The following is a 144179-nucleotide window of genomic DNA, read 5'->3' on the forward strand; positions in this document are numbered from 1 at the left end:
TGGAGCGTGGCACGGTGACTGTCTTCAATGAAGTTCTTGTTTTCTCCTTGCCAGAATTTCCTGTGCAACATTTTAAAATTTTGATCTCTGTCTTTGAGACTCACTCAAATAGAAACGTACCCAAGCAAATGATTGGACAGTTAATTTTGAAGAACAACAATTCAGAAAGTGAACATTTGGATCTGATGCTCCGCTCAGTCCGTCAGCCGATAGCCAAGTGGCATGCACTCCTTATCTGAGTTATGATGTCTCAAAGTCATCTTCGACACCTTATGGTTACCTATTTTTGCAAACAAGTTGGTGATGCTATTTTATGCTCTATTTTGAACAAAAATTTACTTCCTGACATCTTGGAAAGTTTTGCACTCACTTTACTCATATTTTTGGAGGGATTACTTTTTTAAATGCGAAATGGATCCCAAAATGTTCTTTGTATGAATAGTTTCTGTACACCTCCACTGGTCTAATGATAAATTTCATGTTTGGGGAATGTGAGTTAAGCAACAAAATTCACCAATGTCTAGCCATTTTAGCGGGTGGCCATTTTGCCACTTTTCAGTCAACCAGAAATGTAAACTGAGCCTTCACATTTTCGAAGGGCTCAATTTATAAACAATCACAGCTAAACTTTGAAGCTGACCAGTGATTAGTTGTTACTTGAGCAACTGTGATGTTATTAATAGCTGTGCCTTAATATGAATAAGAACAGATCTATTTTATGTTCTTTTATGACAAGCCTACATTATTCTACCCTGTTGAGGCTCAAAGGTTTGATACTTTTCATATCAATTTGACCAAACCGTGCTTACTGTATTTAAATTACACCAATTAGCACTTTTAGAGTTATGTATTATTTTTTGTTGATAAAATTGTGACTGGTGCCGAAAAAAAGTATTTTTTAAATGAATTTTTAAACTTAAAAATGCATCAGAGTAAAACACCTTCCTGAACATTTACACATTAAAAAAATATTCCTTGTTATATAACGTACAAACAGATTACCACATTATTGTAGAACAATGAATAGAGTTTAGAAAATAGTAGGTTTTCCCTGAATAAAACGACTTATTTTGTATTGTTGTTGTTTGTTCCTTGTAATATTGAAATTGCTGCATTTCTATTTTTGTTGCTGTGCCGATGACCATTTTGTGTTTGGGAGCCTTTTACTGAGTGAGTTGCTTGTTCTGTAGCGACAAAGAGAGATAAGTCTTCTTGTGCCGGTCCCAAGCCCAGATAAATACAGAGGGTTGTGTCAGGAAGGGCATCCGACGTAAAAGCTTGGCCAAAACAAACATGCGGATCAAACCTCTAAAGATGGAGGACACTGATTTGCTGTGGCGACCCTTTGAAGGGAAAAGCCGAAAGAAAAAGAAGAGGTGTCTGTCTTTGTTTTGTTTTCAGTCGTGGGTGTGGAAGGAAATGCTGAGCTCATGAAGACGCTGGTCCCACATAATTCATCACCCTCAGCACTTACATCAGGTCACTCCTCCCAGAATGTCATTTTTGAGAGATTATTCCCAGAGTGCATAAAGCTCAGGTGCTGCCATGGCTGGTCTTCTGTTTATTTGTTATTTTGGTCCTTTGTTAGATGTCAGTGTCTGTATCTGGGCAATGGATGGATGGATGGATGGATGGATGGATGGATGGATGGATGGATGGATGGATGGATGGATGGATGGATGGATGGATGGATGGATGGATGGATGGATGGATGGATGGAGTTGAGGTCCCATAGCAGCTTGAATTATTTTCTGTTTCTTTTGTTTTAAAAATGTACGTTTATAAACTGTTCAACTTCTTTTCACTTATACTTTTGTGTTTCAATGCTGTAAAGCTGGCAAATGGCAAATCAATGATTGGTAACCCTAGAAAGGTAAAGATTGAATTACTGGAAATTCTTCAGTAACAAATCACAGAAAAAATAATTACGTGGTACGATCGCTCCAAGAAAAGGTGCAAATCTGAAGTTTCTCCAGATGAAATTAAATTGGCTATCTTCTTCTTTTCCTTTCGGCTTTTCCATTCAGGGGTCGCCACAGCGAATCAGTGTCCTCCATCTAAGCCGGTTTTGTGCATCCTCTTCTCTCACACCAGCTACCTTCATGACCTCTTTGACAACATCCATAAACTTCCTCTTCGGTTCTCCGCTCAGTCTCCTGCCTGGCAGTTTCAGATTCAACATCCTTCTCCCGATATAGTCGCTCTCTCCTCTGGACATGTCCAAACCATCTCAGTCTGGCCTCTCTGACTTTCTCTCCAAAGCCTAATATTAGTTGTCCCTCTAATATACTCATTACTGATCCTATCCAACCTGGTCACTCCCAAAGAAAACCTCAACATTTCAGCTCTGCTACCTCCAGCTCTGCTTCCTGTCTTTTCTTCAGTGGCACTGTCTCCAGTCCAAACATCATGGCTGGTCTGACCACGGTTTTATACACTTTTCCTATCATCCTAGCTGAAACCCTTCTATCACACATAACACCTGACATTTTTGTCCGGCCGTTCCAGCCTGCCTGGACACACTTCTTCACCTCTTTTCCACACTCTCCATTGCTCTGGACAGTTGACCCCAAGTACTTAAAATCCTCCACCTTCTTTATCTCTTCTCCCTGTAGCATCACTCTTGCACTTGGATCCCTCTCATTCACACACACATATATTCCGTCTTGCTGTGGCTAATCTTCATTCCTCTCCTTTCCAGGGCATACCTCCACATTTCTCCGCCACCTGTTCCCTGTTCTCGCTACAGATCACAATGTCATCTGCAAACATCATGGTCCAAGGAGATTCTTGTCAAAGATCATCTGTCAGCTTGTCCATCACCATAGCAAATAAGAAGGGGCTCAGAGCTGGCCCCTGGTGGAGTCCCACCTCCACCTTGAATTCCTCCGTCACACCGACAGCACACCTCACAACTGTTTTACAGTCATGATCCATGTCTTGCACCGCTCTGACATACTTTTCCGTCACTCCAGACTTCCTCGTGCAATACCACAGCTCTTCTCTGGGCACCCTGTCATACGCTTTCTCCAGATCTACAAAGACACAATGCAATTCATTCTGACCTTCTCTGTACTTCTCTATCAGCATTCTTAAAGGACAACCGACGTCACTTTTTTGTTTTTTAACTGACATTATAAAAACATTTTATAGCATCTAAAATACCCAAAACACACAGTATGATATTTTTAGTCAAATGCAAAACACCAATAAAAATGACTTAAAGTGTCCAAAATCTGGAAAAAAATGAGCTGCGAATTGGGCATTTTCAGAAAGTCCCGCCCCCAGTTCGTGACGTCACGCCAAGACATCTTGCATTGCTAGTGAATCAAAACAATCTCTTCAGATTCGGAGAATATGCTTTCTTGTTACACATCCAGTTATGAATATGATTGAAATAGTTCTGAAGAGGAAAGCATACATGTTTGCAAACGATTAAATAATTTAGTTGTGCGATTTTGAGGCAACATTGGGGGGAAATCTCTCACCCAAAAAAAGAGGCACAAAATGGCAACCTCCTGTGGCCACCTCCGTTTCCACAGGCTGATAAATTCCTTATATGGCGCTTGGACGCCCTCTTCTGGCCTTCTGGAGGCTTTTGGGTGCAACACAAATGGTCCCCAGACCAAACAAGTACAGCAAAATACATTGACGTGATGATTTTTTTACTGTCAGGGGCGGTCCTTTAGTGACGTCAGTGTACTGACTCGTCACCAACTCAAAAACAAGACTTCCTGAATATTCAGCTCGAGTCTTAAAACGTAAAATATAGCTATATGCGGTGGAATATTTGTAAAATACGCTCAGTAGAAGTCATTTGAAGCCATTTTACAAATTATGGACACAACTTGTCCGGAGACGTCGGTTGTCCTTTAAGGCAAACACTGCATCTGTCGTACCCCTTTTTGGCATGAAGGCATATTGCTGCTCACCAATGTTCACTTCTGCTCTTAGTCTAGCTTTCAACTACTCTTTCCCATAGTTTCATTGTATGACTCATCAACTTTATTCCTCTGTCGTTACTACAAATCTGCACATCTCCCTTGTTCTTAAAAATTGGAACGAGTACACTTGGTCTCCGTTCTTCAGGCATCTGTTCACCATCTAAGATCTCGTTGAATAACCCAGTCAGGACCACCACCGCCACACTTCCATACTTCGATTGGTAAATCATCAGGCCCAAGTGCCTTTCCACCCTTCATCCTCTTCAGCGCCCTCCTCACTTCATCCTTGCTAATGTTTGCTACGTCTTGGTCCACAACAGTCACATCTTCTACTCTTTGTTCCTTCTCATTTTCCTCATTCATCAATTCTTCAAAGTACTCTTTCCATCTTGCCATCAGACTACTGGCACTTGTTAATACATTACCATCTCTATACTTAATCACACGAACCTGCTGCAGGTCCTTACCATCTTTGTCTCTCTGTCTCTCCAGCCTGTAAAGATCAGTCTCGCCTTCCTTGCTGTCCAGCCTATCATACAAGTCATCATAGGCCTCTTGTTTGGCCTTTGCCACCTTTACTTTAACTGTGCGCTGCATCTCCTTGTACTGGTGCCTACTCTTGTCCGTTCTCTCAGTGTCCCACTTCTTTGCTCACCTCTTTCTCTGTATACACTCTTGCACCTCCCCATTCCACCACTATGTCTCCTTATCCTTATCTTATATTATGTTAGCTGTAGTCTGCCAGTCATCTGGAAGGACCTCTTGCCCAGTGCTTTTATTACCCAGTGCTTGTATTACCTCCTTCCTACATGTCATGAAACACTCTTCTTTTTTCAACTTCCACCATTTTGTCCTCACTTCTACCTTTGGTTTCTTCATATTCCTCACTACCAGCATCATCCTACAGACCCACCAACCTATACTGTCTGGCTACACTTTCACCAACCACTACTTTACAGTCACTGATTTCCTGCAGATGGCGCCGTTGACACAGAATGTATTCTACTTGTGTACATCTGCCTCCACTCTTAAAGGTCACCCTATGTTCCTGTCTCTTATCACTATAGTGACATGATAAAATCAGGTTCTTCCAAAAATACAGTCTGGCATAAAAAAGTACCACTCATATTTGCATTTTTTTCAAAGGAGTTTTATTGTGGTTTATTTCACATCATATTATATGAGTTGAAACAACCCACGGAAGAATCAACTTCACTCAGCTGTATCCTTGCTCTGAAAGAAAATATACAGTCATTCTTAAAATCCAAAATTGATTTCATATTTGATAAGTGGCCTATACTTTTCTAATATGGATACTGGTCATTTAATTTTTCAATACTTACTTTTCCAGAGTCACGGCTTTTGGCTCTGAGTTTGTTGACTTGAGACTCTGCAATGTCAGCACGCTCCTCTGCCTCTTCCAGCTCATGTTGGACCTTCCTGCATTTGGACAGGTGAACATTGGCCTGCTCCTCCTGTAAATTCAGGTCAGGCAGAAAATTTAAGTCGGAAATATCCATCCACTTTCCAGGCCACTTTATCCTCATTAGGGGTGTAGTTGCATACATTAAACTTTACAGTACAAAATTATTTACCAGTGTTTATTTATTATTTAATTATTTACCGATAGAGAGAGAAAGAGAGAGAGGGAGAGAGAGAGAAAGAGACAGAGAGATACAGATACAAAAACATTGGTTCTTATTTTCTTGTCAGTCCTTACCGCTTCCTCTGCCTGCCTCTTGTAGGCCTTCACCTTGAGCTGCAATTTATCAACCAGATCCTGCAATCTGACGACATTTTTCTTGTCCTCTTCAGTCTGTGAACAAAAAGAATCAGATTTGCAAGTTTGAATTCATCTAATTTCAGGTTCTTCTTTGACATATGCACGCTAAGTAATGTACCTGGTAAGTAAGCTCCTTCACCCTCCTCTCATATTTTCGGACACCCTTAACAGCGTCAGCTCCACGTCGCTGCTCTGCCTCAACCTCTGTCTCAAGTTCACGCACCTGGAGATTGATTGTTTTTCAAATGTAACAGCAATACTTTTTATTAGCTTTGAGTGGGTTCACTTAATTGTCTTACCCGAGATTCAAGTTTCTGAAGTTGTTTCTTGCCACCCTTCATAGCCAAGTTCTCAGCCTCATCCAGGCGATGCTGTAGATCCTTGACAGCAACTTCCAGGTTCTTCTTCATTCTTTCCAGATGGGCGCTGGTGTCCTGTTCCTTCTTCAGCTCCTCAGCCATCATTGCAGCCTAGAACACATGATTTTGTTTTTGTTATTAGAAATTTCTTTCGAATCAATTAAGTCAAATAAGTAACATTACAAAGAGAAAACATACATCGGTGATGGCCTTCTTGGCTTTGTCCTCTGCATTTCTGGCTTCCTGAACAGTGTCATCTACTTCACTCTGGATCTGGACAAGGTCAGACTCAAGCTTCTTCTTGGTGTTAAGAAGGCTTGTGTTCTGAGACAGAAATGTAATTGTTACTCAAAACATAACACATGAATATTGCCATGTTGAATCCCAAAACATATTAAAAATATATATATCTTATATACCTGAGAGTGCAGAAGGCCCACACGTTCACTGGCATCTACCAGCTCCTGCTCAGCAACTTTTCGGCCTCTCTCTGTTTGTTCCAGAGCAGCCCGAAGTTCCTCAATTTCAGCCACCATAAGGCCATTCCTGCGGTCCACCATGGCAGCTTGTTCCTTCAGGTCATCCTGTGCTCTGACGGCATCATCAAGATGCAGTTGTGCATCCTGGTGAAAATCAAAGTATGAAGTGAAAAAATAGCTACACGAAAGAACGGTGATCCGAACTCATGACATTGCTATACCTTCAGCTGTGTTTGCACAATTCTCAATTGCTTCTGAGACTCGGCTGCCTGCCGATTGGCGTGGCTCAGCTGAATTTCCATCTCGTTCAAGTCTCCCTCCATCTTCTTTTTGATTCTGAGGGCATCATTTCTGCTCCTGACCTCAGAATCCAACGTGCTCTGCATGGAGTCAATCACTCTTTGGCTATTCCTCTTGATTTGCTCCATCTCCTCGTCTTTCTCAGCGAGCTTCCTGTCTACTTCTCCTTTGATCTGGTTAAGCTCCAACTGGACACGCAGGATCTTAGACTCTTCATGTTCCAGAGTTCCCTAAAAAATTGGGAATACAAGTATAAATCTTTGCACTCCGATTTTATTCATTGATTTGTTACACCCGTGTTAATTCAATTCACCTCAGCCTCTTCGAGTGCTGTTTGAATTTCACACTTCTCAGTCTCCACCTGTTTCTTGGCCTTCTCAAGCTCATGGATACTTTTTCCAGTCTCGCCAATCTGTTCGGTTAAATCAGAGATCTCCTCTACGAAGTGACAAAGACAGTTTCAAATTAATAAGAGGGACTCCTTTCTTGCATCGCATTCTTGCACTGCATTCTTGCACGGGGAAGCCACATGAGCTACAAGTTGCCAAACTTTGTCCAACACTCACGCTGCAGATTCTTGTTTTCACGCTTCATGGTCTCCAGTTGATCCAGAGCTTCCTCATAAGAGTTCTTCATCTTGAACAGCTCAGTGCCAAGAGAACGAGCCTCCTTCTGTGCTCCCTCAAGCTCTGCTTGACCCTCCTCAAACTTCTGCTTCCATTCTGCCAAGACCTATTTTCACAATTTAGAAAGTGCATGTTAATTTTTGTATGTCTTGGGTGAGCTTGCCATCAGTTGTACCTTGTCAAAGTTCCTCTGCTTTTTGTCAAGGTTGGCAGCAAGACCATTGGCCCTCTCCACGTCAATCATGAGATCTTCCACTTCACTCTGGAGTCTCTGTTTGGTCTTCTCCAGAGAAGCACACTTTGAATTCACAGCTTCAATCTGTTCCTCAGCCTCCTGGAGTCGCTGCGCCAACTTTTTCCTGTTTTAAATGTTTCTCAGTGAAAAATCTCCAATCCTGATGATACATTTTACACACATTTGTCTTGTTCTAAAATGCGTAATTACACAGAATAGTTATTTGGATCATCCTTAAAATATTAGTTGCTATTAAGATTTATCCATCTATAAATTTATCCATCTATATCAAATGAAATTAAAACAGCAATTAATGTAAACCTGCTGTCAGTATGCGGCAATATATATTTTTTTAATTTAATCATCATTACTTGGCTTCCTCAAGTTCCTCAGTGCGCTGGATGGCATCAGTTTCATATTTGGTTCTCCACTGAGCCACCTCAGAGTTGGCCTTGGACATCCCACGCTGCAGCTCAGCCTTGGCCTCCTGCTCCTCCTCAAATTGCTCCCTCAGCAGATCACAGTCATGGCGGGCTGATTGCAGTCCATGAGCAAGCGCATTCTTGGCCTGGTAAGATGAATATATTTGATGCGTTCTTTTCAACCTTAAAAGAAAAATGTGGTTAAGAGTGACAATTCTTACCTTGACCTCCTCTTCAATCTGTCTCTTCAATTCCTCAATCTGCTGAGTAAAGGCCTGTTTACCTCTGGTCAGCTGTGAGACAAGAGCTTCCTTTTCCTCAATTTGACGACCAAATTCACCTTGTTTCAACATCATCATGTAGCGTTAGCGTGTATGCTCACTTTTAAACTACCATTGTAGTTTGATTGCCACATACATACCATTTTCTGTCAGAAGACGGGCTTTCTGTGCACCCAGGTCATTGAGCTGACGGATATTTTCATCATTCTTGCTCTTTAGTTCACTAAGTTGGTCCTCAAGAGTACGGCACATCTTTTCAAGATTTGCCTAGAACATATGATGACTATTATGAATCTGTTCTGACGATCAGAGTCCTTGATGTATATTACCGATATATGGACTGGAAACATTCACCTTTGCTTTGGCAACAGCCTCCATGTTGCTGGAGAGATCATCAATCTCCATCTTGTATTCACTTTTTTCCTTCTCCAGCTTCTGCTTGACACGCTGGAGGTTGTCAATCTGTTCACCCAACTCAGCAACACTGTCAGCCTGCTTCTTACGCAGAGCGGCAGCAGTGGCCTCATGCTGCAAGGTGGACTCCTCAAGATCACGACGCAGCTTTTGGAACTCAGCCTCGCGCTTCTTGTTCATCTCAATCTGAGCAGCAGTGGCACCGCCGGCCTCCTCCAGCCTCTCACTGATCTCTTCAAGTTCCCTGGAGAGATCCGCTCTCTGTTTCTCAACCTTTGCGCGAGCAGCACGCTCTGCCTCAATTTCCTCTTCCAGTTCCTCAATACGAGCCTATAAGAACATGTCCCTGTTTCACTTTTAAATTCAATATTCATTTTTTTTATGTAACATGTAACTTTGAGGACATTTGACCTGAAGTTCTTTGATCTTCTTTTGAAGCTGGGCACCCATTGACTGCTCATCCTCAATCTTGCTAAGAAGCTGACTGATTTCAAAGTCCTTCCTGCAAAAATTAGTCATGTGTAGTGGTGTCTCTCTTCAAAAGTGATTGTGGATGTTGTGTCATGAAATCAAGACATTACTTTTTAAGTTTCTCATCAGACTGCTGTTTGTCATTCTCCAGGTCCATGATTGATTCCTGTGCGAGTTTCAGGTCACCCTCAAGCTTCCTCTTGGCCCTCTCCAGGTCCATACGCAGCTTCTTCTCTTGTTCCAGGGACCCCTCAAGCTGCAGAGTAATACTATTTAATCATTCTTACATCTTGCTTTTCCAGTGTTAAAATAACGTATCCTCACGTACATCGTCCACTTGCTGCTCAAGCTTGGTCTTAGCCTTGGTCAGAGTGTTGACCTTATCTTCCTCAGCCTGCAAGTCATCAAGAGTCTGCTGATGAGCCTCCTGAAGGGCCTTCTTCTCCTTGGTCAACTTTGCAATGGTCTCATCCTGAGAAGCCATTTCCTCAGTCAGGTTCTTGACCTATGATGCAAAACAGAGATGAATTTATTTTTTCTGTAATAAGTACAAATCAGGGCTATGCAAAATCCAGAATTATAAAATTCAATTCAATTCATTGTATTAACTTGAATTTGAATTGACTGCACCACACAGAATTCATTTGAATTAAATGAAGTGGAATTGTACTCAATGCAATTCAGGGGTACTCATCTTCCTCCCCACATATCAGACGTACACTAAACATGTCAAAAAAGCTATTTTAAAGACTTCGATGAAGGTCGATATTCTGGGGAATAAAGGGTGGTTTTACCATTCTTTCATTTGTCCTTTTTAAATGTAATCTTGATAATATTGTCTTTTAAGTAAACTTTTAATATACATGAAAAAAATGACAAACTTTAGTAACATTGAGTTATGTGTAAATAAAGTACTGAACATGATATTTGGATGAAATTCATAACAATATGCTCATACAGTGTAAAATGTCATTGTTAAATTCACTTTAATTTTGCAGAATGACTTTCATAGAGGCGGCCCGATAGTTGAGCAAGCCGGCTTCACAGTGCAGAGGTTGTGAGTTCAAGACCCGATCCGGCCTCCCTGTGTGGAGTTTGCATGTTCTCCCTGGGCCCGCGTGGGTTTTCTCCGGGTCCTCCGGTTTCCTCCCACATTCCAAAAACATGCATCTCAAGCTGAATGAACACTCCATATTGTCCCTAGGTGTGAGTGTGTGAGTGAATGTTTGTTTGTCTCTGTGCCCTGCGATTGGCTGGCAACCAATTAAAGGTGTCTCCCACCTAGTGCCCGAAGACGGCTGGGAGTGGCTCCAGCACCCCTGCAACCCTAATGACTATAAAGTGGTCTGGAAAAAGGATGGATGGATGGACTTTATTAGAATTTCAATTCTGGTTCTTAATTTCACATTATTATTGCAATGCTGCTTCCTCTTTGCCTTCTCAATTCAAACTTGAATTCTGATTCAACAATTTATTTGGAATTTAGCGGTCGTTCTTCATTGAATTCTGAATTTCATAGAGCGTGAGATAGAGAGAGAGAGAGACAGAGAGTTGCACACCTTGTTTTCAGTGGCATGTTTCTCCTTCTCCACTTTGGCCAAGGTAAGCTCCAGGTCATCAATATCCTTCTTGAGTTCAGAGCATTCATCCTCCAGTTTTCTCTTTTTTGCAGTGAGCTCAGCATTGATTTCCTCTTCATCTTCCAATCTCTCAGTTGTCTCCTTGAGTTTGGCTTCCAATTGGATCTTACTCTTGATTAGACCCTCACATCTCTCTTCAGCATCAGACAGATTCTCTGATTCCTATATCACATTGAGCAAACACCTACTATCACACAAAACATTGGTGACCAGCAAAATCTGTCAGTGGCTTGTTACTCACAGATGCAACTTGCAGCTGTAGATCATTCTTCTCCTGAAGGAGAGACACCATCTTCTCCTCAAGTTCCTTCTTCTTGGCAAGAGCAGCGGCCAAGTCACCGGTCATCTTTTCATAGTTTTCCTTCATCTGGGCCAACTCTTTCTCTGTTTCAGCACTCTTCAGCAGAGGCTTGATTTTGTAGTACACCTTCATCCATGGCCAATGTTTGACATTCATGAATGAACGCACATTATACTGGATGGTGAAGATGGCCTCCCTGTGAATGGACGTATGATTTATGCACATCACTTCTTCCTTTTTATTAATCGAGACTTTTTACAATTCAGAACATGCCTTCTCTCCATCATCTTCACAAACTCCTTCCTCATCAGGTAACCACGGCAGAGGGCCTGAGTCATGGTGACTAGAGCTGCAAGCTTCTCATCTCTCATTTCCTCAAGGGTACCCAAAAGACCTGCTTTAAAGAACACCTAACCGGATTGAAAAAAAAAACAAGTTACACACTTGATATCTCACGTTAAACACATAAACGAATGTCTAGAAATCCTAAAAATCTAATTTGACATATTAAATAAGATTAATATTTTTACTTAAAAACTAGCCGTTTTCAAACTAATGAGAAAAAATGCCAACAGCATGTACTTGTCTCAACTGATTTGTGACCGGAAAAAGTTGGGGACTGCTCTTTTACAGTGTATGCTTATCCTCACTCCATACTCCACACCTATGTGGAAGAATTATGTTGTTGTGATGAACGCTTAACGAGATGCACTTCAAAATAATTATTTCTGCAACCTGTCTTTCAATGAATGCTTCATTTTAATTAACATTGGTATTTTGCATCACTTTACAGATCTGATAGTGTTTGTTGTAATAGGGAAAATATATAAAGAAAATGAGTTTTGGGAAAACAATTGCAGATAAAATTGCAATTGTAATTTTCAGGGAAGACAAAACTAAATTTGAAAACTTCAATTGTTCAACTTTAAAAGTCCTTTATTTTATGATTTATTTTTTTAGAAATAGCGATTTACCTTGGTGTGACCAAATCTGTATTGGTCATGGTCGATATCGATTGACCCAAGCAATTTCTCTGCAGCCTTCTTGTTGTCAATGAACTGGCCTTCCGGGATGACGCTAGCATTCAGCACCTTGTACCTATACATTGTGAAAGTCAATTGATCCATAACTATTTTTTGTTGACTTACAGAATATCGCTGTTAAAAATATTGCCAATGATACCTCTGTTTGAAGTCACCATAGAGGATTCTGCTAGGGAAACCTTTCCTGCAAATTCTGATACCCTCAAGTACACCATTACACCTAAGCTGGTGGATAACCAGGAAGTTCTCCATCAGACCTACGGAAAGGGGTGCAATGCACCGTGACAATTTAATAATAGCATAATACAACTAATTATAGTTATTGGTATTAAGTCATAAAGATTTGTTATCCATATAATGTCGCCTGACAGTCTACTAACATTGTGGCAGCATTCATTACCTGGAGTCTTTGACTCATTAGGAATTAGGCAACGCACAAAGTGAGGATGGGTGCTCCTCAAGTTGGTCATCAGTTTCCCCAAGTTCTCCTGAAAGTACCAAACAATGAATGACAGTACGTATAATGTCATGTCAATACCGTACATGCAAACTAGACCTTACCCTGAACTGTGAAGATACAGTCTGCATTGAACCACCCTTCTTCTTGCCTCCCTTTTTGCCACTAGTTTCTGTTCACCAATTTAGAGAGAAATGGAGCATTAGTATCATATTGAATATTCATGTCATTTACTCAATCGTTGGCGTCAGGACAAATCTCCATTGCCCCAGTCTGGTAAATTTCATTTTCTTTCTCCCACCACATATCTGTTCATCCTCACATGGGGGTGTGGTGTTTATAGGAGTTGGAACAATCTAAATCAGGGGTGTCAAAGTCATTTTTTTGCCGCGGGCCACATTGTAGTTATGGTTTCCTCTCAAGGGCCGTTATGAATTTGGGGAACCCATTAGAATGTTTAAATCCCTTCAAATATTACATATAGAGCACACAGCAAATTAAAGAATAACTACTTTTCAAATCTGAAGTCAAGAATAATGACTTTTATTGTGATTGACATCCAAAAATATGAAATTTTGGCTCAGATTTTAGCAATCATCATGGAATTTAACCAGTTTGATTTGCTTTCGCGGGCCGAAAAAAATGATGTGGCGGGCCGGATTTGGCCCGCGGGCCTTGACTTTGACACCTGTGATCTAAATGGTTGAAAACCGGCTCAGCTGTTTGACAATGTAATTATAAATTGGTTGAACAAATATGCCATTTTGGGGGGGTCTCCTGAAAATTGATGATTTGGTAGATTTGAGAATTCCTCCCGATGCCAGCGATATTTAATGTGTTTTATCAGCACACCCTCAGCAGCAGCAGGTGGATAAAGGAAAGCCAGGAGTTTAACTGAAGACTTCTGGTAGAGCTGCACAACAGACTCATTGAGGGGATCCTTGTTCTTGTCCAGCCAACCGCTGATGTTGTAATCTACGGTGCCAGCATAATGTACAAGGGAGAAGTGGGCCTCGGCCTTGCCCTTTGCGGGCTTCGGCTTCTCAAATGCTTTGCATTTGCCAAGATGCTGATCATATAACTTGTTCTTGAATGAAGTATCTGTGGCCTTAGGGAACATGCACTCCTCTTCAAGGATGGAGAAGATACCCATGGGCTGAAACGAAATCACAGGAGAATCTCATTTATGGTGTTTTGGATGATCTAGGTTAGTTCGCGGCCATCGACAAATTGAGTCTTAAGAATAAAATGTGTACCTTTTCAATCAGCTCAATGCAGGCAGCCAGATCCATGCCAAAGTCAATGAACTCCCAAATAATACCCTCCTTCTTGTACTCTTCTTGTTCCAGCACAAACATGTGGTGGTTGAAGAACTGTTGCAACTTTTCATTGGTGAAATTGATGCACAGCTGCTCCATGCTGTTGTACTGTGTGAGGACAAATCTTTTACTCATTAAAAAAGACTATGGTAAAAAATAAAATAAAAGTGTGTCTTTTCACATGAATGAAGCTTACATCAAAGATTTCAAAGCCAGCAATATCCAAGACACCAATGAAGAACTGCCTTGACTGTTTCGTATCCAACATCTGGTTGATACGAATGACCATCCACAAGAACATCCTCTCATAGATGGACTTGGCAAGCGCTGTCACTGAATTCAGCACCTAGAAGCAATTTCAACCCAGAGAGTCAGTTATGTATTTCAAGCTTTTTCACAAGATGAAAGTAGTCAAATTATCACACACTTTAGCCTACTTGAATTGCTGCCTTTTATTAATTTATTTTTGATCAAAGTAGGATTATTTTGATCTACGTTACCTGAGGTACAGTCTGTCCCTTGGTGACAAACTCATTTCCGACTTTCACTCTGGGATAGCACAGAGCCTTCAGCATGTCAGCGGAGTTCAGACCCAACAGGTAGGCGACCTTATCAGCATCTGAAGTGGTTTGTAGAATGCAGCTAATATGAGCTTTGTTGAACACAATCAGCCTGTCATCAGAAACATCCCACACCTCTACATACCCTCTGTGCCGTCGGGCTCTGCCTGCTCCTCACGCTGCTTTTGTTTGAACTTCATGTTACCGTGATGAAGGACAGCACCTGTCATTTTGTAGATGCTCATCTTCTCCTCGCCGCTGAAGCCCAGAATATCAATGGCGTTCTGTGGGTCAAAAATAAATAAACAAAAAAATAAATAACTACACAAACAAATAAACAAACACATATATAAATAAAATAATTTATGTATGCTAAAGGTCAGTTTAGAAACAACAAAATACAACAATGACATCAGCATTAATTTTTTACATCTCAGACAACATTTGAAATATAATCACTCACATCTGTGGCTTCCAGCTCAATTTTGTCATCAATGCTGGCCACGGTGATCTGTCCCTGACTGCACATAGGAAAGTCATACGGGTTGGTTGTGATCAGTGATATTTCTGTGAGGGAGGGAAATGCAATAATTAAGATTTTTGTTGTTGGATGTTCAAGTATGTGAGTTATAGATTTTGAAATGACTACACCATTACATACCAATCAACTCTGGTTTGTGATTGGTCATCATCTGGTAGAAGATGTGGTAGCCTCGCTCATCAGGAAGCTGGAATGTCACTCTGGACTTCTCCAGGAGATCTGCAATTATTTTAAGGAATCCGTCTATCACGCTGCAGTTGAGGCATTTCCACACTGTGAATTGTGCACTTACAGGTTTCAATATCAGCACTAGCCAGTTTGCCAGTTGTGCCAAAATGAATTCGGATGAATTTACCCTGTTTCAAAGGCGACAAATTAAGATTCATTCATTGTTGAAATGTAAACTCAATTACACCGTAGCAATTGCACGTTACTTACAAAACGAGAAGAGTTGTCATTCCTCACAGTTTTGGCATTACCGTAGGCTTCTAGAAGAGGATTGGCAGCTATAATTTGATCCTCAAGTGACCCCTGTCATCATCATAACAATTAATATCTACAAATAAATCCAAGTGAACCGGTCAAAACAAACACCGTTTCTTTCTCAGTGAACATACCTGATACTTTCCCTGCTCCTTTTTCTTATCACCACCAACTGAGATGGTGGCAAAGTACTGAATGACACGCTTGGTGTTCACAGTCTTTCCAGCACCAGATTCTCCACTGGATAATAGAGATAAACTTGTGAAAATGTTTTGTACCAAGTTTTGTACCAAGTGTTTCTTGGTTTACAAATTAATATATAACTCACGTGATCAAAACAGACTGGTTCTCTCGGTCTGTTCAGACAGAAGCCTGGGATCAATAACGTATTTCCAGAGCAGCCGGCGCAAAAAACGGTTGTGAACTTATACATATTCATCTTATTACATACCAGTAAGCATGAATTGGTATGCATTGTCAGAGACAGAGAAGATGTGGGGTGGAGCCTCCATTCGCTTCTTGCCTCTGTAAGCACTCACAACTTCGGAATCGTACACTGGGAGCATCTTGTAGGGGTTCACAGTGGCACAGAACAGCCCCGAGTAGGTCTGAGAAAGACACAACGTAAACACATTTCTTCCGGGGAGATTATTTATGAACACTTTATTTTTAGCTGATTGTCTTACATAGATCATCCATGCTGCATAACGCTCTTTGAGGTTATACAGGACAGATGCTTCATTGAGATGGGTCATCATGGCCATGTCTTCAATTTTGTCAAACTTGGGGGGATTCATTGGAGAGACGTCATCTTCTTTAACTGTCTTCTCCTGGAAGAAGACAAAGTGAAAATTGCATCACATGTTTTGAGTGCATGAGTTTAAGACAAGAAGAGAAGCTGCGCACCTCCTCAGTGTCCAGGACTTTGACAGTGACTTTACCACCCTCTTTTTTCAGGATTGTAGCCTTCAGGTACAGATCCTTTGCATCGACCACATAGCAGGCAGACTTTGCATCAAATGGTCTGCTCTGAGCCTCAATTCGCTCCTTCTCTGGTTTACGGAGGTAGATAGCAGCTTTGCCATAAATGGCCATTTCTGCGTCGGTACTCATGGTGGTGGTTTACTGGACGTCTGTGTGGCATTAAGAATCACAGTCTAATTAATGTATGTATATTGCATGTGAGTTAAACAACCAAATAAACAATTTCTTCTCGCAAAATTATTTTTATTGGGTTTTCCAGGTCGACATGGAGTCACGTTCAGCAATATTTTAATATTATACCAGCACACACTGCATTCGATATGATTCAAACTACGGTCATTCATTTTCCATTTACCTGACCCCCATTTGCACCGCGGATGTACTGGAACTTATTCCAGATGACATCTATGAGAGGAGGTTTACACACTGGACTGTTTGCCAGCCGTATGCAAAGCACAAACAACCATTCATATTCACACCTATGGACAATTTTGAGTGTTCAATGAATGTAGAAGGAAACGGGAATACCTGGAGATAACCAACATGAACCCACACAGCCCATGCAAATTTCACACAAAATATGAATATGAATGCACAGCCTCTGAGCTGTAAAACATGTATTACCCAAATATCTACTGTGGCGCCTCCCAAAACAAGCAACATTATATTTCTGAGATTATTCATGCAAAGTCACTGAACAGTGTTCGTACCTCTCGCTTATCCTTGCAATATTTGAATGGCACAATCCTGTTGAAATAACATTTTTATTACTGTGAGTAGATATCGTATTCAGATCTATATTTATTAAAATAATATCGCATACATTTTGATACTTGTGCAATCGAGTGATTTTTTAAGTGTACTTACCACAGGCTGGGGTCTTCAGGCTCCTCCACCACATAACACCTCAGCACCCGTACTCTCCTTTTATACCAAGTGTCGTTTGCTTATATGGCAAGAGTTAAATAGGGACCACGAACGAACCCAATGTGGTGGGCCAACTTTGAAAGCCATCATCCATGGAAGCATGTCGTTTCACATGCTTCTTTTTCTTTTAAATGATGCTATACCACCAGATCCAATTGTTTGGCAATAATTTTTTTATCCTTATTCTTTCACACAAAAACGAAACTATTTTATTGCCCTTCTGCTCTTACTAATGCAATGCAGACATGAATAAATATCAAACACAATTTAATAATTTGTTATTTTCATCAATAGAGTTGAGACAGTTTATAGCATATCACAGTTGTGATGAGTTTAACTTCTCCAGCTCCAAATTTATTGTCTCCCTTAATGCAAATGGCAATGTTTCACTTAAAAAAAGATCAAATAACAGTTTTAATTTCTGTGGGTAGTCATTTCCAAGTCTATTCATTTTAATACCTTGCACATGTTGTCTTGATTTAAAACTAATGACATTTCAATAATCACCTGCTGGGAAAATATTTATGGGTGGATTGACGATAATACTCATCCGCAAACCCCTGGACAAGTTGAAACAAAAAGCTACCGGTATTTAAATTCATATTAAGATATGGAACATTTTAGCTAATGGCTAATATTCTACCTTTGAACCTTACATCATTATGCCAAACCCACATAGCTCCACTTCCTTTCGAAAGATTATTTTAAACCTATTTTAAAACTATCGGCTTAATTTCCACAATCATCCAACAAATACCTATATTCTTTGATTAATAAGCAATTCACTTCCCATTTGTATGTAAAATATTTTTGCAGATCCTCTAAAAAAATTAAATACCTGTGCAACAAAAGACATCTCAGTTTAAATCCATAAATGTGTCTTATTTTTCAATTCCAATGATGTTGCAATGACCAGTTCAACCAATCATGATCAATCAGAGTGGAGGGGACTGGCCCCTCCACTCTCACATTTGTCGTCCTTTGTGCGAACTTGCTTTGCCTGCAAATCAGTGGTTACATTTGGGACAGCTGCCAAATATGGTGTGGGGCACAGCTGATGCTTACATGACTTAAGACATTTGTCACAGCAGCATAGATCTGATGGATCACATATCCATCAAGGAAAACAGATCCTGGAGAGCACCTTTCAGATCCTGTTGACGATCACTTCATGGCACATATGAATTAAATTCAAAATGTATCAAAGTAGCTGTTACGTTTTTCATGTTTTCAAAATAACTTCTTATAATATGAAAGGAAGACCCATGAAAAGTTTTGTTTTGTTCTGTATCAATTTTATAAGTAGTATTGTTTTAAGTTATGTTATATATTATTAAACAAATGGGATTATTGTTATTTGTAACCATGTGTAATAGATATGTCTCTGGTATTCACACATAACATGCTATTAACACTTAAATCTGAAGACAGAGCTGCATGTCCATTTTGGGCTGCTCATACAACACTGCTTGTCACAGTTGTTGAGCAATGGCCATTTTAAATGTCACGCACAACTGAAATGATTTTGTGCTAAGGTTTTCAAATTACAATATGCATTCACTTTAACGGGGACTTGTTTTGAATTTTCCTTCAGAAATGGGAAATGGATACATTGAGGTTCAGCACAAATCACGAACATTGAGAATTTTGTGCTGTAACTTAATCTGAATAGGTCAGAAAATGGATTAATTGGTGAAAGAACAAGTTAAAGGTGTGATTTATCTTGTTTTTGCTGACACGACTCACCTTGCTCGATGAGACAAAGCTGATATCATCCTTGAAATATTTTTCAGTGTTTGACCTTGAATTTCATGTCACCTGGCAACATTCCTACTTGTTGGCACATTAAAAATAACAGACCGAAAATGGCACACTTGGGAATGGTAATAGTGTTACTTGTTCCCTCCAGTTTCTACTGATGATAATAAGAATAAAAAATATATTAAAAAAGATTAAAATGATCGTCATCATCATCATAATAATACAGTCAAACCTTTGTTTTGGAACGTCTCAGTTCCCGTCCAGTTCGGTTTTCAACCAAACATTTCGGGGTTTTTTTTATGTCCCGAAATGTTTGGTTTTACTTATTTATTGTGACCGACGCATTAGTATTGTTGAATTCAGTCACCTTTTATTGTTATTTTATTTATTTTTACGAAAAAGCAGGCCTCTTTGGTTGAGATCTCCGCAAATCGGACCTTATCATTGTGTAGCGTTCCATTGTGAGTCGATGTTGTTTGTATTGTCCAATCACGTTTAAATAAAGATAAAATATCAGTGATGATTGGTGAGTTGCTTCCTCGTGTAGCATCTTATGTTAGCAGACGGATTTGTATTGTTCAAGGAAAATACTGTGCAAAACCTTTGAATTAAGAAATATTTGATCGTGAAATATGAGTCAGGGGTGCATGTGTCTTTGTTAAGGAGTTTGGGGTGTGAAATCGACCATCAGCAGCATCCCAAAAAAGAAAGACAATAGAAAGTCATTGATGTGGCAGAAGGATCTTGTGTGTTCAGCAAACAAAGGCCACAAATATTAGAAGTGGAGAAACGCTTGCTTATTTTCCTCACTGAGAAGCAGTTGGCAGGAGACAGTCTGAGCCAAAATACCGTTTGTGGCAATGCAAATGCAGAAAGATTTTGGGAAAAAAAGATTCTAACAATGGTCCTGAAGGGTATGATTTGAAAGCAAACGGGGGATGGTTTGAAAAGTGAGTGTGCCTTGTGATTGGTGAGTAACTGGTCTAGGCTGTCCCCCGCCTACTGCCCAAAGACAGCTGGGATAGGTTACAACACGCACCGTGACAGACAGGGAGAGAGATGTTTTTATGTTCCAATGTTAATGTTAATGTTAAAATTGGTGAAAATAAAACATATTCCAGTTTGTTTTTATATGATTTTAAAAATGACCTGCTCTATTATTTGGCGTTTATCCAGCTTATGTTGTAAACACTGCACGCTGCAAGAATCCAAACAAGGGCGCAGAAAATCAGGGGTGAGGGGGATCAGGGGATGAGGCAGGTGAGGCAGTGCCTCACCTGCCTCATCATGATCATCATGGAGACATCAAATGAAAAAATAAATTAAACCGTTGTATTTTTTTAGTGATTTGTACTCTAAAGTTCTTTTCCATTTAACTTCACCATTTTTGGATTTTTTTTTTTCAAAATCGCTGAATTTTCACATTTACCGTTCAAATACTAAGTAGAGACGAGCGGTGAGACAGCAGCCGGCTGAGCCTCACCATGGATTGCGCAATCACTATGCTAACTGTGGTGGCTTGCTGTGCAGTGAGACCACATTGCTGTCCCTCTGGATTTCACTATTAAAGTGTTCAAACACTTTTAGTATATGAACTAAATTTGTACAGTTTAGCTGGTGTATATTATGTCTTGGCACTTTACATTATAAACACTGGAGGACAGTGTTTATTTTATTTTATTTTAATCAAAACTGTGTGCCTAGGTGAGGCACACAGTTCTCCTGCCTCATGACAGGGGGCGCTGGTGATTACAGAGATTCTTCTTGCGCCTCCTCAGCTGCAGAATAATAGAATCAGTGAGAGCAAGCTACAGTAAACAGTTAGCAAGTGAAGTGCAACTATCCAGTGATTTTTTGTGTTGCTTGGCCTTATTTTCAGAATGGAGGATTACATATCTAAATTGAAAGAAATAGAATTTTAAAACTGAAGAAAGATAAGGACGGCTTCTACAAAGAAGGTATAGATGCCTTTCTTCAGAAGGAGCGGCGCATGGACTTCATTTATGAGTAAAGGTAACAAGATATAATGTTTTTTTTAATTCTTTTTTTCCATGCTACAGTTTATATAAAGAACGCTGTCATGACATTTTAAACAAAACACGTTAACTGTTGCCAATCAAATGGTGAATAGGCTACGCTGTAGAGTTCATATGCGCCTCGACTGGGATCACCACCTTATCGTGGTGAGGCACTTTGCGCGTCTCCATGACCCCGAGAGCTATGTCAGCTGTATTCTTGTACTCCTGGCAAGGTCAACCAAGCCGAACAGGTCGGAGGGTAGAGGCCAGACAAAGAGTGATCCCAAATCCGCACCCAGGGATAGGCGTTGGCGGAGTACAACAGATCGGACCACCGGCAGCCCCATGCAACCGCACTACCTGAAGGTCGTCTTGAGTCCTCACTCATGCCACTAGAATACAGTGGGTGCGGCCAAGTATGTGGGGGAAGGAATTGCGCGCCCCGTCCCTCACACTAAATCCACTAGTAGCACAGGTTTCAGCTTCCACCATATAAGTCCACTGGCGATAGGATAAAGTGACGGGGGGAGGTCATGGATGTGACTGGAAGCTTCTAGCTTGATTCCTACACAGGGGCGGTACAGGATTGATGGTCGTTGCGAAGATGGGAAGGAGCAACATTGTCCTTTGGCAGTATCCTGTGCGTCTGAGCAGCCCTATTTAGGGTCCGCACTGCTCACCCCTTATAGGGGAAGGGTCTAGAAAAGGTGACCTAAACATTGCTTGTTCCACCACACCTGGGTGGCCCACCGCAGCCACCAAGGCATCCCCCCCTCTGCGGTCGAAAATGAAATATAATCAAACCCATGACTATGAACCTGGCTTTCTGGAATGTTCGCACCCTCCTCGATGCTCGAGATGCGATGGAAAGACCTCGAAGACGAACTGCCCTCATTGCACATGAGCTCAGGAGGTACAACATCGATATTGGCACACTCAGTGAGACTCGGTTCTCAGGTGAGGATTCACTCACAGAAGTTGGTGAGGGCTACACCTTCTTCTGGAAGGGTCTCCCAGAGAATGAGCGAAGACTCCATGGAGCTTACTCAGTAACATCCCTGAGTCCCCCCAAGGCATCAGTGAACGGCTTATGACCTGGCGTATTCCCCTGGTAAAAGGTTGCTTCGCAACTTTAATCAGAGCCTATGCTCCCATCTTGGATCCTGTGCTCCCACCTTGGATGCTGACGATAACACCAATGCTCCGACTCCTCACTCTGTGCAGCTGATTATAACCAACGCCATCTTTCATCTGAAAAAGAAATACATCACATCATGGATGCACCCCAGGTCCAAACATTGGCACTTACTGGACTACATCATCACAAGGCAACGAGACCAAAATGACGTCTGCATCACGCTGGCCATGCATGGGGCTGAATGCTGGACTGATCATCGACTGATCAAGTCCAGGCTCAAGCTGAGAATTCGACCTCTTCATAAGAAACAGCAACCCCAAAGGCGTCTTAACTCCAGGGCCCTGGAGTCCCCAGAATGTGCAGCCAGCTACCGCAACAAGCTGGCAGAGGGACTTGCCAGCCTGGACAAGGACACCAGTAACGGTGACCTTGATGTTGAAAGCAGGTGGAAAAAAATTGAGGACAACAATTCATCAAGCTGCCTCTGAGACCATCGGATTTACTCAGAAACGTCATCAAGACTGGTTCGATAACAGCTCAGCTGCCATACAGGAGCTTCTGGAAGCCAAGCGCAATGCCCATATCACACTTCTCTCCAACCCTCATTCTCCACTTCTCCTCTCTCATTACAAGGCCATCCGTGATGAAACACAGAAACAGCTGAGGATGATGGAAAACAAGGTGGCTCAGCAAGGCCCAAGAAATCCAGAGGCATGCAGACAACAACAACACACAGGCCTTCTATGATGATGTAAAATCCCTGCATGGCCCATGAAGACAACACATTCTTCCAGTCAGATCTGCAGACGGTTCTGTACTACTGAAGGACAAACAGCTAATACTTGAGCGCTGGGCAGAGCACTTTGACTCCCTGCTCAACCCATAAATCCCTTCAGACCCATCTGTCCTGGACTCCATCCCAGAGCTTCCATCAGTTCTCTCCCTTGATTAACCTCCTCAGTTCACAGAGGTCCTCTCTTCAATCCGGAGCCTTAAAAACAACAAAAGCCTTGGCCCTGATGGACTTCCAGCTAAGGGTTTCAAGAGCGGCGGTTACCTCCTGACACAGAAGCTTTACCACCTCATCTGCAACATCTGGCAAAACGGGACACTTCCTCGGGAATGGAAAGACAGCAACATTGTCACCATTTATAAAAGGAAGGGGGACAAGTCAGTCTGTGGCAACAGCCGTGGCATCTCCCTACTTTCTGTTGCTGGCAAGATTCTTGCAAAAGTAATGCTGTTCCGTCTTACATCGCACATTACCGAAGACATCCTCCCAGAGACACAATGTGGTTTCAGAAAGGATCGAAGCACTCTGGACATGATCTTCGCTGCGCGCCAAGTTCAGGAGAAATGCAGGGAACAAAACAAGGACCTGTATATCACCTTCATCGACCTTACCAAGGCATTTGACACAGTTAACCGTGACATTCTCTGGACCATACTGCAGAAATTTGATGTCCTCTCCAAATTTCTCGCCATCATTAAACAGTTCCACAGCGGCATTCAAGCAACTGTACTTGTTGGTGGCCAGTAATCTTCCTCTTTCCCTGTGGAAATCGGGGTGAAGCAGGGCTGTGTATTGGCCCCTGCTATATTCAACCTGTTCCTGATGGCAGCTATGCTCCTCTTCCATAAGTCCATCCAGGAAGGTGGCGGCGTACAAATCCAATTCCTGCCTGGATGGTAGCCTGTTTAACATCAGACGCCTACAGGCCAAGACCAAGACCCTGATCAGCGGCATCCACGAGTTACAATATGCAGATGATTGTGCTCTGCTGGCCCACAGCCCAACTGCCATGCAACATGCCCTTGATACCATGTCCTCCATCTACCGATCACTCGGTCTCATGATCAATGTAACCAAAACGGAGGTCATGGCAAAAGAGACTTCTCCAACCCCAGTGTTCAATGTGGCAGGATTTGTGGCTCCAGAATCGGGCTCCATAGTCACCTACAGTGGCATCGCCGCCAGCGTCAATAACCACTGTCCAATACCCCACATAAGAATGGAAACTATGTCATCTTCGACTTCGATGGACTGCCAAGAGAGAGAGAGTTCATATGTTTGTAAATCTGACTGATGACGTCAGTGCCTCACCAGCCATGCACCTCACCGCACGTCACTGCCACCATCTTTCCCAGCTACTCCCCTTAGGCAGGCGCTACCGATCCATGCACACCAAATCCAGCAGACATTTAAACAGCTTCTTCCCCCAAGCTATTAACTCTCTAAATAGTAACCCAAATAGAAATGTATAGTGCCTCCATTTTCTCATGATTATACTAGTGTAGCGTGTTTTACCAGAGACAAAATCCTTGTGTGTTCTACATAATTAAAATAAATAACGAGGATTCTGATTCTGAAAATAGTTTGAAAGTGCTTGAAAAAAAATGTTTTCTCGACTTGGAACTGATTTTTTTTTTTGCGTTTATTATAATGCAAAGTGCTGTTTCCGTTTTCGAACAGGTTTCTGGAATAGATTATGGTCGAAAACAGAGGTATCAATGTATGTCTCGGAGCGGCATAGTAGTTGATTCGTTAGCACATCAGCTTCGCAGCGCAGAGATGCAGGGTTCAACCTGCGGCCTTCCTGTGCCATACATGATAAGTTTCAGAAATCGGGTGATTTTCGTACTTGCGACTCTGTTGTGCGTGTTAAAATAATGTAAGCATTACAAAAGTGTAAATAAAAAGTAAATAAAATCAAAAATTGCTTTCATTGTTTATTTATCCATTCAATTAGTAAAAAAAAAAGTTTTGTTTTTTACATTTTCTTTTGTTTTAATTTACAAATTATTGTGAGTATTGTGGTCAAAATCAGGAGTCTCCCGACCAAATCTTCAGACTTAACTTGTATGCTGTGCAGTTTGCATGTTCTCCCCGTGCTTGCGTGAGTTTTCTCCAGGTGTTCGAATATCCTGCCACATTCTGAAAAACCTACATTGGATTTGCCTTTATTAGTCTCGCAGTGGAGAAATCATGGGAGGCTGATTGAACACTCTAGTCTAAAATGTCTCTTGGTGTGACCTTGAGTGTGAATATTTGTCTGTGCAACTCCCTGTCATCCAGTTCAGGGTGTACCCTACCCACTGGCGATGTATCAACTTCACTGGAATAAGGGTTTTTACATAATATACTATGTCCATTTCACTTTGCAGTAGTTTTCCTCCTCTCCAATCTAAAGACGTCACTTTTTGAGCGACTCCCCAAAAATGTGTTTGTTCCACTTTCAACGTTACACATCAAAGAGGTAGGCATTTAAAAAATATTTTTTCGATCCATTTGAACTAACACGCAAACAAATGAATAAACAAAGAAATAATTATAAAATAGTATGATACAGATACATGTATATTGGATTTAGGTACAGATGGAAATACAGATTGGTAATCTGTACCCATACATTGGAAGCCTATTTTACTGGCTTTGCACTCAACAAAGACATTTACAACTCAAAACATTCTAATACATTTCCCGACTTGTTCCAGACAAAATCTAAATTGGATGACTATACAGGAATTTATGTTTTTGTATTTTCTGGAATAACTCAACAGAAGAAAAATCATATTTTTAAATGGTAGGGTGGACATTTTTAAACCAATACCTTTATCAGTTTAAAAGACGAATGAACACACTTATCAATTATTGAAATAATCATTTATTGCAATCCTGATCTTCACAGAGTGTGAAATGACTGTGAATGATTTAAACTTTTAAGACTTGTAGTCAACATTAATACAACTGACATCTTAGAATGGAATTTTCTCCTTCACAACAGAAAGTGTTTAATACGTGTCATAAAGTCACAGTCTTCCAGGAATAAACTTGCAACATAAGAAGGATGAACCGTGTCCCGTAAGTTGAGTACATCGTGAGAAATGTTTCACGCCCCGCCCTAAAAGGAAGCCAAGAATGCTCTGATGTGGATGCAAAGTTCTCCGATCAGAGAACAAGATGGTTCAGCATGAAGGTCAATGCAGGGTATCTTTTGCTTAAGCCCCAAAATCCACAACCTTATTCTCTTCTGCTTCAAAGGGCCTGTGTTATTTGTTCATTTGCCGGGAGTTTGAACCAGTTGCTCAAACTAAACAGCAACATTTAACCTCCCAATATCCTCAGAGCCTTCTGAGGTTGACTATACGGGTGTTCACATGGCACACATTTGTATCAGTGCTGCACCCATGTATTTTGTTGCGATATATTTTACACCGGTGTCAATTTTGTGGAGCGTTTACACGTATAAAGCTGCTTACTAAAGAGAAGCGTGTTAACCCCAGTGCAGCCTCGCTTGCGTTCATACGCCAGTTTCTGTGGCCTATGCAATGTGATAGTGATAATACAGAAATAAAATATGCACACACTCAAGTGTACTTCCTTTTTCATCGCCTTGTTTGTGACATATCCAATACAAAACACGGTTCTCCTGGCAAATTAACACAATTATCAGACACCGTAACAGGATGACAGAGAGAGAGAGAGAAAAAAGGAAAGATGACAGAAGTACAACAGAGCACGGAATACCCTGTTGCGTTCACATGAGCCATTTTATATCATGCTACCAGTAAACATGCATTTACTACGGAGTGAATCTTTAAATCACCTCCTGAGCCATGTTACTGCATTTTCCGGTGTATAAGGCGGACCCAAAAGCCTTAATTTTCTTCATAAGATGACTCTGCGCCTTATACGCAGGTGCGCCTTTTATGTGAAGTAATATTGAGCCACGGCAGTTCTCACAACTACTGTCAGCAGCAACTCCATTTCCCCCTGTAGAAGAAGCCGTGTGTAACCTCAGTCTCTAACTGCAATGCCTTACTTATAATGTGGTGTGCCTTGTATTTGGAAAATGTTTATATATTTATATATGAATTGGGAAAACCTTTTTCAATCATTGAACGTAGGTGCGCCTTGTAGTCCGGCGCGCTTTATATATGAAAAAAGGTTTGAAAATAAACCATTCATTGGGGGTGCGCTCTATACTCCAGTGCCCCTTATACACCGTAAAATATGATTCATTTGCTCCGGTTTAAACAGTTGTTAGAGGCTACAGCAGGATAAATTTCTAAGTGTAAGTTAAAGTTGCTTTGTGAACACCTCTTCTGACTTGTTTCTTATAAATCCACGCTCTTCTTGCAAAGACACACTTTCACAAGGAAGCCAACTTGCTTCATGAGGAGCTAAAATAATCATAAGCGAAAAATAAACACCTCTGATGCTGGGTGGATGACTGGTGGGTCCTTTTCACCTAAATTTCTGACCAACTGTGTAAAACAGTTTGCCTCGTATTTACAGTGAACTGATACGTTTTATATGCTTTGCATTTGTGAGGAACCTTTCTCATTCGCCTTCTGTCTTCAGTTCATCACAACAAGATTCACGAATAGCAACGTTGTATGCACACCATCGTGTGAAATGTAGCATCTGGGCAATTCAGGATATCCTATTTAAAAGCTAAGAAGCATCATGCGCTTTTAAGGTCGCTGAAGTTAATGGTGTCGAGCTGTGAGGAATGTTGGACTGTTATCATAGTTGGGGAATTTAACACCTCCACATTGGACTTTCTTTTTCCATGTGTTTCATGTGACCATTTGTTGCATGATCCTATTTTCTAGCCGCACTTGAATAAACACTACTTAAATCTCATTCCGTTCTGTGTTTATTATTATTATTATTATTATTATTATTATTATTATTATTATTATTAATATTTTTTTGGGAATCAGAAATGTCAGATTCTCTTCCACATAATTATATGAATGATGAATGTATAATCACATTTTGGGAATACATCATATCTAGCACGGCAGGTTTTTAGTACTTATTTGCTGAAACACAAGGACATTAAGGAATCAACTGATACGCTATATGATATGATAAGATGACATTTTCGGTGAGTTGTTGTGTTAATTGTTACTCGGAATAGCGCTGAACAGCTGTTCGGTTCGCCAACTCTATTCTGTACTCGCTAAGATTGCTCATTACTTCAGGAATTCGCTTGCCTACACATGGTACATATAACTACTCCTGCCCAGTTGAGGATACATTGTGTAGCGATGTAAATTATTTAATGAACATACTCGATGACGGCTAAAATTGATTCCTTGAGAAGCAGTAGCTCAAACAGTTCAGAGGAGTAACATCCTGGCATTATCGCTCTCAAAGTACAAACATTGTCCTCTACGTCGATAATTGTGTAACATTGCAAGACTACTGACAACAAACGCGGATGCACGAGGTGTGCATTTGTAAACGTCGCGCCCGGAAGAAAATGACTTCATTTTGTATCTTTGGACAAAAGAAAAATATGAGAGGCCACCGAAGTCGGTCAAAGAGAACGCGACGTCATGGTTAAGGATGTGGAAAATTTTATATTTGACAAATGTAACCTTTTGGGTAATGTGTTCATCATGTTTAAATAAAAGACAAATAAGTGACCATATTATTGTCATCTACTGGTCGAACATTTGTGCATTTTTTTCAATTGTGTTGTTCTCTTTTGGGGGCAATACAGTATTCTGACAGTTAGAGTTAAACGTTGTGATATAACTGACCCTGCAAGTATTCACGCAGTTCAGTTGATTAAATCTCCTGGAATTATACATAGAAACGATAATAGTTTGTCAAGTAACGGTATATCTTGTGGGCTTTGAAGTATATCACACTGGATGTGAATTCAGTACAACACGTGAGGTGGTAATTTAGAGATTCAAATCAGTACAAGTAGTAATGGAGCTCACTCAGAGCTCACTTTTCCATCCATGTTCAAACACTGCTTATCCTGAACAGGTTCGCACGTCCTCGCGAGATTACCCGCGCTGACGGCAGGCAGAAGCCACACTAAACCCTGAACTGGTTGTCAGTCAGTCGCAAGGAAAATAGAGTAGAAATACAATAATTCACACCCACTTTTATGAATAAAAATAAGCTTTTGTTTTGATAGCATTTGCTCATGGTTTACTCATTTATAGGTGTGCTGCATTCAGATTACAGTCCATTAAAATGAAATGACATGTTATAATGCTATAATGTTATAATAGAAGATCAAGTGGAGTTTTGATGAAATAATATATTCAAGCAAAACCTAAACGTTGATGGCAGATTGAACATTTGTGGAAATATTTCTTATGATAATTATTATCCAGTGCAATGTGCAGTTACTGGACCACTTCACATGACATCACACGTTTACATATTACCCATGTGTCAATTTTTGATGAAGGCCTGCGATGGGTGTGCATGTACGCTGTGTTTCTTTCAAAGGGCATTTCCATCCAACCAACTGTGTGTGGTTGTATGTATTTATGTGTGTGTGCGTGTGTGGGTGGGTACATCATCCATTCCCCATATATTTTATTTGTCATTGCTGGTAGACTTTCCGAATACGTACAATACACTGCACTCGAAAAACAGGCTTTTTAAGTTACTGAAGATCTTGATAAAAACTCACATGACTGAATGTGAGTGTGGATGGTTGTTTTTCATTTTGTGGCCCTTGAGTGACTTGTCTGTCTAACTCCAAAAATCAGCAAGGATAATCTCCAGTTCACCGGCAGCTCGTCGTGAGGAAATGAAGCTTCATTTGCTTCATGAACGAGTTACAATCTAATCATATTTCTGGCTCCTCTAGATGGCACTCTTGGTTTAAAGAAAGGGGTTTAAGAAATGGCAAGTCAATGTGCTTTCAGACCTATTTTGATTTGAGTGCAAGATCTTTTGATGATAACCTGAAGTGCAAACATACCAATGTCATCATAAAAAAAAAAAAAATAGATAGCAGACATTGTGAAAATTAATATAAGTGTAAGTTTCGAAACTTTAGGTTGTGGCTCTAATGTGGTTATTATTATTATTATTATTATTATTATTATTATTATTATTATTATTATTATTATTATTATTATTATTATTATTATTATTATTATTATTAATTTGATTTTAATTTACAGCAGATTCTTTTCTTACAGACTGTGTGTTGTAGGTGTTCAAATATCTGACATGTTTCGGCGTATACTTCCGCCTTCGTCAGTGTCACGGATGTTGTTGTGACGCACCATTTTCAGCTGGTGTTGCTATGAGGGCGTGACCTATACCTATACCTATACCTATACCTATACCTATACCTATACCTATACCTATACCTATACCCAGTGGTGGGCCGTCAGGGCCAGCAAGGCCTTCTCTGCTGGCCTAACATAATCAGACATCATTATCATAATTATAATAAAAGTCAATTTCTTTAAAAAAGTATTTTTTCTAAATATATATATATATATAATTATTCTACATACTGTTTTCTTGATGTTATATTATATCCATTTGGTTATGCTCCTTTCAATGTTGTGGTTTTAGGTCAGAGTTTTTAATCCAATCAGAATTCAGCTGGTTTGTGTCGCCAGGCTGTATGAAATCTGACAGACTCCTTCAGAATCAACAGTGAGGGCGTCTGTTTGCTGTACATGAACGGGCACATGTAGTTGGCACAGTAAGGCCAGCTAGAGGGCCTCGCGTTGAACATGACGTACGCGTCCTGTGATTGGATACTCACTTTACCTCAGCCCTCAGCCCGGAAACCCGGAAACTTCAGCAGAAAAACCAAGTATATCTACTCGCTTGTTTAACCCACAATGGCTGAAGGAGAGGAAAACTCGCTGTCGCATGTAGGTAAGACTATTCTCAAGAACAAATGAAAAAGATTTGTTGACTTTTATTTTCAACAAATAGTTCGTTTTGTGAACGTCTTGTTGTTTTTCTTATATTAAACGGACATTTTGTAATTTAACGTAAAATCTTGTTAAAGATTGCATATTCTTGGTGGACTTCATAAAACTTTGTGGACAAATGATTTTAAATTTCCTTTTATTTTTAAGTGTTTGCAGTATCACGTATAGTGACAAGTTCTAATTGCTGATGCAGATTTATTGATGTGTAATTGCTCCGGAAAATAGCCTGTGTTGGAGATGATTAAGGTGATACATCGCCCAGTACTGCGTGAGTGTGCTTTTGTAAATGATATCTCCAGCCCTTGTGTCATAAATTATGGTATTACGAGGGATATTTGTTCAAGTCGGACTAAGCAGGACTTCACTGAAGGCCAAGGTGTGAAATGCACGGACCGCCACTGCCTATACCTATACCTATACCTATACCTATACCTATACCTATACCTATACCTATACCTATATCTATACCTATACCTATACCTATACCTATACCTATACCTATACCTATACCTGGACCTATACCACCTATACTATACCTATATTATTATTATTATTATTATTATTATTATTATTATTATTATTATTATTATTATTATTATTGTTATTAACAATAATGATAATAATTACTATTTCCTCCTCTTTCATCTAGAACTGCTTCATGTAACAAAGAGGATACAGAAAGTGCTTAAGAATGAGTGTCTCTATGTTGTCATATTGTCTTAGTGTTGGATTGGATTGGATTTGCCTTTATTAGTCTCGCAGTGGAGAAATTTGCATTTCACAGCAGCAAAGTTATGAAAGGAATGAAAGTATAAAAACAATATACAGGAGCTGCTGGAAAGGCAGCCACTCTCGCGGCGCCGTCTTGAAGTCAAAAGAACAAAAAATAAATAAATAAATAAATAAATAATAACATGACAACAAAGACACAGAGAGATTGTCTCACATCTCCTGTCCCACATAAATCAGCTTCAATTCCAAGCCACGACAGTTCCACATACGCATCGGCGCTCCTTATCGCAGTGTTGTCATATTATTATTATTTTTTTTTTGTTCTTTGGACTTCTAGACGGCGTCGCGCGAGTGGCTGCCTTTCCAGCAGCTCATGTATTTTGTTTTTCTACTTTCATTCCTTTCATCACTTTGCTGCTGTGAAATGTAAATTTCTCCATTGCGAGACTAATAAAGGCAAATCCTTCCATCCATCCATCCATCCATCCATCCATCCATCCATCCATCCATCCATCCATCCATCCATCCATCCATACATACATCCATCCCTAATTATTTGTTCCACCAAATAATGCAACGTGAACATTGTATTGCAGAAAATGTGCGAACTAATGTGAATGATGCTGAATTGCAATATCAACAGTAGGAAGGATACAGCTAATCTATTTTAGGCCGATGTTCATGTTCACTGTGACAGTAATGTTGCTATGCTTTTATTTACATCGCCATGGGTTTGTTAGCACAGCCGCCGTTTGCCATACCAGCATGTCACCAAACCCTTCACACGGATGAGTCGGACCAGTTCCAAGATTCTTCTCCACTACCCCTGCTGTGGACTTGTATCATCCGAACAACATTGCATCGTGCTAAACTGTAAAGTATATTTCGGGAGTGAACTGATTAGGTCAGAAATGAGGTATTCGATAGCAAATGTTTATTTCATTTTTAACACACTTCGACATCCTGTTGACATGCTGTAAATGCCTCACTGAAATCAGGTTTTTGTTTGATATTTTTTCAAAGTCACTCATTTCCTTTCCCAGCCCTAAGGTTTCAGACATTTTTTATACAAACTAAAGTGGAATCTACATTGTCTTTTCATAGTGTGCGCGGTAGTCGAGTGTTTAGCACACCGGTTTCACAGTGCAGAGGTCGCCGGTTCGCGTCCCGCTGCGGGTCCTCCGGTTTCCTCCCACACTCCAGAAACATGCATGGCAGGCAGATTGACCACTCCAAATTGTCCCTCGGTGTGAGTGTGACTGTTGTACGGCTTTGTGTGCCCTGCGATTGGCTGGCAACCAATGCAGGGTGTCCCCCGCCTCGTGTCCGAAGACAGTTGAAATAGGCCCCAGCGACCCTAATGAGGAATAAGCGGTACGGAAAATGGATGTATGGATGTGTGACTTGTATGTGTTTTTCTGCCTTAATAAGTGTCTGTTATTATGCAGAAGAAGAAGCCCAATTGTACATGTCATCAGATATGAAATTGGGAAATAAAGGGGATTTTAAAATGTGGAAATTAATCACCATTCATTCATGTGGCTTAGACTTTTCGCCGAACTGGCCGAGGCAGTAGATTTTTAAGTTGCATGACTCCCAATTCACCAATAGAGGAGGCTATTACTGAACATGGTTTTCTGCTTGCGGTATGAGAGTGCGTAACGGTTTGCTTGAACAGTAAATATTCAGTGTGATATGAAAAGATTTATTGGCAACGACACCATTGTCCAAATGTGGAAATTAGATGCAGTACAGAAATTCTTTCGTGAATAACTGAGTCTCTATAAACAAACAAATAAATAATAATAATAATAATAATAATAATAATAATAATAATAATAATAACAATTATTATTATTATTATTATTATTATTATTATTATTATTATTATTATTATTATTATTATTATTATTATTATTCGGAAGACCAAAGAGGAGGTTTATGGATGTGGTCAAAGAGGACATGAAGGTAGCTGGTGTGAGAGAAGAGGATGCACAAAACCGGGATCGATGGAGGACATTGATTCGCTGTGGCGACCCCTGAAGGGAAAAGCCGAAAGGAAAAGAAGAAGATTGTGTGCGTGCGTGGGTGTGCTCGTGTTCACGAGCGTGTGCGTGCGTGTGTGCGCGCGCGTGTGAGTGTGTGTCATACTTTGCTGCTAATTATATATTTCATAACGATTGTATAACGACTGTTACCACATGCAACTTTTTTCCCCTTGGACTTGGTTCTCTACATTTGAATAAATGTGTGTTTGATCGTTTTTCTGCCTTTTTGTATGTCAATTAATCTTTATTACAAAGCTTATTTGTTCTTTAAAAATATCAACAACCGATTGTTTCGCCATCTGTTTTTTTTTCTCGAAAAGGTGTACGGTTTCTGTCATTAGCGTTTAAAAACGGAAACAGTATTATTTTGTTGAGTCACATCGACGGACTTCCTGTTAAACGAGGTATGTTTTCCTTTAACTTGGTTCAGCTCGCTGTGACTGGTGGAAAAGAGCGCGCCTTCCCTACCAAGAATGAATTAATTTGTATCTGCGCTTTCCAGGGTTCTGAGGATAAACATGCTTTTTGAGACTTCGGTTTCAAAAACAGCTTAATGAACGTTAAAAATGACCTTTATTTTCATGTGCGGCAACTAAAGAAAAGCGTGGAGAAGTTGGACGTCTCTTTTTTTTAACTAAGGTAAGATTTATCGAGGAGCTTGTGGTGCTTTTGATGGATGAAGGAATGTATAAAGGTCTTAGATATGAGAAAATGAGCATCATACAGAAAACCTGAAATGTTTAAATTTAAGGAAGCATGCATATGAAGTGTCAACACGTGGGTCTTGTCTTAAAATCCGTATTTGTGTTGAATATTTGTTGACGACCAATTGAACATGGCACACAGCATCTGCTATGAATTTGAGGGTGAGGAGCAAAATTCCTATTGAGTTGTTGCAAGCCTTACCCAACCCTTCCTCTTGGGCGTGCTGTCATTGTTCCTGCACTCTAAATGAGGGCATGCAAGGTGACTTAGATGAGATGTTTGACTGCAGGTGCAGCTTCTCAGCAGGAAGAAGACGAGATTTGCCTTCTACATATAGTATAATGTGGATGTTGCTACGTATTGTAGGACTACAGTGGGTGTTCATTTCTGTTCTTGCACCCAGAAGAAACAATGTGACAGCAATTTAATTTAGTGGATATAAAAATTACAGTTTATTTTCTGTTTTTGTTTATCTTGATTGTTGCTTCTAGTTTTGAGTATCTTAAATGGCCAATAAAATTCACAATAAAGTGTTTCCATCGCTCTGTGTCCATTTAAATGACAATGTTTATTATGTATTGTGGAGCAGCTAACCCCTCACTCTCCTTTGGCACAGGGGTGCAGCAGGTGTTTTCTGAAAGGTGGATTTTATCTCTGTGTCTACTTTGTCCATCAACAGAAGCATATGAAGAATCATGGTGGTTATGACACATTGTGTATCTTAGCAACAAACAGCATCCTCCTTTTGGCATGCCGTTATATGAGCAAATCCACTCTTATGGAGATGAGGTGTTGTCTATAAGCTGCATCAAATAATAGGGGAGAAATGAATTTGAAATAAACCATTGTTTTCTAATCATATGCGAAATGGGTCTGATTTTACAATGTCGAGATGTTGCTTTGGCAATTTTCGAGTCTAGAGCTTGACCATGATGTGTTTCAGTTTCGAGAGGGCTTCAGTGACCTCCAATTGGTTCATGCTGTGTGGCCACATCTGGTGTGTGCTTTTGCTCCGAAGGCATTTTTTCATAAACAATTTAGCCTGGATGGACAGACAACATGTCATATTTGAATTTTCGCAATGATATTGTATATCCTTCTGGAAGGAAAAAAAATACTGCACTTGGTGAAATTAAGTTTCAATGACTGATCTTAAAGTCACGGAATACCCCCTAATTACAGCTGTGTCATTTTATTGTGTCTCATGTTTTTCTAACGTGTACCACACATTTCCCGTATATGGTTAATCACAATTCAGAAATATCAAACTCACTTTCAACAAGGGCAACATGAGAATTATTGTTGCATCTCAATAAAGAAACCTGTTTATTGTACATTATTTCACTTATTCGTTCAGGGCCATTGCTGTTTGTTTTTATAGTAAATGTGAATGTTCTGGTAGTTTGATAGTGGGTAGTTGAAGAAGAAATTTCTGATGGCTCTCAATAACAAACATCTATAACCAGTGTCACGCGGGCAGACAACTCTGAAAAGTTTCCGGCCCGACCATAAAGTTGCCTGCTCTAGCACAAAGAACATGCTAACAAGTTTACCAAAATATCAGGTTTTACTCCAAATCACCAAATCCAAGGAAATCTTCATCCTCTGTGTCACTTTTAAATAACTCCCCCAACTCGGCAGGTAGACAAGGCGCCACTTCCTCTTCTCTGCGCTCTTGCGGTTTAATGTGAAAATAACATGTGAAATGATATACAGTAATAAAAAAAAGCATATATAAGTCGCTCCGATTTATAAGTCGCACCCCCGACCAAACTGAAAAAAACTGCGATTTATAATCCGTAAAATATGGTAACTAGTTCTAACACTTATTATTCTTATTATTATCATTATTTATCCAGGCTTGGGACTGGCACAACAAGACACTGGCTTGTGTCCCCATGTACACACACACACACACACACACACACACACACACACACACACACACACACACACACACACACACACAGGCACGCACACACATGCATGCATACATGGACCCACGCGTATGCACACACACACACACATGCCAGAAAAGCTTTTCTCGCAGATATACGTGCTGCCAAAAATTGTGGACATTTTCATTGCGTGTTTTTTGAAGTTTGGATATGTGTCGTTTGGGAGGGCGGCATAGAAGTCAATGAGACTGTTGGGCTTGAAGGCGTCTTTCAGACCATCACAGTTCTGTAACTCAGGTCGAACTTCTCCATGGTTTGGTACACTTGGTCAAAAATATCCTCTCCCGTTGTAGTCCCTTTGAGACTTTGGAGGGCTGCCAGCTCCTCGCATATCTCAAAGTTTGCGCTAACTCCACGAATAAAAATGAGCAGTTGCGCTGTGTCTTGCACGTCCGAAGCTCTCATCCAGTGCTAATGAAAAAAGTCAAAGTCTTTCGTCTTCTGCTGCAGCTGGGCATATACATTCATCCCGATTTCTTCACCGCGTCTGGTGATTGTACTCGCCGACAGACCTACGGCATTATATGCAACTTTCTTCTCGGGACACAACTACTCCGCGACAGCATCCGTACATTTCTTAAAAAACTCTCCATCCGTGAAAGGCTTACCGCTGCTTGCTATCAGCTTAGCAACCCGAAAGCTGGCCCGAACGGTGTGTTGCTTTGTGTAAGCGGGTTCGATAAATGATACAACTTATGGATAGAGTTGAGGTTCTTTATTAGGACGGCTTTGTTGGTTGGAGGGAGAAGGCAATTGACATGTGTGGCTCCCGTAGGCTGTCATCAGACTGACTTGCAGCAGCGTGCATGCTCCTTTGGTTTATAGCCAGGCATCACTAGTAGAACATGCAAATACGATTTGCTCATGTCATTACATCTCCTTTTCTTAATTGAATTCTTTACTTTTAACAAATGTAGTGAATTTGATCATGTCGGTAATTAGCAAATTTAAAGTTGAATAAAGTCTTTCAAAATTTTGCAATAATAAATGAAACATTCACATGAAACATGCAATCATTTTTTTCACCACATGATCACTTAGAAAAACATGTTAAATGGTTTCAATCAGTCTCTCAGGTGGTTTCACTTTCCTTGAGGATTTGCGGATAGCATGTCCTGGAATTAGAGGGGTTAAAACAGTCTGTTATAGTCTCTGTTCGTTGATTTGCTATGGTTGGTTCTTTGAGAAGATCTCGGCGTTTTCTTCTTAAAACAGCACCTTCCTCTGTCTGAATGTTGTATGACCTTGGTTGGACCTGACGCAGAACAGTCCCTTTCTGTGACCATGTGTCTGTTTTGTCTTTGTACCGGTGTGTAGTTCAGGTAGGTTCCGTGTTCCTCGGTCATGGTAGAACTTTTTTTTTGTTTCTGTTGTTCTTTGATCTTCCTCATTTTCTCCCCTTCCTTTGTCTTTAGCAGGTTTTCTGGGATGGGTAAGTTGGATCTCAGCACGCGTCCCATGAGTAGGTGGGCCGGGGACATACCACACTCGAGCGGCGTTGTGTTATACACCAGCAAGCTCTAGTAGAAATCCATTCCACTGTCTGTTGCTTTGTACATCTTGACAGAACTTTCCACCAATCCATTGGATTGTGGATAATGTGGACTTGAGGTTATGTGTTTAAAGTCCCACTGCTTTGCAAATTTTCTGAACTTCTCATTGGCGAATTGTGGACCGTTATCAGAAAACACTTGGTTTGCAATCCCGTTTCTAGCAAATATGGCCTTCATGCATGTTATCACTGCATCTGCTGTTGTAGCTTGCAGTCTGCAAACCTCTGGATACAAGGAGTAGTAGTCTGTGACCAAAAGATAATCTTTACCTTGACACGAAAACAGGTCAGGGCCCACCTTCTGGTATGGTCTTTCTGGTGCTTGGTGTGGGTGTAGTGGTTCTGCCGGTTGATTTGCTTGATATTTGAAGCAAATTGTACATCTCAACGCTTGATCTGTGTTGTCTTGATTCATTCTAGGCCAGAACATCAGTTGTCGTGCTCTTTTCTTGCACTTTTCAATTCCCAGATGTCCTTCATGAATCTTTTTGAGCATTTCACTTCCCAAAGTCTTTGGAATGACAATCTTACTGCCTTTGTATATGATGTCGTCCACTACAGATAACTCCATCCTGTAGTTCCAATATTCTGCTGCGTCTGGTGAGCAATTTTGTTTCACTTCAGGCCATCCATTTTTGATGATTGTTTTCAATTGATTCAGTGTCTCATCTTTGTTTGTTTCCATCCGTATAATCTCCATCTTTGCATCTGCAAATGGCAATGCACTGGTGTTCATGTGTACGTAAGCTTCGACTTCTTCATCCAGTTTAGCCTTCGAGTGCTCTTTCATGCTCATGATTCCAATGCCATTCTATCTTCTTCTCAGTTAGTTGTCTATGTGGGGCCATCTTTTCTGACAGGTTGGGTATGAATTTTCCCATGAATGTGATCATCCCATTAAACCGTTGCACAATGAGCAACGAGCAAAGTGATTTGCTTTGTCGCAATTTTTACATATTTTCCCATATGCTGGACACTGCTTTGGGGGATGTTGCGTACCACACCAAGTACAACATTTTTGTTTGAATATCCTATTTTTGTTGGGTTGTCTCACTCTTGCTTTCATATCAGCAGTCTTGTTTTTGCTGAATCTGTGTGCATTTCTTTCCACTGCATCCACATCGCAGCTAGCCACATTTAGCAACTCTTTAGCCTGTGATTTAACAGTCTCAGTGGCTCTACACAGTGCTAAGGCTTTTTCCAGGTCCAGATCTGATTCTCTGAGTAGCCTTTCTCTCAGTTTATTGTCTGTAATGTCACACACTATTCTGTCTTTGATCAGTGATTCTGTTAATCCACCGAACTCAAATGTCTTTGATCTGTTTGTCAGCTCATTTGCATATCGGTCAATAGTTTCTCCAACATGTACACATGTGAAGAATCTGTGCCTTTCAAATGTCACATTGCGTTTCGGAATGCAGTAAGCTTCAAATGTAAGGTACTGCTCCTCCTCTCCTTTTTGTATCTTGAGAATTTTTTGTTTCATACCCTATTCTTTCTTTCTGACATTTGTTGAATGACCACTGAGGGTACCCACAGTTAGTGAGTGCTCTCCTGATATGTTTTGACTCCTTTTCTCTACCTTCAATGCTAGTTGGTATTAGTTTAGCCCTATGCTGGAGGGTTCTGATAACTCCTAGTTTGTGTTGTAAAGGGTGGTTAGAGTCAAAAAGTAAGTATTGGTCAGTGTGCGTAGCCTTCCTAAAGACTTCTGTTTTTAGCGCTCTGTCCTCTTTTATAATTAGTTTACAATCCAAGAAGGCTAGTTGGTTCTCTTTAATGTCCTCACGAGTAAATTTAATGTTGATGTCTACAGAGTTGAGGTGATCTGTGAAGGATTGAATTTCTTGTTTTTTAATTATGACAAAAGTATCGTCCACATATCTAAACCAGTGTCGAGGTTTTGTCCCCGGGAAGGATGTGAGGGCCTGTTTCTCCATCTCTTCCATGTACAGATTAGCCACGATGGATGAAACTGGTGAGCCCATAGCACAACCATGAATTTGTTTATAAAATTTCTCCCGAAATTGAAAATACGTAGTATTAAGGCAGATTTACAATAATTGGCAGATGTGATCCGCTTTAAGTTTGGTTCTTTCATGCAGAGAAACGTCCGCCAGCAGTCTCGTTCTCACCACTGAGACTGCTGCTGGGGTTGGGACAGATGTAAAGAGAGAAGTCACATCGTATGATGCCAAAGTTTCCTCAGGTTCCAATATGAGGTCTTTGATCCTCTCTACAAACCCTGTGGTGTTCTCTACGTGATATTCTGTGTTACCAACCAACGGAGCTAAGATAGTTTTTAAATATTTGGCTACATTGTATGTAGAGGAGTCAATGCTACAAACAATGGGTCTGAGGGAGAACCCTTGTTTATGTATTTTTGGCAGGCCATAGATGCATGGCGTGGCCTCTCCCGGGTATAATCTAAAATACATCTGTTTGTCTATGTTTTCCTTTCTCTAACTTTTGGAGACAGTCTATCATTTCTTTCTTGTATCTATTGGAAGGGTCCCTTTTTAGTTGCTCACAAGTGTTAGAATCACTGATTAACCTATTTATTTTGTGTTCATAATCCAATGTGTTGAGAAGCACTGTGCAACTGCCCTTGTCCGCTGGGAAAATAGTAATATTTTGGTCTTTTTGTAGAGTAGTTAACGCCTTTCTCTCTTCTAATGTTATGTTGGACGGAGGTAGTTTGGCACTACTGAGAAGGGCTGATATTTTAATGCGCCCTTCTCAGCCCTTCTTATATATATATATATATATATATATATATATATATATATATATATATATATATATATATATATATATATATATATATATATATATATATATATATATATAAAGTCTCGTTATATCGATATTCAAGGGAGTCCGAAAAAATATCGATATAACCGGGACTATCGATATATCCGACCCTGTTTGCATGTAATTTTCTCCGTGCGTGCATAGAAATAGTATCAATATAACCGGGACTATCGATATATCCGATATCGATATAACGAGACTTTACTGTGTATATATATATACTGTCCAGACGTGGCGGTGCCGGACTTTGCTATGATAGGTCCCTGCTCTCAGGTAGGGGGGAGCAGAGGATTACTTCATGCGGCCCTATATATATATATATATATATATATATATATATATATATATATATATATATATATATATATATATATATATATATATACACTACTACACTACCATTAAGACTTTAGTTTGCTGACGAAGTTTCTTGGATAGGAAGCGAAACGTCCGACACCTTCAAAGAAGTACAGATGACGGCTAAAGAAACCTTTTCATCGATGGACCACTCCTGTACGACTGAAAGCTTACACAGACCCATGCTCACAATAACAAATAGTACTTCCCTGACTACTGCATGAACCAAGTGCGGTGGTTTTGCTGTATTGCGGTATTTCCTAGCTAAGCAGTAGGAGTCGCTATGACAGTCTGAGGTTGGATTCGACCTTTGCAGAAGGCTTGTTTTCATTGTAGTCAACGTCATTGCGAGGCAACGGTGAAGAAAATGATTTTGTATTATACAACAGAGCTACTTTTCATTGTAGAGGGAAGCAGAAAACAGGGAATGACTTTGAATTTTTTTCACACTTGGGATTATTTTTGGACATGTAGGTTTTGTTGTAGAGAAGTTTCACTGTGTGCGAAGATCAAACCTTCCTGTAGTGTGCAATGCGTTGGTCGACTTTCACCGAGTGTGCAACACTTTTTCCAGAATTTTAGAAATAAAAGGCATGTTGGAAATGGATGTAAAATTAGACAGCCTTCCTTGATTAAAGCCATGTATCTAAAACAGTGGTTACACTACATTCATGTTTAAAATGTTGAGGGTTTACACCAGAAGATCAACTTCAATTTATCAAGGCTGAAACCTATTCACCAGAACTTCAAAAACGCACCTGAAAGAAGTGGGGCGGAACCCAGTCGTCAAGGGAGCCTGATGCCTTTATTTGCTGAAGCACATTCCTGAAAAGCAAGCTGCTTCAATGGAATTTATCACCAGAGAAAAAGTAACTTGTACAGAAAGAGGTTCACTGTGGTGTTTGAAAATTGCAGAAAACTGTTCCACATTTTAGGAGAAATGTCTGTGCAAATAGCTTGATTGGTTCCAAGGACAGAATCAGTAGTTTCAGAATCAGTTTAATAAGGTTTGATAATGAATAACGTTTGACAAGTGTTCCCTTTTGGCTTCTAACAAATGACAACTGGAGTTTTTCACATCCCTTCAAATACACTTATTAGACAACGGGGTGCCTTTTAGCTAAGTGATCGTGATCTGTTTCACAGGCAGCGGCACATGTTGTTTCCCCAAGTTATGTGGTCGCCACAAAAGTAAAAACACCAATGGATAAACATGCCTGGATTGGATTGGATATGCCTTTATTAGTCTCACAGTGGAGAAATTTACATTTCACAGCAGCAAAGTGATGAAAGGAATGAAAGTAATGAAATTCCAGGAATTGGCCTGCTGCCAATGAATTGAAAATCCTCTTATGTTCAAAAACTAAGGACGACCCACCTCCCCATCTTTGATGATGAAAAAAAAGTTCATGATTGAACAAATGTGACATTTTTAGGTCTTCTGAAAATGAATGATTTCGGAGATATTAAGCACATTTGCCTGGATACACTGTAATTTGTTGTTGATAAACCATCTCCTGATCATATGGAAAGGAAAACACAACAAACACTCCAACTATTCTCTTCACTCACTGTGAGTTATTTCAGAACACTGGTTCATCAATAGTTCATCGAATGCTTCTGATTTTTTTGAGGGGGAGAAAAAAACAATGTTGAATGGAAAATTTTTGATTGGAAATGTACAGAAAAAGGGTTGACATCTTATGACAACGTTTTTAGCTGTTTAGCATTAAAGATGAACGATTGCCAAAATGTCACATCCTGCTGCATTTTCACCTCTTCATTCCTCATCGCTGCTTACTAAGGTCGCCCAACTCCATTGCAAGACTCTCAACTTCGGCTAAACAAGCCCCAATATAATAGCTGCCAATCAATGCCCACTTCCGGCTGTAACTGATAGTTGTTTCCGCACCCTCAACAACTCGAACATAGGAAACCATCACATAAAACATGCTATTAGAAAAGGCAACCCACTTACAGAAGTAATAAAAGCAGAGAATAATATTGAGATTAATGCAAAAAATGCACCAAATGGGCTGTAATTAATTGTTTAATCGCAATTAATGTAATAATAGACACTTCTATTTTAAATTCATACATCATTCCCTACATTACAACGACTATTTCTTCTTCTCATCTTCAGGGTAACGATTTGTAACATTGGATCATGGCCGACACCCTGAGCTCCGCCATTGATGGCCAGACACGTGGTGTAGGACCTCAACACTGTGTTACGCGGGTGGAGCTTTCTGTTACTGCCACCAATCTTCTGGATCGTGATGTAGCCTCCAAGTCGGATCCGTTCTGCGTTCTCTTCCATGAAGTGGATGGGAACTGGGTAGAGGTAAGACAGAGTGCTGACAGAAATGGGTTGAGGGGGGATACTGTTGTGCAGCATTCCATAACACTAGCTGAGTTCATCTCACGGTACACCAAACGCAAATACTGAAATCATCAAGATATAAACTGATATACTCACATTGTATGCTGACCATTTAAAAACTAAGACCAGATTTAGTTTTCATTGCAAACTTAATGAAAAAAGTACTGGTATGTGGTTATTTTGTTTTTTGTTCTGCGTTTTTTCTTTGATATAAACAGTCTTGGTATTGTCTCTGTCTCAACCTTCAGAAATCTTGGTCTATTTTTGGTGTGAATATTCTTGTCTTGACAGTGTCGTTGTGAAGTTCAGGTTACCTCTGTGGTAAAGTTGATCCCGCAAATGTAGAAATAAGTAAAGATTTAACGCAAAAGGTTTTATTCCAGAAACGAAGTTCCCGAGAAATAACAGTGCAAGTAGAACTAGAGAGAAGCATACGTGGCTTGCAAAAGAAAAGGGTGAATAAACAACGAAAAGTCAGTTGTCATAAAAAGCCATTCATTCAACCATTTTCCAGACCGCTTTATCCTCATTAGGGTTGCGCTAGGAGCCTATCCCAGGGCGGGATATGAACTCAATGAACTCATGACCTCTGCACTGTGAAATAGGCGTACTAACCACTCGGGCGTCCCCATAAAAAGACAAAGAAGGCTAATTATGGGAGGCCAATTATGAGAAATGAAAATGAAACATCCCAAATAAATAAATAAATAAATAAATAAATTTCAACAGTAGCCAAAATGGAACTGTATAGTGCCACTTAGCAGTTTTTTTTGACAACGATACTAGTGCAGCGTGTTCTACCGGAAACAAATTCCTTGTGTGTCCTACATACTTCGCAATAAAGATGATTCTGATTCTGATCCTGATCTCATCTCATTTTCCGTACCGCTTATTCCTCATTAGGGTCGCGGGGGTTGCTGGAGCCTATCTCAGCTGTCTTCGGGCACGAGGCGGGGGACACCCTGAATTGGTTGCCAGCCAATCGCAGGGCACACAAAGACATACAACAGTCACTCTCACACTCACACCCAGGGACAATTTGGAGCGGTCAATCTGCCTGCCATGCATGTTTTTGGAGTGTGGGAGGAAACCGGAGGACCTGGAGAAAACCCACGCGGGTCCGGGGAGAACATGCAAACTCCACACAGGGAGGCCGGACCGGGATGCGAACCGGCGACCTCTGCACTGTGAAGCCGGTGTGCTAACCACTCGACTACCGGGCCGCCCTAAATAAATAAATAAAGAAATATCAACCGAGAATATAAAACGTCAACAGGAGTGCTACGAAACGAAGTCAAGATCGTCAAGATATAGAACACTTGAAACCTGAGTTGCGAGTGTTAGGGCAAATCGCTATATTTGCCCTAATGAGCTAGGCGAATTATCCGAGAGCAACGACAGGAACAGCTCAGGACAAACCTGAACCACAAACAGAGCAGAGTATAACAGTCTGTCTTGATTGGTGTGATTTTGACTACCACATTATTGAACAAGAAACAAGTCAGTCTAAGATAGCGCTGTGCCAAAGCACATTTTCTTTGTGACCTATTCATGATTGAGTCTTGCAAAACAGTGAATATTACTGGTGTTGCATTTTTTGTTATGTACCGAAGAGTCAATTAAAAATCTAAAAATGGTGAAACGCTTAACTGTCAATGAGAAATATTCCTCATGGGTCCTCGCTTCTTGGTGTGCCCATAAGGCTGTGATGAGTGACGGGCTATGTGAACGGCAATTAATTGACAGCAAAACTTAGTCACAAATTCATCTCTATTGTCCAATTGTCACAACTACTATTGTTAAAGGACAACCAACACCTTTTTTTGTTTCTGAACTGACATCATGAAAACGTTTTATAGCGTCTAAAATACCCAAAACACACAGGCTGATATTTTTATTCAAATGCAAAACACCAATAAAAATAATTTAGTGTCCAAAATCTGCCACAAATGAGCTCGAAACTGTGGATTTTCAGAAAGTCCCGCCCCCAGTTCGTGACGTCACGCCAAGTCGTCTTGCCTTGCTCAAGAAACAAAACAATGGGCCCGCGGAGTTCAGATTCGGAGAAGATGCTTTGTTGTTACTTATCCTGTTATGAATATGATTCAAATAGTTCTGAAGAGGAAAGCATAAATGTTTGCAATCGATTATAGGAGTCCTCCCATATCAATTCGAGCCGTCAATGACAGCAATGTAGCGTCCCAGAAAATGCACAAGATGGCGCCCACACTCCGTTGGAAATGGGCTGATTTGTCTGCTGGGAATTTGTGTCAGCAAATATCAAATAGTAGTCTTGGTGCAACACACAACGATTCCCCATCACGTTATTTATGTGTTTTCCTTCTAATTTCGCCATCAACACGAACTTTTCAGACCAAACAAAGTACCGCAAAATGCATTGTGTGTCGCTTTCTCGGTCAGGGGCGTTCCAAATGTAAACGTCACGTAGGGAATCGTCATTAACTCGAAAACTAGACTTCCTGAATATTCAGCGTGAGTCTTAAAACGTAAAATATAGCTATATGCGGGGGAATCTTTGTAAAATATGCTCAGTAGAAGTCATTTGAAGTGATTTTTACAAATGATGGACACAACTTGTCCTTTAAGGCACAGTGTGTTTTAAACTAATAGTTGAAAATGTCACTTCCAAGATCATTTTAATACATATCTACTGTCAATTCACACAGTTGATTATATTTAAGACAAAAATTTACCTCAATTAACCTCAGACGTTTTAGGAATATGTCAGAATACAAAAAGGCAGACTTATCGGTTGCCAGTCAATCATAGGCCACACAGAAGCAGACAACTATTCACACTCACATTCACACCATGAACACACAGTCTGGACACAAATTAGGCAAATGCACCACGATACCAGTTTGTAAAAATTGGTAAAATTAAATGGGGCGCAAAAACATATCAAGCAAATGCATACAATTATCCAATAAAATAATGTATAGAATAACATGCAAAAGAAATACAGAACAGTGTGAATAAATTTTCTAAATTAGCATGTCTCATGGATTCCAGTGAAAACAATGGTGTGTTGAATAAACCCTTTTTTGGGTCAAGTTCTTGCACACAATAGGATCATTGGGATGTAAACCTTTTTTTTTTAAAGTTGGGATTATTTAAAAAAAATAAGCAAGGTAGATGTGCTAACCAGTTGACCAATGCTTGCATGTCAATTACAGTTATTACCTTTAATATGTGGAAGAAAACCTTGATTAAATCTGCGCCCATGCATGAATAATTTTGCTGTACAGTATATGATGTCTGTTGGAAACAGGACATACGAGGTTTTGTGTATTTGTCTCTCCGTGTGCCTGCTTTTGTGTAGGCGAGACCTTTGTAGTAGCTATCTTACGGTCAGCGAGGCATGTGGCAGTGATGTGAAATTGCCATTGGTTGCTATAGTAACAGATAGAGAAACTAAATAAGCTCCTGAAATGTAGTACAAAACCTTCTCTCGGCTGTTATCCACAGTGCTCACAGTTTAGCATATGCAGCATTTCACATTCTCTAATCCCCCGGTTGTCTTTTGTTGTCACCATTTCTTTCTACAATTGTTTTTCCCCCTTATTTGCCTTCTTTCTTATGGCTTCTCCTTCTTCTGTCCTTGTTCTGTGAGATGGAGAGAAGTGGATGCTCAGTCCATTGGGGAAATAGAGGGGACATGAAAAGCTAAAACTGTGAAAGCAAGCCCGAAAGCAAGAAATTGTGAGGTGATGACTGCGGTGAAGCAGACATTAACTATAGAGTGCAGTGGCGAGAGACAAGCGGAACACACAGGGCTTGATTTTCAAACTAAAGCAAAAAAAAAAAAAAACACGATATACAGTATCTCATTGCATTATGTTCTTTAAATTAGGATAGAAATATTTTGGAATCAACAGGCTTTGATTATCTTTATTTTTGTATATTTCTTGTATTCTATACATTTATCCCTCTACCCATCCACCCACACACCCATCTATCTATCTATCTATCTATCTATCTATCTATCTATCTATCTATCTATCTATCTATCTATCTATCTATCTATCTATCTATCTATCTATCTATCTATCTATCTATCTATCTATCCCTCCTACCCATCCACCCACCTACCCATCCATCTATCTATCTATCTATCTATCTATCTATCTATCTATCTATCTATCTATCTATCTATCTATCTATCTATCTATCTATCTATCTATCTATCTATCCCTCCTACCCATCCACCCACCTACCCATCCATCTATCTATCTATCTATCTATCTATCTATCTATCTATCTATCTATCTATCTATCTATCTATCTATCTATCTATCTATCTATCTATCTATCTATCTATCTATCTATCTATCTATCTATCTATCTATCTATCTCTCCTACCCATCCACCCACCTATCCATCTATCTATCTATCTATCTATCTATCTATCTATCTATCTATCTATCTATCTATCTATCTATCTATCTATCTATCTATCTATCTATCTATCTATCTATCCGTCCATCCGTCCATCTGTCCATCTGTAAACCCACCCACCCTGGAGCATGTGCACAGTCTGTGTACTCATATAGGCTGAAGTAATTTCCCTCAAGATCATAAAAGCTTCAATTTATCCTTTGTTTACTGTAAAACGGCATCACTATACACTAGAAGCAAACAGAATAACCAATTGTTTCCACAATATACACACATTATTGGATGCGCTTTCTTATTTCTATGAGAAGGTTTCTTCAGCCGTCATCTGTACAAAAGTGAAGGTTTCGGACGTTTCGCCTCCTATCCAAGAGGCTTCGTCAGCGAACTAAAGTCTGACTGGTCGTATCGGCCCCATTTATATATCCCTAATGTCCAGACCTGGTGGCGCCGGACACAGCTATGATAGGTTCCTACTCTCAGGTTGGGGGGGCGCGGGACCCCCCCCTTGTGGCCCCACTGATTGTTCCTACATTCCTGACTAACGATTGGCCTATTACACCCACTCCCCCCGGTATCACCTCATCAGCATAACGACCCTCATCAGCATTGCGAAAGTTGCCTAACCTGTTTTGCCTGAGCAGGCTATTGTATGAACGATCCAAATTGAACCTCACACCACCAGACCGGTTTAATGAAGGATTTTGTTGTTTTATAAGAATCGCCTCTTTCACCCCCCTTTCAAACCATCTATGTTCTTTCGCTAAGATTTTAACCTCATTGTCGTCAAATGAGTGGTTGCTAGCTTTTAGGTGCAAATGTACTGCCGATTGAGGCCCACTAGTATTATCCCTGCGATGTTGATAAAGTCTTTTTTTGAGAATTTGTTGAGTCTCCCCAATGTACTGCTCTTTACAATTTTCATTCTTACAATGTATGGAATAAACTACATTACTTTGTTTTTCATTTGGTAGCCTATCTTTTGGATGCACTAATTTTTGCCTTAACGTGTTTATCGGTTTGAAATAAGTAGGAATTTTATGTTGCCAAAGGACTCTTTGTAATTTTTCAGAAACTCCTGCAATGTACGGTACTGCTACTCCTCTCCTTTTAGAATCTTGAGAATTATTGGTTTCGTTCGCTATTCTTTCTTTCTGACATTTGTTGAATGACCACTGAGGGTACCCACAGTTAGTGAGTGCTCTCCTGATATGTTTTGACTCCTTTTCTCTACCTTCAGTGCTAGTTGGTATTAGTTTAGCCCTATGCTGGAGGGTTCTGATAACTCCTAGTTTATGTTATGCGTAGCCTTCCTAAAGACTTCCTAAAGTCTTTAGGAAGGCTACGCACACTGACCAATACTTACTTTTTGACTCTAACCACCCTTTACAACATAAACTAGGAGTTATCAGAACCCTCCAGCATAGGGCTAAACTAATACCAACTAGCACTGAAGGTAGAGAAAAGGAGTCAAAACATATCAGGAGAGCACTCACTAACTGTGGGTACCCTCAGTGGTCATTCAACAAATGTCAGAAAGAAAGAATAGCGAACGAAACCAATAATTCTCAAGATTCTAAAAGGAGAGGAGTAGCAGTACCGTACATTGCAGGAGTTTCTGAAAAATTACAAAGAGTCCTTTGGCAACATAAAATTCCTACTTATTTCAAACCGATAAACACGTTAAGGCAAAAATTAGTGCATCCAAAAGATAGGCTACCAAATGAAAAACAAAGTAATGTAGTTTATTCCATACATTGTAAGAATGAAAATTGTAAAGAGCAGTACATTGGGGAGACTCAACAAATTCTCAAAAAAAGACTTTATCAACATCGCAGGGATAATACTAGTGGGCCTCAATCGGCAGTACATTTGCACCTAAAAGCTAGCAACCACTCATTTGACGACAATGAGGTTAAAATCTTAGCGAAAGAACATAGATGGTTTGAAAGGGGGGTGAAAGAGGCGATTCTTATAAAACAACAAAATCCTTCATTAAACCGGTCTGGTGGTGTGAGGTTCAATTTGGATCGTTCATACAATAGCCTGCTCAGGCAAAACAGGTTAGGCAACTTTCGCAATGCTGATGAGGGTCGTTATGCTGATGAGGTGATACCGGGGGGAGTGGGTGTAATAGGCCAATCGTTAGTCAGGAATGTAGGAACAATCAGTGGGGCCACAAGGGGGGGGGTCCCGCGCCCCCCCAACCTGAGAGTAGGAACCTATCATAGCTGTGTCCGGCGCCACCAGGTCTGGACATTAGGGATATATAAATGGGGCCGATACGACCAGTCAGACTTTAGTTCGCTGACGAAGCCTCTTGGATAGGAGGCGAAACGTCCGAAACCTTCACTTTTGTACAGATGACGGCTGAAGAAACCTTCTCATCGATGGACCACTCCTGTACGACTGAGAGCTTACACAGACGTTCTTATTTCTATGTTTAATTAAAATATTATGAATCAACAATTCCATTTCATACAGTATTATTACATGGCAAACAATTTACTGGATTAGAAAATGTATTCTTTTTTATCCTTGGTATTGTTTGCCTCGTTATTACTTCATACTTGTTTCCTCATATGCCTGTATTAGTTCGCTATTTTAAATCAAGAGTGCCAAACATGTTGAAAGTAAAAAGCTTTTTCATCTCTTTGTGTGTTTCAGCTTGGCCGGACTGAAACCGCTGTTAATAACTTGAACCCAGTTTTTGGAGTGAAATTCCAGGTGGACTACCATTTTGAAGAGATTCAGAAGCTTCGCTTTGCCATGTTTGATGAAGACAAGTGTGCAACACAGCTCTATGAACACGATTTCTTGGGAGAATACGTCTGCACGCTTGGAGTTGTATGGAATCATTTCAATTCATTAGCTCATTTCAAATATCACATTATTCTGTCTTAATTCGTGGAATGTGTGTCGCTTACATTTTGTTAGATTGTGTCCAATAAGAAACTTCACCGACCGTTGATCTTGGCCAATGGGAAGCCCGCTGGTAAAGGATCAATTACTGTAAGAACCTATAATTTGTTTTCAATGTAGCTTTGTCCTTCCTTTGGATTATTTTCATGACATGACTTTATCTGGAATTGCCTTCTGTTTATGTTATGCTGTAATTTTCTAATAGATCACAGCACAGGAGCTGTCTGACAACAGAATCATCACTTTGACTCTGAGTGGGCGTAAACTGGACAAGAAGGTAGGTGTTTCTCTCCACACTAATCCAAACATTATCATCATGAGGCTAAAGGGTTCAGTGAATGGGGAGAATATGGCCCACACATCAGCGTTTACGAATGGATGAAGTGGAATGGATGGAAAGGCAAAGATTCTAATTTTGAATTGAATTTACAGGTGAATACTGAACGCCTCCCTCCCCCTCCAAGTGGACCGATTTAGAGATATTTCGGGTAGTCATTGTAGAATACAAGATTACCACCTGAGCACTGCTGTGGATTTCTCGAGTCAAGAAACGGCAGACTTACAGAATGGATATCTTTATATACTTTACTAAATGTTATGGTTGATACAACACCATCCATTCATCCATTTTCTTTACTGTATTCAGGGTTGGCCCACAAAGGCAGCTTTTTGAGTAGGGAAGCCCTCAACCCCGGCCACACCCATTTTGTCCAGCACTTCCAAAGGAATCCCAAGGCATTCTCTAGCCAACTGAGTGATAGTCTCACCAATGTGTGTGGTATCCTCCACCCAGTAGGACAAATACAAACCACTTCACCAAGTAGGCATCCTGGGAAACAATCTAACCCATCGAACTCCTCCCTGATGGGTTAAAAATGATGATTCTCTCTGGTTTATGGCTCTTCACTGTGTTAGACGATAGTAGTAAAATCAACAGGAACCAAGGTGTTAAACAAAAAAAGATTATTTTTATCTTGTAGATAGCAGAGACATTGGTCAGTCGGTTGAGGAGGCCAGAGACAAAGAGAATGAAAGTTGATCTCAGACTGAAATAAGAATGGTTGAATAACAGTACACACTACAAATAATATGTGTGTGTGTGTGTGTGTGTGTATAAAGTAACAACATAGACTAATTAGACAAATACAAATGAGTAGAAAATAAGTAACATTGTATGTTTAAGGATGTGCATCTAAAATCGTTCTAACACCCCCCTTGGGGCAAGAGTTAATATTGAACATGGAGAGGGCACCCCACCCTTTTACAACTGAGGACCATGATCTCTTTTTTTGGAATTGCTGATTCTCATGTGATCGTGATAGTTGCAAAACGCCGAGTGACAGCTGGCATAGGCTACAGCGGGGGTGATCTATACATCGATCGTGATAGACCAGTCGATCTCCAAGGTACAATTGATAGATCACATGACAAGCTGATGTGACATTATCATGAACTGATGCTATGCAAATCAAGTTGAGTTGTTTGGAATAAAAACTAGACATCAGCCTATCAGCCATCCCTTCACTTGATTGATACACCGGACAAACAGTCATATGACATTTCATTATTAGGTACACTGTGCGTGCTCAAACAATGCCCCTGAGAGTTGCAAAGCGAACAGGCTGGTCGTTACTTATATCCTAATTTTTCCTCGTTTTTTTCCTCTTAAACATAAGACAGCGGATAAAAATGAGTGGGGGAGCTGGACCAAGTAAGAAGAAAAAAGTATCACTTTCATACGGAATAGGAGGAGTTTTTTTAAACTCCACAATGACATTTTCAAAGTACGTTTGTCTCGTCTGCCAGTCATCAGAGTGAACTCAGGGAATGCAACACATGTGGTTACACATCAACATAAGTTGCAAGAATTCTCAATTTATTTCTCTATAAATATAATGGGTAGATCATTTTGACTTGGTCATTCGAAAAGTAGCTCCTATGCTGGAAAAGTATGAGCACCCATGGGCTATAGCATGCACACAACCCTTTTGAGGATAAGCACATTAAAAAATGGGTGACTGGATTCCATGGAGTTTGACTTACTCCCATCGACTGAACAACCCATGTCGGGGGGTTTGATACACCGTACTCCTAAAGCATCTCCGCCGAACAACCCATGATTTCTCCCCGTCTACAAAACACATGGAGCTGCTTCATGCATCTTGGGTGAACTCCCATGCACCCTCAAAAACCTTGCAGATGATATAGAACTCCTTCCCCACTCAATAATACAATAATGATGGAGCACTGCTTAGCCCTCTTGAAATGCTCAATGGTGGACCAGCATTTCCTCAAAACTGTTTTCCATGGTCTTATCAAACGCCTCCCATGTCCTTGGTTTTATTCCACCCATTCACCCCAAAAAGGCCCAACGGGAATCTTTTTTTAATTCATTTTTTGTCATGAACGGCATACGTCTTGCATGGCACGTGTAACTCCACAAAAGCAGATAGGAAAGTCTGATAGTTTCACAGATGAGAACACACTGGCGGATGATCAAGAGCAAGGAGTATGATGCTGTGGGAGCGGTAACAGCCAGCTTAATTTGTGACCAGTCAAAGTAGCTCTTATCATTCCCTTGAAATGCTGTATCATAGTACTCGGGTCTTGACATGCCGGCGAACACATCTACCCTGCTACTTTGATCGTTCGTGTGCCACCCGTTGCATATTTTAAAATCTATATTACTGTAATAATAATAATAATAATAATAATAATTGTAATGCTTTCAATTAGCGGTACTTTACAGGTAACCTCTGACTTACGATCGGCGCGTCTTACGCCCACCCGTACTTACGACCACGACTGCCAGACCCTATTTTTAAAAATGTTAATTCAATGCTTGGCACCGCAACACGCTAGCAGCCTGGCAACGTGTCTGACAATTTTGGATAGCCAGCCAGCACCTCACTCTCGCACAGCAATCGACTGTGTGATCGCACCGTAAGGGGAGTGACCACCGACGCAGGCCGCGGCCCGCGTCAGGCCCTTGGCCGGCAGCGATGACGGCGTCTCTTTGAGACAGTTCATTCTGCTTTGGGGCGAAGTGGCGGGTAGGGCGTGTCACGGCCGCGGGGTCGGGCCGTGCGTCGGCGTAGAGAGAGGGGTAAGAACGGGGAGTAGGTAACCAGTAGAACAGCAGTGACCAAGACCCACACACGCCCCCGTGGCGTCCAAATCAGGTCGTTTGCAAGTCATTTAGCACAGAGTCTCTATTCAACATTTTGAATGGTTTTTGACTTACGACCATCTGTCGGAACGGAACCCAGTCATAAGTCAGTCGGATGTTACCTGTATTTCTGCAGCTCAGAAATTCACATCTGTAGAGCTCCATATTTGTCTTCCCGTATTTGTCCCAATCAAATAAATTCACAATATGAATGTCCCCATCACCAAAATTGTATTGGGCCAGCTGTCTACCCTTAGATAAGTTCTGAGCAAGAGTAAATTTAGATGGACTTTCCGCCACCAAATTATCGCTGCCTGCCGCATCTTCAGCACACTCTTTATGCTGCTTTGGCATGCCCATCTTTATGACAACCGGTCTGCCAAATTCACAAATGCATGCAGAGCGGCATAAAATGATGACCTGAGTTTTGCACCCCAAAACACATCTACTAGTCGACATATATAGAGTGTTGAATAAAACAACAGCATCACATTGCGTTTTTGTTCTTTTTGTAGGACTTCTTTGGAAAGTCAGACCCCTATCTGGAATTTCACAAACAGGGAGAAGATGATAAATGGATGCTGGTGCACAGGACAGAGGTGAGTCCAACATTTTCACTTATATACTTAATTATTTATTTGTTCTGGATGCGACTTGATATTAGGTCTGGGTCTCTGTGGCTTAATAAATTGAATCTTACTTGTTTATCTTTGTGTCACCCTAGGTTATAAAGAACACCTTAGACCCCTCTTGGAAACAGTTTACTGTGCCTCTTGTTTCTCTGTGTAATGGAGATGTGAACAGAAATATCAAGGTCAGTTTCATGTAGTGCAAAGCTGCAGCCACGTGTTTTTCTCCTTGAACTTTTGGACTATAATTCACATCTAAATGCCAAAACCAGGAGAAATGGAAATGTACAATGTATTCATTGACTTTTCATAATGCAAGCGAATACTATGGACATACTGTTAATTTTTTAGCTCAACTGCAAACTAGCCAACTCTGCATGGGAGTGGCATGGCACAGTGGTACAGAGGTTGTTTCCCATCCCAGAGGTTGGGAAACAACATCCACATAGTCTGGCTATTGGAACCATGTTGAGGTTGCTTTGAGCAATATACTGATGTCGCTCCTGATGCTGTGTCGCTCCTGATGCTGTGTCATCAGTTGGTCAATGAGCTAACAGCATAAAGCGCGTTGAGTACCCAAGGTAGTATTAGCTCATTTACCATGAATCGCTTATGTATTATTTGTCTGACAGGTTTTGTGTTATGACTATGATAACGATGGAGGCCATGACTTCATTGGAGAATTCCAAACAACAGTGGCTAAGATGAGTGAGGCTCAGAATTCCGTGGAGGTAATGCATATTCTTTTGATGGTGTCCATCTTCACGAAAAACGGTTTGGTGTAATAAATTGAGGTGAACGTTGAACATTTTTTACCCCATTTTCATTGGCAGACGACCATACTCTTTCTATAAAAAAACAGTTGCATTATCATTTCGATTGCCGTATTTTCTGGTGTATAAGGCTCACGAAAAAGCCTTTATTTTCTTCCAAACATGTCCCTGCACCTTATACGCAGGTGCACCTTATATGTGAAGTAGTATTGAGCCATAACAGGTCTTGCAACGACTCTCAGCAGCCACTCTCAGCAGACTCCATTTCTCCCTGTAGAAGTAGTGTGTAACCCCGACCTCTTCTGTAGCACCTTACAATGTGGTGTGCCTTATATTTGGACAACTTTTATATATTTCTATATTGTATTTGGAAAACGTCATTTCATTCATTGAAGCTGAACCTTATAGACTGGTGCACCTTATAAATGGAAAAAGTTTGAAAATACACCATTCATTGGGGGTGCACCTTACACTCCGGTGCACCTTATAGTTATACATGTGTTTGGGCTTGTGATGAACATCCCCACATCAAGCTGTTGCACCCTCACACTTGATAGGGTTACAAGGATATATCAAGGGGAGGTTTTTCACTTTACCAGTATAAACTCACACTCGCGAGTGTTTCTCCATCTGCAATGACAAACTGCATGCACGCGAAATTTTTGGGATTTAATTCAAATGGGGAATGCCGCTACGATTGATTCAGAGACTCTACTTTCCATCCACAGCACAATTTGCCAATTGAGACATTTCTTCCTGTGCAAAGTGCAGGAAAATAGCAAAAGGAAGACCGACCACCACACACACACAACCACACACACACACACACACACACACACATATTCACACACACACACGCATGCACGCACACATACACACATGCGCGCACACGCACACACACACACACACACACACACACACACACACACAGTTAAACTGATTATACATGGAAGTTTTTTTTTTCTCATCAACCTCACATTTGCGTGCTGTAAAAATATTACAGTACTTGTATTTTATATGAAAAGGATTGAAAACTTGTATGAGTGGTTAAAATCCCAAATGGTTTTGATGCAGAGAACAACAAACTATGACGGCGGCAGATACTGTACGTATTGCATTGTGTGGTGAGAGAACCTTATCTGTAGTTTACAAATAAACCAGTGCACTGCTTATTTGCCCTTTCTCTGATCTGTTATGAAAGCAGTTGATGGTAGCCAGTAGGTCTAGAGGTGCTTCCTGGCCTTGGTGAGCCACACAAGACAAAACTCATTAAAATCACTCTCGTTTCACACCAGCTCAAATGTTCAGCCAGCAAACTCACACTGCACATCATAACAGAACAATCTCCACCATCTGTCTCAATATCTGTTCTATGCTTCCAGGTTTTGTTCTTTATTTATCGCTTTGTTCCTCTGTTGCCTCTGCCATGTGTCCACATAAAGTCTCTGAGGCTGTTTGACATTTAGGTTGCCATAATTGACGGCTTTTTAGTTTGGGAGCCAATTTTTGGTCCTGTGTCTAGGCATTCAATGGTATTACATCAGTAACATTGGTACCATGCTGTCAGAACGTATGGTACAGATTCAAACGTTTATTTTGTATGCTCATCTGAGTACCATTATGTTAATTCCACAGTTTTATAATACTGTAAGATGTAAATATGAGTTATATATTCAGCACCCACATTTTAACGAACCCTTCAAATTCCATCAAGAAAATAACGCATTGATTGCCAAAATTGGAGAAATATAGTTTTTGCATGATCCAACCATCCATTTCCAATCCCATTTATTCTATTCAAGGTGGCAGGATGCTGAAGTCTTAATCAGCTGACTTTGGACAAAAAGGCCGACTTCATCTTGAACTGTTCACCAGTCATGACTGAACCCACACCACTTGTATTAAACTCAGGCAATTGAACCACTATCCCATCAGTCACTTCGTTTAATCATACAGTCTGCCGATTAATGTGATTGTAAAACTGCTCTACATTACCATTTGCTTTTTTTTCCTTTCTCATTTACCCAAACTGAGCAAAATGGGTTTTCGCTGTGAGAGCGCTATGGCTTCAATAAACTAATCATTTAATATTAATTCAATTATTTAATTTAAATCGTTACATTTTAAATTAATTATTTAATTCAAATAATCTAATAAAACTAATAAATTGAGTTGAGCTAAAACAAAAATAAGACATCTGTGTTTCTCCCAGCTTAAGCAAGCAACTCAAATTCATAAGCTTGATGTCTCTTTAATGGTGCATAGAATATGCTGAATACTTTCATTTAGAACCAATGAAAACAACATAAATCATATCGATACAATCATTGTGACTGTTTGGGTACATTCATGTTGCATTTGCTATAGTCCTTATTTCGTCAAACACCATTGGGCGTGGCCCATTGTCTTGCATTCTTTCAACTTGAGTTTCTCAATGACATGTCATAATGTCAAATTAACTTCCATGCCTCGTTTCATCCAGGCTTTCTTCCTGTTGTTTCTTGTATTTTTATAAATATAAAAATACTTTTTGTTTTGCCACTTCTACATCTGCCCTCTCAGCTTCTGGGTCCATCACATCCTGCTCCTCACGTCACAGTATGTTCTGACAGTTATGGACCCGGCAGACTCAGACATAATCCACCGAGCTGTCAGCACTACAGAGAAATGCGCAACAGACATGAGAACTTCCTGTAGAAAGTTATTCTTTAGAATCTTTGTACCACCATAAATTCAATGGCCGCTTAGTTGATACCCAACTAATAATAATAATAATAATAATAATAATAATAATAATAACAATAATAATAATAACAATAATAATAATATGCTGTGAAATGTCAATTTCTCCACTGCGAGACTAATAAAGGCAAATCCAATCCAATCCAACACTTCTCTGGAGACACCACATGCCGTTGCAACTCATTTAGCGACCTCGCGTCAGTGAGTTAGCATCTCACCCACCGCTGCTTCACGTTTTTACTGAAAACTCGACATTCTGTTGCCCAGACATTATTCTGAACAGGCAGATAGATTCCTGCTGTTGGTTGGTTTTGAGCAGAAACCTCATACATATTTGGACAGCCATGCCAAGTTGGTTTTTGTCGTTAACTTGCCTTGGGGATGAGTAGGAAGGTCGGCCTATTTTTTGTGAGATCAAAATGAGAGACGGTCAAATCATTTATCTCTTTTGCCTCGAAGTATTTGATTGGTACTTTATTTATCAATTCTTTGGCAAACGGCAAATGTCATGCCATCAGGGCTCTCTGTCAACTGCAAACTGTGTTTGGGATTTTTGCCTTTCAGAGTGATGAAACGAGGATACAACACAAGAACTTTTGTTTGTGATCCACTCGGGTGGAACAATAAATTCAGTGGTGATTCAGATTGACAATTGTTTGAAGAGGACATCGTTGGAGAGCTAGACATGCTGTAGATTGCTCAACTGGTCACCCAACCTTCTCGAAGCCCCGAGATGCTTGCTACCGCAGGTGATGAACCTATTAGTTTTATGTCGACAAAAGTTAACTGTTGGCCATGGTGCCCAGGAATAAAGAAATTGGCTGAAAGGAGTAGAGATTCCTTTCTTGTACTAACAGATCACTAACACCTCACACGTCTGCATTCCACCAGGTGCCTACATTCACAGCTCTCATCCTGAATTCCATCCGCTCGTCAGTCTTGCAATAGGGACGCTCTTTCAAGTTGGCATGTTACACTGAAGTGAATCGAACACTCCGGTTCTTGTTGGTCCAGGATGACCCCGGAAATTAGGAAGTTTGTTGGGGCATGCTTCATTTGCTCCCGAGGGTAGTCTTCTCCCCATGTTCCCATTGATATTTTGCAACTGATAACCATCATCAACTGTTCCTGGTCTCACCTGTCGATCTTCTCTGGTCTGCCTCCCTCTGATGGAAACAAAGTCATATTGACCTTTATCCAAACTTCCATCCCCGCCCTTGAGAGTTTCCCGGCTCACCATTCAGATATGGCAAGCTTTCTGTCATGCTCATGGGGAAGCCTCCAACCTCTCTTCTAGTTATCGTCCTAAAAGTCATGGACAATTGTATAAAGTTAATCAGGACCTGGAGGCCATCCTTTTATGTGTTTTGGCCTACCTTTTGGTGACTGTAATGGGGTACTTGATGTTGTTAGTTGCTATGGTCGTTTATTTTGACACACTGGGTTGTGTTGGGGTGGGCCTGGTGTCCTTTAAACTTGAGTTTCTCAATGACACCTTGCCATGCCACAATGTCTGATTCCAGTTCTGAATTCTGCTTTGCATGTCACAACAATAAGACTTTACTGTTGATGTCAGTAATTATCCAAAGCCATGCTCAGTATGTGTATGCCATGTGCTTTGAGCTAATCGGTATCTAAATTAATAACGTATGAAGTTAATCATTCTCATGGCCGTGCATAAATGTAGATATGATTTATAATAATAATACATTACATTTTAAGCGCCTTTCAAACCTCTCAAGGACACGTTACAGTCACAGACAAGCATAGGTACTATAATAAATAAAATACAATCAAAAATACAACACAATAAATAAAATACAATTATAAATACAAACAAGAGAGAGAGCTACACAGAAATTGCAATTTTAAATAGGTGGGTTTTGAGATGGGATTTGAAGGTGGGAAGAGAATCGACGTTACGAATATTGGGAGGAAGTGAGTTCCAGAGTTTGGGGGAAAAAAAGTCAATCCGGGAGGATAGCAGTGGTGTGAGGGGTGAGAGACGATTGATATTGCGTAGGTGGAAGTACGCAGATCGGGTTAAGTTATTTATATGGGAGTGGAAAGATAGCGTGCTGTCAAGGATGACACCTAGGCTTTTGACCTGATGGGAGGGAGAAACGGTCGAATTGTCAATAGTAAACCAGGATTTAATTTCAGAAAGGCAGAGTGAAAGGGAAGAAGGTGGAAGAGAGGCGTCGGCTTTGCTGGAGAGATAGAGCTGGGTTTCATTCGCAAAGCAATGAAATTGTATACCAAATTTACGGAGAATATTGCCAAGGGGAAGAAGGTAAGTGATAAAGAGGAGAGGTACCAGGACAGAGCCTTGGGGCACACCAGAAGATAGAGGAGAGGACTGAGAAGTGAAGGAGTCAATTTGGATGAACTGAGAGCGGCCAGAGAGACAAGAGTGGAACCAGCATAGGGGCGTGCTGGTGCTGGAAAGGCAGCCACTCGCGCAGCGCCGTCTTTAAATCAAAAGAACAACAAAAAAAAACTAAATAAATAATATGACAACACAAAAACAATATGACAACACCAAGACACAGAGAGTCATTCATTCTTAAGCACCTTCTGTACCTTCTTTGTTACATGAAGCAGTTCTAGATGAAAGAGGAGAGGATCCCTCTGGAGGAAAGTTGTCTCGGAGGATATGATGAGAAATAGTGGCAAAAGCTGCAGTGAGGTCAAGAAGGACGAGGATGGAGAGTAAACCGGCGTCAGCTGCCAAAAGAAGGTCATTCGTGACTTTTAAGAGAGCTGATTCTGTACTGTGGTGGGGGCGGAAACCAGATTGGAATGGTTCGTAGAGATCATTCTGGGAGAGGTGAGAGTGTAGCTGGGAGTACACAACTTTTTCTAGGAGTTTGGAAATAAAAGGAAGGTGAGAAATGGGGCGAAGGTTCTTGAAGTCATTGGTGTGACAGCCACCGTTTTGAGGGGCACAGGGACGATTCCTGAGGATAGCGAGGGGTGAATAATTGTTGAAATGAATGGAAGGAGAGACATCTAGCAGGATTTGACCAAAACTGTTGGGAGGGGACCTAATTGACAGGATTGACAGGAAGAATTCTTGGATTTAGTTAAGGCTCGAGATTGTAGAGGGATGAGGGAGATCAAAAGAAGCGAAGAGATGAGAGCGGGTAGGAAGGTTGGGGGAGCGGAGGGGTACAGAGGAGCCAAGATGCTGGTGGATTTTGTTGACTTTTTCAGAAAAGAATAGACGGAGAGAATTGTCGTGTCAGAAAAATAAAAGTGAGGGGAGAGAGATACAGGGGGTTGAATGATTCTGTTATAAAGAGAAAAGAGAGCCCGAGTATTTCCAGTATTTGAGTCAATGAGTTCAGAGTAGTATTGTGATTTTGCTTGAGAGATACTGTTCTTGTAGAGAGTCTTTCAAGCTGGCGTGTTTTCGATTTCATGGACTGGAGATGAGCGTGAAACCAGGGTGCAGAACGAGTAAATAAAACGGGATTTGACAAGAGCGAGCGTGTTCAGAATGTCGTTGAGGTCCGAGTTGTAGCGGGAAACCAGTTCTTCAGGAGAGGAGCTTGGGTCCAGAGATAATGAGGCGAACAATGAAGCAAGGGAGTCCGGGTTGATGCCTTTAATGTTACGAAAGTTAACAGTACGGGATGTTTTAGGAGTGGAGAGTGTGATGGAAACGTTACATGTCACGAGGTAATGGTCTGTTATTAAGAGTTCAACAGCTGTGCAGTTGGAGGGAGTCAATCCAGAGCAGCACATCAGGTCAAGTATGTGACCTTTTATGTGCGTTTGGAATGTCCACAAGTTGGCTGAAGCCAAGGCTATCAAAGGAGGAAGTGAAGTCAATTGTTAGCGGAATAGTTGGATTGTCTATGTGAATGTTGAAGTCTCCAAGAATAATTATATTCGGTGAGAAAGAGGAGAGGTGGGTGAGAATCGTAGAAAATTCATTTAAAAAGTCTGGGGAGCGGTAAATAGTGGCTAGAATCGTGGGGGTTGGACCAGAAATTTGGCATGCAATGCATTCAAATGAACACGGGAGCGAGACTGGGACGACATTCTATATGTCACGATAAAAAATAGCTAGGCCACCTCCACGGCTAGAATGGCGAGGTTTGGGAAGAGTAGAGTAATTTAGCTGCGAAAAGTCACCAGGATTTTGCCACCTTTCATTTAGGCAAAGAAAGTCAAGTTTACGGTCTTTGAGGATGTCCTGGATTAGTTCACCCTTTCCAGTAAGCGAGCGGATGTTTAGTAGGCCGACGATGACACCGGGCTGTCCATTGTGGTGTCGCGGTTGGGATAATTAGCCAACCTAGCAAGGCCGGCTAACGCGCTGTGATCCACGGATCGGCGGTTATTCCTGCGACGCCGGGAGCGGGTTGACCGAAGGGAGGTGAAGTCCTTTAAGTCATCGAGGGGGAATCTCCGACGAGACCCACGGTGGATGTATTTCTGCGGAGGACGACGGCCAATGGTAGCGAAGTGGAGGATCGGCCATTTTGAGCGGATACCAAGGAGCTCGGCCGCTGAATATTTGAGCCGTCCTCCCTTGGGTCGATGTCCAGGTAGTCCAGATAGTGGAGCCATCGTTCAACTGGTGGATGGATTGTACGGGCGGGTGGAGCCGACAGGTAGGATGTCGCAACAAGTGATCGCTAATAGCAATCAAAACGGTAGCGATGATTGATTGGAGGTTCAAAAAATGTAACGGGATGAGATTGATGTAATCCGATGGTGGCAGAAAATCGAAGGTTTTGCCAGAGAGCAGCGGCAGCACAACGCACCAGTGTACACTCAAACCAGAATATGCAGTACTTCTACAAAAACATGAAGACTGGCAACCCGTAGCATATGCATCACCTTCGATGACGGATCTGGAAACACGTTATGCACAGATTGAAAAAGAACTGCTCAGCATCATCATCATCATCAACAATGATAATAATGATACTCGTGAATGGGTTTCAATCAATGGGTTTCAATCAATCCTGCTGAATAGACATCGAATGGATTAGAATTTTCCATTTACGCTTTCTTCGTCGGCTAATGATGCACTGTGCAGAAAAGGGTGAGTTCACCATCAGATAGATGTGTGTCAGTGTTTGTGTATGGGCGTGCTATAGCGGCGCAGCCACATGACTTGTTATCCCACTGAGCCTGTTCACATGTACCAATGGTGTGTGTCTAAAAGGAGCTCACAAGAAAAGACAGGCTACATGGGGGATGGAGAAGATTGAGACGCGCGTTTGAGATGCAAAATCTTTTACTCAAACTTCCACTCACATAACACAGCAGTTTATTACCTAATTTTGGTTCACTGTCTTCTGGCAAGCATTTTGTATTTAATGGTTTAAAAACAACAACACAACTGTTATTTTAGTAATAGTTAAATCTCAATTACAGTAAAGTCTCGTTATATCGATATCGGATATATCGATAGTCCCTGTTATATCGATACTATTTCTATGCACGCACGGAGAAAATTACATGCAAACAGGGTCGGATATATCGATAGTCCCGGTTATATCGATATTTTTCGGACTCCCTTGAATATCGATATAACGAGACTTTACTGTAATTACATTCATATCCATATTCAGCATGTTATTTTTTTTCTCTCCAAATGTTTTCCAGGTGGAATTTGAATGCATCAACCTAAAGAAACAAAAGAAGAAGAAGAATTATAAAAATTCTGGCGTTATTATCCTCCAATCATGTAAGGTAAGAATGAATGCATAACAATTAGTTCCTATCAATAAACTGAATGTGATGAGCTGTGCAAGCCAAGATAATGTGGATATTTACTAGGAAGGTAAAACAAAAACAACAAAAATAATAACACAAACAAATATCTGAAATTTGAATGTTTGTGATTGTTTTAAGATGACTAAATTGCTCTGAATGTTGTACATTTCTCCAACCAACTTGCGGCAATAATATGAAAAATTATGATATCCCTTAACACAGTGTTGGGAACAAGTGGGTTCTATTGACATTTTATAGTAAATGTAGGAAAATAAATGAAGAATATTTTACACAATTTGCGGTTTACCTTAGTCTGTGACTCTTGTTTCTCCAGATTACAAGAGACTACACTTTTCTGGATTACATACTTGGAGGATGCCAGCTCATGTTTACTGTGAGTTTAGTCGCAAAATATGTCTTGTGAATCGCCAGGACTGACACCCCCAAAGAATTATGACAATAATGAACAGTTTGCATGATATGGATTTTACCAAATCTAAAAAGAAGTAAAAAATATAGCATTTCTGAAATATTACACCTGTCTGAACACATTTCAGCAAAAATAACTATGCATCCATCCATCCATCTTCTGCCGCTTATCCGGGGTCGGGTCGCGTGGGCAGCATATTCAGTAGGGAAGCCAAGACTTCCCTCTCCCCAGCCACTTCTTCTAGCTCGTCCTGGCAACTCCCGAGGCGTTCCCAGGACAGCTGCCAGACAGGGGGCATCCTAATCAGATGCCCGAGCCACCTCATCTGGCTCCTCTCTTTGTGGAGGAGAAGCGGCTCAACTCTGAGCCTCTCCCAGATGACCGAGCTTCTCACCTTATCTCTCAGTGAGAGCCCGGACACCTTACGGAGAAAGCTCATTTTAGCCGCTTGTATCCAGGATCTTGTTCTCTCGGTCACAACCCAAAGCTCGAGACTATAGATGAGGGTTGGAAGGTCGATCGACCGGTAAATTGAGAGCTTTGCTTTTTGGCTCAGCTCCTTCTTCACCACGACAAATCGGTACAAAGTCCGCCTCACAGCAGACGCCGCACCGATCCGTCTGTCAACCTCTCGCTCCCTCACACCCTCATTCATGAACAAGACTCCCAGATAATCGATGGTTCCTTCAGCCGTCATCTGTACTTGTACAGATGACGGCTGAAGGAACCTTTTCATTGATGGACCACTCCTGTATGACTGAGAGCTTACACAGACGCAAGACTCCCAGATACTTAAACTCCTCCACTTGAGGCAAGATCTCCTCCCTGACCTGGAGAGGGCATTCCACCCTTTTTCGACTGAGAACCATTGACTCAGATTAGGAGGTGCTGATTCTCATCCCAAACGCTTCACATTCGGCTGCGAAACGCTGCAGAGAGAGTATGAAAGCTCCGCTTCAAGGCCCCAACAGTACCACATCACCTGCAAAAACCAGAGATGCTATACTGAGGCCACCAAAACGGGACCCTTCAACGCCTCGACCGTGCCTAGCAATTCTGTCCATAAAGATTATGAATAGAATCGGTGACAAATGGTAGCCTTGGCGGAGCCCAACCGTCACTGGAAATGATTCCGACTTACTCCCGGCAATGGAAACCAGACTCTGATATTGGTCGTATAGGGACTGAACGGCCCGTATCAGGCACTCCTGTACCCCATGCGCCCGAAGCACCCTCCACAGAACTCCACGAGGGACACAGTCAAACGCTTTCTCCAAGTCCACAAAGCACATATAGACTGGTTCGGCGAATTCCCATGCACCCTCGAGAACCCTGCTAAGGGTGTATAGCTGGTCCACTGTTCCATGGCCGGGACGAAAACCACACTGCTCCTCCTCAATATGAGGCTCGATTTCCCGACTGACCCACCCCTCGAAAACCCCTGAATAGAACTTTTCAGGGAGGCTGAGGAGTGTGATCCCTCTGTAGTTGGAACACAACCTCTGGTCCCCCTTTTTAAAAAGGCGGACCACCACCCCGGTCTGCCAATCCAGAAGTACTCTCCCCGATGACCACGCGATGTTGCAGAGGCATGTCAGCCAAGACAGCACCCACAACATCCAGAGCCTTTACGAACTCCGGGCAGATCTCATCTACCCCTGGGGCCTTGCCACCGAGGAACTTTTTAACCACATCGGTGACTTCAAACACAGAGGTCGGAGAGCCCATCTCAGAGTCTCCAGATACTGCTTCCTCCAAGGAAGCAGCGTCCCCCACCTCCCCCGGGATATGTGAAAGGTTCTGCCGGAGGTGGGAGTTGAAACTCCTTCTGACAGGGGAATCCGCCAGACGTTCCCAACAAACCCTCACAACACGTTTGGGTCTGCCAGGTCGGACTGGCATCTTCCGCCACCAACGGAGCCTACTCACCACCAGGTGGTGATCAGTTGACAGCTCCGCCCCTCTCTTCACTCGAGTGTCCAAAACATGAGGCCGCAAATCCCATGATACAACTCGAAGTCAATCATCAAACTGCGACCAAGGGTGTCCTGGTGCCACGTGCACACATGGACACCCTTATGTTTGAATAAAGTGTTTGTTATAGACAATCCGAGTCAAGCACAGAAGTCCAATAACAAAACACCACTCTAGTTCTGATCGGGGGGCTGTTCCTCCCAATCACGCCCTTCCAGGTCTCACTGTCATTGCCCATGTGAGCATTGAAATCCAACAGCAGAACAAGGGAGTCTCCAGGGGGAGTGCTCTCCAGCACACCCTCTAAGGCACAGGTGTCAAAGTCAAGGCCCGCGGGCCAAATCCGGCCCGCCACATCATTTTTTTCGGCCCGCGAAAGCGAACCAAACTTATTAAATTCCATGATGATTGCTAAAATCGGAGCCAAAATTTCATATTTTTGGATGTCAACCACAATAAAAGTCATTATTCTTGACTTCAGATTTGAAAACGAGTTATTCATTAATTTGCTGTGTGCTCTATATGTAATATTTGAAGGGATTTAAACATTCTAATGGGTTCCCCAAATTCATAACGGCCCTCGAGAGGAAACCATAACTACAATGTGGCCCGCGGCAAAAATGACTTTGACACCCCTGCTCTAAGGTCTCCAAAAAGGATGGGTACAATGAACTGCACTTTGGTGCATATGCACAAACAACAGTCCGAACCCGTCCCTCCACCCGAAGGCGGACGGAAGCAACCCTTTAGTCTACCGGGGTGAATTCCAATGTACAGGCGGCGAGCCGGGGGGCAATAAGTATGCCGACGCGTGCGCCACGCCTCTCACTGTGGGCAACTCCAGAGTGGAGGAGAGTCCAATCCCTCTCGAGAGGGCTGGTTCCAGAACACAGGCTGTGTGTGGAGGCAAGCCCAACTATGTCTAGTTGGAACTTTTAGACTTCGTACACCAGCTTGGGCTCCTTCCCTGCAAGAGAGGTGACGTTCCACGTCCCAAGAGCTAGCTTTTTCAGCCGAGGATTGGACCGCCAGGGTCCCCGCCTTTGGCTGCCGCCCAGCTCACAATGCACCCGACCCCTCTGGCCCCTCCCATGGGTGGTGAGCCCTTGAGAAGGGGGACCCACGTTTCCTCTTCAGGCTAAGCCCGGCTGGACCCCATGGGTGTAGGCCCTGCCATCCGGCGCTCACGAACGAGCCCCATCTCCAGACCTGGCTCCAGAGAGGGACCCCGGTGACCCGCGTCCGGGCAAGGGAAAACCAAATCCATTTATGTTTCTCTTCATATGGGGTCATTTGAGTCGTACTTTGTCTGGTCCCTGACCAAGGACCTGTTTGCCATGGGTGACCCTGCCAGGGGCATAAAGCCCCCGACAATTTAGCTCCTAGGATCATTGGGACACACAAACCCCTCCACCACGGTAAGGTGACGACTCATGGAGAGGAACTAACTATATATATATATATATATATATATATATATATATATATATATATATATATATATATATATATATATATATATATATATATATATATATATATATACATAGACTCCCTGATCCACACAACCAGGATCTACAGCAGTGATATCGGAATGTCATTCGGGCTGGAGAAATGTAGTCGGATGGTGACTAAGAGGGGCAAGGTAGTCCACACTGAAGGGGTCTCACTCACTGAAGGAACAATAGCAGACATTGAAAACAGCTACAAGTACCTCGGTATACCACAGGCCAATGGCAACCTCGAATTAGCAACAAGGAAAGCGGCTACGACCAAATACCTCCAGCGGGTGAGGCAAGTCCTCAGAAGCCAGCTCAATGGCAAGAACAAGACCCGGGCAATAAACAGCTATGCCCTGCCAGTGATCAGATACCCTGCAGGAATAATAAGGTGGCCAAAGGAAGAGATTCAGACCACGGATGTTAAGACCCGAAAACTCCTCACCATGCACGGAGGGTTCCATCCCAAGTCCAGCACCCTGAGACTGTACACAAGCCGTAAGGAAGGAGGCCGGGGACTAGTGAGTGTGAGAGCCACTGTCCAGGATGAAACATCCAAGCTCCATGAATACATCAAAGAGAAGGCTCCAACGGATGATGTACTCAGAGAATGTCTCAGTCAATGGGGAACAGAGGATGAGGTGCTGGAAGAGGGACAATCATGGGAGGAAAAGCCCCTACACGGGATGTACCACCGAACCATAGCCGAAGTGGCTGATCTCAAGAAGTCCTATCAGTGGCTAGAGAGGGCTGGCCTAAAGGACAGCACAGAGGCACTCATCCTGGCTGCCCAAGAGCAGGCCCTGAACACCAGAGCCATAGAGGCAGGGATATACCACACCAGACAAGACCCAAGGTGTAGGTTGTGCAAAGAGGCACCTGAGACAATCCAACACGTAACTGCAGGGTGTAAGATGCTGGCAGGGAAAGCCTACATGGAGCGCCATAACCAGGTGGCTGGCATAGTCTACCGAAACATCTGTGCGGAGTATGGACTGGAAACCCCAAGGTCAAAATGGGAAACACCCCCCAAGGTGGTGGAGAATGACCGAGCAAAAATCCTGTGGGACTTCCAGATACAGACTGACAAGATGGTAATGGCCAACCAACCAGGTATCGTGGTCATAGATAAAGGGCAAAGGAAAGCCGTTGTTGTGGATGTAGGGGTCCCGAGTGATGGGAACATCAGAAAGAAGGAACATGAGAAAATCGAGAAATACCAAGGGCTCAGAGAGGAGCTGGAGAGAGCCTGGAAGGTAAAGGTGACAGTCGTGCCTGTGGTGGTCGGAGCACTTGGGGCAGTGACCCCCAAACTCGACGAGTGGTTGCAACAGATCCCGGGAACAACATCGGATATCTCGGTCCAGAAAAGCGCAGTGCTGGGAACAGCAGGGATACTGCGCAGAACCCTCAAGCTTCCTGGCCTCTGGTAGAGGACCCGAGCTGAAATGGGGACAGACACCACCCATGGTGGGTGAGACGAGGATTTTAAAAACTAAATAAATATATATATATATATATATATATATATATATATATATATATATATATATATATATATATATATATATATATATATATATATATATACAGTCGCACAAGACTGCAGGTCCCGACATACCAACCTGTGCACAGCCTGGATTGATTACAAGAAAGCACATGACTCGATGCCACACACATGGATCACTGAATGCTTGGAGTTGTATAAGGTCAACAGGGGACCCTGAGAGCCTTTGTTGCAAACTCGAAATAGTATTCAATAGAAAATGTTGCTTAAAAACAACAGATTGACATCGTATACTATCCTTTCGTATAAACCTCACGTTGGCCATTTTGAATGCATTTCGACTTACGACTGTTTGATTTACGACCGTTTTGTCGGAACGGAACCCGGTCATAAGTCGGATGTTACCTGTATATATATGGCTTTCCGAGGGAACATGTAACTGCAAATTGGGCTGCGACGAAATTGAGTGATGTACAGGATGTAAAAATATATATTTTGTAAAAATACAGTAAAGTCTCGTTATATCGATATTCAAGGGAGTCCGAAAAAATATCGATATAACCGGGACTATCGATATATCCGACCCTGTTTGCATGTAATTTTCTCCGTGCGTGCATAGAAATACTATCGATATAACCGGGACTATCGATATATCCAATATCGATATAACGAGACTTTACTGTATATATTTTGTTCTGACATGCAGCTCTTTTAAAGGACAACTCTTTTAAAGGACAAGTTTGAGGATGTGGAAAACCACACTTGAAGCCAATGGCAAGCCACTAACGCAAGTGTCCATCAAATGTGGCATATACCTAGGTGATGCATAGTACTGCTGTTCTGCATAGTACTGAACCCCCTCAGCCAAATACAGTGGGGCCTTGGCTTACTCTGGGAACTTAATTGGTTCCCAGACAGAATGTGTAAGGCTAAAAGTGTGTATCCCAAAAAATAATTTCCCATAGGAAATCATTAAAATGAGAATAATCCATTCCCTGGTCTCCATAAAATATAATTTTCGACTAAATAAGCCTTAAAACTACACACAACATACCTTATTCTAGGTATAATAAATGTACCATTGTATTGTAATGACAGAAATACACTGCACTATGTAAAAAATATGAAAACAGCTACAAGTACCTCGGTATAACACAGGCCAACCTCGAATTAGCAACAAGGAAAGCGGCTACGACCAAATACCTCCAGCGGGTAAGGCAAGTCCTAAGAAGCCAGCTCAATGGCAAGAACAAGACCTCGGCAATAAACAGCTATGCCCTGCCAGTGATCAGATACCCTGCAGGAATAATAAGTTGGCCAAAGGAAGAGATTCAGACCACTGATGTTAAGACCCGAAAACTCCCCACCATGCATGGAGGGTTCCATCCCAAGTCCAGCACCCTGAGACTGTACACAAGCCGTAAGGAAGGAGACCGGGGACTAGTCGGTGTGAGAGCCACTGTCCAGGATGAAACATCCAAGCTCAATGAACACATTAAAGAGAAGGCTTCAACGGATAATGTACTCAGAGAATGTCTCAGACAATGGGGAACAGAGGATGAGGTGCTGGAAGAGGGACACTCATGGGAGGAAAAGCCCCTACACGGTATGTACCACCGAACCATAACTGAAGTAGCTGATCTCAAGAAGTCCTATCAGTGGCTAGAGAGGGCTGGCCTAAAGGACAGCACAGAGACACTCATCCTGGCCGCCCAAGAGCAGGCCGTGAACACCAGAGCCATAGAGGCACGGATATACCACATCAGGCAAGACCCAGGTGTAGGTTGTGCAAAGAGGCACCTGAGACAATCCAACACATAACTGCAGGGTGTAAGATGTTGGCAGGGAAAGCCTACATGGAGCGCCATAACCAGGTGGCTGGCATAGTCTACCCGAAACATCTGTGCGGAGTATGGACTGGAAACACCAAGGTCAAAATGGGAAACACCTCCCAAGGTAGTAAAGAATGACCGAGCAAAGATCCTGTGGGACTTCCACATACAGACTGACGAGATGGTAATGGCCAACCAACCAGATATCGTGGTCATAGACAAAGGGCAAAGGAAAGCCACTGTCGTGGATGTAGCGGTCCCGAGTGATGGAAACATCAGAAAGAAGGAACATGAGAATATCGAGACATAGCTAGGGCTCAGAGAGTAGCTGGAGAGAGCCTGGAAGGTAAAGGTGACAGTCGTGCCTGTGGTGGTCGGAGCACTTGGGGCAGTGACCCCACAAACTTGACGAGTGGTCGCAACAGATCCCGGGAACAACATCGGATATCTCGGTCCAGAAAAGCGCAGTGCTGGGAACAGCACAGATATTGCGCAGAACCCTCAAGCTTCCTGGCCGCTGGTAGAGGACCCGAGCGAAAATGGGGGACAGATATCACCCATGGGGGATGAGACGAGGATTTTAAAAACTAAATAAATCTATATATATATATATATATATATATATATATATATATATATATATATATACATTGATACGTCAGCTTACGAACTTATTTGGTTCCCAGAAAGTGTGTGTAAGGTGAAAAGTGTGTCTTGAAAACATTAATTTCCCATGGGATACCATTAAAATGAGAATAATCCATTCCTAGGTCCCCATAAAACATAATTTTATACTAAATAAGCCTTAAAACAACACAAAATAGACCTTATTTTATGTATAATAAATGTACTATTGAATTGTAATTAAATCAGCGCGGGGAGAGGGCAACCGGGAGACCTTTTTTGCATCGGCATCTGCCTGAGTCCGAGCATGTGTGTTGGGTGACCTCTTCTGGCTTCTCCGTTAGCACAGAGAGCGATTTTTTAACAGCTCGCATGCTTGGGAAGCCGCGCGTATTTGGTTTAGCAGAAAGCGTGCGCACCAACAAAGTAATAAAAATCTAAAGGATTAAAATGACACTAAAGGTTATCAAATTTATAAATGAACTGTCAACATTTTGGTATATAATAGTATTCAATAGAAAATGTTGCTTAAAAACAACAGATTGACATCGTATACTATCCTTTCGTATAAACCTCACGTTGGCCATTTTGAATGCATTTCGACTTACGACTGTTTGATTTACGACCGTTTTGTCGGAACGGAACCCGGTCATAAGTCGGATGTTACCTGTATATATATGGCTTTCCGAGGGAACATGTAACTGCAAATTGGGCTGCGACGAAATTGAGTGATGTACAGGATGTAAAAATATATATTTTGTAAAAATACAGTAAAGTCTCGTTATATCGATATTCAAGGGAGTCCGAAAAAATATCGATATAACCGGGACTATCGATATATCCGACCCTGTTTGCATGTAATTTTCTCCGTGCGTGCATAGAAATACTATCGATATAACCGGGACTATCGATATATCCAATATCGATATAACGAGACTTTACTGTATATATTTTGTTCTGACATGCAGCTCTTTTAAAGGACAACTCTTTTAAAGGACAAGTTGTGTCCATAATTTGTAAAATGGCTTCAAATGACTTCTACTGAGCGTATTTTAATGATTCCACCACATATAGCTATATTTTACGTTTTAAGACTCGCTCTGAATATTCAGGAAGTCTTGTTTTTGAGTTGGTGACAAGTCCGTACGTGACGTCACGAAAAGACCGCCCCCTGACCGAAAAAAGACACATTGTAGCAGTCCTTCTATCACGTCAATGTATTTTGCTGTACATGTTTGGTCTGAGAACCGTGTTGCACCCAAAAGCCGCCAGAAGAGGGCATCCAAGCTCCATATAAAGAATTTATCAGCCTGTGGAAGCAAAGGTGGCCCCTGGAGGTTGCCATTTTGTGCCTCTTTTTTTGGGTGAGAGATTTTCCCCCAATGTTGCCTCAAAATGGCACTTATAATTCTTTAATCGATTGCAAACATGTATGCTTTCCTCTTCATAACTATTTGAATCATATTCATAACTGGATGTATAACAAGAAAGCATATTCTCCGAATCTGAAGCCATTGTTTTGATTCACAAGCAATGCAAGACGTCTTGGCGTGACGTCCCGACCTGGGGGCGGGACTTTCTGAAAATGCCCAATTCGCAGCTCAATTTTTTGGAAGATTTTGGACACTTTAAGTCATTTTTATTGGTGTTTTGCATTTGACTAAAAATACCATACTGCGTGTTTTGGGTATTTTAGATGCTATAAAACGTTATTCTAATGTCAGTTAAAAAACAAAAAAGTGACGTCGGTTGTCCTTTAAGGTTGCACTTGACTCCAACTGTATCTATATACAGTTACGTTTGCCTTTACGACAGTTTACGAATGCCTTGGCTTATGAACTTTTTGGTTTACGAATGTTACATTTATGAAAATTTTACCTTGGCAGAATTTTACCTTGGCAGACGAACTATTTTTCGAAGACATACGGAGCTGCCACAATGAGTGTTGTGTCGTAGGCGAACGAGCCCGTTCTCCTAACAAGAAAATGGTGGACACCGTGTTTGTCCTCTATTCCCCGCCCCCAGTCTTCGGTTAAAGCCACGTGATTGGTCAAGAACGCAGCAGTGGGGGATCGGGGTACAGACAGAGAGAGAGTGAGGCCGTTCTCCAAAAAACAAAATGGTGTGTTTGGTTAAAGCCACGTGATTGGTCAAGAACCCAGCAGTGTGTGTGTGTGTGTGTGAGGGGGGGGGGTTAAACATTAAAAAGAGACAGGCAGACAGGGAGAAAGTGTGAAAACACACGCACACATACACACGAAAGGGAGATGACAGAGCTTGAAACAAAATACAAGTGTGAGAGTGTGAGAATAGTGAGAAAATGGATAGAAAAAATATCCCATATATTTTAACAGTTTTCTATCCATTTTCTCACTCTTCTCACACTCTCACACATTTGTTCAGGCTCCACAAATAACCCGCACAAGTTATCTGTACACTTGATGCAAAAAGCTATCAACCCAGCTCAACAGATCACAATTGATAAAGAACTAGATAAAATTATCACAGAAAAAGCACCTACAAGGGATCATTCCTCAAGAATGTGAAAGAAGCCTATGTTCCTCATCAAGTGTTTAATGCTGAGGAAACCGGACACTCCATACCATCAAGCCGTTATCACAAAGGTAAATAAAATGACTTTATTGTATAGTACAGTTTATTTCTTTAATTATAATACCATAGCACATTTATTATACATAAAATAATGTATATTTTGTGTAGTTTTAAGGCTTAGAAAATTAGAAAGTAGAAAATTATGTTTTATGGGGACCTGGGAACGCATTATTCTCATTTTAATGGTTTCCTATGGCAAATTAATTTTCGGGATACATACTTTTCACCTTACACATCCTGTCTGGGAACCAATTAAGGTCGTAAGCCAAGGTCTCACTGTATCTGGAAGCCTACTGTCTTAACCGTTTAATACACGTGTCCATTATCGTTCTCACTCCGAACGCACCGCATCATCCGACTACATTGTTTGCAAATTTACAAATTTCCATCCCTTCACACAAATATTTTTGTCCCCACTGGCATTTTATCTTACAAATTATTTCTCTGTATGAAGGACGTTTGATGCAGTGCCCATACACATTTGATACCTTCACACCTTTCCTGCCAAATCACACACATTTTGAATGCATTTCGACTTACGACTGTTTGATTTACGACCGTTTTGTCGGAACGGAACCCGGTCATAAGTCGGATGTTACCTGTATATATATGGCTTTCCGAGGGAACATGTAACTGCAAATTGGGCTGCGACGAAATTGAGTGATGTACAGGATGTAAAAATATATATTTTGTAAAAATACAGTAAAGTCTCGTTATATCGATATTCAAGGGAGTCCGAAAAAATATCGATATAACCGGGACTATCGATATATCCGACCCTGTTTGCATGTAATTTTCTCCGTGCGTGCATAGAAATACTATCGATATAACCGGGACTATCGATATATCCAATATCGATATAACGAGACTTTACTGTATATATTTTGTTCTGACATGCAGCTCTTTTAAAGGACAACTCTTTTAAAGGACAAGTTGTGTCCATAATTTGTAAAATGGCTTCAAATGACTTCTACTGAGCGTATTTTAATGATTCCACCACATATAGCTATATTTTACGTTTTAAGACTCGCTCTGAATATTCAGGAAGTCTTGTTTTTGAGTTGGTGACAAGTCCGTACGTGACGTCACGAAAAGACCGCCCCCTGACCGAAAAAAGACACATTGTAGCAGTCCTTCTATCACGTCAATGTATTTTGCTGTACATGTTTGGTCTGAGAACCGTGTTGCACCCAAAAGCCGCCAGAAGAGGGCATCCAAGCTCCATATAAAGAATTTATCAGCCTGTGGAAGCAAAGGTGGCCCCTGGAGGTTGCCATTTTGTGCCTCTTTTTTTGGGTGAGAGATTTTCCCCCAATGTTGCCTCAAAATGGCACTTATAATTCTTTAATCGATTGCAAACATGTATGCTTTCCTCTTCATAACTATTTGAATCATATTCATAACTGGATGTATAACAAGAAAGCATATTCTCCGAATCTGAAGCCATTGTTTTGATTCACAAGCAATGCAAGACGTCTTGGCGTGACGTCCCGACCTGGGGGCGGGACTTTCTGAAAATGCCCAATTCGCAGCTCAATTTTTTGGAAGATTTTGGACACTTTAAGTCATTTTTATTGGTGTTTTGCATTTGACTAAAAATACCATACTGCGTGTTTTGGGTATTTTAGATGCTATAAAACGTTATTCTAATGTCAGTTAAAAAACAAAAAAGTGACGTCGGTTGTCCTTTAAGGTTGCACTTGATTCCAACTGTATCTATATACAGTTACGTTTGCCTTTACGACAGTTTACGAATGCCTTGGCTTATGAACTTTTTGGTTTACGAATGTTACATTTATGAAAATTTTACCTTGGCAGAATTTTACCTTGGCAGACGAACTATTTTTCGAAGACATACGGAGCTGCCACAATGAGTGTTGTGTCGTAGGCGAACGAGCCCGTTCTCCTAACAAGAAAATGGTGGACACCGTGTTTGTCCTCTATTCCCCGCCCCCAGTCTTAGGTTAAAGCCACGTGATTGGTCAAGAACGCAGCAGTGGGGGATCGGGGTACAGACAGAGAGAGAGTGAGGCCGTTCTCCAAAAAACAAAATGGTGTGTTTGGTTAAAGCCACGTGATTGGTCAAGAACCCAGCAGTGTGTGTGTGTGTGTGAGGGGGGGGGGTTTAAACATTAAAAAGAGACAGGCAGACAGGGAGAAAGTGTGAAAACACACGCACACATACACACGAAAGGGAGATGACAGAGCTTGAAACAAAATACAAGTGTGAGAGTGTGAGAATAGTGAGAAAATGGATAGAAAAAATATCCCATATATTTTAACAGTTTTCTATCCATTTTCTCACTCTTCTCACACTCTCACACATTTGTTCAGGCTCCACAAATAACCCGCACAAGTTATCTGTACACTTGATGCAAAAAGCTATCAACCCAGCTCAACAGATCACAATTGATAAAGAACTAGATAAAATTATCACAGAAAAAGCACCTACAAGGGATCATTCCTCAAGAATGTGAAAGAAGCCTATGTTCCTCATCAAGTGTTTAATGCTGAGGAAACCGGACACTCCATACCATCAAGCCGTTATCACAAAGGTAAATAAAATGACTTTATTGTATAGTACAGTTTATTTCTTTAATTATAATACCATAGCACATTTATTATACATAAAATAATGTATATTTTGTGTAGTTTTAAGGCTTAGAAAATTAGAAAGTAGAAAATTATGTTTTATGGGGACCTGGGAACGCATTATTCTCATTTTAATGGTTTCCTATGGCAAATTAATTTTCGGGATACATACTTTTCACCTTACACATCCTGTCTGGGAACCAATTAAGGTCGTAAGCCAAGGTCTCACTGTATCTGGAAGCCTACTGTCTTAACCGTTTAATACACGTGTCCATTATCGTTCTCACTCCGAACGCACCGCATCATCCGACTACATTGTTTGCAAATTTACAAATTTCCATCCCTTCACACAAATATTTTTGTCCCCACTGGCATTTTATCTTACAAATTATTTCTCTGTATGAAGGACGTTTGATGCAGTGCCCATACACATTTGATACCTTCACACCTTTCCTGCCAAATCACACAGATTTAAACACGCCTAGATTTATGCTGAAACTAATTATCACATCACTGTGTAGTACACACCGAATGTATATTCACAGATGTCGCAAACATGTACAAAGAGACAAATGTGTGGACATGTGAAAACATGCATGCCGAATAAACTGTTCTGCTGTGTTCAATCAGACTTAGAATGACTCTAATCCTAAACTCCAGGAAGGAAAACTCTCCTCTCTCAGGGTTGTTCGGCTTTAGGGAACAGAAATACTTCTCGGGAACACTTCCACCACAAAGAGGTTTGCTAGTGCTGCCGGCGTTGTTTTTCAAAGAAGCATTTGGCTTATAAATGCTTCATTTGAGTAGCTAGAACAGTCAAATCATTGCCATTCAACGAAGAACACACAATCTATTAAAAGACCAGGCTTTGTCATTCCTCACAGTTAGTAGAGACACTTGCAAAGCTTTCATTTTATCATGAGAGGAAACTTCCAATATGCATTTATACTCATTCACATTCACGTATTACATTTTTTTCAAAGATAAATAAAGGTCACTAGTTAAAAAAATAAATAACTTGTAAATTAAAAAATCATAAAATTGATATACAATCTTGTTATGAAAAAAACCACCTTGTGAAAGATTCATATGAAATTTCATAAAAATGTCAAACATGAATAGAAGTAAAATTTTGGACAATTCATCAATGCATAAGTGAAGTATGATGTATTTATTTCTGTAGAGTTGGAAAACATAATTGTAATAAAGCATTTTTTTTGTATGTAGGATTTTCATATGGGAGGTGGCAGTATCTAATGATGACATCAAGTGAGAGATGACACGTAAACGACACAGTCTCCTGCGCTGCCACTCAAATTCACTGTTTGGGTCAAATTAAGAGAGAGTTAAAGGACAACCGACGCCTCCGGACAAGTTGTGTCCATAATTTGTAAAATCGCTTCAAATGACTTCTACTGAGCATATTTACAAAGATTCCACCACATATAGCTATATTTTACGTTTTGAGACTCGCGCTGAATATTCCAGAAGTCTTGTTTTTGAGTTGGTGACGAGTCTTCACGACCGAGAAAGGACACATTATCGTAGTCCTTTCATTCACGTCAATGCATTTTGCGGTACTTTGTTTGGTCAGAAAAGTTCGTGTTGATCCGTGTTGATGGCAAAATTAGAAGGAAAACATAAATAATGCGATGGTGAATCTTTGTGTGTTGTGACAAAATTTTTGAGCCAATTTCCACACGGAGCTTTGTCACCATCTTTTTTGGGTGCGACATTTCTCCCCCCCTGTTGCCTCAAAATGACAGGGAATAAATTATTTAATCTATTGCAAACATGTATGCTTTCCTCTTCAGAACTATTTGAATCATATTCATAACTGGAGGTGTAACAAGAAAGCATATTCTCCGAATCTGAAGCCATTGTTTGGATTCTCGAGCAAGGCAAGACGTCTTGGCGTGACGCCACGAACAAGGGGGCGGGACCTTCTGAAACTGACCACTTCCGGTTTCAAATTGAAGTACTTTTTAGACACTTTAAGTCATTTTTATAGGTGTTTTGCATTTGACTAAAAATATCATACTGCGTGTTTTGGGTTTTTTAGATGCTATAAAACGGTTTTCTGAAGTCAGTTGGGAAACAAAAAAGTGATGTCGGTTGTCCTTTAAGGTTAATTTGAAACTACAAGCAGCCTTCCCAGACGCACCCCGTGAATTTGGACACAGCCTCAGTGTCGCAATTACCATTGCAAAATGTGGGCAAATGACTTTTTTTTAATTTACTGCTGCAAGGAACTGCAATTGTTTCAATTCAAACCGATGCTACTTTTTTTCTTCTCTCTCATTTTTACCCCCACACGGTGTCTGAATGGTCTCCTTTTGATATTGTTAACATTGTTTCTTTTAACATTGTTTTGGAAGAAGGAGTGACATTTTTCAAATGTACTGCCAGGACAGCTTTTGGAATATTCCATAATAAGAATACTGTTCGCTATGTTCCCATGTCATTGCTTGTAGAAGGGCGTGGGGGGCTGTCATGTTATGTTTAGTGTATTCTGTGTTAACAATTACAAATAGCTTGGAGCTAGAAAGCGGTTGGAAACAGAATGGTGTCATCTCCCACTGTCACTGAATTCACACTTATCAAAGTAATAATGTCTACACATATCTGAGGGGAAAATGCCACCCCGGGTTGTGAAATGTAATGTTTTCGCAAGATCTAATTAATTCCCCAGATGGCATTGATATGTGCAGTAGAAATAAAATAAATCTTGCATGTCTGTAAGCTTTCGGAGCTTCACGTGGACGGTGGTTGTTCACCTAGGCTACGCTTAACTCATTCACTGCTATTCCCTTATGTAATGACTGTAGTAAAGTCTTGTTATATCGATATCGGTTGTATCGATAGTACTGCTTATTACGATACTATTTCTATGAACGCAAGGAGAAAATTTACATGCCGCAGGATCGGAAATATCGATAGTCCGGTTATATCGATATTATTTCCGACTCCCGAGAATATCGATATAACGATATTACTATATATATATATATATTATATATATATATATATATATATATATATATATATATATATAATATATATATTGTTTTTCTATTTGGACAAGCCCAAAATAAAAGTAATGAACACTTTTAAGCAAAACAATAAATAAAACCTGCTAGATGAAAATCAATTATTTGTAGATCGACGTAATATGGCAATTAAGAGTAGATTGGAAGTTACCCTCAGCACATAAACAGTTATTTCATTGCCTAAGGAAAAACTTGTCACATTATTTCTCACGTTTCACCACATTTTTTTGTGTGTGCGCGCGTATGTCCGCGTGTGTTTACTTGATGCACATGTGGTGCATGCTGTAATGGTGGGGCGGTATTTGAGTTATCCGCACATCGACCTCAAAATGCACCAGCCATCCTGTGTGAAGTTTTTGGTTTTGATGATGAATTTAGTTTCACTGTCATAGTGGCCCTGGAAAGTGGCCAGCGACAAAAAAATTACTTTGACATCCCTGATCTAAGATGGTACTGAAATACAGGAACGCCAGTGAGTTGTATTGAATCCACATTAGACCTCATGTAATTTAATGAGTTTAAAAAGGTTGTATTGATTCTGTGCCTCGCCCTAAATCCATAATGCTATGCTATTTTTCTAAAACGTCTTTCTATTTAAGAAACAATTCGATTTTTCTAAAATTGTCCTTAAAAATTGTATCTTCGACATAGGTCAGTAATTATTTAAAATGTTCAGGATCTAAATGATTCTACCTCAAAAGGGGCTTAACCACTACGAGTTTTTGAGCAGTGGCGGAAACTCCCAATCTGAATGAAATAATTACTGTAGCAACATTTAAAATCTGTTCCTCAAAGAAGAGATAAAACATTTTTTTCACAGTGATGAGGAATTGGATCTCAGAAACAGCCTGTTCGTTTTACTTGATAGAAAACTTGACAAATGGTCCCTTCATCAACAAGGGCAAAATTCTCCAATGTTTCCTCAGATAAGAACAATGGCTCCGGTGTGTTAAAAGTGACATGGCTTTGAAAGGGGCGATTAGTCAAAGGTGTCGATTTGTGAGAAAAAGACCAACTCGCTCCCTGTCAAATGGAATGTCCTTTCTCTCGATGCAGACCAGCTTCTTGCTAAAAAGACCAGTGTCTATTTCAGCAGGAAGGCACAGTATCAGCCAGTATGTTGCCAGGCACCGTGAACCAAATATAAAAAAAAAATGTATATTATGAAGGAAATCTGTACTGTTCGGCAATTGTGCAACAGCATACCAGTGTCATCCTAAGCGTTTTTAGCAGTTCTGTAATTATTGGGGACCAAATTCCTCAAATTCCTCAGCAAGCCCCGTAGCAATACTGTAAGCCAGGCCGTGTACATGGGGAACATTTGTGGGGGGCTCGGGGGTTGTGGGACAGGAAACAATGGTAGAATTTTATGACCAGGATCATCTTTCAGGATGTCATGTTTCATGAATGTGGAAAGCTCGTGATGTCCTCTATCTTGGATGAAAACGGTAGAGCGTCTTGCTTGATCAGGTTGATGATACCCCAAGTGTGCTGATTGGTAGATCAGCTTCCACCACATCTGCTTGCTGTTCGCATTTTTTTACCCACGCTAACTTCTAGTAGATCAGCCTCAAAGAATTATTTTTTGTTTCCATAGGTTGGTATAGACTTCACAGCATCCAATGGGAATCCTCGGGAGCCTTCTTCCCTCCATTACATTAACCCACTGGGAAGCAATGAGTATCTTGCTGCTATTTTAGCTGTTGGACAAATCATACAGGACTATGACACGTGAGTATCCTATGAGTAGGTGGATCATGATTTATTTATTTTAATAATGACCCAAATCCCTTATTTTACTTAACACACTTCTTAGATGACTGTTGGAAATGGCTCTGGAAATAAGTTTGAAATCTGACAAGGTGCTATCATTGCTTGCATGTCTGTAAGCTTTCGGAGCTTCACGTGGACGGTGGTTGTTCACCTAGGCTACGCTTAACTCATTCACTGCTATTCCCTTATGTAATGACTGTAGTAAAGTCTTGTTATATCGATATCGGTTGTATCGATAGTACTGCTTATTACGATACTATTTCTATGAACGCAAGGAGAAAATTTACATGCCGCAGGATCGGAAATATCGATAGTCCGGTTATATCGATATTATTTCCGACTCCCGAGAATATCGATATAACGATATTACTATATATATATATATATATATATATATATATATATATATATATATATATATATATATATATATATATGTTTTTCTATTTGGACAAGCCCAAAATAAAAGTAATGAACACTTTTAAGCAAAACAATAAATAAAACCTGCTAGATGAAAATCAATTATTTGTAGATTGACGTAATATGACAATTAAGAGTAGGTTGGAAGTTACCCTCAGCACATAAACAGTTATTTCATTGCCTAAGGAAAAACTTGTCACATTATTTCTCACGTTTCACCACATTTTTTTGTGTGTGCGCGCGTATGTCCGCGTGTGTTTACTTGATGCACATGTGGTGCATGCTGTAATGGTGGGGCGGTATTTGAGTTATCCGCACATCGACCTCAAAATGCACCAGCCATCCTGTGTGAAGTTTTTGGTTTTGATGATGAATTTAGTTTCACTGTCATAGTGGCCCTGGAAAGTGGCCAGCGACAAAAAAATTACTTTGACATCCCTGATCTAAGATGGTACTGAAATACAGGAACGCCAGTGAGTTGTATTGAATCCACATTAGACCTCATGTAATTTAATGAGTTTAAAAAGGTTGTATTGATTCTGTGCCTCGCCCTAAATCCATAATGCTATGCTATTTTTCTAAAACGTCTTTCTATTTAAGAAACAATTCGATTTTTCTAAAATTGTCCTTAAAAATTGTATCTTCGACATAGGTCAGTAATTATTTAAAATGTTCAGGATCTAAATGATTCTACCTCAAAAGGGGCTTAACCACTACGAGTTTTTGAGCAGTGGCGGAAACTCCCAATCTGAATGAAATAATTACTGTAGCAACATTTAAAATCTGTTCCTCAAAGAAGAGATAAAACATTTTTTTCACAGTGATGAGGGAATTGGATCTCAGAAACAGCCTGTTCGTTTTACTTGATAGAAAACTTGACAAATGGTCCCTTCATCAACAAGGGCAAAATTCTCCAATGTTTCCTCAGATAAGAACAATGGCTCCGGTGTGTTAAAAGTGACATGGCTTTGAAAGGGGCGATTAGTCAAAGGTGTCGATTTGTGAGAAAAAGACCAACTCGCTCCCTGTCAAATGGAATGTCCTTTCTCTCGATGCAGACCAGCTTCTTGCTAAAAAGACCAGTGTCTATTTCAGCAGGAAGGCACAGTATCAGCCAGTATGTTGCCAGGCACCGTGAACCAAATATAAAAAAAAAATGTATATTATGAAGGAAATCTGTACTGTTCGGCAATTGTGCAACAGCATACCAGTGTCATCCTAAGCGTTTTTAGCAGTTCTGTAATTATTGGGGACCAAATTCCTCAAATTCCTCAGCAAGCCCCGTAGCAATACTGTAAGCCAGGCCGTGTACATGGGGAACATTTGTGGGGGGCTCGGGGGTTGTGGGACAGGAAACAATGGTAGAATTTTATGACCAGGATCATCTTTCAGGATGTCATGTTTCATGAATGTGGAAAGCTCGTGATGTCCTCTATCTTGGATGAAAACGGTAGAGCGTCTTGCTTGATCAGGTTGATGATACCCCAAGTGTGCTGATTGGTAGATCAGCTTCCACCACATCTGCTTGCTGTTCGCATTTTTTTACCCACGCTAACTTCTAGTAGATCAGCCTCAAAGAATTATTTTTTGTTTCCATAGGTTGGTATAGACTTCACAGCATCCAATGGGAATCCTCGGGAGCCTTCTTCCCTCCATTACATTAACCCACTGGGAAGCAATGAGTATCTTGCTGCTATTTTAGCTGTTGGACAAATCATACAGGACTATGACACGTGAGTATCCTATGAGTAGGTGGATCATGATTTATTTATTTTAATAATGACCCAAATCCCTTATTTTACTTAACACACTTCTTAGATGACTGTTGGAAATGGCTCTGGAAATAAGTTTGAAATCTGACAAGGTGCTATCATTGTCTGTCCATAAACCTCAGTGTTTTTACCATTTATATATTGAAACAGTGACATTCTGCTTTGTAATTTTCATACATCAATGTGAGCCATGGAAAAAATATCAAAATGTTTTGTGTCCTTCCCAAAAATCCGACTTAAAAATGACCATTTATGTAATGTGGCTTTTTCCTCCAGTGATATCATGGTGGAGGAGTCTATGTGTCCAAATGATCCTCGGTGCTGTGTTGTCTAAGGCTTTATTCCCCTCCCCCATGGAATTAGCCAATGCCAGCAGCTCCTATGTGAGAAAACTTCCCCTATGACACACCTGTCAAAAAACTTAAGGCCCAGGGGTCCGATTAAGCCCTCCACAATATGGCATGATTTATTAATTTTTTTCGTGACCAGTGAAAGCAAATATGACTGCTTCTTGCTAAAGTACAAAATTGAAAATAGCAAACATAAAGACACTTTTAAAAATGATGACATCATGCAAGCTTTTTTTTGTTCTCATCACCCATTTAAACTATATGTAATGTTTGTACATTTTTTTTTTCAGACAAGCTTTTCGATTATGCACATTTTTTGCGAACATTTGCGATGTACATCTTCCATTATGTGAACTGCCTCAGGCTGGCTAAGCGGACAGATCAGTTCTGTGCTTCTCACGCTAGTCAACCATCATTGGCTCTTTCGATGAAAAGGTTTCTTCAGCCATCAGCTGTACTTCTTTGAAGGTGTCGGACGTTTCGCTTCTTCTCCAAGAAACGTCGTCAGCAAACTAAAGTCTTACTGGTAGTTTAGGCCATATATATATATATATATATATATATATATATATATATATATATATATATATATATATATCCCTACTGTCCAGGTGCCGAACTCTGCTTTAGACACTGGTTTAGATATGTGGACGATACTTTTGTCATAATTAAAAAAACAAGAAATTCAATCCTTCACAGATCACCTCAACTCTGTAGACATCAACATTAAATTTACTCGTGAGGACATTAAAGAGAACCAACTAGCCTTCTTGGATTGTAAAGTAATTATAAAAGAGGACAGAGCGCTAAAAACAGAAGTCTTTAGGAAGGCTACGCACACTGACCAATACTTACTTTTTGACTCTAACCACCCTTTACAACACAAACTAGGAGTTATCAGAACCCTCCAGCATAGGGCTAAACTAATACCAACAAGCGTTGAAGGTAGAGAAAAGGAGTCAAAACATATCAGGAGAGCACTCACAAACTGTGGCTACCCTCAGTGGTCATTTAACAAATGTCAGAAAGAAAGAATACGGAATGAAACCAAAAATTCTGAAGATACAAAAAGGAGAGGAGTAGCAATACCTTACATTGCAGGAGTTTCTGAAAAACTACAGTCCTTTGGCAACACAAAATTCCTACTTATTTCAAACCGATAAACACTTTAAGGCAAAAATTAGTGCATCCAAACGATAGGTTGCCAAATGAAAAACAAACTAATGTAGTATATTCAATACATTGCAAGAATGAAAGTTGTAAAGACTCAACAAATTCAACAAATGGGGAGACTCAACAAATTCTCCAAAAAAAGACTTTATCAACATCGCAGGGATAATACTGGTGGGCCTCAATCGGCAGTTCATATGCACCTAAAAGCTCACAACCACTCATTTGACGACAATGAGGTTAAAATCTTAGCGAAAGAACATAGATGGTTTGAAAGGGGAGGAAAAGAAGCTATTTTCATAAAACAACTAAATCCTTCATTAAACCGATATGGTGGGGTGAGGTTCAGTTTGGATCGTTCATACAATAGACTGCTTAGGCAACATAAGATTAGTAATATTGATGAGGTGATACCGGTGGAAGTGGGGCAATCAGGCCAGTCGTTAGTCAGACCAATAGGAACAATCAATGGAGCTGCAGGGAGTAGTCCTCTGCTCCCCCTAACCTGAGAGCAGGGACCTATCATAGCAGAGTCCGGCACCGCCATGTCTGGACAGTAGGGATATATATATATAGGGCCTAAACTACCAGTAAGACTTTAGTTTGCTGACAAAGTTTCTTAGATAAGACGTGAAATGTCCGACACCTTCAACGAAGTACAGATGACGGCTGAAGAAACCTTTTCATCGATGGACCACTCCTGTACGACTGAGAGCTTACACAGACACATCATTGGCTCTGTACCTCCTGTGATAGTTGTGCCGTTTTTGTTTTTGGTTGTTAACATTTAAATGGACTTCAGAATGACTTAAAAAAGGATATTGCTGGCAGTATAAGCCTCCCCAAAACCCACATATGACTCTGTTTCTCCACCATTGCAGAAAATAAAAAGCTGATGTCTGTGCTGCCAGAAATTCAGCTTCAACAGAGTGCTTTTTACAATCACAGAACAATTTTAACAGCGGCCTTCTGATAAACTTGAGTTTTCTTGAGTTTTCTTGAAATTGGAAAAAAAAAGCACCACCAAATCCAATGGTTGCTCTCCACGGCAACATGCTGTTGTCTGTGCAGCCTCCACAAATGCTTCTTCCAATCCAATAATTCAAATTGATCATCATCAATGTAGTGACAAACTGTTTCCGAGCAATGGATTTCTGAACAGTTCAAGGCAATGTGATGACACCCTTATTACATTGTGTCGGTTTTTGTTACACTGTCGTTGCATCTGAAGGATTCAAGGTCACGGGAATGCAATGTTGGTTTTAGGCCTTGCGGCTTACTTACAGAGATTTCTCTCGATTCTATGTTTTGACCAATACCATGGAACATATGAAGCATGCCAAAGTTTTTCCAATTGTACGTTGAGAAACATGGAAAAATGTTGGCCTATTTTGCTCTTGTGGCTGTTGGCACAACGGTGAACCACACCCTGTACCTTTTTACAAACAACCAAGCAATACTCGTTTTCTGCTCACGTATGACACTTGCATGTTTGCAGTGAACCTGTTCGCCTGTTTACTGTTCCAAGGATTTATGTATTTATTTGTCTATTTATGTCTATTTATTTATTGTCTGTTTATTTATTCATCTTTGAGCAATCCTCAACTTCAAAATAAGAGAATATTTGCAACAAGTTTTAACAATATGGAAGTGTTTTCAATTGAAACGTGGTTGAAATTCAGTTTGTGTTTTGATTTTTGAAATATTGATTGGAATTAGAGTGGGCGGCCCGGTAGTCGCGTGGTTAGCACGCCGGCATAACAGTGCAGAGGTTGTGAGTTTAAGACCCGGTCCGGCCTCCCTGTGTGGAGTTTGCATGTTCTCCCCGGACCCGTGTGGGTTTTCTCTGGGTCCTCTGGTTTCCTCCCACAGTCAAAAAATATGCATGGCGGGGTGATTGAACACTCCAAATTGTCCCTGGGTGTGAGTGTGAGAGTGGCTGGTTGTTTGTCTCTGTATGCCCTGTGATTGACTGGCAAGCAATTCAGGGTGTCTCCCGCCTGATGCCCGAAGACGGCTGGGCAGTGACGTGTGGTGAGGTTCAATGCTGGTCGTCATCACAGTCAGATTTACAAACATAAGAACTCCACAGAGTAGCTTATTCACCATTTGATTGGCAACAGTTAACGTGTTTTGTTTAAAATGTCATGTCAGCATTCTTTATAATCTGTATACAAACTGTAGCATAGAAAAAAAGAATTAAAAAACGTGATTATCGTGTTAGGTTTACTTATAAATGAAATCCAAGTATCTCTGTCTCAATGGAGATCACTGCCAGTGAAGAAAGTCGTCCTTGATCAGTCTTGTTCCGACTGTATGTTTTCAGTCTTTTGTGCTGAGAATGACCGCTCCACTGCTGCTGTAGTAGCTGGAAGAGTGAGCCCGAGCTGGAGCAACTTTATCGCTTCAGGAATAGTTTCAATGAGATCCTTCTTGGCCAAAAAGCAGAGAAGCTGTCCAGGAGATTTACATTCATCCCTCACCGTTTGTGAGCTATACAGTCCGGTGTTGGTCTTCCTTTAATTATTATCTCCTGCTTCGATTGAAAGTCCAGTTTAGTAGATAGATAGATAGATAGGGTCATTGTGGCTGACATAGGCTCCAGCACCCTCATGAGGAATAAGCGGTATGGAAAATGGCTGCATGGATGGATGGAATTGGGGTTTGCACTTTTTAACCTAAACTGAAAAGGGTTTTATCTCTTCAACGACTTAAAAGGACAACCGACGTCTCCGGATAAGTTTTGTCCATAATTTGTAAAATGGCTTCAAATGACTTCTACTGAGCGTATTTTACAAAGATTCCACCGCATATAGCTATATTTTACGTTTTAATACTCACGCTGAATATTCAGGAAGTCTTCTTTTTGAGTTGGTGACGAGTCCGTACGTGACGTCACTAAAGGACCCCCTTGACCGTAAAAAAGACGCTTTGTAGCGGTCCTTCAATCACGTTAATGTATTTTGCTGTACTTGTGTTGTCTGGGGACCTCGTGTTGCACCCAAAAGCCGCCGGAAGGCCAGAAGAGGGCGTCCACGCGCCATATAAGGAATTTATCAGCCTGTGGAAACAGAGGTGGCCACAGGAGGTCGCCATTTTGTGCCTATTTTTTTGGGTGAGAGATTTTCCCCCAATGTTGCCTCAAAATGGCACAAATAAATTATTTAATCGATTGCAAACATGTATGGTTTCCTCTTCAAAACTATTTGAATCATATTCATAACTGGATGTGTAACAAGAAAGCATATTCTCCGAATCTGAAGCCATTGTTTTGATTCACAAGCAATGTAAGACGTCTTGGCGTGATGTCACGAACTAGGGGCGGGACTTTCTGAAAATGCCCAATTCCCAGCTCAATTTTTTGCAGATTTTGGACACTTTAAGTCATTTTTATTGGTGTTTTGCATTTGATACTGCATGTTTTGGCTATTTTAGATGCTATAAAATATTTTTCTGGTGTCAGTTAAAAACCAAAAAAGTGACGTCGGTTGTCCTTTAATCAACAATATACTGTTTTTTTTACCTGCACACTGTCATTTGCACTTTTGTCAAAGCACGGCACTTTTGTGACCTCTGACAAGAAATATAAAATGTACACTCCAGAGAAATCCTAATAACATTCAGGCATATTTTGTGCCTTCATTCTTTTCTGCCTTCCATTTTTTTACATCCCCCCCAAAAAGTTGCATCTGAACGAGAAACTCTTTTACAAAGTGTGCTTTCTTGCATTTTAGTGCTTGATTGCTCTCAATTCATTGCACTGTTTCAAAAGCAGGGCACCATATCTCCACAGCTCTCGAAATGCTGCGTGTTAAATTTTGATTTGGAGGAAAAAAAGGATTAACTTTTATTCTCTAATCTGTTATCATGGTTTCTTCCTCAGTGACAAAATGTTTCCTGCTCTGGGATTTGGAGCCCAACTCCCTCCTGACTGGAAGGTAAACGTGTGTGCCATATCGATACATTTCCTTCATTATTATAGTATAACAGTGGTGTATGGTCATGCAGAAACACACAGAAAACTGTAAGTTACTCTATGCACTTGCATGTTCAAATTATCGTGCAATTGTTCACCCATCTGTGTTTGGCATTGTACTGATGAAAAGGACAAGAGACACGCTCGCATGCACATACACACGCAAACAAACACGCACACTCATGCGAATGGGGTGCTACAAGAGGAGTGTTCACTTGGCATACATTTGCATCAGTGCTGCACTGATGTATTTTGTCGCCATATACTGTATCTTCCACCGGTGTAAATCGTGTGGAGAGTACACACGTATAAAGCTGCTTACTAAAGAGAGCGTGTTAAGCCCGGTGCAGCCCCACAAATTAGCATTTCAGTAATTTTTTTGAGGAGGTTGAGATTTGCTTATGTTTAAGATGTTTTTAGGGGCTACACTGGTATAAAGCACATGTGAACGCTCTACGGGGAGCAGCCCCGGTGCTACACCAGAGTAAACGTTGCTGAATGAACACTCATAGGTCAGAAATTGACAGCATTTTTCCACCCCAAAATAAAAAATGTTGACTGAATTGCAATGTGAGTCTGAGCTTCTCCTTATTGTATTTTTAGGTATCGCATGAATTTGCAATCAACTTTAACCCCACAAACCCTTTCTGCTCAGGTATGTACTGATTATGTCGATGAAGACAACGCAACATTTGCGTAGCATGTTTTATTTTGCAACAATTTGAAATGAGACACATGCACAAGCAACAGGCCTTCACAGCAAAATAACCACTCACACACACATTCTACAGTAATTAGAGCAATTACCAATAATGTGCTGTATGAAAAAAAAACATTTTGCAACTAAATATATAGTCTTTTATTGACATTGCTAGGTAGCCATTCTTTAAAATGTCCTTTTGATGCCTTTGACATTTGCAGGGAGTCTGAATTTTATTTTTATTTTTTTCCTTTTTTTTCTCCGCATGTTCATTGAATTTCTGACGGTGAGGATGTTGGTTATCCAAATATAGGCTGGAGTCGATGAACAGTTGCTTTGCAGGTTTTCTTTTTCTTTTCTGCAGTTTACGATTCGATTCAGGATCTTCAGATTCCGTCAGGAAGCCCAGAAAAAAATAGTAGTGAAAATATCTAGAGACAATATTAGTGGCGTGGATACATGTCAATCCTGGAAACAAAGAAATTAAAATTAATATGTCATTTGACCCAGTGTGGCTGGAAAAAGTGGGAGTGCATGGTGAGACCAGACAACTGGCACCCACCATTGTCTTTTGTCTCAGCTTTGATGTGATGGCACCAACACAGATACTTGAGATAACTCCTGTGGTGTTATATATGTCCTCTGGAGGGGTCCTAAAAGTGGTGGAAAAGGTGCTTTGAACAGATCCAACTAACAGAGTGGGGCTAAAAGTCTCACTGTGGAATACATTCCTGAACACACTGAACAGAGGCCTAATTTGAGTTTCATCAAAAGTCAAAATGAGTTTCCTAAAATGTCCCTGTACGATGCTGTGCAATTCCACATCACTGCAATTTACAAATATAGTCCCATAATCATTCAATTAGTATCACTCCCTTTGCTGTGGCTGCATGTGGAACCCTTTTATAATGAATCGACAGCGATGTATCCGAAGATGAATTAAAATGTTTTTCTTACCTCAACTCTTAACCCCCACCCTCTTATCACTTCCCTCGCACCAACTAGGTGTGGAAGGTATTGCACAGGCCTACTCGGCCTGTCTCCCCCACATCCGTTTTTACGGGCCGACAAACTTTGCTCCAATTATCAACCACGTAGCCCGTTTTGCAGCCCAGGCCCTGCAACAAGAAAAAGCAGCGGTAAGTCACAACACAAATGTATTACAGTGATACCTCAGTTTACGAACTTAATTGGTTCCCAGAAAGTGTGTGTAAGGCGAAAAGTTTGTCTGCCAAAAATTAATTTCCCATAGGAAACCATTAAAATGAGAATAATATGTTCCCAGGTCTCCATAAAATATAATTTTCAACTAAATAAGCCTTAAAACTACAAACAATATACCTTATTCTATGTACAATAAATGTGCTATTGTATTGTAATGAAAGAAATACACTGCACTATATAATAAAGTCATTTTATTTATCTTTGTGATGGTCGTTGATGGCTTGATGGAATGGGGTGGCAGGTCAGAGGAAATTGCTGTTTGGAAGCGGTCACATTCCATAAGGACTGTAATTAAAGAAATAAAATGTACTGTATAATAGTCATTTTATTCACCTTTGTGATGGTCGTTGATGTAGTTGTCTTTTGATGATATCCGAGTGAAGTTCTTTTGTGTCCTCTTCGGTTTAACAGTAGCCTGTGGTGGGGTCTTTTTCGGTCCCATGATAGCAAAAGTACTACACTCGATAGCAAACCACGTCTGCACTCAAAGGGTGTGTGGAAAACTAGTCCGCCAGCCGCGGTGGCGGTGTTCGACCGTGTGGTTTGGTGTTCATCTGCGGAAAACTAGTCCGCCAGCCACTTTGGCGTTTGTTTTTTCGGCCGAAAACTAGTTTGTATGCCAAGATTATATTCTCGCAAATTTAATGTTCGTAAGGCGAAAAGTTTGTGAGCTAAATTGTTCGTAAGCTGAGGTATCACTGTATTTGCTTATCATGATCATATGTGGTCGTTCAATTTGCAATTGCATCTAAAATATGACAGCATTCACAAACTAGATAGAGATTGTCAACAACTCATAAAAAACTTGCAGAACCACCCACACTCTGCAAATCGACTCAAGTAGCATTCGGCTGTGTTACTTACTACATAGCCGGCACAAGGTCCAAATAGCAATGTTTAGTCCCTTGGATAATGAGCCTGCGGCTGACTCTGACTAGTGACTTGGTGTAGTTGTATGATTGCCACAAACACACACGCACACACACACACACACACACAAACACACAAGCTGGCGTTCCAAGCGGTTTGTATGGCACAGTGTGTCAGCGACCCAGGCTCTCCGCGTGATAACCACTCTCAAATCAGAGCTGCTGTTTGTCGAACGAAGTGACAAGCTTCAGAGCCCCCAGGGTGCGCTTTCGTCTGTAACTTCAATTGGAGCTTTGACTTCAGTCTGTCTTCTTGACCTCTGTTCACAACAGAAAATTGTCTTGCAAACTCATTTTACCCTTGTGGGGGTGTTCTTCCTGAGAACAAGTTCATATTTGGTTTAAGGCTGTCCGTGACAATGGAATAAATGTTTCATGTGAAAAATACAGGCCTGTAATTTACATGTTTTCGATTGTGGTTCTCATTGGGGGTACGTGAAGGCCTTTGAAGGGGTTTCTAAGATTTAAAAATATATTTAATAAGTAGCCCGACTGAGAAAACAAAAAGGAAGGAATAAGAATCAGAATAAAGACATAATGAGACACTGTAAATTGGTGCTTTGCTTTTTTTTCAAAAGCAAAATAGCAACTGCTCTGTTATTCTATTTCAACTGTGAACTAGTGAACAGTGAGTCACTTTGCTAAAACATTAGTTTACAAACATTAGTTTTACAAATGAAATTGTGATCGTCCGTGTATGATAAATTAGGCACCGTCAACATGGAAATTGGTTCAAAAATGAGGACATCTGGATGCTATGATCAGGAAGCAAATTTTGGTATGGTATCTAATGTTTAATCGGCACCGTGCGGTCTGAGGAGGCAGATTGTGACCTGCATCTTTCTCTGATCTGTGCTGTATTGTCCATAATTTTGTCAAAAATGTTATACCTAAATAATTATGGAATATATCGCAGACTCAGAGCATGAGTAATGTGTTGAAGTCGTTGGCTCGAGGGGTAACACATCTATCTATCTATCTATCTATCTATCTATCTATCTATCTATCTATCTATCTATCTATCTATCTATCTATCTATCTATCATGATTTAGTTGCATTAAGGCTTGCGATTGACATCATCATGCACAATTATGAAGGCAACATACTGGATGCCTACTGTAAAATAAATTATACAGTAATTTTGACACTTTAGCGTTTAACTGAAGCTGCATTCCTCTTTTCTCCAGTTTGTTTTTCTCTCATTTAATGCCACCTTCATTTGTATGCCTGAACAGATGGTGTGGGCTGTAGTGTGAACGGAGCCCAACTTGCTATAATGCTGATGTGGTTACATTTCATTTTCTTTTTCCTCTTTACTGGGTTCTCATTTTGACTCTCACATTAATTCTCTTCCCCATATTCTCTCCCAACAATCCCGGGCACATACTGCCGGATTTACAGCATGTCAATCATTCGAAATGAAACTGACTGACTTAATGAGCGGAAGTGAAAGTCAAATTTTGAGTTTTTCCTTTTTCTCTCTTTCCTAAATCCTCCTTCTACAAATTGTCTCTCTGTGCAGCAGTACTTTACTCTCCTGATTATAACAGACGGTGTCATCAGCGACATGGATGAGACGCGTCATTCAATTGTTCAGGCATCCAAGCTGCCCATGTCCATAATCATCATCGGCGTGGGCAATGCGGACTTTGCTGCTATGGAGTTTTTGGATGGAGACGCCAGCATGTTGAGGTCCAACACCGGCGAGGAGGCTGTTCGAGACATTGTTCAGTTTGTCCCCTTTCGGGATTTTCGTAATGTGAGTATTCACTTTAGCCTGATCACTGCCACATTTGCATGGTGTCTAGAATCGGATGCAGAGATTAATTGTACAATGAGATTTTGCCCAACACAACACACATTCATGAAACATTTACAGTGCAGTTTCAAAACTAACCACGAATCAATTACCATTCTGGATTCGAAATAAATCCCCCTGAATGTGTAGTCAGTTCATCTATTTCAGGGATCAAATGTGCACCTCAACTCATTCATGGGCAGTCAGTTTTATCAAATTGGGAGAGTCTGTGCTCACCATTTTTGGCCATTTTGACAGATTTCTGAAAGCCAACAGGAAAATACAATCTCTATCTACAGTATGTGAGTATGGAACCTACCAAAAGAAGGCTTAAACCAGCATTTCTACCTGTCGCCATTATTTTATAAGCAGCACTTGAATGTTGGGAGGTTTCCTGAAACTACTCCAAGCAAGAAATACAAGAACATTTCTGAGAAAAAGAGCTTGTTGTGAAAGGATGCATTTCAAGCAGGGCATTCACTTTGATGCAATTTTCGATGTATATTTTTGGGTTATACGGAGTACAAATCAAAGAAGCCGTTGGGCTCATGAGACTACAGTTGGCTCAGTGGGTATTGAGGAGTAATAAAAGGCACAATTTAGAGGAGTGGTATACAAATGTATGCTTGTGAACAAGCAACATCTCAAAGTTACAGTGGATGTTGCCGCCGCAGCAACTACTTCATCCCAGATTTAAGGACACACAAACAACAGCAGTGAATAATTCATGAGGGATTTGACACACACACTCTACTGACATCATATACTGTACTTGTAGAAATATTACAATTGATCCAACGATCATCAAGTATTGATTCCAACAACATTACCTGACAATCGTTTATAGGGGAAGACAAATACAACTGAATCGTCTTGTCTTTTTTTGGTTAAACAATCAAAATGGGCTATGCTCATGTGATACAAGTGCAGCGTGTCCTTCCGGAAACAAATTCCTTGTGTGTTCTACATACGTGGCAATAAAGATTCTGATTCTGAAATTACTGTACTTTTGTATAAATGACAGTAACATGGCCCTTTTTCGCCTGCAGCACGTTTACATCAAACTCTTTACATTAGCAGTGTTGTACTGACAATATGAAAAAAAAAGGCATGAAAACAGTCCACCGCATTGAACTCGTCATCCATGTCCACCTGTGTATTAAGGCGGCATTATTTGCTGGCTACTGTGGACATCAGGCCTCGGTCCTACTTTAAGCTATGGCCTATGTTGAGATATTTGAGAGCGATAAGGACTTTAATGAGGAATATCATTCTGAAATTGTATCTTACCACATGCATAGAGATAGTTATCAAATCATCTTTCATTTGAGAGGTGCACATCACAAGGACTCAAAATCCCCCACAAATCCTCAAATACGTATGTTAGGTTTGTTTACTGAAGTTCTTGAAGGACAACCAACACCATTTTTTTGTTTCTTAACTGACATCAGAAAAACGTTTTATAGCATCTAAAATACCCAAAACACGGAGGCCGATATTTTTAGTCAAATGCAAAACACCAAGAAAAATGACTTAAAGTGTCCAAAAACTGCCACGAATAAGCTCGAAACTGGAGATTTTCAGAAAGTCCCGCCCCCAGTTCATGACGTCACGCCAGGTCGTCTTGCCTTGCTCAAGAAACAAAACAATGGGCTCACTGAGTTCAGATTCGGAGAAGATGCTTTCTTGTTACTTATCCTGTTATGAATATGATTCAAATAGTTCTGAAGAGGAAAGCATAATAGTTTGCAATCGATTAAAAGAGTCCTCCCATATTGTTGGGTTATTTTTTATCGTTCGCCCTTGGTTCATTGCTTCGACGGGTGTTGATGGAGATCGATGGTTAAATCATCAGGGAGCCAGGACTTGAACAGAAAGTTGATTTAATTTGGAGAGCACGGGCATTGTAGTGTCGCGGAGGAGGGAGCGCATGGCGAGAGAGAGAGAGAGAGGAACGGGCTGCAGGAGTATTTATGCGGTGCATAGCAATGACGCGACAGGATGTGACGTACTAAAAGTGCGACATCGTGTAAAGGAAGGCAGGATATGACATACGAGGAAGTTCAAAATGTAAACAAAGATTACAGAGCGATGTTTAGAGATGTTTGTATGGCGAATTACCCTAACACATATCAATTCGAGCCGTCAATGACACCAACGTAGCGTCCCAGAAAATGCACAAGAGGGCGCCCAAGCTATGTTGGAAATGGGCTGATTTGTCTGCTGGGAATTTGTGTTAGCGAGTATCAAATAGTAGTCTTGGTGCAACACACAACGATTCACCATTGCGTTATTCATGTGTTTTCCTTCTAATTTCGCCATCAACACGAAGTTTGCAGACTAAACAAAGTACCCAAAATGCATTGTGTGTCAGTCACAATACCTACAGTCACGTCACGGTACGTATCGTCACCAACTCAAAAACACGACTTCCCGAATATTCAGCGAGAGTCTTAAAACGTAAAATATAGCTACATGCGGTGGAATCTTTGTAAAATACGCTCAGTAGAAGTCATTTGAAGTGATTTTACAAATTATGGACACAACTTGTCTGGAGGCGTCGGTTGTTTTGATGTCTGTGATTTCAAATAGTATCAGGCTGCAGCAGGTGAAAAAAGGTGCACCCTCATAGTGTCTACTTGCAAGAGTACATTGAATTTCAATCCAGTAGTCTGCTGCGTTATACTCTGATCTGGGTGATAGTATCCGTTCTGTGTTGCATTTAAAGAGAAAAAACTCACACAGGATATTTCTGCAAACAAAACACAAGTGCAGTCAGAATTGTCTGTCTTTTGTGGCCAAATCGAATGCTCCATCGAAAGTGAAGCCATGGCTCCTTTCAATCAAATAAAACCTCAAGAGGAAATGCGATTAAAAAGCCCACTCGCATTTCAGTCACAGATGCATATTTTGTCATGTTTATCATAGTTGCTTGGTGTTGACAACACTAGTGAAGCCTGTACCACCGGAGACAAATCCCTGGTGTGTTCTCCATATGTGGTTAATAATGATGATTCTGATTCTCATGCACGTAATACGATGACCCAGAAATGGTTCACTTCCCTGTTGGACATATGCTGGCCTGTTTTCTCCTTCACTCAGGCACCAAAGGAGACACTCGCCAAGTCTGTCCTGGCAGAGCTGCCTCAGCAGGTCACTCAGTACTTTAAACAAAGGAACCTCCCACCCGCCAACCCTGCGCCGGAGTGAGATGAGTGCGAAGATGACAGCTCACACTGTAATAGTTTGTCAACTGCCAGTACAAATTGAAAGTCGTGTGTGTCTGCCGAGGGCAAATACCTCAAATGAGGAAGACGTCCTTGCCCTTTTTTTTTTTTTTGCTTTTATCGAGAACTCAAGTCAGTCCTTTTTAACAACTGTGATAAAAACATGTTTGAACCACAGCTAGAACACTGGCCGTTTTCATGGAAATACATATTGTTTTTTTAAAACTTTTTTATTGTTTAGTGGTTTGAATTTTGCACATGTCTTGTGATGTATGCTGTGTGATTCTTACAACATTGTGGTGTTAAGTCTGCGTGGCTGTAATCAATATCAGTGGTTGTATGAAGCTTTTTTTCAGGTAGCGTGGTCAGATTGAAAGAAGTCTGATTTGCGGTAGACCACATGTTCCTTAATTCGAGAGCAAGAATTTGGTGTGGATAGAAGGAGGTGACTGTAATGCAGTGGCAGCTGTTGCATTAAAACGCATGCCAGCTGTGGAATGCTGCTCTTTAACATGAAACCATTTTTCCAGTTCAGTGTTAGAGCTTTGGTTCATCCTGCATGTTGCCAGTCACCGTTTACAAATGAACAAAGACCATAAAACGCATGTGCGGTTGATTTGCATTTTGTCCTAACAGATTTTTGTACAGACTATATTTAAACAAACTTTTTTTTGCAACTTGAAGGTGTCAATATTTCAGGAAGGTGAGTTAGAATGTGCACGAGCAGTTTGCGATAGTCTGAGATTGCACTGTATATTTCTCGATGAAAAGGTTTCTTCAACCGTCATCCGTACTTCTTTGAAGGTGTCGGACATTTCGCTTCTTATCCAAGATGCTTCATAAGCGAACAATTTTTAGTTCGCTGAAGAAGCATCTTGGATAAGAAGCGAAACGTCCGACACCTTCAAAGAAGTACGGCTGACGGCTGAAGAAACCTTTTCATCGATGGACCACTCCTGTATGACTGAGAGCTTACACAGATGTACTGTATATTTATGATGTTGTCATATGTATTGAAAAGCTAACAGTAAATATTTTTATTGTATTATGCAGTGCAGATTTGTGTAATTATACAATTATTAAAATATACATTGCAGTGTCTCTGATCTAAATGTGTTTCGGTTCATTTTGTAAGTTTGTGTCTGTGGCAGCACTCAAGCTCAAAAACAAAACAATGTCTTGTGGATGGTTGTTTAACATGGGTCGACAACCCAAAATGTTGAAAGAGCCATTCATTCCTTTTCCAAACAACTTAATCCTCACAAGGGTTGTGGGGGGTGCTGAAGCCTATCCCAGTCATTTTCGAACCGGTTGCCAGATAATCGCAATGCACACAGAAACAAACAACTATTCGCATTCATATTCACACCCCGGGACAATTTGGAGTGTCCAATCAGCCTGACATGCATGCAGTGACATGCGATGAGGTTCATGGCTGGTGAGGCACTGACGTCATCACAGTCAGATTTACAAACATATGAACTCTACAGAGTAGCTTATTCACCATTTGATTGGCAACAGTTAACGTGTTTTGTTTAAAATATCATGTCAGCATTCTTTATATAAACTGTAGCGTAGAAAAAAGAATTAAAAAACGTTATTATCGTGTTACCTTTACTCATAAATGAAGGCCATGCACCGCTCCTTCTGAAGAAATGCATCTATACCTTCTTTGTAGAAGCCTTCCTTATCGTTCTTCAGTTTTAAAAGTCTCTATTTATTTTAATTTAGATATGTAATCCTCCATTCTGAAAAGCAACACGAAAAAATGACTTGATGGTTGCACTTAACTTGCTAACTGTTTACCGTAGCTTGCTGTCACTAATTCTATTATTCTTCAGCCGAGGAGGCGCAAGAATCTCTGTAATCACCAGCGTCCCCTGTCATGAGGCAGGAGAACTGTGTGCCTCACGTATGCACAGTTTTGATAAAAATAAAATAAACACTGTAGTACAGTGTCTATAATGAAAAGTGACTGTACATTATATACACCAGCTAAAGTGGAGAAATTTAGTTCATATACTAAAAGTGTTTGAACACTTTAATAGCGATGTGCAGAAGGACAGCAATGCGGTCTCACTGCAGAGCAAGCCAGCAGTTAGCATAGTGATTGCGCAATCCATGGTGAGGCTCAGCCGGCTGCTGCCTCACCGCTCGTGTCTATTTAGTATTTGAACGAGCAAACTCCACACCGGGAGGCCAAAATGGATCTTGAACTTACAACCTCTGCACTGTTAAGTCAATGCACAAACCACTGGACCACCAGGCCGTCCTGAAAGATAGATTGGACGCACAAAAAAAAACCATCCACAAATAACACAAAATAAATAAATACAAATGTTCCTATTTAAAATTAAAACGGCCTCTAAGATGGCCAAAACTGAAGAAAAAATAGACACAAGAGTTTGTGAAAATAACTGGCTGTCTTCGTCGAGGCCTGACGCTGAGACATGGGATGCACTTTTGCGGCGTGTTAACTATTGCAGCACAACTGTACCATTTTCAAATGCTCTTTCTGGCCTTCTGATTCCCATTCTTCACTAGAACATTGGTGAAATGTACATGAAAGGCCTTTTTCTTGCAACAGCCACTGGTTGGCATCCCGCCATGCTCTTAGAAACATGACACAGGCTATGACAGGGGTGGGCAAACTTTTTGACTCACGGGCCGCATTGGGTTCTAAAATTTGACAGAGGGCCAGTAGCATTTGGAGGGAGTGTTTGGGCCGGAAATACTAAACCTAAAGCATTAAAGGACAACCGACGCCTCCAGACAAGTTATGTCCATAATTTATAAAATCACTTCAAATGACTTTGACTGAGTGTATTTTACAAAGATTCCACAGCATATAGCTATAGTTTACATTATAAGACTTGTGCTGAATATTCACTAAGTCTTGTTTTCGAGTTGATGACGATCCCCATGTGACGTCACGTTTGGACCGCCCCTGACCGAGAAAGCGACACACAATGCATTTTGGGTACTTTGTTTGGTCTGAAAACTTCGTGTTGATGGCGAAATTAGAAGGAAAACACATAAATAACGGCATGGTGAATCGTTGTGTGTTGCACCAAGACAACTATTTGATATTCGCTGACACAAATTCCCAGCTGACAAATCAGCCCATTTCCAACGGAGCTTGGGCGCAATCTTCTGCATTTTCTGGGTGCTACATTGCTGTCATTGGCGGCTCGAATTGATATGGGAGGACTCCTTGAATCATTTGCAAACATTTATGCTTTCCTCTTCAGAACTATTTGAATCATATTCATAACTGGATGAGTAACAAGAAAACATCTTCTCCGAATCTGAAGCCATTGTTTTGATTCTCGAGCAAGACAAGACGTCATGGTGTGACGTCACGGACAAAGGGGTGGAACCTTCTGAAACTGGCCATTTTCGGATTTATTTTGAAGTCATTTTTATTGGTGTTTTTCATTTAACTAAAAATATCAGCCTGCCTGTTTTGGGTATTATAGATGCTATAAAACGTTTTTATAATGTCAGTGGGAAACACAAAAAAATGGTGCCGGTTGTCCTTTAAATGTAGTGTGTAAAAACCTCATAGCACAGTAAGAACCCAATTTATTAACTGTCTTTCAAATGTGAAAAATATCCCTGATCAGTTTATAAATTTGTCTCAAGGAATATAGCGTTTACATACTATTTCGCAGATACTTGGAGGAGGAAATGAAAATAGATTAAAATAACATATGCACTGTGATTCATCAAGATTGCGTCTGTTTTAATAAGTTTTCATTGAAGGGGCAAAGTTAAAGAAATCAACACTTATTGAAAAATGGAATCACTTTCAACATTCAAAACATATTATTACACAATGAAATATTCAGGCTCAATAATACCTACTTTTGTTAAATTCCGCCATATCATAGATGGTTTGTCCTGACCGCGCGCTCAACAAACTCCTCACTGACGCCCTCGCCTTCACGCGCAAACCGTCGCCGAGCACACAGACATAGGCAACCTGCAGTGAAATTTGCATACTCGGCACGGCAGCCAATCAGAAGCATGCTGCTTTCTTCCGGACTTTCGCAAGCGTTATAAAGTCGTGCAATTGCATCTCATTTTCCAAAATAGATGCACATAACCTCAGCTCAGAAGAAAGATTCAATAGAAGCTAACAACATATGTGACGCTACAAAACGTAAATTTACATTAAACCGTGACTGTAAAGTGTACGTGAGACTCATGAAAGGGGCTGAGTGGCTCGTAGGAAGCAATGCAAACGTTGCATTGTGCACCACAATGACAATCGACTACTGCAGCAAAATCTAGCCATGCGCATTTACCGTAAATTAAGCAAGGTAGCATTTGTAGTAGGTACAATGTTGACAAAGTTTTTTAATGTGATTAGTTGTCTCATTGTGCTTCAGGTTGTGAAAAATGGGGCAGGCAACTTTTCAGTTATCTGCCCTGTTGTCCGCTAACTTTTTGTAATGAGTTTCAGACGCTGTTTTTACTATAATTTGGGCAGGTTCGGCGGGCCGGATTAAAAAGCCTAACGGGCCGTATGTGGCCCGCGGGCCGTAGTTTGCCCATGTCTGGGCTATGATGACAATTTTTCAGACAGAAATTTTGAAATGTAATCTTTATTTGACACAATTTCATGGCATTGGTAAATTTTAAGAATGTTTGTACTACTACAGAAACCATACTAAAACAAAAAATATATGATTCTCTCCCATCTTTAACGGTGTTCATACATTTTTGAAAAAGCTCCAGATATTTTATGTACTTCATCAACAGGAAACATTGATAATAAACACACAGACACCAACTAAAACAGAAAGCTTTTTATTTCTCTTTGGAGTCTGGGGCAGGAATAAACAGATGAACGTCTTCCCTGAATTCCACAACTTTGTGTGACAGACATTCCAATATTCTCCAACATAAATCTGACTACGTGGGGCTCAAAGAGGAGCGTCTCCTGCCGCATCTCACTCGTCTGTTTGTTAGCCGAGCTACAATGGTACGAGTTATGTGATATGCAAATGACAGACAGAAAGAAGTCTTTTTCCTTCCTCCGCAGCGGTCAATCACTTTTCCCAATAGCACAGCATGTCGTCAGTGTGGCTTGAGTTGGGAGAGGTGTGTGGGACTAGTTGGGGAAATGGGGACGTCATCGGAGTAGGCAGTGCGGGATTGCTTGCTTGGCTAGACTGCATGAAACGTGATTGAGGGAGAAGCATCACGTTTGAGTACAACATTAGCAAAAGCACAAACAGCTGCACAGATTGTGTCCAATTAAAATGCATGGTTTTCGTATTCTGATTTATCAGGCCTATTTTGCTCAGTTTTGCCCCCCTGACTGCAAAAGTTCTAATGTGAAAACAACAGGAAATTATGAAGGGGATTGTTGCTCTTCTTGTGAGAATTTAGCAGGAATTGGTACAGGTTGTAACACAAAGAAAGAAAACACCACGAGGAACCGATCCTGTTTAAATTACTTTAAAGTGAAAAAGGCATGTAATTATTATTTTTGTATTTTTAACAGGAGAATCTATTTCTAAATGTCTTACACATCTTTTTTTGTACAGTATGACAGACATTGATGGAGAAGTGCCAGAGCGGAGGTCTGGTATGCTTCAGGTTACAATATCTAATGTCACTGATAGACAGGAAACAAATTGAGAGCACTATATTTTCAGACTATAAATCACTCCACATTATAAATGGCACCCATCAAAAACATGCAACTTGAAGCGTGGGGGAGGGAGGATTCTAGTTCACCTAAGTGATTTTAAAGTTCAAAGAAAAACGTTTCCACTTTCAAATCCAACCAAAATGTGTTGATTGTCATCAATACAATTGGGAATTGGGAACGTTGGGTCCAAGTTTGAGCTTTAATAATTATATATACAAGTTGTACATGAGTATAAGTTTTCGAGCCAGCCAAACTATGAAAAAAAAGTGACTTAAAATTCCGAAAAATACTGTAAATGTGTTGATGTAACAATAGGATTATGAGTCTGTGAATATGTGTTTCGGGATGGACTGTTGAATATGTTGCACAACGCTTGAGTACGGCGGAAGTTCTGTGTATGAGGAGATGTAAATTTTGAATAAAGTGAAGATTCTCTCATTTTACGGGCTCTAGAAGCCCATTCTGGATAATTGGAAGACGAAACACAATGATTTTAGAAAGGTTAATGTTAATTCATACTTTTTGGGCATGTTTCAGTATTTCAGCAATCACACTTTTTGATTATTTTGTAATGGAAACATATTGCAAAGAACCTTTTTAGTTTGCTGAAACTGAAACATGCAGTAAAATACACTGGAGTGGGGATTTACAGTGCTCTGGTTAATGCGCAGCCTAATTGAAGTCAGTGCATGAATTGTTTGGAATTAAAATCTGCTTTTATTTTCTTGTATTAAACAGTGATACCTCCGCTCACGAACATTAAATTCGCGAGCATATAGTCTCTGCTGACAAACTAGTTTTCGGCAGATGAACCAAACCACACGGCGCCACGGTGGCTGGCAGACAACTTTTCGGCAGATGAACACCAAACCACATGGTCGAAAGGCGCCACAGTGGCTGGCGGACTAGTTTTCGTCACCCCATTTCTTGAGTGCATACGTGGTTTGTTATCGTGTGGAGTACTTTTGCTCTTATGGGACCGAAAAAGACCCCACCACAGGCTCGTGTTAAGCCGAAGGAGACACAAAAGAAAATTACGATCGAGCAGAAGAAGGAGATCATCGAAAAATACAAAGGAGGTGTGCGCTTGTGTGACTTAACGTCCTAATACGAGGACGCTAAGTCGACCATTGCTACCATCCTTAAGAACGAGGAAGCTATTAAGGGTGTGTGTGTGGCTAAAGGTGTTTCTGTGTTGTCTAAGCAACGCTCTCAGGCAACAGAAGAGGTTGAAAAACTTCTGTTGATTTGGATTAATGAAAAGCAGCTAGCAGGGGACAGTGTGAGTGAGAGTATTATCGCTAAGAAACCAAAGCAACTTCACTCGGATATTATCAAGAGGCAACTACATCAATGACCAACACAAAGATAAATTAAAAAACGACTTTATTTGACAGTACAGTTTATTTCTTTAATTACAATACAATAGCACATTTATTATACATAAAATAAGGTACATTTTGTGTAGTTTTAAGGCGTATTTAGTAGAACATTACGTTTTATGGAGACCTGGGAACAGATCATTCTCATTTTAATGGTTTCTTATGGGAAACAAATGTTTGGCAGACAAACTTTACGCCTTACACACACTTTCTGGGAACCAATTAAGTTCGTGAGCTGAGGTATCACTGTATGAGAATTGTACTTTCGTTAAAGAGTATGCTAAATCACATTTCACGATTTTGTGAGATGTTCCTATTTGTTATAAGGGATGTTAACTTTGAAAGAGATGATTATATAATATTCAAGTGTGACCCAGGTGTGACTTCTAAATTGTTGCAGAACCCCTGAGGCAAACGGAAGTACTGTGCATTAGGGGACATGCTGTTAAAAGGAAGTTTAAGTGAAGCTCTAATGCTACCTTTCGTATTGTCGCAACACAGAATCAACGGTTGGTTTTTCCAAAGTCCCGCACTCCACTGCTTTACGATACTATTAATGAACACTTCCACACAATCAACGACATTCAAAACGACTGTTTAATTAATCAGTAGTTATCAGGCCCATTCCAAACAGCAATGTTAGTGTTAGTTATTAGCAGAAGATAATAGCACAGAAAGCTTGTGGAAACGTTAGAGTACTCACCAGTGTATGATAAACTGTATTCTTACTTTCATAACGATGGCTACTAATTTCTTGTGACATGGTCAGTATAACTAAACAATGCAATGTTTAGTTTGAATGTGTGAGATTATCGTGTGCAAAACAGACTATCTTTTGGTTCTGCTGTGCCTCGGGTACGGCAACACGATTGCATCCACGCTACCTTCGCTGTCCGAGCTGCTGTCAGAGTCGCTGCTGCCCGAATAATCGCAGAGGCCCGGGAGGACACCGATGCAGACCGCCGCAGAGGGCAGGCGAAGCAGAGCCGGACTGGAATTAAGGGGGGTCGACGGGCTCTCGGGCGTCAGGCCCGTGACAGTTTGTTGGTTTTCAGCCACCGCTGGTTTTCGCCCCCTTCCTGCCTCCTGTTCTGAACAACAAAATTTACTGTCAAGACTGAGAGTTTCAACTCATCATGGAATGGTGAGTTTCAGAAGGTCCCGCCCCCTTGCCCATGACGTCACGCCAGGACGTCTTGCTTTGCTCTAAAACAGGGGTCTCGAACTCGCGGCCCCCGAAAGACTATTTTGCGGCCCACCTTGATATGAAAGATTAATGTTAGTGCGGCCCGCATGATTGATATGAATGAAACTTGTGTGTGTGCAGCTGAACAAGTAGGCAAGAGAAGCCATGTTAAGGACAGTTCATGTTCAATATTTTCTTTATGTTAAGAAAGTTAAAGGTTAAAGAACTATGAATACAGACATTTGAAACTTTTTTAAAATAATTAGTTTTCCTGTAGTTTTTTCAGTCGTCTGTATCTGCCTTATAATAATTATAATTATTTTAGTTATTTATTACTTGTTAATTTATTTTTTAATCATTTTTCCATTTATTTATTTAATTCATTTTTTTGTGTGTCAAAAATAAAAATGAAATTTGAGAACATTGGATAGTTTTATCTGTGCTTTTCTCGTGGAAATCCTGATGCGGCCCAGCCTCACCCAGACTCTGCCTCCAGCGGCCCCCGGGTATATTGAGTTTGAGACCCCTGCTCTAAAATCAAAACAATGGCTTCAGATTCGGAGAAGATGCTTTCTTGTTACTCATCCAGTTATGAATTAGATTCAAATAGTTCTGAAGAGGAAAGCATAAATGTTTGCAATCCATTAAAGAAGTCCTTCCGTATCAATTCGAGTCGTCAGGACTCCAATGTAGCGACCAAGAAAATGCACAAGATGGCGCCCAAGCTCCATTGGAAATGGGCTGATTTGCCTCAACTAGTATCAAGTAGTAGTCTTGGTGCAACACACAATGATTCACCATCACATTTTCCTTCTAATTTCGCCATCAACACAGATCAACACAGATCAACAGTTTTCAGACCAAACAAAGTACCCAAAATGCATTGTGTGTCACTTTCTCGGTCAGAGGCGTTCCTGACGTGACGTCACGTCAGGATTCGTCACCAACTCGAAAACAAGACTTCCTGAATATTCAGCGCGAGTCTTAAAACGTAAAATATAGCTACAGTAAAGTCTCGTTATATCGATATTCAAGGGAGTCCGAAAAAATATCGATATAACCGGGACTATCGATATATCCGACCCTGTTTGCATGTAATTTTCTCCGTGCGTGCATAGAAATAGTATCGATATAACCGGGACTATCGATATATCCGATATCGATATAACGAGACTTTACTGTATATGCGGTGGAATCTTTGTAAAATACGCTCAGTGGAAGTCATTTCAAGTGATTTTACAAATTATGGACACAACTTGACCGGAGGCGTCGGTTATCCTTTAAATTTGGTGAAGGCAAGCTGCCAGTTATTGTCTTAATTAAATCACAGTGACATTAAAGAGCAAAAGGGGTACATTAGACTAGTGCAGACATGGGCAAACTACGGCCCGCGGGCCACATACGGCCCGTTAGGCTTTTTAATCCGGCCCGCCAAACTTGCCCAAATTATAGTACAAATTGTCATTGTCTAAAACTCATGACAAAAAGTGAGCGAACAACAGGGCAGATAACTGAAAAGTTGCCTGGCCCATTTTTCACAACTTGAAGCACAATGAGACAACTAATCCCAATTAAAAACATTGTCACATGGTGTAAAGTTTTTTTTTTTAATCAAGAATGTACCTACTATAAATGCTACCTTGCTTAATTTACGGTAAATGTGCATGGCTGTAGATTTTGCTGTAGTAGTCGATTGTCATTGCGGTGCACAATGCAACGTTTGGATTGCTTCCTACGAGCCACTAAGCCCCTTTCATGAGTCTCACGTACACTTTACAGTCACGGTTTAATGTAAATTTACGTTTTGTAGCGTCACATATGTTGTTAGCTTCTTTTGAATCTTTCTTCTGGGCTGAGGTTCTGTGCATCTATTTTGGAAAACGACATGCAATTGCACGACTTTATAACGCTTGCGAAAGTCCGGAAGAAAGAAGCAGGCTTCTGATTGGCTGCCGTACCGAGTATGCAAATTTCAACTGCAACGCACCTGATTCAAATCATCAGGACCATTTTGATGCAGCTTCAGAGCTGGCTGATGAGCTGATCAGTGTCCTCCATGTTTAGACGTATGATCCGCATGTTTGTTTTGGCCAAGCTTTTACGTCGGATGCCCTTCCTGACACAACCCTCTGTATTTATCCGGGCTTGGGACCGGCACAAGAAGACTTATGTCCCTCCCTTCCGCAAAAAAAAAACGAAGACAAAAAACCTCAATGACTACTCCCCACAAGAGAGCACGCTTTTGTGTGTACAGTGGATGTTCCGCCTACACACAGGCTTCTCCCTGCTACAATTTTTTTGAACAGCAGACATCTAAAACGTAAATACAATATGGAGGCTGGAACGGATTAATCGCATTTCCATTCTTTTAAATGGGAAAATGGACCTCATTTCATGGATGCACCATTGCACAATTCTTGAAAGTTGGCTCATTTTATTCATCGGATATTTACTTGCCTACGAAGTGCAATGCTGAGGTTTAAAAGCTGGCTAACACCGCAAACAAATCGATTGCTACGTGTATCATTCCAAAGGTGTTTTGGTGTGTTTGAATGCGCGAAACAATCACAATTTTTTTCTCCTAACTTTGTGACCGCTTTATTTCCTGTATATGATGCCTGCTTGTTGCAGCTTCAGCTGTTGTTAAAGCGCTGTATAAATCAATATGTTTTGTATTGTATTGTATAATGCAAACGTTGGACTGGCGTAACTTGTTATTCTTTTGAACGAGGTATGAACAGTTTTAGGCCTCATGCTTGATGCCCACCTGTATGTTTGTCTCCGTTTCCTGTTGTTTCACTTTCCATCTTCTGCTTCTTACTGCTGTCTGATGACTGTGAAGAACTGTTTCAGGTAAGACAAGACAGAGAGTTAAGATGGAGAGAAAAGATGGTACTCCTCAAAAAACTGGACTGTCCAGCTGATTTGCAAATGATGTTCAACCTGCCTTTTTTTCCACCGAATCACTCTCCAAAAACAAATTTAATGTCAGAACTGACAAATCTACCATATTTACCGCTGTATAAGGCACACCCAAAAGCCTTGATTTTCTTCCAAAGTGGACCCTGCGCCTTATATGTGAAGTAACATTGAGCCACAACTGGTCTTGCAACTACAGTCAGCAGCCACCGAGTCCATTTTCCCCTGTAGAAGAAGTAGTGCGTAACCCCAGCCTCTACTGAAGCGCCTTATAATGTGGTGTGCCTTATATTTTGAAAACTTTTACATATTTATATATTGTAGTTGGAAAACATTTTTCATTCATTGGAGGTGCTCCTTATAGTTCAGTGCGCTTTGTATAAGGAAAATGTTTGAAAATACACCATTCGATGGGGCTGTGCCTTATCCACAGGAAAATACGGTAATTTATTCTTTATTTTTTTGCAAATACCCAACCAATTCACTTCAATGGCTCAACTCAATGTTGCCCGATATGCCTAAAAAAACTAAAAACTATGCTTTCTTATCATTCTTTATCACTATACTAACTTATAATTTCTGTGTCCAATGCGCCTCACGTATGTACACTGGGACTGCGTCTTTTAATACGATAGGCCATCTGGTCACGAAAATATGGAAGTAGAAAGCTTTTGTGTGTGTGTGTGTGTGTGTGTGTGTGTGTGTGTGTGTGTGTGTGTGTGTGTGTGTGTGTGTGTGTGTGTGTGTGTGTGTGTGTGTGCGTGTATACGTGTTATGTAGCAGTGCGGCATATGCTACACATACCTGCGTCGTTTGACAGCACCAGCCAGTAAATGAGCCTGAGACAAATGGCTGGTCCTTTGCTCCGCCACTGATTGTTTAGCTGTTGCCTTCTTCTCAGACTCTGGGCGGCTGTCAGAGGATACTTGCTTTGCCACGGCACTGTGATGATATCGTGTTAAGGTCAATGAACTTTTATAACACCACAAGAAACATTCTAACGGCGGATATCATAACATGCGGCAAATATGAAAGCCGATGAGCATTACGCTCCAATAAATGCAGAGCAGCTAATAAAAAGACTTGGAAGTGACACAGATTAGAGGGCTAAAATAGGGAAAAAAAAGTAGGCATCGCTCAAGGGATTCACGCCACAATCCGAATGTGTTCATTCAGACACATTTAGGTACAGGCTGTATGAGGTTGAAATGAATGCTTTTGAGCTCCTCAAAGCAGCAAGATTGTATGAAATGGCTAGCTTCGTTACCACATGACGATGCAGTTTCCAGGACAACCCACTTTGTTGCCATTTACACACAAACTGGTTGTCTGCTGTGGATGAGGAAGAAAATATAAAGAACTCAGTGTGATAAGCAAGGGGGAAAGCTGAAGATGACGGATGGTCATATGCTGCAGGATATTTGAGGTGTCAACACTCCTGTGCTCCTGTCATTTTCCAAGTAAATCATATTTAATTACATCTTTTTTTCGGGGTTGGGTGATGTTGTTCTCACATCAGGCCACATGGGTGATATGTTGGACCGGCTTCTGCTTCCTGATGCTATTCCAAGCAATGTTCTCAAAGTCCCATGGTGACCGAAGCTTAAGTCCATCAATGATGTGCAACTAAAAACACATCACTGTTTCATTGGTTCTGCTCTCATCACTGTGTGATGGTACTCTGAGAGTCATTCATGTATTTTTTTTCCTTTTAGAATGTTTACTTATTTTGATGCTTGAGACTATAATAATGAAATATTCCTCCTCATTGAACAATTTTAAGACTGTTGAAAGTTTGCTTAAATACATTGTAAGGCCAATTAAGGCCACTTTGTTGTATTAATGGATATAAGACTTTTTAAGGATCCACAGGAACCATAACATGACAGTGTTTATTCCACATAGGTGTGCAAGCAGGAAAAGATATTAAAAAAGGTCATCTAAGATTGCCAGTGTGGTGTCAAGGAGCTCAAATAAGACAACCAAGTTAGCCACTATGACACTGACAAAAGGATATTCTGTATTCCAACAGTTCCAGTTTCTCTTCATCCCTGCGTTGCTTCTCCACCAAGCTCTGTTGCCGGGAAACCTCATCCAGGAAGCTGGTCTCATCATCGTCCAATCCCCTCACCATGTTCTCTGTCACCATGGAAACAAAGCTGCTCTTAGCACGTTGCAGCAAAATCATGGCATTTTATAGCAGGGGGGGGGGGGGGCAGCATGACTGTCTGCTTGAAAATACACTTAGGTGACCTTCATGTACGTTAAACCATAAAAAGAGCTTGATGATACTCAAATGTACTTCAACATATTTGCAAAATTCAGGCATGTACCGTATGCTGTCGGGAAAGAGAATCATATTTAAATGTGTGCTGTAAAGAAGAAACCCATGGGTTCACTCTTATTTTTCAAAGCAAATCTCATTTGAATATGCATTTTGAAATTATGATTGAATGATGTTGAATTTTAATCCTTCAAGAACCTGTGAAAAAAAGATATGTTTGCGTGCAACTTCATGGCAAAAAAAGTCAATATTGGGATTTAATTAATACTGCTTCTTGTTATACTGAGTCTAACGACCATATTTTCCGGTGTATATGGCATACCCAAAAGCCTTCATTTTCTTGAAAAGATGATCCTGCGCCTTATACGGAGGTGCGCAGTAATATTGAGTCACAACAGGTCTCGTAACTCCTGTCAGCAGCCACCGACTCCATTTCCCCCTGTAGAAGAAGTGGTGCGTAACCCCTGCCTCTACTGTAGCGCCTCATAAAGTGGTGTGCCTTATATTTGGAGAACTTTTGGAAAACGTTTTTCATTCATTGAAGTTGCACCATACACCATACAGTAAAGTCTCGTTATATCGATATTGGTTATATCGATAGTACTGCTTATTACGATACTATTTCTATGAACGCAAGGAGAAAATTTACATGCCGCAGGATCGGATATATCGATAGTCCGGTTATATCGATATTTTTTCCGACTCCCGAGAATATCGATATAACGAGACTTTACTGTATATGGAAAACATTTGAAAATACATGTACACCATTCATTGGGGGTGCGCCTTATACTTCGGTGCGCCTTATACAACAAAAAATACAGTACTTACATTTGAGCCGCAGAAAAAATATCCTGTGACTGTTAAATGTCCTTGAGAGTCTTGAAAGGCGCTTATAAATGAAATGTATTATTATTAGCATTATTATTGAGCCAACAGCAAGTACGGATACTTGACAATTTTCCAAATGTGATGGGACATTTGTTTTTCATCGAATATTGTTCAAAAGCACAAAACGCATTTTAAGTATTATGGCATGAATTTCACTCAAATACAGTAAAGTCTCGTTATATCGATATCGGTTATATTGATGGTACTGTTTATTACGATACTATTTTCATTTCCCGGCAAATTTTGAGTCTTTTATGTATAATTACTTCCGGTTAGTACGATACGTGGTTAATGTAGCCACATTGTGAATACTTTCTTTCAAAAGAGACAGGAACATAGGGTGACCTACAAGAGTGGAGGCAGAAGTACACAGGTAGACTACATTTTGTGTCAACGGCGCCATCTAAAGGAAATCAGTGATTGCAAAGTAGTGGTTGGTGAGAGTGTAGCCAGACAGCATAGGTTGGTGGTGTGTAGGATGACGCTGGCAGTGAGGAAGATGAAGAAATCAAAGGCTGAAGTGAGGACAAAATGGTGGAAGTTGAAAAAGGAAGAGTGTTGCATGACATTTAGGAAGGAGGTAAGACAAGCACTGGGTGGGCAAGAGGTCCTTCCAGATGACTGGCAAACTACAGCGAACATAATCAGAGACACAGGTCGGAAAGTACTTGGTGTATCGAGTGGAAGAAAGGTAGATAAGGAGACTTGGTGGTGGAATGGGGAGGTGCAGGAGTGTATACAGAGAAAGAGGTTAGCAAAGAAGAAGTGGGACACTGAGAGGACGGACGAGAGTAGACAGCAGTACAAGGAGATGCAGCGCACGGTTAAAGTAAAGGTGGCAAAGGCCAAACAAGAGGCCTATGATGACTTATATGCTCGGCTGGACAGCAAGGAAGGTGAGACTGATCTTTACAGGCTGGCTCGGTTAAGCAGGTTCGGGTGATTAAGGATAGAAATGGCAATGTATTAACAGGTGCCAGTAGTGTGATGGCAAGATGGAAAGAGTACTTCGAAGAATTGATGAATGAGGAAAATGAGAAGGAACAAAGAGTAGAAGACGAGACTGTTGTGGACCAAGACGTAGCAAGCATTAGCAAGGATGAAGTGAGGAGGGCGCTGAAGAGGATGAAGGGGGGAAAGGCACTCGGGCCTGATGATTTACCAATCGAGGTATGGAAGTGTCTTGGAGAGGTGGCGGTGGTGTTCCTGACTGGGTTATTCAACAAGATCTTAGATGGTGAACAGATGCCTGAACAATGGAGACGAAGTGTACTCGTGCCCATTTTTAAGAATAAAGGAGATGTGCAGAGTTGTACGAACTACAGAGGAACAAAGTTGATGAGCCATACAATGAAACTCGGGGAAAAAGTAGTTGAAGCTAGACTAAGAGCAGAAGTGAACATTTGCGAGCAGCAGTATGGCTTCATGCCAAAAAAGAGTACGACAGATGCAATGTGTGCTTTAAGAATGCTGATAGAGAAGTATAGAGAAGGTCAGAAGGAATTGCATTGTGTCTTTGTAGATCTGGAGAAAGCGTATGACAGGGTGCCCAGAGAAGAGCTGTGGCATTGCACGAGGAAGTCTGGAGTGACGGAAAAGTATGTTAGAGCGGGACAAGACATGTAGCATGACTGTAAGACAGTTGTGAGGTGTGCTGTCGGTATGACTGAGGAATTCAAGGTGGAGGTGGGACTCCACCAGGGGTCAGCTCTGAGCCCCTTCTTGTTTGCTATGGTGATGGACAGGCTGACAGACGATATCAGAGATATTAGACAAGAATCTCCTTGGACCATGATGTTTGCAGATGACTGTAGCGAGAACTGGGAACACGTGGCGGAGAAACTAGAGCTGTGGAGATATGCCCTGGAAAGGAGAGGAATGAAGATCAGTCGCAGCAAGACGGAATATATGTGTGTGAATGAGAGGGATCCAAGTGCAAGAGTGATGCTACAGGGAGAAGAGATAAAGAAGAAAGAATAATAGAGGCCGACCTCCAGCGCCGCCTGCCCGGCTTTGCTGTAAATAAGTGCTGTGAAATGTAAATTTCTCCACTGTGAGACTAATAAAGGCAAATCCAATCCAATCCAATCCAAAAGGTGGAGGATTTTAAGTACTTGGGGTCAACTGTCCAGAGCAATGGAGAGTGTGGAAAAGAGGTGAAGAAGCATGTCCAGGCAGGCTGGAGCGGCTGGAGAAAAATGTCAGGTGTAATGTGTGATAGAAGGGTTTCAGCTAGGATGAAAGGAAAAGTGTATAAAACCGTGGTGAGATCAGCCATGCTGTTTGGACTGGAGACAGTGCCACTGAAGAAAAGACAGGAAGCAGAGCTGGAGGTAGCAGAGCTGAAGATGTTGAGGTTTCCTTTGGGAGTGACCAGGTTGGATAGGATCAGGAATGAGTACATTAGAGGGACAACTCATGTAGAGGCTTTGGAGAGAAAGTCAGAGAGGCCAGACTGAGATGGTTTGGACATGTCCAGAGGAGAGAGAGTGACTATATCGGGAGAAGGATGCTGAGTCTTGAACTGCCAGGCAGGAGACCGAGAGGAAGACCGAAGAGGAGGTTTATGGATGTGGTCAAAGAGGACATGAAGGTAGCTGGTGTGAGAGAAGAGGATGCACAAAACCGGGATAGATGGAGGACATTGATTCGCTGTGGCGACCCCTGAGGGGAAAAGCCGAAAGGAAAAGAAGAAGTACGATACGTGGTTATTACGATAATCCGGTTACTACGGCCCCCTTTTCATCTCCCGCCAGCCAATTTGGTATGCTTATATCGATACAAAAGCAGCTTAAACTGAAGCGATATTTGCTTAAGGATTTCTATACAGTACCACCTTTAGCGAAATCTGTATTGTAACACCGTTGGTCACGTGACCAGCTTTCTTTCGTGTCTTGCACAGTGTAGCAGAGCTGCAATAGCATCTGAAACATACTGTAATCTTCTTATACAGTATACAGTTGTTCAACTCCAATTTGAACCATGGGAAAACGTAAGAATTGTGACATCGGAACGAGGTACAAGGCAATAGTGGCTGTGGAGGAGAATCCTACAAGAAGCAAATTCTCCATTCTCCATTGCGAAAGAGTTCGACGTGCCGCATGATAATTTATCAACGTATGTATATCGATGAGAAGGTTTCTTCAGCCGTCATCTGTACAAAAGTGAAGGTTTCGGACGTTTCTGACGAAGCCTCTTGGATAGGAGGCGAAATGTCCGAGACCTTCACTTTTGTACAGATGACGGCTGAAGAAACCTTCTCATCGATGGACCACTCCTGTACGACTGAGAGCTTACACAGACGTACAACGTATGTATAGTAAACGTTGCAGTTTTTGTTTTCCATACATGTGTTTAATTGTGTTGTATTCAGATATCTTTATCGCTTGCAACAATCACTGTTTTTCATATGTGTTTCATATGCTGGCGTTCGTGGTTTCTCTCGTGTGTATAGCACAATGTCGAGTGCTACTCAGTCACTATTGTAAGAGTGCGTTGTGAAAATAATAAATGACATTTTTATTTAATGCATAAGTTTATTTTTCACTTCACTACAGTACAAAAGCACGCTCGATTCGCAATCCATGAACTCAAGGAGAAAATTACATGCCATATTAAAGATCCCCCATTTATTGCCTCCTTTTAATGCAGTTCGGCACAGGATCGGATAAATCGATAGTCCGGTTATATCAATATTTTTTCCGACTCCCGAGAATATCTATATAACGAGACTTTACTGTACAGCACTTCTCATACACGCATTCCACAACACAACTTGACAATGTCCACTGTAGGCATTTTACCTAACTTCTCCCAGTACTACACTTCAATAGGTTGTGTTCTCAAGCAGTTGTTGACTATTTCATTTATTTAATAAGGGCTATCTATCATTGACTAAGTACTACCAAGAGGGAAGTGTGGATGCAGATCATGCAGCTGTGCCTTGAGTGAGCTAAGTGTATACCATGCAAATTCATACTTTAGGTATCTGGAGAGTGCACACTGATCCGATTAATATAGTCATCCATGCCCGCGTGCCCAGTTTGAGTCAATAGACCATCGACATTGTGACGCACTTCATCAGCGATTGACATTACAAATCGAATGGAATTATTACTCCCTAAAACAAACAGAACATTTCATAAGAACATGCCAATACCCACTGAATTTGAATTGTTCCTCAAATTCCTCTTGCTTTTTGTCTCTCTGCGCCTGCAGACGCTCATAGAGAGAACGTGAATCATACTCTTGCTCAGGGACCTCTGCATAAAAAGAAACGGGTACAGTATTTGTAGCTATTTAGAATTGATCCACAGGACTCTTGTTGAGGATTCTTGGAAGTGATCTTACGCTCAGGGTCATCAGGCTTCCTAACTTTCTCCCACTCCTCCTGTCTTTTTTTCCTCCTCTCATCAAGCTCAGCTTCCGAAACAAACTTCCTGGTGAGTTCAACACCTGTCCCCTCTTTTGCCATTGCAGCTCACCTAGAGAGGAAGATCTCTCACATCCACACACACGCACGCACACATACACACGATACACTGAGTTCTCTACCAAAATTTCAAAGTGTCATCTGAAATGTTGCAAGTATTCTCTTGTTAACAAATACACTTTTGCAGTAACTTAATAGACCATAATCCTTGACTTGATTTAATAAAAAAACAAGTTATCCATCAATTTGTAGTGCACTGCATATATAATGAGGAGGTGATGAAGTAATCATGCGGTTCATATCCTTAATAGTGATAGGACATGATCTGCATATCCTTCACGCGGACAATTCGGGTGGCGAAAAGGTGTGATTGAGTCATCCCTGGGTTGGTCGCTTTTTGACTCAGCGCTGGTTTTGATATTTCATTATATTTGGGTGGCATTGAATTAAACATCAGTTTTTAAAAACAATAGTGAGGACGAGGAGTGTACTTGGATGAAAAACTGGACTTGTATTGAAACAGCTTTACAATCAAATGGAACACAGTGAGCAACAGTGGGAACTGAGGGTGACGTTTTGGGACATCATGTGACAAAGAACGACTCTCGCAAAACGAAACCACACAAAAAATCTTAAAATGGGAACCCTGAATGAAGTTCCATTGTCATTGTCTTAAACCAAGGGTCAGCAAGATTCGGCTCGTGAGCATGTGGCTCATTAGCACCGCCGAGTGGCTCTCTGGTACTTTTCCAAAGATTTTTGAAAATGGAAGAAGATGGGGGAGGGATTTTTTTTTTATATGGTTTCTGTATGAGGACAAATATGACACAAACATTATCAATATTTTCCAATACATGAGTTTTACTGTCTGCAAACATTGCCTCTAAGATGTGGGCGCTCTGAATGACGTCACTGTTGTTTGCAAAGACAAGCATTCAGTCATATCGTCATGTCGTAAATCTTGTAGCCATAACTTTCAATAGTTTTTTTCTGAAAGGGGTGTTTATCAGCAGGAATTCAATCAGACGAGATCTCTGTTAATGTATGCATACGTCACATGAAGATTTGCGTTATAGGAACCGGTGGTGTGTGATGGGTTATGGAACCCAAAGGTAAAAACGGAAAAATAATTCGAGGATTCAATGTATCTAAACGCGTGCTCTGCTTAATTGCACTGTTTTTGCCCAGATAAGGAGCATGTTATTAATATTAAATTTTTCATTTATTTTCCTTTCGGCTTTTCCCTTCAAGGGGTCGCCACAGCAAATCAGTGTCCTCCATTTTTAGAGGTTTGATCCGCATGTTTGTTTTGGCCAACCTTTTACGTTGGACGCCCTTCCTGACACAACCCTCTGTATTTATCTGGGCTGTTTTGTTATTTTAATCCTCAAAATAAAAATCACATTAAAAAAAATGTCTTCACTGCATTTCTATATTTTCATCAACGCAATGAAACATACTGCATTTATGTTGTAATGTTAACCCTGAGACAGCATTCCACAAAAGATTAGTCACATGGTACGTCATTGTCCAGATTTAATCATTTAATGTAATCATGAAGGCTCATTAGGTATTCGTAAAAAACGTAGTCATTTTGATAGTAGGCTAATATTACCAATGTAGATACATACTGCACATGTTGCCTTCACTATTAGGCCCCAGAAGGATTTTGTTGTTGTTTAAACCGTGCAGATTATAGCTTTGGCTCCCCCATGTGGACATCCCTGGCAGATATTCAAGCGAATTGATGGGTTACTCAGCAAAAACGAATGAACAAAGCATTTAAGAATTTTATGTGAAATATAAATCAGGGAAGATGGATTTTCACTGCAAGATATGATTTTGTTTTGACTCTCAGGGCTTTTTGGTCTAAGAAAACAGCATTAACGGATATGGATTTTTTTTTCAAAATGCAAAGAAAGAGTTCGCCGCTTAAACTATGGACTTCCAAATAATAGACACCGATGAGGCATATGCGTTCGCAAGCTCACTAAGCTTTGATGACTACAACCCGTAGAAATGTGCAGCAAAATAGCTAGTTAGCTTATTGAGCATTTAACCAAGGTGGCGTCAGTGTATTTAGAAAATCAAGAACGGCATGTCGACCCCTCTTAATGCAATAGAAAGTCAATAGTAATTTGCTGTATGGCAGCAGCCACGTCAAACGAATAGGCGATTTCCATCCATTAAACTTACCAAACAAGGGCTATCGGTAAGAGTCAATGACGTCGCGTGTTCCTGTGAAATTGGTTCGCTGCAACCTTTCTCTTGTGACTTTTGTTCCGACGTAGTATGTGCCAAACATTATCACTGAAAGAAAATAAGAAAACAAGTTTGAATCCGTGATTTTAATTCAAACATTGACAATATTTATTTCCAATTTATTGAATTTAATTTAAAATTGTATTTATTTTGTTTCATTTAAAACAGTGGTCATGCTAGACCTGAAGAATCCACTAAACCCTCTTTTTTATATAATTTTACGATTGATCATAAATACTCCATTACTACATCCTTAATTCAACTGTTCTATTGGATTGTTAATATTCTTTAATTATTTTCGGTTTTCGATTCTTTTTTGTCCTCATTCCTGAATGGATTTCTCTGTTAGACAATGCTATTTTACAGTGACAATGGTGGATACATTGCATAAAGCACATTTCTCTCTCTCTCTCTCTCTCTCTCTCTCTCTCTCTCTCTCTCTCTCTCTCTCTCTCTCTCTCTCTCTCTCTCTCTCTCTCTCTCTCTCTCTCTCTCTCTCTCTCTCTCTCTCTCTCTCTCTCTCTCTCTCTCTCTCTCTCTCTCTCTCTCTCTCTTTCTCTCCCTCCTCTCTCTCTGTATATGTAAATATATATAGGGCACAGGTGTCAAAGTCAAGGCACATCATTTTTTTCGGCCCGCGAAAGCCATGATGCTTGCTAAAATCCTAGCCAAAATTTCATATTTTTGGATGTAAACCACAATACCAGTCATTATTCTTGGCTTCAGATTTGAAAACTAGTTATTCATTAATTTGTTGTGCGCTCTATATGTAATATGTCAAGGGGATTAAACATTCTAATGGCTTCCCCTAATTCATAACGGCCCTCGAGAGGAAACCATAACTACAATGTGGTCCGCGGGGAAAAATGACTTTGACACCCCTGATATAGGGGGTTCAGTCCTATGCAGATCCACACAACCAGGATCTACAGCAGTGATATCGGAATGTCATTCGGGCTGGAGAAATGTAGTCGGATGGTAACTAAGAGGGGCAAGGTAGTCCACACTGAAGGGGCCTCACTCCCTGAAGGAACAATAGCAGACATTGAAAACAGCTACAAGTACCTTGGTATACCACAGGCCAATGGCAACCTCGAACTAGCAACAAGGAAAGCAGCTACGACCAAATACCTCCAGCGGGTGAGGCAAGTCCTCAGAGGCCAGCTCAATGGCAAGAACAAGACCCGGGCAATAAACAGCTATGCCCTGCCAGTGATCAGATACCCTGCAGGAAAAATAAGGTGGCCAAAGGAAGAGATTCAGACCACGGATGTTAAGACCTGAAAACTCCTCACCATGCATGGAGGGTTCCATCCCAAGTCCAGCACTCTGAGACTGTACACAAGCCGTAAGGAAGGAGGCCGGGGACTAGTGAATGTGAGAGCCACTGTCTAGGATGAAACATCCAAGCTCCATGAATATATCAAAGAGAAGGCTCCAACGGATGATGTACTCAGAGAATGTCTCAGACAATGGGGAACAGAGGATGAGGTGCTGGAAGAGGGACAATCATGGGAGGAAAAGCCCCTACATGGGATGTACCACCAAACCATAGCAGAAGTGGCTGATCTCAAGAAGTCCTATCAGTGGCTAGAAAGGGCTGGCCTAAAGGACAGCACAGAGACACTCATCCTGGCTGCCCAAGAGCAGGCCCTGAACACCAGAGCCATAGAGGCAGGGATATACCACACCAGACAAGACCCAAGGTGTAGGTTGTGCAAAGAGGCACCTGAGACAATCCAACACATAACTGCAGGGTGTAAGATGCTGGCAGGGAAAGCCTACATGGAGCGCCATAACCAGGTGGCTAGCATAGTCTACCCGAAACATCTGTGCGGAGTATGGACTGGAAACCCCAAGGTCAAAATGGGAAACACCTCCCAAGGTGGTGGAGAATGACCAAGCAAATATCCTGTGGAACTTCCAGATACAGACTGACAAGATGGTAATGGCCAACCAACCAGATATCGTGGTCATAGATGAAAATGACAGTTTAACTTGCTGTGTGTGTCGACCTCAGATTGACCCCGGGTTGTTGACACATGTTGACGTATATAACAGTTGAAGTATATAACAGCATGAAACTTTTAAATATGATAACTTCTTATTCTGTCTATTCTCTATCAGGTTGTCAAACTTGTTTTTTTACACCGGCCACATTGTAGTTACAGTTTCCTCTCGGGGGCCGTTATGAATTTGGGGAAGCCATTAAAATGTTTAATCCCCTCCACATATTACATCTAGAGCGCACAACAAATGAATGAATAACTAGTTTTCAAATTTGAAGTAAAAAATAATAACTGTCATTGTGGATTACATACTACAATTTGAAATGTAGGTTCATAGTTTAATAATAATAATAATAATAATAATAATAATAATAATAATAATAATAATAATAATAATAATAATGTACTTCCTGAGGCTGCTAAAGAAGCATGGCCTGCCACAGGAGGTGCTGCAACATTTCTACACGGCTGTCATCGAATCCATCCTGTGTTCTTCCATCACCGTTTGGTTCGGGGCCGCCACAAAAATGGACAAAATCCGACTTCAACGGACAGTTAGGACGGCGGAAAAAATCATTGGCACCGCCCTACCCACTCTCGAGGACTTGCACACTGCAAGAATCCAAACTTGGGCGCGGAAAATCCTACTGGACCCTCCGCACCCTGCCCACCACCTTTTCCAGCTACTCCCCTCAGGCAGGCGCTACCGATCCATGCGCACCAAATCCAGCAGACATTTAAACAGCTTCTTCCCCCAAGCCATTAACTCTTTGAACTCTTTCAACAGTAGCCAAAATGGAACTGTATAGTGCCACTTAGCAGTTTTTTTGACAACGATACTAGTGCAGCGTGTTCTACCGGAAACAAATTCCTTGTGTGTTCTACATACTTGGCAATAAAGATGATTCTGATTCTGATTCTGATAATAATAATAATAATAATAATAATAATAATAATAATAATAATAATAATACATTTCATTTATGACAGCGGCTGCCCTCTCCTGGCAAATTGATTTTTCATGTTTATTAGGTTTGTTCAAGTTTTGCTTTTTTGATTGTTGCTGTGCTGATAACCATTTTGTGTTTGGTTGCCTTTTACTGAGCGAGTTGCTTGTTCTGTAGCCACAAAGGGACATAAGTCTTCTTGTGCCGGTCCCAAGTCCGGATAAATACAGAGGGTTGTGTCAGGAAGGGCATCCGACGTAAAAGCTGGGCTAAAACAAACATGCGTATCATACCTCTGAAGATGGAGGTTACTGATTCGCTGTGGCGACCCCTTGAAGGGAAAAGCCGAAAGGAAAAGAAGAAGATAAAGGGGAAAGGAAAGCCGTTGTCGTGGATGTAGCGGTCCCGAGTGATGGAAACATCAGAAAGAAGGATCATGAGAAAATCGAGAAATACCAAGGCCTCAGAGAGGAGCTGGAGAGAGCCTGGAAGGTAAAGGTGACAGTCGAGCCTGTGGTGGTCGGAGCACTCGGGGCAGTGACCCCCAAACTCGACGAGTGGTTGCAACAAATCCCGGGAACAACATCGGATATCTCGGTCCAGAAAAGCGCAGTGCTGGGAACTGCACAGAACCCTCAAGCTTCCTGGCCTCTGGTAGAGGACGCGAGCTAAAATGGGGGACAGACACCACCCATGGGGGTGAGACGAGGATTTTTATATATATATATATATATATATATATATATATATATATATATATATATATATATATATATATATATATATATATATATATATATATATTTTTTTTTTTTTTTTTTGAATATATATATATATATATATATATATATATATATATATATATATATATATATATATATATATATATATATATATATATATATATATATATATATATATATATATATATATATATATATATAAACAAACAACAATATAAACATTTTAACAGGGTGTTTTGAACTACATTTCCACTGACGTTCTTTGCCCTCCTCTTTAACCTAGAAAAGCAAAGTACACAAAGAGGTATGCAGGCTAGAGAGTTGTGCAACCACTTTCAAGCAGTGGGGCTGTTTTGGTCTGTTCACTCTTCTCAAACATGTTAGCGACAATCCTCCTACCACTTTGTGTTTTCTTTATCCTTTTTAATTTTATGTGTCGAAGGCCAAAGAATTTTCCACCAGGACCGACCATCGTGCCAGTCTTGGGAAACATCTTGAGCCTGAGCTTGGAGAACCCCCTGCAAGACTTTGAGCGGGTACGAAAAACAGTAGAGATTTCAATTGTCATTCATGGAATGCATATGTATTATGTGTTTAGATATAAATGTGAAATTCCCAACAATACATAGCTTCAAAAAATCACATTTGTTTATACAGTAAAGTCTCGTTATATCGATATTCTCGGGAGTTAGAAAAAATTTTGATATAACCGTAATGTCGATATATCCGGCCTGCGCCGAACTGCATTAACAAAAAGCACCAAAAGAGGGCATCCAAGCGCCATATAAGAAATGGAGCTGGCCATGAGCTCGCCATTTCGTGCCTCTTTTTTTTGGGTGAGAGATGTTCCCCCAATGTTGCCTCAAAATGGCACAAATAATTCTTTAATCGATTGCAAACATGTATGCTTTCCTCTTCAGAACTACAGTGTATTTGAATGATATTCATAACTGGATGTGTAACAAGACAGCATATTATCCGAATCTGAAGCCATTGTTTGGATTCACAAGCAATGCAAGACGTCTTGGCGTGAAGTCATTTTTATTGGTGTTTTGCATTTGAATAAAAAGTGACATTGTTTGTCCTTTAATACACAGTATGGAATGTATGGTAATTTTCAAAATCATCACGCTTCAGCAGACAAAACAAGAAACATTGTTGCAAAAAACGATTGCATTCATATACAGTACAGTGGGCATGTACATAACACAACAGGAAAACTGCAACGCTAACATCTTACTGTATTATGTATGCAATTTAAAAAAGTCATCAATCTTCTTCTGCTTCCCATTTTTACCTTTTAACACAAACACTTCAATCTCGTCTGCTATACACGAGCTAGCTCTGAAAATGAAAATGGCTCTGCTACACGGGAGCTGGGCACGTAACAAACTCACGTAACCAAGTCACGTGACCAATGGCGCGACCGATGGCGTGTATCGATATAAACATAGCAAAATGGCCGGCGGGATATAAAAAAGAGCACTGTAGTAACCGGATTATCGTAAAAATCACAAATCGTACTAAACGGAACTAATTATACATAAAAAGACTAGAAATGTGCACGGGAAATGAAAATAGTGTCATAATAAGCAGTATTATCAATATAAACGATATCGATATAACGAGACTTTACTGTATATATATGTAAGGAAGCTTGAGGGGTTATGCGCAGTATTGTTGCACTTCCCAACACTATGCTTTTCTGGACTGAGATATCCGATGTTGTTCACGGGATCTGTTGTCTTTACTTATCTAGTTTGGATGTCACAAAGTGCTCCGACGACCACGGACATTACTGTGACCTTTACCTTCTATGCTCTCTCCAGCTCCTCTCTGAGCCCTTGGCATTTCTCATTTTCCTTCTTCCTGATATTACCATTACTTGGGACCGCTACATCCACCACAATGACTTTCCTCTGACCTTTACTATGATAACGATATCTGGTTAGTTTGCCATTACCATCTTGTCAGTCTGTATCTGGAAATCCCACAGGATCTTGGTGTATATTTTGGGTGTTGTCGTGATTGTTTTTTTGTCAGGAGTTGGTTCTTCCATGTTATCCTCCAATGAACTCATTGATCTTTGTTTGATGTTTTGCCAATTGTAGATTTGTCCACAGCAGGGGTGTCCAAAGTCGGTCCTCGAGGGCCGCTGTCCTGCCTGTTTTCCAGCTCCCCCAGGAGCAACACACCTGATTCAAATGATCAGCTCATCAGCCAGCTCTGAAGCAGCATCAAAATGGTCCTCATGATTTCATTCAGGTGCGTTGCTCCTGGGAGAGCTGGAAAACAGGCAGGACGGCGGCCCTAGAGGACTGACTTTGGACACCCCTGGTCCAGAGTGACCTTGGCAAACTTTAGATTTGTCCACAGTGACCTTGGCAAACATTTGCAGGGAGGGATTTCACACAACAACTCGACTATTTCAATGTCGTTGCACAACAGATTCTCCACAGTTCACAGTTGAACGATGTACCCTTTAACCACATTAATTGTATACAAGGCTATTGTTTGTCCTTGACCTTGAGAGTTTGCCCACCAGTAATGACTGTAATCACACACGCACATACACGCACATACACGCACACACACACACACACACACACACACACACACACACACACACACACACACACACACACACACACACACACACACACACACACACACACACACACACACATGCGCGCACACACACACACAGGCACACGCACACTCATACACACACACAAAACAAAAAAACACATTGCTGCACTGTCGAATTTGTGAAAGGTCACCCGCATGTTCCATAGCTATACAGTGGGGCCTCGGTTTACGAACACCTTGCCTTACGAACTTTTCGGTTTACGAACGTTACATTTATGAAAATTAAACTCTGGCATACGCACTATTTTCGCGATAGACACCCCCCCACCGCGGCTGGCGGAGTAATCTTCGGCGGAAGAACACAAAAGCACAATCAGAAAGAAACAGCGTCCCAGCCGGCCTACCTTTCCACATCCCCTTTCTATGAGTGCACACGTCGATTGTCTTTAACGATACTTTTGCCGTTATGGGACCGAAAAAGATGCCACCGGAGGCTCGTGTTCAGCCGAGGAAGACACAAAACAGAATAACAGTCAAGGAGAAGAAGGAGATCATTGAGAAACACGAACGAGGTGTGCGTTTGTGGCGTCACATGTGCACACTGCGGCTGTCATGTGAATCTCAGCCTGACACATCTCTCACGCTGCGTGTCACTTCCATGAGAGTAACTTTCTACGACCATTCTACAAATAAAGAGCCCGGTACCATCCACCATTGCTAGCATCCTTCGCCTCAAAGCTTTACACAAAGGCGTTATTTAGTCGATGCTTTCACGTGACTAATGACACCGAAATTGTCACGTGAGAGTTGACAGCTGGGGCAGGGGCCACCGCTCCCGACCTCCGCCAGTCGAAGAACACACAAAACAAAATTACAGTCGAGGAGAAGAAGGAGATTGTTGAGAAATACGAAGGACGTGTGCGTGTTGACCCCCTAATCAACGATACTGGGACATTTCAACGAGTCGCTGTCACCTCACCAGTGACATGATTACGACGCCTCGCGTCTCGCTGTGTCTTGTGCCGGCAAGTCCAAGGGTTTGCTTTGCCCCAGGTGATTGTTAGCCGTGATCGCGTAAGTTTGTTGTTTTCCGGGATCGCGAGTGTGCCAATTTATTTTGCCTAGCTTGACAGGCTTGTTGTAATAAAATATCTGCCAGCACCTACGGGACTCGAAGTGGATGCAGATGACATCGACAAGTTTGTTGCTGACCATAATGAGGTCCTCAACACAGATGATTTGATTTGCCTTCAAGAGGACAAGCAGAAGCAGGCCATTCAGGAGTTGATATACAGGCTTTTATTGGACATTCCACCCAGAAAAGGCGATGAGAATCATCAACATGATGAATGATAACGTGATGCCTCAGTTTCGTAAAATCTTACAAGTCAGAAAGCAACAGGTGTCAATTAAGAGCCATCAACGACTATCAGAAATGTAAATCAAGTTAATTTATCATACAGTGCAGTGTATTTCTTTCATTACAATACAATAGCACATTTATTATACATATAATAAGGTATGTTGTGTGTAGTTTTAAGGCTTTAGTTGAAAATTATATTTTATGGAGACCTGGGAACGGATTATTCCCATTTTAATGGTTTCCTATGGGACATTTTTTTGGGGGATACACACTTTTCACCTTACACACTCTATCTGGGAACCAATTAAGTTCGTAAGCTCAGGTCTCACTGTACTGGCAAAATACTCTGTGGACAGATGAAACCAATATTGAGTTGTTGGGAAGAAGCATGGAACACTATGTCTGAAGAAAAAAAAAGGGAACAGTAAATAAACATTAACACTTCATCACACCTGTGAAGGATGGCGAGGGGGAAATCATGGTTTGGGGCTTGGTTTGCTAAATCAAACCTTCTACATGTTGATATTTGTTTATACAGTATACTTTAGCCGTCATCTGTACAAATTTGAACAGATGACGGCTGAAGAAACCTTCTCATCGATGGACCACTCCTGTCCGACTGAGAGCTTATACAGACGTATACAGTATACTGTTATGTTTTTTGTCTTGCGTATCTGAATTGAAGTAACATACATGTTGTGTTGTACATTTTCTAAGCTAAGGAAAGCATATGGAAATGTCTACAGCCTTTACCTTGGTCCTCGACCTGCAATCATAGTCAATGGGTTACAAGCCATGAAAGAGGCTTTAGTGACCAAGGCGAGTGACTTTGCTGGACGACCTCAAGACCTTTATGTGAATGACACAACAGACAGAAAAGGTAAAGTAACAATAATGACACAAATAGATTTGTTATTATTATTGTTATGATTATTCTTTTTAGTAGTAGTAGTAGTAGTAGTAGTAGTAGTAGTAGTAGTAAAACAACAACTACTACTATATATAGTAGTATAGTAAAATATATAGGAGTATAGTAAAACAACTACTATATATATATATATATATATATATATATATATATATATATATATATATATATATATATATATATATATATATAGTAGTAATTGTTGTTTTACTACTACTACTACTACACCTACTACGACTACTACTACCACTACTCGTAATAATAATAATAATAATAATAATACTTATTATTATTATGGTGTAATAATACTTATTATTATTATTATTATTATTATTAGTAGTAGTAGTAGTAGTAGTAGTAGTAGTAGTAGTAGTAGTAGTCGTAAACTAACAGCCCAAAAAGTAAGTGATGATTAATGAGCTGCCTGAGTCATTGACGATTAATAAGCTGTCAGTGAGACTAAACCTACTCATACCTCATCTTAAATGGTGTCAGTCTGAATCGCAGTGTCTGTTGCTCTATTTATGACTGTGATGTGAAAGTGTAATCAGGGATTACTGTATTTCCTTCAGTTCAAATTTTTTGCATGTTTTGAAATTCAAAACAAAGGTTTGACAGTTATACAGTGCTTTATTAGGTTACATAATAATATTTGCATTTACCACTCCTACACCTGTTTCAGGAGTCATCCTGGCTGACTATGGTCCTAGTTGGAAAGAACACCGTCGATTTGCTCTGATGACTTTGAGAAACTTTGGTCTCGGGAAGCAGTCAATGGAGGAGAGGATTCTGGGAGAAACTGTTTTCATCATGAATACACTGGAAAAGTGCATTGGTATGTGTATCAAACATTTTCCTGTTCAATTGAGCATTTCAGTTCAGTTTTAAACTTTGAAATACCATTGCATTGCATCACATTTAATTTCCATTTTTTTCTTTTTTGAATCAGTTTAGTCTTTCTGCATTTGTGACAAAAAAAATCATATTATAAGTTTGTATGATTTTTTTTAAACTCTTCTATAGGGAGTACCTTGAGTCCCCAACTCATGTTCCATAATGCATCATCTAACATCATCTGCCACGTTCTGTTTGGAAAACGTTATGATTATAATGATGAGTTCATCAAAGTTATTGTTCAGTGTTTCACTGAAAATGCAAAGTTGGCCAATGGACCCTGGGCTATGGTGAGTGAAAAAGTCAAAAGAGTGTTTTTTTTAATTTTACTATATATATATATATATATATATATATATATATATATATATATATATATATATATATATATATATATATATATATATATATATATATACAGTAATATATATATATATATATCGATATATATATATATATACTGTATATATATATATATATATATATATATATATATATATATATACATGCATTTTTCTGGCAATAGTGGCCGAATGCTTCGACTGCACGCTTAAATTCGATGCATGCTACTCAGAAAGACTAATCGGTGTGATCGTGTAATTTCTTTCCTTTGCATAGTACATTGGGAGATCATTCATGATTATTTTTTCATTCATCCTTATTACAGCTGTATGACTCCTTTCCAATGATTCGTTGTCTTCCTTTGCCCTTCATGAAGTCTTTTGAAAACGTCAAGGTATGTCTTACGGCCTTTTAATTATTAGTGATCAGGATATATGGTTCAGTTCAAAGATGTACTGACTTTGATTGGGCAACAGACCCAAAAGAGGTCATAACAAATTGTCATGCAGTGTTGTCTTTATTTTTAGTGGGAGCAAAATGATAATACTTTATATTGTTATTCCTTAGAAATGTCAAAAACTTGCAAAGGGTGTATTGATCGAGCACAAAAGAACCAGGGTCCCTGGAGAACCACGTGACTTTATTGATTGCTATCTGGATGAAATGGATAAGGTAAAAGTATAAAAAAAATAAGAATGGCACATATGATGTTTCTAAATCCCGTCTATTTTTTAAGAATGGTACAATAAATAGATTTTTTTTTTTAACAGAGAAGAGGTGATGATGGTTGCTTATTTTCAGAGCAACAGCTATCAATGTACGCTCTTGATCTTCACTTTGCTGGGACAGACACCACCTCAAACACCCTATTGACTGCTTTCCTTTATCTTATGACTCATCCAGATGTACAAGGTATGCTTGCTTGCAATCACAGTATAGGTGACTTCTCTCATATTCGTTATGTCAAGCAGCTGTTCATATTATTGCTGAGCTTTTATTCTTTTTCTGCTGTATTTATTAGCGCATTGCCAACAGGAGATTGATGAGGTCTTGAAAGGGAAGGATAAAGTATGTTTTGATGACAGAAACAATATGCCATATGTGCAGGTAAAATTGTCTATGAAATCCTATTTTCTATTATATTCTTTAATGATGGAGAATATTTTAAATTTGAGTTCAGTCGTTTGAAAGAAATATATTTTAAATGATGATTATTACATTTGGGTTGCCCGGTAGTTGAGTGGTTAGTATGCTGACTTCGCAGTGCAGAGGTCTTGAGTTCAGGACCCTGTGTTGAGTTTGCATTTTCTCCCCAGGCCCGCGTGGGTTTTCTCCAGGTCCTCCAGTTTCCTCCCACATTCCAAAAACATGCATGGCAGGCTGATTGAACACTAAAATTGTCCTTCGGTGTGAGTGTGAGCGTGGATTGTTGTTTGTCTCTGTGTGCCCTGCGACTGGCTGGCAACCAGTTCATGCAATTTTGTTCATGCTTCATGAATGCAGATAAATTAAATCAAAACACCTTACAAACGAAACATCAATTTTCATATACTGAACCAAATGTCACTGTGAATAAAATCTTACAATGGCTAAAATAGCAAGCGGCGAACTCCATTAAATGTAAGGCATCTTTGTTTTTTGTTTTTTACAGGCAGTAATCCATGAAGTTCAAAGAATAGCAAACACGGTGCCCCTGAGTGTCTTTCACTGTACAACAAAAAACACAGAGTTGATGGGATATTCTATTCCTAAGGTAAGAGACAGCACAACACATAGGACGTTTAGTTTCTTGAATACCAACCAGCACCCCCACCCCCACAAAAAAAAATATTTGGGAGCACTGTTAACGAACTTCTTGAAATTCCAGCTATTTGTATACTCCAACTATTCATTGTCATTTCATGGGATGTGATGATGGAAATGGGAATGGAAATTTGACATGTAACTGTCATGTTTTGCGAGGTGGTGATGGCGGGTGCGGATCCCAAAAAGCAGGCAGGAGGGAGCAGGAGGTTGTTTGACAAATTGTATTAAAATAAAGGTCAGCAGGAACAAAATGTAAAACATCAAAATGATCTGAACAGAAAAAAGGATCAAAAGAAAACAAAGTGTAAAAGTCCGCCAAGATTAAACAAACACAGCATACAATGCATGCAATTGCAGACAAAGCATGCAACAAACAATGAACTGACACCGGATGGTCGTGCCGGGAGTCTTTTTAACTGTCACTGATTAAAACGACCAGCACCTGCGAGGCTGCAGGCAGGGCTGACGTCGCTACCCGTTGGTCGCCATTCCGAACGTGGCAGTCCGCCACTGATCGGGACGACCAGCACCTGTGCAGGTGCAGGCGGGGTCGACAGCGCCACCCGTTGGTCGCCAACCAGATCATGACAGTAACTGCCCTAAATGGAAGCAATTCTAACTGTTTGTACTATTCAATGCTGACCATTTATTTTGCAGATGAGCTAAGTTGCCTACTTTCGCATGAATTTGTAGCTGCTCAAAATTGTGATAAAATGATAAAATGAGATAAAGATAAAATGATAGTGCAAGACAGAGAGGAAGAGAACTCCCCTTGACAGATCCTTGAATGGTCTTCATATGTTTTTTTCATTCTTTTTTTTTCTTTCTTATATATGTCATGCTTTATACGGTGGTGTTGGTGATGGACCCAAAAAAACATGCAGGAGGGAGGATCAGGGTGTATATGACAAATTGTTCCTCCAGCAGGAACACAATCTAAAAAAAACAGTCTTCAGAACAGAAAGGTCCAAAGTAGCGAACAAACATGACAAGATGAAATAAACCTGACAGGGTGAAACAAACGATGACCCGACACTGAATGGTCATGCCAGGAGTCCTTTTAACTGCCACTGATTAAAACGACCAACACCTGTGCAGCTGCAGGCAGGGCCTCACGGCAGCCTATTGGTCATTAACCAAAACGTGACAAAGTAAATCCCATCGTTTTTTTTATAATACTGTACTTGTTCTCTTGGTTTCAATGGATAAGACAATTATAAGATGAAATGTGCAAGAAATTGCAAAGAACAGAAAGGCAGTTGTTCCTGATGACATGCCATTGAAGATATGGAAGCATCTATATCAGAATCAGAAAACCTTTAATCGTCCCACAATGGGGAAATGTGCAGTCCACAGCAGCCATTTGAAAAGGGATGGGGTGGGGTGGGGGGGGGGTGAAAGGATAAAAATACAAGATATAAAAAATTGGGAACTGTAAAGGGATAAAGTTGATGAGCCACTCAGTGGGAAACGGTGGTGGACTCGAGAGTGAATTGCATATTTGTGAGCAACAAAGTGGTTTCATTTTGAGGACGAGTAATACGGATCAAGGTGATACGTCAGAAGAAGTGTGGGGTAGCAGGGAATTACCGGCATGTTCAAATGGTGCATGACATGTATGAGAGGATAAAAACAGTGGTGAGTTGTGCTGTAAGTTTGAAATAGGAGTCAGTAGACCATAAAATTGTGTTACATCAAAAACAAGGAGAGGATGGAGGAGCATATATGAAAGGTAGAGGCATGCGCTGGAATGAAAAGGAATGAAATTTAGTCGATATCTAAAGGAATATTTCAGTATATACGGTACATGAGTAAAAGAGCTAAAGGGGGAAGAGAGAGGCTCAAGGGAAGAAAAGAGCCAGATTGGAAGACTTCAAATACTTCCAGTCGAACGGTCAGAGCAACGGTGAGTGTGGTGAGATGAAGAAACGGCTCAGAGCAGGTTGGAAAAGATGGAGCAAAGCGTCAAGTGTATTAGAGGGAATTTGAAGATTCAAATACAGTAGTGAGGCCAACTATAACGTATGAGACAACAAGAAGCAGAGCTGGGGGCTCAGTATGAAGTGTGGCGGTTCACTCCCTTTTTTTGACATGAAGTCGAACAAACCAATAAGTGAATTCAAAGTAATTTATGTTTGTGCAGTGTCTGAACTGTCAATTTGAAATACTATTTTGAATAAAACAATGTATTATTCATATTTGATTGAAAAACTGTAGTTTTTGCATAAATTAATTGATAAGCAAATATAAACAATGCATAGAATTGCTATTTTTCTCATGGCTTGGCTTGGCAAATGAAAAGGGAAAAATAACATCAGATTTTTTATTATTATACTTTGTTTCTTAACCCATTCACTGCCAGACAATGTGCAAAAAATGTGTCCACTCCAGTGCCAGGGTGTCATTTTCACTCAACTTGCAGGACTCAGAGAATATTGTAGTTTTATAACTACATAAATATTCAATGCAGCGTAAAAAAACCTAGACTCTCTTCTTTAATCAGAATGAAACAGTTAATTCCCAAATTATATGGGTCTGGAGTGATCGGAGCTTAAAATGAGGGTGACTATACAAAAGGCAAATGCTGCCCCCTTGTGGGAGGGAAAAACATTGCCAGCACATTAACCCCCGCCCCCCACCCCCGCAAGAAAAACCAAGACCCAAACAAATTTCCACGTCATTCTTTTCCATTCTCGAATAAATTCGAGAACGGCAGTGAATGAGTCAATTCATTTTGGTGAGACTTGAACAAAAAGTAAGTCTTATGATCCATCTATCTTCTGTACTGCTTAGTTCATATTTTCTACGATGTCTTTTGTTTCCCAGGGGACAATGATCATCCCAAATTTGACCTCAGTACTGCATGAGGAAGGCCAGTGGAAATCCCCTCATAAATTCAATCCCGATAATTTCCTTAATGCCCAGGGTGACTTTGTGAAGCCAGAGGCTTTTATGCCTTTTTCAGCAGGTATGTGGGCACCTCTTTAACATGTGGAAACCGCTGTTAACAATTTCTACCAAATTTAAATGTACAGGACCTCGCATGTGTCTCGGTGAGGGTTTGGCTCGTATGGAACTCTTCCTCATCACAGTGACTCTGCTGAGAAAGTTCAAGTTCATCTGGCCTGAGGATGCAGGAGAGCCAGACTTCACCCCAGTCTATGGGGTGACGCTCACTCCCAAACCTTATCGCATGAAGATCCAACTAAGGGCAACAACAAAACACTGACACAAAAATGAAAGGGCAGCGACTATTATGTACTAATGTTTTGTAGATAACTGGTATACCCTGGTATGAAATTTCACTCCTTGAACACCATGATGTGAAACCCTGAGCCTGTTTTAACGCTAAACTGTGGCACAAATGCGCCATTCGAAACCACAACCTTCCCGTTCCTGATGGACATATTGAAGAAGAAACAAAGACTGCTCATCTGAGCATGGAATTAATTTGTCTTCTGTCCTACTTTTATATGAATTTTTCAATCTATGAAGATATGCACAGTTATTTGCTCACACATTACTACCTATTCGCCTTTACTGTGTTGATGTCCACTATTTATTTCTCATAATTTCAATCCTAAATTGAGATTTAAACCCATGGTCTTGGGTCTAATATGATGTCTGAGAGAATAACTTTTGAAAAGCAATTTAAATGAATGAATGACGGTGATGCAAGGAGGTGTAACAGGTATGACTTAACAACAAACTAGCAAATTCCTGTCTCCATCGACCTGCTTCAAAACACAAAATACAGACATGTGGACTCTAAAGGTCAGTCAATACAGGTGTCCAGGTGTTACGCCAGTGCGCAAAAAAAAACTGCACATCCTTCTACCATTCAGTGAACAGAACTGTTTTCGCATCCAGCGATTACAGACTGGCAATTACAGTGATACCTCGGCTTACGAACACTTTTGCTTACGAACTTTTCGCCTCACGAACATTAAATTCGCGAGAATATAATCTTGGCATACGAACTACTTTTCGCCAAATGAATCAAACCACATGGAGTGCCACGGTGGCTGGTGGACTAGTGATCGGCGGAAGAACACCAAACCACACGGTCGAACAGCGCCACGGTAGCTGGCGGACTAGTTTTCCACACCCCCTTTGAGTGCAGACTTGTTATCGAGTGGAGTACTTTTATGGGACTGAAAAAGACTCCACCACAGGCTACTTGTTATGTCGGAGGAACAAGAGGAGACAACTTGCCTGTCAAAGGTCTTTATTTACAACTGCGTCATTATCAACTTGGTGCCGTCAACAACCCTGCTTTACGACACTGCCGCGACGTCATGTGGCATGTGGCAGTGCACCGTTTTCCTACGTCAGCACAACAGACTGATATCAAGTCCCCAAGGCGGCAGCTGCTGCATTGATCTGCCTTTTTTATTTCCCTCTCGATGTATGGCTAAAATATACTTGAAATCCTCCACTTGGGCAGAGTTCGATCCCAAACTTCCCTGAGTACCTGAGTGAGCGTTTTGTTCAATCATTTGCAAAGAGCAGAGTAGGTGGGTAGCAAACCGTCCCCCTCACCCCTCACCCTTCAGTCTTGTAATAAAATATTATCTTATAAGCAAAATATTTAAGAGCTTTCATGTCATAAATCCTAAAGGATGTAAAAAAGTATTCCCTTTTTTTTGGCATGGTGTATAAAAAAGGTGTTTACTACTGATAAAAAGATAATATACTTGATGTTGAAAGGTGTCACAATGCCAAAAGTCCACACACTGCCTCGATTAAAACAGGATTTGTCATTTTGCTTCCTTGGTCTCAGCCTGCTAACTCCACTAATGACTGATCCGTGGTCCAAAGTACTTGTTCCAACTTTCTCTGATGTGCACTGATAATTATCTTTACCTTTCAGGATTTATTGCTGTACTTATCTTGCTTTCTCTGTAATTCCGTTGCACTAGACCTCTCCTGGAAATTGACAGCAGATCATGATTACTGTAAGTGGACGACTGAGCTACAAGACAGGATACCAGAGTGCAGCGGCGCACAAACACTGCTACACTTGAGCTATGGTGAGTTCCGGAGAGGTTAGAAGATGTGGTCAAAGGGTCGGAGGGTGAGGCGGGGTGGTCACTTGTAGTCAGTCGCATAAACAAGTAGTTCCCATTTTGTTGGTCAGCAATAGAGTTTGAACATGTTTCTGTTCTAACTTCTAATGTTCAAAAGCCAAATTTAACACTTTAAAATGGAAATTTTATCAAGTTAAAACGGTACCAGCTGATTTATGTGTCCATAGGTACAAACTATGCATGATGACATACGGTATGTATGAAAATGAACTGAAATGAACTGAAAAAAAAAACCCAATATATTGAGCTTTAACCTCTGTACGAATTGAGGTTGCGGTTTTATTAGACTGTGATTCGCTGGCAACCAATTTATGGTGTCCCCCGCATCGTGCCCCAAGACCCTAGTGAGGATAAAGCGGTCTGAAAAATGGATGAATGCATAGGTTTTATTACATTTTTCTTTTTTTGAGACTTTCCTAGAGTCTAGTGGTTAGAACAGTACTAAAACTGTTGAGTGTGCACAGGAATTAAAGAGGAGCTCTTGGAAAAAGACTGAAAGATACACGACACTTCCAGTGAAAATATATTGAACACAAAGATGTATCCGATATATATGTGTGTGTATATATATATATATACAGTAAAGTCTCGTTATATCGATATTCAAGGGAGTGCGAAAAAATATCGATATAACCGGGACTATCGATATATCCGACCCTGTTTGCATGTAATTTTCTCCGTGCGTGCATAGAAATAGTATCATAGTATCGATATAACCGATATCAATATAACGAGACTTTACTGTATATATATATATATATATATATATATATATATATATATATATATATATATATATATATATATATATATATATATATATATATATATATATATATATATATATATATATATATATATATATATGCTATAATGCTATTTTAAGGGTAAAATAAGAGTAGCATACGTCTGGGTTCCTATTTTTCTTTTGTTATTTTTTCTTTCGTTCTGATTATATGTAACTTCACCACAACTCTGTCAGGTTAGTTGGCGTGTGGGGCAGGATCTCATCGTCAACCTGGGGGAGGGAATTCCACCAAGGTCTCATATTTGGAGGTCCTGTTTTTTTTTTCATCTTAACCACACTTGTGAAAGTCGCAGAAGCTTGATGAAGCCAATATCACCACATCATCTGCAAAGAGCAGAGATGCAAAACCACAAAACCGGATCCCTTCAAGACTCAGGCTGTGCCAATAAATTTGAACTTTAAAATACAGAATTGACAAAGGGCAGTGTTGACAGTGTAAACCTCACCGGAAACCAAACCAACTCACTCCAAGCTATGCTGACGAAACTCACTGGTGGTGCAGTGAGCAAATGCCCCTTATGAAGGGGTTCAATATAAAATGTTTGCTCTCATCAATGTTCTAAGGGAGAAGTCAGGGGGTTAAAAATTGTAAACACTGAGCTTTAGTGTAACAGAGTCATCAGGAAGTTGCTTCAGAAATACTCAGAAACACATCAAAGCAAAGAAGTGTGTCCTTGGAAAAAGACACAAACACAAAACAAACAAATTTGCCCTTCAGCCTCGTGCAAGCGGAGAGTAAGTTCTGCAAAAAGTTCAGAAACCTTCAACCGTAGCACACTTTTTGAGTAATTTGAATTTTATCTCTATCAGTTGTATTTTTGGATAGATGAATAAAGAATTTTAAAAGCATTAGTGGTGTTTTTTTGTGCATATGAAATTGCAGTTAACTGATTAATTTGCAAAGATAGAAAAACATTCAAGGCAATATCAGTATGGTGGATATTTGCCAAAAAAGCAGATTGCCACATGACAAACTCAAAAAAGTACCAAATGCATATTTAAGATGAAAAGGTTGACCAGTGAAAAAATAAACGTGATTTTACTTGTACGCTGATTTTCATTTTACACTTGGAATTTTGTAGTTATCTAACCAAGCAATTGTTTTTCTGTTTTCTATGTGCCGTGAGTTAGTTCGTTGCCTGATATTCAAAAAGGCACGGTGCTGGATTTGATGTAATTTTTTTTGTCAGTGCACATGTAAATGGTGAGTGTGCCTCCTGAAGTTTTAATTGGTATGGGGCAAACAATTGTTTCAATAGCAGAATTTGAAATGATCTTCAAATCATGGGAAGACATACTATCCTTTTACTTTGAGTAGTACAGATACTCCATTTACAACTTTATTTTACATTGCTGTCTGTTAATTTTGGTGTTAGTGCCTCTTAGAGGCTGCAATGGAATGATAAAGCTTTAAAATCCACTCACAGCAGAAAAATGGCAAAACCTCATCTACACTGACATTTGATTTCTCGTTTTCTCGCAGTGGTGAAATTTATATTTCACAACAGCAAAGTGATGAAAGTAAGGAAAGGAAAGGAAGAAGTAGAAAAACAAAAAACTGGACATCCAGTAAAGGCAAAATGAAAAAACAAAATAAATAATATGACACAAAAGTAGAAGTCACAGACAGTCATTCAATCTTAACTCATTCACGGTAATTCACTTATATATGCGGGAATTGAAAACATGACTTAGAGCGCCATTCCTGAATTTGTTCGGGCTTAGTTTTTTTCTTGATTGGTACCGATAAAGCGCTGGCCATGGCCTAAGGCAATGTTTTTTTTATCTTCCAGGAGGCAGCATTTCCTTTTTTTCCACGTGCTTCCACGTTCCAAGCGCTATATAAATCAATGTGTGAATTGCATTGTATTTTGGACAGCCGCCCTCATTTCAAGCTCACATAACTCAAGACCCATATAATTTCGGAATCAATTAATTTTTTCTGATAAAAGACGAGCGTCAAAGGTTTCTTACCCTGCATTTAATATTTTGCACTCCTAAAACTCAATATTCTGTGGGTCCTGCAATTTGAGTGACAATGACAAAAATCCTGGCACTGGAGTGGACACATTTTTGCACATCAGATTCAGAATCAGAAAGTCTTTAATAGTCCCACAATGGGGAGATTTGCCGTCCACAGCAGAATCTGGCAGTGAATGAGTTCAGCACTTTTCTTCACCATCTTTGTTGTATGAAGTAGTTTTAGATGAAAAAGGGGAGTATCAACATCTCCTTTTCACCAGTGGATTAAGGACGTCATGGTGAAATGTGCACGTCCGCTCCAAGCAAAATGTTGAAACCAAACAGATCCAAATGTATTCATGTTCACCTTTATCCAAAAGACTGACGGAAGAGACTACATATGAATTACACCACCAGCTATCCATCGATTGATTCCAAGCTCTGTTAATTACTGTATGTAGACAACATACATGTTTGCATTTAGACACTGATATTCCTTTTCACTCCCAATTCTGTAGAGCCAGCCCATAGCCCAAATGCGACTGTGAGAAATTGTTTCCTTCTCTCTGTCTCCAACATTGAGTTACGTTTGAACATCTCAGCAGCACATGTCATACAACATGTTGACATACACACGATGAGGGGACTGGAATTTGGTGTAGTATCTCACATTTTATTTGGAAACTGATTGTTTTAGTCTCTGTCTTGTCCATAAGGGGACAAAGGATGTGTGTTTATGTGTGTGTGTGTGTGTGTGTGTGTGTGTGTGTGTGTGTGTGTGTGTGTGTGTGTGCGTGTGTGTGTGTGTGTGTGTGTGTGTGTGTGTATTTGCGTGCGTGCGTGTGTGTGTGTGAGCGTACGCACGTGCGTGTTCGTGCATGTGTGTGTGTGTGTGTGTGTGCGTGTTTGTTTTTTGTGTGTCTGTGTGTGTGTGTAAACGTGCGTGCATGTGCGTGTGTGTGTGTGTGGGTTTGTTTTGTTTGTGTGCGTGTGTGTGTGGGTGTATTTGTGTGCACAAGCGCACGTGTGTATGCATTTGTCGTGTGTGTGTGTGTGTGTGTGCGTGTGTGTGTGTGTGTGTGTGTGTGTGTGTTAGGGATGGGTTTGAATGGTCTGGGTGCTGACTAGGTGCGTGTGTGATGACATGCAGTTGAATGATCGTGGGGCAGAGAGAGGACAGAAAGATCAAAGGCATCTAAAAACCCCTACAAAGCGAATAATACAGATATTTAAAAAGGATTTGACAAAGCAGTCAAGACAAACGAAGGTAAATACAAAACTGGACATGACATAAAACGGGTGAATGCCTTGGCAGGCATGGAATCAAATAGACTACGGCCCGATTGGGAATATCAGTAACGGATTTCCACAAATGGATTTCTTCAACATGGAATATTGTAGGGAATTATAACACACAAACACACACAAACACACACAAACACACGCAAACACACGCGCGCACACTGTATCCAGGCCTTCCTTCCTCTGGTTTCCTGTCGTGACCGGCGGCTGTCACAGTGGAGCGGGTCAACATGCAGGAGTCTCCAGGTGCTTTGGGTGTAGATGGCAACTACACTAGCAATGTTCCGGCTTTCCTCACCAAATTGTGGACTCTAGTGGAGGATCCGGATACCAACCACCTAATTTGCTGGAGCGCTGTGAGTAGCCTAAAATCATCTCCTGGATACTTCAATTTGCTCTTGTCATCAAAAGACTTACTTTTGACTAACAGTTAGATAGGTTCCCAATCATACCATGTTTTACTAAAACTGAAATGTCATGTGTCAGCTTTGGTCAGATCACAAATAACTCATGACAATGTTATGCTATATCATGAGGTAGAATACTTTCCTTTCTCCTGGTTGATTTTTCTTGTGAATTTGCATCATGGAAACTGAAGTCAGCAGTCATTGCTTTTTATTTTTCAGTTTTCTACCAGTGACATATTATATATGTATATATTTTTTTTTACAATGCAATACTACTAATAGAAGACATGTCAAGAAAAAAAGGCAACTGCATAATGGTTGACCTCCGGCTTTCCATGCCTTTGAAATTATTACTTTTCATAAAAAAACAAAAATGGCACATTTGTTCAACGTTACTTCGACAACGATAGCGACCGATTTTCAACACATTGGTGAAGAATTTGAAAAAAATAACACATTTACATTTGGACTGTGCAAAATTATAGATTCGTGAAAAAATATGGCATGACATCTACCAAATTGTGACTGATAATTTTTTGGCTCGACATTGGCGAATGTAGGAAAATATTTAATTTGAAAATGCCATATACAAAAAAACACAAACCCTGGATTAAAACCGCTAATGTGTACTGTCTCTGTCACATAAGCAAAGCCTGTCAAAGCCGTGCATTTGTTAGACCTCAATCAGGAACAAATTAGTTTTGCAAGTGTCTCACAGCCCACACATTTTGGCATGAGTTCATCATATGTCTGCTTTCAAAATACCTGAATAAGTTGTCTATATTACATCAATACGTCTGTGTAAGCTCTCAGTCGTACAGGAGTGGTCCGTCGATGAGAAGGTTTCTTCAGCTGTCATCTGTACTTATTAGAAGTACTTCTTTAGTTCACTGATGAAACGTCTTGGATAAGAAGCGAAACGTCCGACACCTTCAAAGAAGTACAGATGACGGCTTAAGAAACCTTCTCATCTTATTACGCCAAGCATATTTCTAGACGTTTCCATGAAACTTGTTTTCTCCCTTTTGACTTTTTCCAACAAATGGAAATGTGTGAAGCATTACATTGACCAACGATCAACTGGTTTTCTGAAATTGCTCATCATATGTGGAGATAATTTTTGTGACGTGGATGACATTTTGTGACCTATAACAAATAGGAAAACTGCACTTATTCGTAAAGGGCTACAAGTACAATTTTCTGTCACATATCCAAAATTCTTCCTTTAAAACTTTGTTTTCCTTGTGCAGTGGAATATTTTCTTTTCTGAATCACAATGAAGTAGTTTGTCAACAAATTACCATGCATTTCTTCCGGCATTATGATTTTTCAGGAGATGTGGTGCCAGGAACCAGTCGTGTGAACAGTCTTGTATAAAACCCCTAAGTCGTTCAGCATTTTTTTTCAGAATACAGTACAGTACTTTGGGATTAAAAAAAACACCCAGTACTGAAGCCCCGATAAATACAGCTCAAAATACCAAGGGATAGATAGATCAAAGAAATAATAAAATATAATAGAAATAGCAAGATAAAATAACCTGTGAGTGTAGAAGTGATATTGCATTTGGAGAATACACGTTCTTAATCACAAAAGTTAAGATCTGTAATTAATGCATGTCTCTATTTCAGACTGGGACCAGTTTCCATGTGTTCGACCAGGGTCGCTTTGCTAAGGAAGTTCTACCAAAGTATTTTAAACACAATAATATGGCAAGCTTTGTCCGACAGCTCAACATGTGTGAGTCTTCTTTTATTTTCACCCTCCCCACCACACACACACTTGTCCTCTTAATTCATTGATATTCTGCTTTGCTCATTTGTCTAGACGGCTTTCGAAAAGTTGTAAACATTGAGCAAAGCGGTCTGGTCAAGCCTGAGAGAGACGATACAGAGTTCCAACATTTGTACTTCCTCCAAGGACATGAACATATGTTGGAACACATCAAAAGGAAGGTATTGTACAGACGTCAAATAGTCACAGAACAAAGAATCCCGTGCCCACCCTAGCCCCCCCCAAAAAACTCACAGAAATACCATGTGTGCAGGTATCCATAGTGAAAAGCGAAGAGACCAAAGTTCGCCAAGAGGACCTCGGTAAACTGCTTTATGAAGTTCAGCTACTGAGAACACAGCAGGACAGCATGGAGTGCCAGATGCAGGATATGAAGCAGTAAGTAGACAGCTTGAGTGTGCTCCTGCAATAGAACAAACACAGAGAGAAAAAAGGAGTGCATTCATGAAAAGCTAAAATTCAGTGACAGATCAAAAATTGATAGTGCATAATGATGTCAGACAGACACTTCCTTATTCTGTAAATACAAGTGTTCAAAATATATGTGCTTTAAAAAATATAACTGCTCTTGCAATGTAATATCAACTAATGCAATGACAGAGCTGTTTTTTTACATCTCTAGAGGCTCTTGTTGTTCAATTGTTGCCATGGGTTTTTGTGTGCTGCCTCTTCTTTGTACTCAGCATTGTTTGTTAATGACAGCAGAGAATGTTCACCTGCTCACCTGACTTGCTCACTCACGCACGCACACACACACACACACACACACACACACACACACACACACACACACACACACGCACACGCGTGCACACTCGCGCACATACACACACGCACGCACGCACACACACAGTGGTCACTTCTGTGCATTCACTTGCCTGCAGTCAAATAATTTTTGAAGCCATGTTTGAATAACCTACTTTTTTCACATTTCAAAAGCCCATGCTTTTTAAAAGAATTCAAATGTTCACAGGAACACACAATGATTGTTTTCGAAAGCTCTGCTTGGATGGCGCCTTGAACAACAAATGTGCAGTACTCTATAACAGTATTTAATTACTTGAGAGATAATGAAAAGATGACACGAAAATGTTAACAGCAATCTTGCCATTAACATAAACAGCTTTGTATGGCATGCAAAAACACAAACAAATGTAATACAAACCCATTATTTAGGTGATATCTTCTTTTTTCCTTTCGGCTTTTCCCTTTAGGGGTTGCAACAGCGAATCAATATCCTCCATCTAAACCGGTTTTGTGCATCTTCTTCTCTCACACCAGCTACCTTCATACCTCTTTGACAACATCCATACACGTCCTCTTTGGTCTTTCTCTCAGTCTCTTGCCTGGCAGTTCACGGCCCAGTGCCCTTCTCCCGATATAGTCACTCCTTCTCCTCTGGACATGTCCAAACCATCTCAGTCTGGCCTCTCTGACTTTCTCTCCAAAGCCTCTAATATGAGTTGGCCCTCTGATACTCTCATTGCTGATGCCATCCAACCTGGTCACTCCCAAAGAAAACCTCAACATCTTCAACTCTGCTACCTCCAGCTCTGCTTCCTGTCTTTTTTTCAGTGGCACTGTCTCCAGGCCAAACATCATGGCTGATCTCACCACCGTTTTATACACCTTTCCTTTCATCCTAGCTGAAACCCTTCTATCGCACATCACACCTGACATTTTTCTCCAGCCGCTCCAGCCTGCCTGGACACGCTTCTTCACCTCTTTTCCACACTCTCCATTGCTATGGACAGTTGGCCCCAAGTACTTAAAATCCTCCACCTTCTTTATCTCTTTTCCCTGTAGCATCACTCTTGCACTAGGATCCCTCTCATTCACACATATATATTCCGTCTTGCTGCAACTGATCTTCATTCCTCTCCACAGCTCTAGTTTCTCCGCCACCTGTTCCCTGTTCTCGCTAAAGATCACAATGTCATCTGCAAACATCATTGTCCAAGGAGATTCTTGTCTAACATCGTCTGTCAGCCTGTCCATCACCATAGTGAAAAAGAAGAGGCTCAGAGCTGACCCCTGGTGGAGTCCCACCTCCACCTTGAATTCATCCGTCACACCGACAGCACACCTCACAACTGTCTTACTTACAGTCATGATACATGTCTTGCACCTCTCTGACATACGTTTCTGTCACTCCAGACCTCCTCATGCAATACCACAGCTCCTCTCTGGGCACCCTGTCATACTCATTATTTAGGGGGTATAACAGACTTTATTGTTTCATCATTGCAAGAAAAAAAAATGCATTCATTGAAATGAATAAGCGTCCTTAAACATATCTTTGTCCTGTTCTGTTTGAAGGCAGAATGATGTTCTGTGGAGAGAGGTGGTTTCACTGAGACAGAACCACACACAGCAACAGAAGGTCATGAACAAGGTCAGTCCATATGTAAGAAGAATCGGACAACTGTATTTATTTTAATAGGCAGTTGATGAAGTTTTCTCTCAATTGGCAATTGTGCTAGTGTTATATCAGCCACGCATATATAAATCAGTTGACCACATTTGCCTTTATCATAATTTCCTTCTGAAAAATGCACATT

The 144179-nt window shown here is 40.7% G+C and overlaps 6 protein-coding genes and 1 pseudogene across 12 annotated transcripts in view; 4 read left to right on the forward strand and 3 right to left on the reverse strand.

Moving 5' to 3' along the window:
- syt19 (synaptotagmin XIX) overlaps positions 1 to 1546 on the forward strand; it is an 8432-nt gene extending 6886 nt beyond the window's left edge. For all 3 annotated transcript variants that reach the window (XM_088997460.1, XM_088997461.1, XM_088997462.1), the window contains one exon: positions 1 to 1546. This exon is cut by the window's left edge and continues 66 nt beyond it. In XM_088997460.1, coding sequence (XP_088853586.1) covers positions 1 to 239 — 239 coding nt within the window. In that variant the 3' untranslated portion in view covers positions 240 to 1546.
- A 2181-nt stretch (positions 1547 to 3727) lies between these two features.
- Positions 3728 to 4941, reverse strand: LOC148898321 (uncharacterized; annotated as a pseudogene).
- A 131-nt stretch (positions 4942 to 5072) lies between these two features.
- LOC148898322 (myosin heavy chain, fast skeletal muscle-like) lies at positions 5073 to 17575 on the reverse strand. Of its 2 annotated transcripts, none has more exons than XM_088997464.1 (41): positions 17510 to 17575; positions 17353 to 17389; positions 16565 to 16791; positions 16345 to 16488; positions 16110 to 16266; positions 15987 to 16014; positions 15793 to 15898; positions 15614 to 15706; positions 15468 to 15531; positions 15296 to 15394; positions 15098 to 15201; positions 14780 to 14918; positions 14575 to 14693; positions 14271 to 14420; positions 14012 to 14182; positions 13608 to 13911; positions 12860 to 12927; positions 12699 to 12786; positions 12438 to 12555; positions 12230 to 12353; positions 11525 to 11665; positions 11196 to 11447; positions 10874 to 11116; positions 9643 to 9819; positions 9425 to 9570; positions 9255 to 9345; positions 8784 to 9173; positions 8570 to 8696; positions 8370 to 8488; positions 8098 to 8294; positions 7667 to 7850; positions 7432 to 7597; positions 7179 to 7303; positions 6787 to 7095; positions 6506 to 6709; positions 6285 to 6410; positions 6027 to 6197; positions 5846 to 5950; positions 5665 to 5760; positions 5288 to 5419; positions 5073 to 5177 (listed from the first exon to the last, which is right to left on the reverse strand). In XM_088997464.1, exons 3-41 carry the CDS (start codon positions 16769 to 16771, stop codon positions 5157 to 5159), a joined length of 5805 nt encoding a protein of 1934 aa, XP_088853590.1. In that variant the 5' UTR covers positions 16772 to 16791; positions 17353 to 17389; positions 17510 to 17575; the 3' UTR covers positions 5073 to 5156. The 2 variants fall into 2 exon arrangements, with proteins under 2 accessions (XP_088853590.1, XP_088853589.1); XM_088997463.1 differs by having other exon boundaries at positions 11196 to 11451; positions 11529 to 11665; positions 17510 to 17574.
- A 16853-nt stretch (positions 17576 to 34428) lies between these two features.
- Positions 34429 to 98417, forward strand: cpne2 (copine 2). Its single transcript, XM_088997465.1, has 16 exons — positions 34429 to 34632; positions 43523 to 43723; positions 50846 to 51025; positions 51116 to 51190; positions 51306 to 51377; positions 54785 to 54868; positions 54994 to 55083; positions 55531 to 55629; positions 64042 to 64128; positions 64487 to 64546; positions 81871 to 82004; positions 89642 to 89696; positions 90338 to 90389; positions 91440 to 91573; positions 94111 to 94347; positions 97489 to 98417. The coding sequence occupies exons 2-16, from the start codon at positions 43547 to 43549 to the stop codon at positions 97594 to 97596; spliced, it is 1644 nt and encodes a 547-aa protein (XP_088853591.1). The 5' UTR covers positions 34429 to 34632; positions 43523 to 43546; the 3' UTR covers positions 97597 to 98417.
- A 4382-nt stretch (positions 98418 to 102799) lies between these two features.
- psme3ip1 (proteasome activator subunit 3 interacting protein 1) lies at positions 102800 to 118623 on the reverse strand. The gene is made up of 7 exons (XM_088997466.1): positions 118569 to 118623; positions 116291 to 116438; positions 116104 to 116202; positions 110782 to 110904; positions 109570 to 109708; positions 108614 to 108690; positions 102800 to 105751 (listed from the first exon to the last, which is right to left on the reverse strand). Exons 2-7 carry the CDS (start codon positions 116412 to 116414, stop codon positions 105489 to 105491), a joined length of 825 nt encoding a protein of 274 aa, XP_088853592.1. The 5' UTR covers positions 116415 to 116438; positions 118569 to 118623; the 3' UTR covers positions 102800 to 105488.
- A 4034-nt stretch (positions 118624 to 122657) lies between these two features.
- On the forward strand, positions 122658 to 139183 carry LOC148898325 (cytochrome P450 2F2-like). Its single transcript, XM_088997467.1, has 12 exons — positions 122658 to 122869; positions 127003 to 127165; positions 127896 to 128048; positions 128237 to 128397; positions 128775 to 128843; positions 129017 to 129121; positions 129220 to 129361; positions 129471 to 129556; positions 130101 to 130202; positions 133082 to 133223; positions 133291 to 135288; positions 137947 to 139183. The coding sequence occupies exons 1-11, from the start codon at positions 122711 to 122713 to the stop codon at positions 133482 to 133484; spliced, it is 1476 nt and encodes a 491-aa protein (XP_088853593.1). The 5' UTR covers positions 122658 to 122710; the 3' UTR covers positions 133485 to 135288; positions 137947 to 139183.
- hsf4 (heat shock transcription factor 4) overlaps positions 135178 to 144179 on the forward strand; it is a 20080-nt gene continuing 11078 nt past the window's right edge. For 3 of the 4 annotated variants that reach the window (XM_088997468.1, XM_088997471.1, XM_088997472.1), the window contains exons 1-5: positions 139552 to 139773; positions 141456 to 141564; positions 141652 to 141779; positions 141872 to 141996; positions 143938 to 144013. In XM_088997468.1, coding sequence (XP_088853594.1) covers positions 139648 to 139773; positions 141456 to 141564; positions 141652 to 141779; positions 141872 to 141996; positions 143938 to 144013 — 564 coding nt within the window. In that variant the 5' untranslated portion in view covers positions 139552 to 139647. Of the gene's footprint in view, positions 135289 to 139551; positions 139774 to 141455; positions 141565 to 141651; positions 141780 to 141871; positions 141997 to 143937; positions 144014 to 144179 lie in introns of those variants that run through there. The other variant, XM_088997470.1, reaches the window with a different exon arrangement.

Source organism: Hippocampus bargibanti, linkage group LG05 (assembly GCF_051943395.1).
Source record: "Hippocampus bargibanti isolate YZ-2025 linkage group LG05, ASM5194339v1, whole genome shotgun sequence".
Classification (NCBI taxonomy): domain Eukaryota; kingdom Metazoa; phylum Chordata; class Actinopteri; order Syngnathiformes; family Syngnathidae; genus Hippocampus; species Hippocampus bargibanti.

Bases quoted from the DNA above. Each gene is read 5' to 3' on its own strand.
- psme3ip1 (XM_088997466.1), bottom strand. From the start codon at position 116,414: ATGGCAAAAGAGGGGACAGGTGTTGAACTCACCAGGAAGTTTGTTTCG. The intron at 116,203-116,290 runs GTAAGATCACTT...CTTTTTATGCAG, and splicing joins GAAGCCTGATGACCCTGAGC to AGGTCCCTGAGCAAGAGTAT. The intron at 108,691-109,569 runs GTATGTGTAGCA...TACCTGAAACAG, and splicing joins GGTGCTGTCAAACGACGCAG to TTCTTCACAGTCATCAGACA.
- LOC148898325 (XM_088997467.1), top strand. From the start codon at position 122,711: ATGTTAGCGACAATCCTCCTACCACTTTGTGTTTTCTTTATCCTTTTT. The intron at 127,166-127,895 runs GTAAAGTAACAA...CACCTGTTTCAG, and splicing joins TGACACAACAGACAGAAAAG to GAGTCATCCTGGCTGACTAT. The intron at 128,398-128,774 runs GTGAGTGAAAAA...TCCTTATTACAG, and splicing joins CCAATGGACCCTGGGCTATG to CTGTATGACTCCTTTCCAAT.
- LOC148898322 (XM_088997464.1), bottom strand. From the start codon at position 16,771: ATGAGTACCGACGCAGAAATGGCCATTTATGGCAAAGCTGCTATCTAC. The intron at 14,421-14,574 runs GTAACGTAGATC...AATTGCTTCTAG, and splicing joins AGGGACAGACTGTACCTCAG to GTGCTGAATTCAGTGACAGC. The intron at 8,697-8,783 runs GTGAATGTTTCC...CATATGTTCTAG, and splicing joins AGGCTGTTGCCAAAGCAAAG to GCAAATCTTGAAAAGATGTG.
- cpne2 (XM_088997465.1), top strand. From the start codon at position 43,547: ATGGCCGACACCCTGAGCTCCGCCATTGATGGCCAGACACGTGGTGTA. The intron at 91,574-94,110 runs GTAAGTCACAAC...CTCTCTGTGCAG, and splicing joins TGCAACAAGAAAAAGCAGCG to CAGTACTTTACTCTCCTGAT. The intron at 94,348-97,488 runs GTGAGTATTCAC...TCCTTCACTCAG, and splicing joins CCTTTCGGGATTTTCGTAAT to GCACCAAAGGAGACACTCGC.